This window comes from Equus przewalskii, chromosome 15 (assembly GCF_037783145.1).
Source record: "Equus przewalskii isolate Varuska chromosome 15, EquPr2, whole genome shotgun sequence".
NCBI classification, from domain to species: Eukaryota; Metazoa; Chordata; class Mammalia; order Perissodactyla; family Equidae; genus Equus; species Equus przewalskii.
The window spans coordinates 98,975-243,153 of NC_091845.1; the positions used below are offsets into that span (position 1 = coordinate 98,975).

At 47.0% G+C, this 144,179-nt stretch overlaps 1 protein-coding gene and 1 long non-coding RNA gene across 2 annotated transcripts; one reads left to right on the top strand and one right to left on the bottom strand.

Moving 5' to 3' along the window:
* Window positions 1-14,619: 14,619 nt before the first annotated feature.
* On the bottom strand, window positions 14,620-93,515 carry ALDH1L1 (aldehyde dehydrogenase 1 family member L1). Its single transcript, XM_070576414.1, has 23 exons — window positions 93,161-93,515; window positions 75,394-75,543; window positions 73,175-73,409; window positions 71,510-71,675; window positions 69,479-69,580; window positions 68,624-68,713; window positions 67,559-67,696; window positions 65,010-65,135; window positions 61,529-61,620; window positions 42,944-43,091; window positions 41,196-41,315; window positions 39,832-39,959; window positions 35,663-35,813; window positions 34,398-34,468; window positions 33,355-33,460; window positions 30,894-30,981; window positions 27,627-27,720; window positions 25,258-25,357; window positions 23,756-23,854; window positions 21,246-21,411; window positions 18,474-18,579; window positions 16,750-16,949; window positions 14,620-14,928 (listed from the first exon to the last, which is right to left on the bottom strand). The coding sequence occupies exons 2-23, from the start codon at window positions 75,518-75,520 to the stop codon at window positions 14,873-14,875; spliced, it is 2,709 nt and encodes a 902-aa protein (XP_070432515.1). The 5' UTR covers window positions 75,521-75,543; window positions 93,161-93,515; the 3' UTR covers window positions 14,620-14,872.
* LOC139076076 (uncharacterized) lies at window positions 91,721-98,813 on the top strand. The gene is made up of 2 exons (XR_011527297.1): window positions 91,721-93,257; window positions 93,445-98,813. It is a non-coding gene; the product is annotated as an uncharacterized lncRNA (long non-coding RNA).
* Window positions 98,814-144,179: the final 45,366 nt, after the last annotated feature.

The following is a 144,179-nucleotide window of genomic DNA, read 5'->3' on the forward strand; positions in this document are numbered from 1 at the left end:
GATCCTCTTATGCACGGCGTTTCATCTTCTCTAACTCACTCGAGGCATCGCTATAATGATTGTTCCCTCTCTTCCCTGCATCATAACATTTTTCTCTTTCTATTGAAACATTTCCCCCAGCATACAGCATGTTGTACCCCACTCTGCAAACTCTGGAAGAGCTGTCATACTTGCTTTTCCAGTGTCTCCTCCCATTCTCTTTGGAACTCACTCTAGTCAGGCTTTTGCCCTGACTACTCCTCCAAAACAGCTCACATCGAGGCCACCAATGACCTCCATGTTGACAAATCCAGGGGTCAGTCTTCAGTTCTATCTTACACAGCATTTAGCTCCTCCTTAAAGACCCTTTCTGCACATGGCTTCCAGGACATCACTTGCTTGGTCCTCCTCCTAACTCTTGGCGACTCCTTCTCATTCACCTTGCTGGCTTCTCCCCATCTCCCCAGTCTCAAAGTATTGGCAATGCCCCAGGGCATGCCCATAGTCTGCACCTCTCCTCTACCTGTACCTACTCCCTAGCCAACCTCATCCAGGGTCATGGCCTTAAATACCATCAATGGTGATGATGCCCAAATCTACATCTTCAGCATGGACCTCTCTCCTTAATTCCATCTGTATAATCTGTCTTCTTGACATCTCTACATGAATGCTTAGTAGGCATTTCAAATTTCACACATCCAAAACCAGCCCACTCAATTTTCCTGCTCAACTTCGTTCTATCGTCTTCTCCATCTCATTAAATGGCACTTATAGTCTTCCAGTTGCTCAAGCCAAATATCTTGATATTATTCTCAACTCTTTTCTTTCTCTCATACCACACACCCAATCCATCAGCAAATATTATTAGTTCTAGTTTCAAAAAATGTCCAGAAAAATTCATCCCCATCACTTCCACCACTACCACCTTGTTCTCTCACCTGAATTAGAGAAACAGCCTCCTAACGGTGTCCTTGATTCTGTACACGCCCCCTATGGTCTAATTTCTGCACTTAAACATTGATTCAGATACTTCTTTTCTTAAAACCATCTGTATCAGTTAGCTTTTGCTAGATAAAAATCCACCCCAAAACTGTGTGGTGGGAAACAACAATCATTTATTTACCTCATGATTCTCTGGGTCGATAATTTGGGCAGAGCCCAGTCGAGTGGCTCTTCTGCTGGTCTAAATGGGGACTTCCTCATGCACCTGCAGTCAGCTGCTTGCCACGTAGGTGGGTGTGCCTCTGGGGCCTGGTAATGTTGAACCACACGTCTCTTATCCTCCACCAGGCTTGCTTGGGCTTGTTCACAGGGTGGGAGGTGGTTCCAGCACAGCGAGAGCGAAAGCTGTGCATCTGCTTAAGGCCAAGGCTTGGACCCAGCATGGACATCTGCCACGTGCTATTGGTCAAAGCAAGTCACAAAGCCTGTGCAAATTCAAAAGACTTAGAAATAAACTCCATTTCTTGATGAAAACAGCTACCAAGGATTGTGGCCATTTTTATAATCCACCGCACATTGAGTGGCATCGCACCTCATTCCTGTCTCCCTTCAGATCTCTGCTCAAATCCCAACTTATCAGAAAGACCTTCCCTCCCCACACCACTCTCACCCCCAGACAGCACTCCCTGTTCCTCCACTGCTGTATTTTTCTCCAAACAATTATCACTACGTGACACATACTATACTGGCTTACTGGTTGGTTTTCCTCCACTAGAATGTATGCTTTACAAGAGCAGAAACCTTTTCTCCTGGAACAGTGCCTGGCACACAGTAGGTGCCCAATGTATATCTGTGGAATAAATAAAGAGATGGGTAAACGACTGACTTAGCTATTGATTCCATGTGATAATAATAATGGTGATAGAATTGACTAAATTGAGCACTGATGTCTCACACAAACGTGCTGAACACTTCATACTTGTGTTTGTCAACTCTCACAATGGTCCTAGGAAGTAAGGACTATGATGTTCCCATTCCATAGGTGCAAAAAACTGAGGATCAGAAACATTAAGGACTTATCCAAAGTCGCACAGTTAGTAGGTGGTGGACCTAGGATTTGAAGACAGGTACATAGAAACAACATGTTATTGTCAGTGGAGGTGATTCTGTTTTCTTCAGTTGTCCTTGCATTACTTGGATGCACATGATTTGGTCATAATGAATTATTCTCTATATACAGTTGAATTCAATTTATGAGTATTTTATTGAAGATGTTGAAGATCTTGCCATTTGTGTGTTTAATCTAGTTTGGGTTTTGTACTATCTTTGTCAAGTCTGGGCAATGCAGATGTGATTGTTCTGTAGAAAGAATTAGAAAGCTTTTCATCTTTTTCTATGTTCTACAACACAGATATGGAAGTTATCTGTTTCTTCACAGTTACAGAAAAACTTTCCTGGTCTGAGCTGAGGGCCTTTGTTGGAAGTTAACGCTGCCCACTGGTCCTCTGCTCCCCCTGCGTCTGGGTGCATAGCAACTGAACCTCCCACCCACTGGGCTGAGTGGGCTCTGTGGCTGGCCTGGGCCAGTTGGTTGGAAGCAGAAGCCACGCGCCATTTCCAGTGAAGAGCATCTAAGTGCTGACACAAGCCTCTGCAGGGTGTCTCTCCCTCTGCCACGGTGGGTGTCGATGCCCTGGAACAAGGAACCCTGGACCGAGCCCCAGCAGTCTGCCATGGACTGCAGCATAAGCAAGAAACAAGCTGGTCGAGCTGCTAAGCCGGCCAAACCTGAAAGATACAAAAGGGAACTCTTTGGTGGCTTTTCCATGTTTTCCCAAAAGTTAGTGAATCTGGTCAGGTTCTTGACTATCTCTTTTTTTTTTTTAATTTTTATTGAGTTAATGATAGGTTACAATCTTGTGAAATTTCAGTTGTACATTACTGTTTGTCAGTCGTGTTGTAGGTGCACCCCTTCACCCTTTGTGCCCCCCCCCACCCCCCCTTTCCCCTGGTAGCCACTAATCTGTTCTCTTTGTCCACATGTTTAAATTCCTCATGTGAGTGGAGTCATACAGAGATTGTCCTTCTCTATCTGGCTTATTTCACTTAACATAATTCCCTCAAGGTCCATCCATGTTGTTGCAAATGGGACGATTTTGTTCTTTTTTACAGATGAGTAGTATTCCATTGTGTATATATACCACATCTTCTTTATCCAATCATCAGTTGATGGGCATTTATGTTGCTTCCACGTCTTTCCTATTGTGCATAATGCTGCAATGAACATTGGGGTGTGTGGGACTTTTGGAATTGCTGACTTCAAGCACTTTGGATAGATACCCTATAGTGGGATAGCTGGATCGTATAGTAGTTCTATTTTTAATTTTTTGAGGAATCTCCATACTGTTTTCCATAGTGGCTACACCGGTTTGCATTCCCACCAGCAGTGTATGAGGGTTTCTTTTTCTCCACAACCTCTCCAACATTTGTTACTATTAGTTTTAGTTATTTTTGTCATTCCAATGGGTGTAAGGTGATATCTTAGTGTAGTTTTGATTTGCATTTCCCTGATTATCAGCGATGATGAGCATCTTTTCATGCGCCTATTGGCCATCCGTATATCTTCTTTGGAGAAATGTCTGTTCATGTCTCCTGTCCATTTTTTGATTGGGTAGTTTGATTTTTTGTTGTTGAGTTGTGTGAGTTCTTTATATACTATGGATATTAAGCCTTTGTCAGATGTATGACTTGCAAATATTTTTTCCCAGTTAGTCGGTTGTTTTTTTGTTTCAATCCTGTCTTCCCTTGCCTTGAAGAAGCTCTTTAGTCTGATGAAGTCCCATTTGTTTATTCTTTCTGTTGTTTCCCTTGTCTGAGAAGACATGGTGTCCAAAAAGATCCTTTTAATACTGATGTCAAAGAGTGTACTGCCTACATTTTCTTTTAGAAGCCTTATGGTTTCAGGTCTCACCTTTAGGTCTTTGATCCATTTTGAGTTTATTTTAGTGAATGGTGAAAAAGAATGGTCAACTTTCATTGTTTTACATGTGGCTTTCCAGTTTTCCCAGCACCATTTGTTGAAAAGACTTTCTTTTCTCCATTGTATGCCCTCAGCTCCTTTGTCGAAGATTAGCTGTCCATAGAAGTGTGGTTTTATTTCTGGGCTTTCAATTCTGTTCCATTGATCTGTGCAGCTGTTTTTGTACCGGTACCATGCTGTTTTGATTACTGTAGCTTTGTAGTATGTTTTGAGGTCAGGGATTGTGATGCCTCCAGCTGTGTTCTTTTTTCTCAGGATTGCATTAGCAATTCGGGGTCTTTTGTTGCCCCATATGAATTTGAGGATTCTTTGTTCTAATTCTGTAAAGAATGTCATTGGGATTCTGATTGGGATGGTGTTGAATCTGTAGATTGCTTTAGGTAGAATAGACATTTTAACTATGTTTATTCTTCCAATCCAAGTGCATGGAATGTCTTTCCATCTCTTTATGTCATCATCCATTTCTTTCAGGAAAGCCTTGTAATTTTCGTCATATAGGTCTTTCACTTCCTTAGTTAAACTCACCCCGAGGTATTTTATTCTTTTTGTTGCAATTGTGAATGGTATTGTGTTCTTGAGTTCTTTTTCTGTTAGTTCGTTATTAGAGTATAGAAATGCTACTGATTTATGTAAATTGATCTTATACCCTGCAACTTTGCTGTAGTTGTTGATTACTTCTAAAAGTCTTCCAATGGATTCTTTGAGGTTTTCTATATATAAGATCATGTCGTCTGCAAACAGCAAGAGTTTCACTTCTTCCCTCCCTATTTGGATTCCTTTTATTCCTTTCTCTTGCCTAATTGCTCTGGCCAAAACCTCCAGTACTGTGTTAAATAAGAGTGGTGATAGAGGGCATCCTTGTCTCATTCCTGTTTTCAGGAGGATGGCGCTCAGTTTTTGGCCATTGAGTATGATGTTGGCTGTGGGTTTGTCATATATGGCCCTTATTATGTTGAGGTAATTCCCTTCTATCCCCATTTTTTTCAGAGTTTTTATCATAAATGGCTGTTGGATCTTGTCAAATGCTTTCTCTGCATTTATTGAGATGATCATGTGGTTTTTATTCCTCATTTTGTTGATGTGGTGTATCATGTTGATTGATTTGCAGATGTTGAACCATCCCTGTGTCCCTGGTATGAATCCTGCTTATCATGATCTATGATCCTTTTGATGAATTGCTGAATTCCGGCTGCCAAAATTTTGTTTAGAATTTTGGCATCTATGTTCATCAACGATGTTGGCCTATAGTTCTCCTTTTTCGTGCTGTCCTTGTCAGGCTTTGGAATCAGCATGATTTTGGCCTCATAGAATGTGTTAGGAAGTGTTTCAACCTCCCTAATTTTTTGGAATAGCTTGAAAAGGATAGATATTAAATCCTCTCTGAAAGTTTGGTAGAATTCCCCAGGAAAGCCATCTGGTCCTGGGGTTTTATTCTTTGGGATGTTTTTGATTGCTGTTTCAATCTCTTTCCTTGTGATTGTCTATTCAATTGTCTGCTTCTTCTTGAGTGAGCTTTGAGAGATTGTAGGAGTCCAAGAATTTATCCATTTCCTCCAGGTTATCCATTTTGTTGGCATAGAGTCTTTTGTAGTATTTTCTTATAATCTGTTGTATTTCTGCAGAGTCTGTTGTTATTTCTCCTCTTTCATTTCTGATTTTGTTTATTTGAGCTTTCTCTCTTTTTTTCTTTGTAAGTCTGGCTAGGTGTTTGTCAATTTTATTTATCTTCTCAAAAAATCAGCTCTTTGTTTCATTGATCCTTTCCACTGCCTTTTTTGTTTCAATAGCATTTATTTCTGCTCTGATTTTTATTATTTCTCTCCTTCTGCTGACTTTGGGCTTTGTTGGTTCTTCTTTCTCTAATTCAATTAGGTGTAGTTTAAGATTGCTGATTTGGGATTTTTCTTGTTTGTTAAGATGTACCTGCATTGCAATGAATTTCCCTCTTAATACAGCTTTTGCTGTATCCCATATGAGTTGGTATGGCATGCTATCATTTTCATTTATCTCCGGGTACTTTTTTATTTCTTCTTTAATTTCTTCAATGGTCCATTGCTTGTTCAATGGCATATTGTTTAGTCTCCACATCTTTGTGCCTTTCTCAGCTTTTTTCTTGTAATTAATTTCTAGCTTTATAGCACTATGATCGGAGAAGATGCTTGTTATTATTTCAATTTTTTTAAATTTGTAGAGGCTTGCCTTGTTTCCCAACATATCATCTATCTTTGAGAATGTTCCATGCATGCTTGAGAAGAATGTGTATTCTGTTGTTTTTGGATGGAGTGTTCTACATATGTCTATTAAGTCCAACTATTTTAGCTTTTCGTTTAGCTCCACTATTTCCTCGTTGATTTTCTATCTGGATGATCTGTCCATTGATGCGAGTAGGGTGTTGAGGTCCCCTACTATTATTGTGTTATTTTTGATATCTTCCTTTAGGTCTGTTAATAGTTGCTTTATGAACTTTGGTGCTCCTGTGTTGGGTGCATAGATATTTACAATAGTTAGTTCTTCTTGATGAAGTGTCCCTTTGATCATTATATATTGGCCCTCTGTGTCTCTCTTTACCTGCCTTATCTTGAAATCTGTTTTGTCTGATATAAGCATTGGGACACCTTCTTTCTTTTGCTGGCCATTAGCTTGGATTATCGTCTTCCACCCCTTCACTCTGAGCCTGTGTTTGTCATTGGAGCTGAGGTGTGTTTCCTGGAGGCAACAAATTGTTGGATCTGGTTCTTTAATCCATCTTGCCACTCTATATCTTTTTATTGCAGAGTTCAATCCATTTACACTGAGGGTGATTTTTGATGCATGAGGGCTTAATACTATCATTCTGTCATTCACTTTCCAGTTTTCCTGTGTTTCCTTTGTTTCTCGTCCTGTGTGTTTTAGCCTAGCCATTGACTTCTGAAATTTCTTATGCTGGGTTTTTTTAGCTTTTCCCTTATTTATGTTTTGTGTCTCTGTTCCTTTTTTTAGTTTAGTGGCTACCCTGCAGTTTGTATTCAGAACCTTGTGTATAACGTAGTACATTTTCTGGTGGTCTCTTACTTCCTTAGCCTAGACTGTTTCAGTCCCTTTCCTCCTCCCCTCCTAAATTATTATTTTCATCTCTTATTCCAACTCGTGTTGTGAGTTTGTGGTTAGAGTGATAAGATTGTCTTTGCTTTGTGATTTCCTTCCCTTTATCTTAATGCTATAGTGGAATATTTGCTATCCTATTCTGGTTCTATCTATTTGTCTCCCTACTCTGTATTTTGTGACCCCTTTTTCCCTTTTTTTCTTTTTTCAGGTATGAGAGCCTTCTTGAGGGTTTCTTGTAGGGGTGGTCTTGTGGCTATGAAGTCCCTTAGCTTTTGTTTGTCTGGAAAAGATTTAATTTCTCCCCCATAGCTGAAGGATATTATTGCTGGATAGAGTATTCTTGGCTGAAGGTTTTTATCCTTTAAAGTTTTGAATATGTCAGTCCAATCTCTCCTAGCTTGTAATGTTTCTGTAGAGAAATCTGCTGAAAGTCTGATGGGGGTTCCTTTGTAGGTTATTTTCTTCTGCCTTGCTGCCCTGAGTATTCTTTCTTTGTCCTTCATTTTTGCCATTTTTACTACTATGTGCCTTGCAGTAGGTCTTTTTACATTGACAAATCTAGGAGATCTGAAAGCTTCCTCCACACACATTTCTCTCTCAATCCCTAGATTTTGGAAGTTCTCTTCTATAATTTCGTTAAGCACACTTTCTGCTCCATTTTCCTCTTCTGTGCCCTCAGGAATTCCAATGATTCTTAAGTTGCATTTTCTCATTGAGTCAGCTATTTCTCTGAGATTTTCTTCAGTTTTTCCAATTCTTAGTTCTCTTTCTTCCTCTGTCTGGAGCCATTCAGCCTGTCTATCTTTGATTATGCTAATTTTCTCCTCTATGGTGTCTACATGGGCATTCAGGGAGTCCGTATTCTGTTTTATCTGATCCATTGTATTTTTCATCTCTAGTATTTCTGATTGATTCTTTATAGTTTCAATCTCTTTTGTGAAGTAACTCCAGAACTCATTGACTTGTTTCTCTATATTTCCCTTTACCTCATTGAGTTTTTGGATGATAGCTACTCTGAATTCATTTTCACTCAGTTTACCTATTTCCAAGTCCTCAGGACTTAATTCTGTGTTTTTATTGTTTTCCTTCTGGTCTGGAGCTTTTATAAATTGCTGGATGGTAGAGGAGCGGTTTTTGCATGATACTGTTATTCGGTTGTAGTTACAGCCTGTCGTCACTAGATGGGGGTCGAGAGCTATGCATTCTGAGCTCTCCGCCTTCAGCTGCGATGGCAGTGTGCAGCGCGGGTTTGGGGAGGAGGGGCACTTTCTCTTGTGTGCAGACCTGGATTCCAATCGGCTCTCGCTCTCTGGTCTCCCGGGGCCCTGGCTTGATGGGGACCACACGTGCGAAAGCTTTCGCCCGTTTGTGGGTTTCTGCTGCACTGGTGGTGGGAGTCCTGGACGATCTCTGGACATGCGGACCCTACCCCGCTCCTTCCCTCACCCACTGCAGTGATCCCAGTCTTGGGGAGGGAGCAAAGCTCTCTCCTACCCCATTCCATCTCCTCTGAGGGTGGCTCCAGCCTCTGCGCCCTCCGTCATTTGGCTGCTGTGGATCTGTGACAATTTCTGTGTTATTAGGATTTTTTTTGGTTGGAATTCAGTTGCTCCTTTTGGTTGTAATTTGGAGGGGAGAGAGTCCCGGGTGAGCTCACTCCACCACATTGCTGATGTCACTCCTTGCTCATTCAGGTTCTTGACTATTTCTTGAAACAATTTTGGAAATTTTTTTCTAGGAGATAATCCATTGCAGTGAGAATTTAGAATGATCAACACTCAGCTTTGTCCAGTTGGTCAACAAATATTTATTGATCACCTATTCTCCATGAGGCCCTGTCTTGGACACTGGGAAGAGAAGCAAACATGCTATGTATTCTGTCCTCATTTTTTTTTTAAAGTATGCACTCAATATTTATTTGTTCAATAAATGAATAAAAGTTTAATGTAAACTAGACCTTGAAAATCATCCAATCTGCTCCATGAATCAGACCGAAGCTGACATTGATCTTGTCCTCACTGAGTCTCAGGCATTTTTAAAACATAATGACATTTTTACAGATAAGGGGATGGAAGCACAAAGTTGATAACTCGTCAAAGGCCAGGATGAGACAGGTTTATCAATTCATTCATTTCTAGTTACTTATCAAATGTCTACTATGTACCAAGACTCTGTTTCTAAGTGAGTCGGTCTCATGTAGGCATTTTAGACAAGACTGCCCACTGCATGTAAGAATTTCAATTTGGTTCTTTTTGTAGAGTGATGTGCATCTTCATCTTTTTAATATATTTATTGTTAAACTCCTTTGCCCATTTGAAATGCAGTTTATAAGGGCCTTCACTCCTTGGCCAGCTCAGTGGCCCCATGACACCAGCACTGTGGTGAGAGTGCCCGCCAGGCACTCATCAGGGAACAGAAAGAAACACCTAGCTACTCAATGGCCTGACAAGCACATTTGGAAGAAGCAGTATTTTGGGATGATACTCATGGACGTGCAGTCCAACTGGGTCCTCTATGTTTGCACTTCCATAACCAGGTGCTATCTGTAAAGTTCTTTGTTCCTGCACTCTGCTCTGCTTGTATCCCATTGGGGACATGAGCCATCTCCTCTTTGGGTTTCCCCAAAAGGGGCAGTGCACAGGAAAGTTCAGGGAACGATGAACAATTGTTGACTTTGGAGGGAGAAGGGGAAGGGCGCATACACCACATACCCCTACATTTTCCCCAAAGACTGTTTGCCTCTCTGCCCTTGGGGGTCTCCCTTCCCCTCCTTTCCCCCATTGTACCCAGCCTTGCCCAGTTGCCTCCTCCCGTCTCCATCTCATTTCCAAGTCCTCTTTCCTTCATTATGAAGAGCAATCCTGTGACCATCTTTTGATCCTAAACATCCTCTGGTGGTGGTTTTTACCACACCAGAACATTTCTCCTGGGTAAACGCAAGGCTCTCCCTGAAACGGCTGCTGGTGAATTCCACTTCCTTCAGCTCATCACATCTGAACGAAGTCAGGCCAGCAGAAAGCCACATGTGGACCATGGCAGGCTGTGCACGCCCCACACTCTCACTCTGACTATACTACAGTGTGATTGTATGCTACAGCACAGCGACTGTGCCACAGTGTGGTTGCATGCTACAGCACCCCAACTATACCACAGTGTGGTTGCTTACTACAGCACCCCGACTATACCACAGTGTGGTTGTATGCTACAGCACCCCGACTGTACCACAGTGTGGTTGCTTACTACAGCACCCCAACTATACCACAGTGTGGTTGTATGCTACAGCACCCCGACTATACCACAGTGTGGTTGCTTACTACAGCACCCCGACTATACCACAGTGTGGTTGTATGCTACAGCACCCCGACTGTACCACAGTGTGGTTGCTTACTACAGCACCCCGACTATACCACAGTGTGGTTGTATGCTACAGCACCCCGACTATACCACAGTGTGGTTGCTTACTACAGCACCCCGACTATACCACAGTGTGGTTGTATACTACAACACTCCGACTATACTATGTGGTGGTTGAATACTACAGTGCTCTGACTATACTGCCAGTATAGTTGTTTGTGCTGGTTGTAGTTTCACGTGTGCTCAGCCTACTTTGAGACAGGTCATAAGAAACAGCTTTCTGCAACTCACCACCCTACTGTAAAATAGTACGACTGATTATCACATTATAAAAAACTTTTCAGGAGCACTCATGAATTTCTTTCTCTACTCCAGAAAAAACTAGTTTATTTCCGTCATACAAACATGGTGAATTAGGACACCGGTCAGGTTTCCTGACACTCTTGGCAGCTTGAAAGCTCTCAGCTCAATTGTCATACAATTTTAGAGGGGTATAAAATTTCACAGCAGGCAGTTTCAACACCAACCACACTCCTGATTTTGTCTTTCTATTGCATCCCTCTGTGCTCCGATTTGCCCATGCATATTTTGATTTTGTTTATATTTATACACTGCCTTTAACTCTTCTGTTAACATGGTGAGAAATAAATGCTTTTAAAAATTAGGGGGGAAAAGTGGTAAAAGTTTCTTTCTCCCATGTAATAGTCTGCGAGCAAGTACCCTCAGTTATAGCCACCTCCGTGATGCTGGGGATTCAGGCGTCTTCCATCAGTCTTCCATCACGTGAAGCTCTGTTCCCCTCCCCAGGTGCTGCCATATCTCTATGGTTGGAAAATGCCCAGCACCATGTCCAGGGGGTCTGCTTCCAGCCAACTCAAGGGGAAGACAAGAGGGAGAGTGACAGCATGACCTCCTGCCCTTGAAGGGCATGTCTCGGAAGTGGCATCTATCACTTCCACTTGCATTCTGTCCACAGACTTGATTCCATGACCATTGCTTAGCTGAAAAGGAGGCTGGTCTTTCTTCGGGGTGGCCATTTGACCAGGTAAAATTTGGGGGTTCTATGACTTAAGAAAGAAGGTGATAAAGAAAATGAAATGGGAGATAACAGTCTTACGCTCCTTACTGTGAGATGATAGAAAATACATATTGGTCTCTGCCCCTGGTTCCTGGCACAGAGCTCCTAAAACCCTTGTAATTTCCTAAGTGACAACAGCACTAGGAGCATCTTTTGCTACATTGAGGTGACTCTGGGTCAGCTCCCGGGTGGCTCCTGGATGGGGGCAGGTCACCAGAAAGACCAAGCCACCATTAGAAGCTTGGGATTTTTGGCCCCACCTCCTATCCTCCAGAGAAGGTAGAGGGGCTGGAAATGGAGTAAATAATTGATCGTGCCTACATGAGGAAGCCTCCACGAAACCCCAATAGTATAGGGTTCAGAGAGCTTCCGGGCAGGTGAACACATCCATGTGCTGGGAGAGTGGCGCACCCCAGCTCCGCGGGGACAGAAGCTCCTGCGCTCGGGGCCCTCCCAGACCTCACCCAATGTGTCTCCTCATCCGGCTGTTCATCTGTGTCCTTATCATATCCTTTAACAAACTGGTGAATGGAAGTGTGTGTTTCCCTGAGTTCTGGGGGCTGTTCTAGCAAGTTACCTGAATCCAAGGGTCAGTAGATCATGGGAACCTCCGATCTGTAGTCATGTCGGGCAGAGTTGTGGGTCCCCTGGGGCCCTACCACTTGTGTTGGCATCTGAAGTGGGGGCGGCCTGTGGGATGGAGCCCTGCGCCTGAGGCCGCCCCCCAGAGACAGTGTCAGAGTGGAGTTAAACGGTAGGACATCCAGCTGGTGTCACAGAATTGTTTGGTGTGGGGAAGACCCACACACACTTGGTGACAGAAGTGTCAGAATTGAAGTGTTCCGTGCCAAGGTAAAGGAGACACAACAGAAGGGAAATGCACAGGAGAGGAAAACTGCATGTTTTTTCTTATACGTTTACCTTCGGTTTCAGGAGACTTCTTAAAGAGGGAAGGAGATAGACAGCTAGGAGCCAGTCCTGCACGTCTCAACCAGAAGTCTCAAGTAGAACTGTAACGGGCGCCCCGGCTAAAACCAAGCTCTGTGTGCGTCTGAAGAGGGAGAAGGTGCTTTTTGGGTTTGGGTGGGCCTGTGCTTGAGGCCTTGCCTGCTCCTCTGCCATGAAGGGCCATTTGCAGGGAGCCAGGGCTGCCCCTCTGGACGCTGGGCAGACTCGTCTCATGCCGGGAGGAGCCTGAGAGGACAGGCTCTAAACTGAGGTGAAAAACACATTTCTTGTTTTCTGTGGCAACAAGACTTGAGACTGGATGCTCCGGGATCATTTGGGGTGGAGGCGAGCCAGCCCTGTGGCGGACAGGTGGGACTCGGGCAAGGGGGCACCTCCGTGGGGCCTGGCTGTGGGTCGGGGCTGCAGGGCCCTGTGGCGACCCCGTGGCAGAAGTTGTTAATTCTTCCTGACCGTCTAAGGAGGTCTTGTGAGAAGGCGCAGCCTGGTGGCAGTGGGACACAGGGCATGGAGAGGAGGGCCCACTTCCTGTTTGAGGTGGAGTAGACACGAGGAGACAGAGGCATGCCACCCCAAGGTGGGAGCAGAGCCCAGTGGCATAGCCTGCTACCCTAGACCACAGCAGCTGAGGCCTGACAGAGAGACAAGCCCACGTAGGCTGCCCCCCAGCACTGGAGAGAGTCAGGGGGTTCAACACCAGGGGCTCTGGGAGGAGTGAGTCACTCCACAGGCAGAGGGGGCTTCCAAGCCCTCCCCACCTGGGAACAAAGAGGGATGCAGCTTCAACTAGCCATGTAACCAGGCAATTACTCTTCTCTGCCTCAATTTCCCTGTTTATAAATGGTGATAAAAATAATTGGGTGAGGGGACGGCCCGTGGCCGAGTGGTTAAGTTCGCGTGCTCTGATTCGGTGGCCCAGGATTTCTCTGGTTTGGATCCTGGGCGCTGACACGGCACCGCTCATCAGGCCACGCTGAGGCGGCATCCCACATGGGACAACCAGAAGGATCTACAACTAGAATGTACAACTATGCACTGAGGGGCTTTGGGGAGGAGAAGAACAAGAAGAAGAAGAAGAAGAAAGAAGATTGGCAACAGATGTTAGCTCAGGGCCAATCTAAAAAAAAAATAGTTGGGTGAGCGAAAGGATGAAACAAGATGATGCATAAAGAGGGTCTGGAACCCTGCTGGGCATCCACTTGGTCCTCAGTCCTCAATCCTACTGTCTGCTACCAGCTACTATCATCACTCACAAGAAGATGCCTGGACAGACTCTCTATAAGAGCATATTCTGGGCAGAAGAGAAGGAGTAGTGGAGGAGGCCAGGTACAGGGCTTTCAAAGGGACGGGAGGGGGCATGGGGGTGGTGTTCATAGGCCGCTAAAGGACAGAGTCTGCTATGTGGAGAGGACTGAGGATGCCCCAGTATGGCCAGGGACCTGCAGAGGGAGGACGGGGCCTTCGGGGAGCTGTGGGACCCACAGGGGCAGAGCCAGGTGGGGGTGGGGAGTAGAATGACAAGAGGAGAGTAGCATGTGGGGTAACTAAGGCAACAGCAGGTAAGTGAGGTCGTAGGGTTTGGGACCTAGGGAGTAGGGGTGCAGAGGGGAGAGCCCCAGGCTTCTGCAGGGTGAGAGAGTACAGGGAAGAGAGAAGAAAGTGCAAGGGGGGCACCACTGGGCTGACGGGAGTCCATGGAGACACAGGACACACAAGCTGGGGCAAAAGATGGAGGCCGGCCCACGTCTGAAAAGCCAGCCTGGGGCGAGGACCTGGCGGCTGTCCAGGAACTGGCCTCCACTGTAGTGGCCGCTGGATCCACGTCAACAAAGGCCAGCTCTTGGAGGCTGAGCAGCAGGGGTGGGCCCGGCCCGTCTGCCTGGGAGGCTGCCACGGCAGGCCATCTTCGCTGAGGGAGACTGAGCCACGGCACAGCCCCAGGCTCCCACTGCCCATCCTGCTGCCTCAGCCTTCCAGGGTAACCCCACACACCTCTCGCACCCGAACTTCATTCAGCACCTGCTTTCTGAGGCTGGAGTCGATGCATACCCATTTCTCACTTCTGCATCTCTCCCCAGGGTGCCTGGCTCTCCCAGGGCTGGGCAACCTTACTCGAGTGCCAGAACTCACAGGGGCAGCCACAGATGGGGTGGAGAGAGACAGGGATGCCAGCTGCTGCTAGTCAGAACCTTTATTCACCTGGGACCACTTTCTTAACCAGCCAAAGGCCACTTGGATTGGATGGGTGGCGGGTGTCCTGGATGGGAACAGGGGGCAGACGGGGAGCTTCCACTGGGGCTGCAGGTGGAGGTGCTGTGCACTCGGGATGGGGTGAGAGGGCCATCTGGCCACCAGGCAAGGCAGGCAGGTTGTGGAGGGCAAGGACACACCGCAGAGATGGGGGCTGCTGCTCTCACTGGACCTTTCCCTCAGTACTCGAAAGTAACTGTCTTGACCCGCAGGTACTCATTCAGGGCGGCCTCTCCTGCAAGACACCACGAGCTGTTGGACACATCGCGCCGCAGCTGCTCCTCCCGGAGGCCTTGCTGCCGCAGGTGCTGCATGCACCTTATCTCACCAGACCCTGGCAGTGACCGTGTGGGTCAGTCCCAGCCCAGCCCAGATACAGACAAGGAAACGAGGCCCAGGCAGGCCAGGCACCCGTGAGAGGGGGCAGGATTCCAACAGACGCGTCAGAATACAGACCAATCCAGGGCCACCATTCCAGAAACTTCCCCTGCTCTGACCATCACCTTGCTAGGGAGGGCTGCCCCTTCAGTCCAAGGGCAGCTGAGAGGCTCTCTTGGTGTCCTTATAGCACCCAGATGCGCTGACCCATCGCCTCGCCCCCTGCTGCCCCCAGCTAATTCCAGGTCACACTGTGACTGGGAAAAGGGCACCTCACAGGGCGCCCATGGCCCTTGGAACCCAGCTGTGCTCTGTGGCTGGTGTGTCTTAGCCCCACAAGTAGCACAGAGAGCCTCCCCACCCACTAAGGCTGGCTCGGGGAGCCACACTTCCCCAGCTGGGGCTGCAGACATCTCTGGGCCACCTCAGGGGGCTGTTTGGAGGCCTGGTTTGTGGGCCCTCTCTCTGCAGGGCTGAGGGGATAGGGGGAAGACGAGTTGGGGAGCCGAGGGGACAGAGTCCTAAGTGACAGAGATCATATTCTGGGTATTTGCACCCACAGCATCCCTCAGTGACAATGGCCCTGTGGATTCCTGTGGAGGACACCAGGAAGGTGGCCTGGGGAGACAGGAGGAGGTGGCAGACAAGGACAGAGGGGCCAGGAGCGTCCAGCATCCGTGTGTGCGCATGTGTCTGAGTGTGAGCCCCGCCTCCGTGTGGACAGTGTGCGGTGTCAGCCTTTGGTTGGTGCTGTTGGGGCTCCCTTTATTAGCACCCTTGGGGCTTTCTGCGGGGTGGGAAAGATGGAGCAGGAGGGAAAGAGGAAACAGTGACAGCCCTTCGGTTTCAGACTCATCAGGAGCCTCCCTAAGGACCCCGAGTTGGACAGGGGGCCTGGAGGGACGGGGCCCTCTGGAAGGTAGTGTGCTGCTCTCTCACAGCTTCTGGCCCTCGCCAAGCTTGGCATCAGAGCTGTGATCCCCACCTGGAGCTGGTCCCCAGCTGCTGGCTCCCACACTGGTAGGCAGGGTGCAGCGCCCCTCCTAAACCGCAGGGCAGCCCACGGAAGGAGGAGCGTCCGGCAGAGCTCCACTCCCTCAACAGGCAGCAGGGCTTGTGCTCGGCTCCCCACCTGGTGACATTGTCTCTACCCTGAGGACTCACACTACCCCCAGGGCACACTCGGCCCCCACGGCTTCCCCTCTCTGCAGATGAAGGTTGAGTCCTGCCTGTGGTCCCCGGGCCCCCGCCTGCCTCTCCTGCCCCCTCTCCTATGGCCGCCCCACCCGGCCCACAGCAGCACTCAGGCCTCTGGCCACAGCTCCGAAACAAAGCTGGCGCTCAGGACCTGCCACTGCTCTGCGAGGAACGTGCACCCTTAGGGCTTTATGGCCAGCTCCTCTATCCACTCGGGTCTCATTGTAGGTGCCATCTCAGAGAAGCCCACCCCAGCCCCTGGCTTATGTCGCCCTCCCAATCTTCTTGCCCAGATCACTTCGTCTTGTCTGCTTCCCAGCACTGCTCACTTCTAGCAGGACCTTGCTGACTTCTGTAATTATCGCTTGTCCCCTCCCAGTAAGAAGTGAGCACTGACAGCCATCTTGTCAATGCCACACCCCTGGCCCCTGCGACGGCCTGGCACCGAGCAGCCTGTAACAGATGTTTAGGATTAGGTTACCCAGGTCTTTGCCAAATCCGGACTGTTTGAACCCTCCAAAGGGAGCGGCCACGTCGGTCTTGTTGTATGTATTGACAAACACGGTGCCTGCCTGCAGCTTGTCACTGACATACAGAGCCTTGTTGATGTCCTTGGTGAAGACGCCAGAGGCCAGGCCAAACTCCGTGGCATTGGCCCGAGACAGCACAGTGTCCACGTCACTGCAGGGAAAATCCAAGAAAACCTCAGTGAGGGAGGGGCACAGGGGCAGCCCTCGACATGTGACCCAGAGAGACCTGCACCCCTTCCCCCAAAGGGGAGTCTGGCCCCCTCCCAGCTCCCCACCCTTGCAGGACCCTTCAGGAGAAACGCTCTGGAGCTACAGATGGTGTGGAGGGGAAAGAAGGAAAGGGAGGAAGAAGAGCAGGTCAGATTCACACCCAGTGGGCCAAGAGGACCCCTCAGGTCATCTGGGGTGATAGCCTCACTTTACAGTCAGGGGACCGGGCGCTCAGAGTGGAGGCAGGCCGGGCCTGGCAACACACGGGGAGGCATACCCCAGGGAGCCACGTCAGGCCTCCCTGCCACAGACGTCATAGACTTGAAGACTTAGCACAATATTTACTTGGTAGGTGGCAGAAAAATGTTATTCTAATAAAACCCACATGTGATGATAATTTCAGTAATTTTTTGACGGTTGGAAGTATAGTGTATTGAGGATGGGGTGCCATTTTGTAATCTGCTCAAAGGCACTACTCTGAAAAAGAACAGCCAGGAAAAGAATCTGTGGTAGATCAAACATGGCCACAGAGCCCGATTCCTCTCCCTTGAAACCCGGGCTGGCCTTGGTGACTTGCTGGACCAATAGGACCTGGTGGAAGTGAGGTTCTGGAATTTCTAAGGCCAACTTCTGGATCTTGAGGAGCACTGCAGCTTCCACCTGGCCTCTGTAGGGGAGCCAGGTGCTGGACAGAGGCTGCCATGAGGGAGACAGCCTGCGAGGAGAGGCCCCTACGTGGCACAGAGCACAGGCAGGTCCGCCCCTCCAACCAAATTGCAGATTCATGAGTGAAATAAATAACTGCTGCTATTCCAAGGCACTGAGTTTTGGGGGTGGTTAATTACATAGCAGTAGGTAATTAGAACAGAGCCCAACACGCCAAGAGACATCCAGAGAGCCACAGAGGAAGCTCACAGTGAGACCCAAAGCAAGTCCCTTGATGGTCCCCTCGGTGTCTCCTCCCCTCAGTGGTTGACAAGGACTCAGCAGGTGGCCACACTACAGCCACAGCCCCCACCCTGTTTGAGTTCTCCTTCTGGCCCCCTGGGGACAGCTCTGCACAGCTCATGTGAAAACCCCAGTAATTCAAGGAAAAGAATCAGACACGGGGCCGGCGCCATGACCGAGTGGTTAAGTTTGCACTCTCCACTTCGGTAGCCCGGGTTTGCCAGTTCGGATCCTGGGCGCAGACCTAGCACCACTCATCAAGCCACACTGTGGCAGCATCTCACACAGCAGAACTAGAAGGATTTACAACTGGGATATGCAACTAGGTACTGGGGCTTCGGGGAGGGGAAAAAAAAGAGGAAGATTGGCAACTGATTTTAGCTCAGGGCCAATCTTCCTCACCAAAAATAAGAGCATACCTTTAAAAAAAAAAAAAAAGAAACGGAGGAAGAATCAAAAGTGTGGTTAAAAAAAAAGACGAATCAGGCTCTCCAGAGACACAAGCAGGATTCCCTACCCATTGGCAAACCGAGAGATGATCATGATGGGCCCGAAGGACTCCTCCTTGGCTATGAACATGTGGTCCTCCACGTCCGTGAAAACAGTTGGCTCAAAGAAGAAACCTATGGAGGAGACAGAGGCCCACGGCGTGTGGGAAGGCGGCCCTCCAGCGGTCCAGTCTCTCCCCAGCCAGGGCTGGGTCCCTCCAGCCGCTGTGCCCACGCTCACTCCAGCAACATAATGCATGATGCCTCTGTGATGGACACCACGTTCTGTGGGTGGCTTTCCTGCCCCAAGCTACAATTTCATGTGATCCTCGCACCTTTTAACTAAATGCTGCTGAAGAAAATAAGGCTAAAGCTCAGAGCTGGTGTGCGACAGGGCTGAGACTCAAGCCCAAGTCTGTGCCACGCCAGTGCCAAAGCTCATGGCCGCGGCAAAGACCTGGATTTTCCAGGGACATTTAATCTGAAGACATGTCTGGTTTCTTCAGCTACTGCAGCCTCCCAGATGGCCCTCCCTTGTCCCTGTCGGGTGGGCAGGGGCTTTGGACACTGGTCCTGACAGACAAAACCCCGAGGCCGAGCCCTTTCCCTTTCATGGCCCCGCAGGGTGGGCGCTGGCACCCTGGGCACAGGGAGCGTGCTCTCTCAGACAGGCAGTCTCCACTCTCCTGTGACAAGGGTCCCACCCAGACTGCACCCGTACAGGCCCTGTCGCCCAGCCCGAATCATTCTGACGGCAGAAATGCTGTCACAGACCACTGCACCTCTGAGACCTTGCTGGACTAGATTTCATTTGGCCTGATTTAGGGAACATCAAGAGACCTGAAATTTTTTCTCTTTAGTTTTTAGAAAAATAAATTTTTTTTTAACTTGAAAAGTAATTTAATTAAAATATTCCACATTTTCACACATTTATAAATTACATTTTAACATTAATTACAATTTTTAAAATGTGAGTTATGCATGAACACAAATTGACTCGTGGGGTGGCCTGTATTCACTCAATCTGCAAACCAACTGTTGCCCACTAGGTGTCATGAGCTCTGGGCTGGCCAGTCTCTGTCCCCTTCCTGCTCCTTCAGCTCTCTTCCCTGCCCTGCTCTGTGCCGGGGAGGAGGGTGCATGCCCAGGCTCCCTCATCCTCTGGCTTCCAGCTGGATTTGCTCCCATAGGAGGCAGCCCATATCCACAGCTCTGCCCCTCACCAGGTCCCAGGAATTCTCCCTCTTCTTGCTTCTCAGGCCACGGGGTGGTGGCGATGGCTGCCCACCGTTGCTGGTTGCTGGGTACTGCCCCGCCCCTAACTGCTCTGAGAACAGGGCCTTCACTTCACTCTCTCGCATCGGGCTTCATGGAACACCCAGTCTAGTGGGGCGGGAAGGGGGAAGCAGACAGAGAGTGGCAGTGCAGTGGTGATGACACTGCTGAGGGAGGACCTGTGACACAGCAATGGCCTACACCTGGATGCCCTTTGAGCTGGATGGTGAGTTCACCAGATGGGGAAACTGAGGAGGTGTTCGATAACCAGAGGAACAATGAATGTACAGAAAGCAAGAAAATGCAAGATGTATTCAGAGAGAGTTAAGCACGGCGAAGGGTAAGCGGGTTAGAACCAGGTCAGGAAAGGCCTGGCGGGAGATGGAGGGGTCTGAGCTGCTGCTGCAGGAGAAGCCACCATGAGGTGTTTCAACACTGAGGGACACATGACCAGACCTCTGGAAGCTGCACAAGTAAAGGATTAGTGGGGTTCAAGAGGTCCTGTAGGAATCCACGTGACGGTCCAGGCAAGACAAGGTGGTGGCAGGGATTCAGGGGAGGCAAGAAAGATTTCCAGATTTAAGAGAATCAAGCAACTAATTAAAAGTAAGGGGTCAAGAAAAGAGAGCAATCCAGAACTCATTCTTTCCTTCCCTCCGTCATTCCATCAAATTAACTCAGGCTTGGTGTGAGGCTCGGTGCTGGCACGAACAACCTAACGGTGTCGAAGAGACACATGGCTCCTGGCCCCGTGGAGCAGGCAGTCCAATGGGAAGCAGCACAAACAGTCTACACCCGCAACTCCTGCTCCTCTGGCTTGGGTGACTTGATCGGATGAAAGATTCGAGAGAGGCAGATGTGTGCATCTGGGGTCAGGTAGGAGCTGGGACCCCGTGATGAAGCAATGGATTTGGTACCCATTGAGTTTGAAAGGCCTGGGGGACATGCAGGTGGAGGTGTCCAGGTGGTCAGGAGTTCTGGGTGAGGAGGAGCCCACAGACAGATATTTGGGAGAGTCTGAGCCATTGTGGGGGTGAGATCCTCCAGGAAAGTGTCTACCATGAGAAGCACTCCAAGCTCAGGACAGACCTGGGGATTTACAACATTTGAGGGACGGGTGGAGAGGAAGGGAGCTTCCAGCAGAGAGACTGCTGAGAAGTAATGGCCTAAGATAGGAAAACCATCACATCCAGGGCCGTGGACGCCATGGAGGAGAGAATTTCAAGGATGCAGTAATGTTAGCGGCAAATCAGAGTCTACTACAGTACAGATTAAACCAGCACTGACGATGCTTTCAGCTCTGGTCCTAGAGCTCATTATCTTGCCAGCCCCACACCTGGTCTGGCAGGTGTCCAAGTAGCCAAGGCTGCCCCATCCAAGATCCCAGATAGGGCCTGAGCCCTGGGAACCTGACCATGCAGGCACCTGGGCTTTAGATACCTCCAGTGAGAGCTGGGCAGCAAACCAGAGGCCATGCTACCTGCTGCCTCAGTTTACCCAAGTGGGCCAGGGCTGCTCTGACTGACCTGGCCGAGGGACTTGATTCCCACCACAGACGAGCGTGGCCCCTTCCTTCACACCGCGCTGGCAATATTCTATCAGCTTCCGCAGGTGAGCTTGGTGGTTCTGCGGTCCATGGGTGGTGTCCCGGTCGAGAGGGTTGCCGATCTTCATCTTCCTCACCTCTTCTACCTGCGGAAAGTCCTCCCAGTCAGGTCCCCCTTGCGTGCCACGGTTTCTGATGATGGTCCTCACCTGACCCACCTCCAGTGTTTGCATTTTTGGTGACCAACCACTGGCCCCTGAAGAAAGTCTACACTCTATATTCTGGCCCTCTAGGAGCTCCATATTCTGCTTCCAAACCTGCCTTCCAGGCTGAAACCCCGAGGTGCATCCAATGTGCACGGAGAGCCAAGCCTAGTGTCAGACGGGCTGGGAAAACGGAGGTGTCCAGGGATACGGTGAGCAGGGAAGACAGAGGGCAGCACAGGCTTTGTCTCTACACTGGTCCTGCGCCCAACTTCACGGACTGAGAAGGTGAAAGAACGCTGGTCAAGAGACTCCAGGATACGGGATGGGGATCGGGTGGCAAAACACCATCCTGCTGCAGTGCCCCGGTGACGAGGTGGGACAGACACCAAGTGCCTGAGTCTGGAGTCCACCCTTCCCTGCCCCTACTTCTGTCTGCTTCAGAGCCCAGCTTTAAGGCTTCCTCCCCCAGGAAGCCTTCCTTGTTGCCTTGGCCAACAAAAAAGTTGATACCACCCAGGACCACCCTCTGCCCTTCCCACCAGGGCCCCCTTAGCTCCTCTGGCTCTCCTGAAGGGGGGCTCCCACTCTGATACCAAGCCACCACTTTGCTCTTGTTTTCTGCTCCTGTCTGGTCCCCCAAACTGCTCTGGGATGCCAAGGCCACCTTGGTGAGTCTCCAGGATAAACGTCTCACTTCGTGTGTCAGGAAACCATCACTATCCGCGCAACTGTCCCTGGGAATCAAGCCCTCTGGTCACCCTGTTGGGGCCTGACGACACCCCTGCAGACTCCTGGATGTGGCCTCAGCTTTGTGCTCCCCACCACCACAGCCGCTCGGTGAGCACCCACGTCCCCTCCTCGTCTCCAGGCAGCCCCGGCCGCGCCACAGGCCCGGCCATCCCAGCGCTGGGCTATTCGCAGTGACGGCTCGCCCACCAGGCTGGCGGCTCCCAGAGGGCAGGGGTGGACAAACGGATGCATTTCTCCGCAGTGTCTCCCATCCGGGTGGAACATGTGTCCCCAGCCCTTGAGTCTGGCTGGCCCGTGACTCGGTTTGGCCAGTAGAATGTGGTGGAAGCAACATTTAGTGAGTCCCAAGCGGCCCCTAACCCTCTGCTCTCACTTTGAGAGTGCCGCCACCACCCCTGTGTGCCAAACACAAGCCACATAGTGAAGGACCACAGGCACAGAGATCAGCCGCCCCGTCGGAGCCACCAAGTGCCCCGCCTGACCTGGCCAATGGGTGAGCAAGCTCGGCTGAGCTGCGCCCCCACAGGACTTCCAACCCACAGGACGTAGCTGCGCGACGCTGTCATCTCAAGCCACTAAGTTTTGGGGTAGTTTGTTACATGGCAAAAGCTGTTAGACTCCTAGAAAATCCGTTCCTTCCCTCACTACCTTTCATATTTTACCCATTATTCAAGATCTTCTTCTCCAGCACCCCTTCCTGACAGCCGCCCACCCTATCCTCAGACTCAGCTCTCTCTTTTTTTTCTTCCAAATACAGTTTCTTTGGAATTGCGCAGAGAGCCTGCCCTTCCAGCAGCTCCTCTCCTCTCTGCAGGGGTGAGGCTCTGTCCCAGGTCCTGCACCCCTGAGTAGACCAGTGTGGACCAGGGACCTGGTCATGCCAACCAGCATCCTTCCCCGCAGCCTTTCTGACAGAGTCGGCGGGGAAAGAGTGATTTCCCTCGCTGGTTCTTCTGTAAGAACGTAGGAGATGCTGTCAGTGCCTCACCATCCCCTTTAGCTGAGGCACCTGCCCCTAAGGGGACATGAGAGGTGCCTGATGGTGGCTCCCAGGAGATGATGGGAGCTGCCGAACTCCAGCCAGTGGACAGCCCACAGCCAACAACTGCTGACAGGGCACAACAGCCAGCCCCTTGACTCTAGGTGTACACCTGAGTGGTGTCACTTGTGGTCCAGAGCTCCTGTTTGTGGGTCAGGCCAGGCTGCATGTCACCTGAGACCATGTCCTGGTCCCTCCCGCCTTCCAGGCTTCACCTGAGAGCTCACCCTTGGTGAGCCACATGCACTTGTGTTCTCATCTCAGGCTCTGCTGCTAAGACCAGACCTAACACAGCCTCTTTGGGTTTTGTCAGTTTGAGCCGAGGGGTTGCTGTTTCTTGCTGAATACAAACCACTGAAGATTTAATACAGCTCCCTGTGAGGGTTCCCTGACCCAGGTTCCCTGACCCAGCCCGACCTCCTCACCCCCAAACCCCTGCAGCCCAGGCAACTGTGTCGATGAACCAGCAGCTCTGAGACCCTGCCGAGAACTTACCACCTTCTGCACAAACTGGTCATGAATTGAGTCCTCCACAAAGAGCCGGCCTGCGGCGATGCAGTTCTCCCCTTTGTTGAAGAAGACAGAGCTCATCCCCTTCGAAGAACAGACAAGAATGCTGGATTAGGACTCTTCCCAGCGGCGCCAGCCCCCAGCTCCCCGCTGGGCCCAGGTAACCTCTTCTTATAGAGAAGAGGGGGAATACACATGTCCTGACCCCCTACCTTGGACCAGGCCCAACCAGCGCTGGACATGTGTGCTCCACTCATTCCTAAGTCATCACAAGAGGCGAGGCGAGAGGGGACAGTGTAGGAAGAGAGGCCACGAGGTGAGGAGGCAACAGAACTGTGGCCTGACTCCCACCACTGGAGGACAAAGCCAGTGTCCACATTGCAGAGAGAGGAGGACAAGAAGGAGCGGAGCGAGTGACGCCAGAGACTCCGCATGCTGGGCAGACTCCCTGGGGTGACCCAGGAGGGGTCAGAGCCCATATTGGTGGAGCTGAGCCTAGCGAGTCTGTTAGCGTGGAGCAGGCAGCAGAAGGTGGGCAAAGGCAGGCAGCCAGCCACCGTCTTGGATGGGGTGCAAGCCCACGCTCAAGGAAACTCCCGACAGAGTCAGAATAAATGTTCTCAGAGGCCCAAGGGGTCCTGCTTTTTAGACCTGGGGAGCTCCACGTGGGTGAAGTGTGGCTCTCCTGGAAGCTGGGACCACAACCGGCAGCGTTGGCCTGGGCACCAGGGCCAAGACGCTCTGGCTGATGGGCTTGCCCCCCTCATTCCCCTATCTAATGAGGCTGGGCTCCCTTTCATGTCCATGCTGGGTGTCATATTGTCCTCCAAGGCACAGGGGGACTTAGGTGGAATGGGGGGCATCTCTGGGCACCTGGCTAAACATGGCCTTACTGGTTTCTCCAACAGGTGTGGAGAGAGGACTGAGGCATAACAATGACAATACTAATGTGAGAACAACTGACACATGGCACCTGCCACGTGCAGCCACTGTTCCACGCCCTTCAGACACGGTAGCTGGTGTAATCCCTGTGACAACTGTAGAAGGGAGGCGTTACTGCCCTCCTCACCATGAGGTGAAAGTGTTGGGGCCCAGAAAGGGTAAGTGACTTGCTCAAGGCTGCCCAGTGAGTCAGGGGCAGAGCTAGGCAAGTGTGGAGACAGCACAGAGTTGGGCAAGGGAGTCTATGCAGAGTCTCAGCGCAGGTGTCCAGGGTTCTGCTCATTTTCCCTCGGAGAGGAAAGGTGGCCCAGCTGACTTCAGAACAGATGGAACTGTGGCCCAGGTTTCCATCTGAAGCTGATTTCAGTTACCCTAAGTTATGAAACTTCTTGGGAAGTTTGTTTTCAAGGGCACGTGTCACTCCAAGGCCCCATCCTGCCAATCTGTGCTTGTGGTGACACTACAGTCTAGAATAAATGTGAGTTTGACTGTGGAATCAGAGAACAGTCCACCCCTGCCCACCGGGCACCCAGGCCGGCTCTCACCATCTGCACCGCCTTGCTGAGGTCGCAGTCAGCAAAGATGATGAGAGGTGACTTCCCGCCCAGCTCCAGGGAGACCTTCTTCACATTACTCAGGGCACAGCTGGAAGGAACAGAGGTTGGTGGGGCTGGGTCCATGGGGGACGGGGGCACAGGGGGCTCCAGGTGGGGGAGCCGAGGGCAGCTCCAAAGCATGCTTTCCTTGAAAGAGCAAGCAGAGGGTGGGAAGGAACCCCGTGCGAGAGCAGGCCGCGCCTTCCCCCAGCCCCACGCTCGCCCAACAGTCCCTCCCTGCTCTCCACGACGGGCTGCGCGCTGCGCCTCCTTCCTCCCGCCACCGCGCAGCCCAGCCCCGCGCCCGCGCCCGCCGGCCCCGCCTCCGCCGCACGCGAGCCCCGCCCGCTGGCCGGCCTTCTCTGGGCACGCAGCTGGTGTTTGGAAACGTGGAACCACTAAATCAAACACAGACGCATCCCCAGTTGGGGCGGTTGCGGCGCCACAGGGGCTTCAGCACCTCCGATTTTTAATGACGGCAGCGAACAGAGAAGCGGGGCCCTGTGCACGCCGCACCACCGGGGGCGAAACGGCCTTGCTGATACTGTCCGAAAAGGGACGCTCAGTGGACTGGACCAGTGAAACTTGAGGCGGGGCACGGGGCGGAGCTCCTCACTCAGGACCAACTCAGGAGGAGGGCTCCCCTGTTTCCGGCACCAGCCACGGGGGCGGAGGGGAGGGGCAGGGGGCGGGGACGCCGCTTGGAGTGGATCCCGAGAAGAAGGCAGCTGCAGAGCCGCGGAGCGCCGCCCACGGAAGCCCTCCTTCCCCGAGGTCTGGGAGCGGACGTTCACCGAGCCCTCACTCCGGACTGCGCACACGCGCTCGGAGGCACTGTCATCGAAACTGCGCAGAGGAGCAGAACAGCCAGCTTTTCAGTCCGGAGAGGCAGATAAGCTGCTGGGACTACTTGCGCTTACTCCCCGCTCACTCATCTGTCTGTCTGTCCTGTCAGTCCGTCCTGGGCCCCCTCCAGCCTCCCTCTCTTCTCTGCTGCATTCAGAATGACTCAGAGCAGCCCTGCCTGGCACGCCCACAGGCTGCGACATGAGCCTTCTTGACCCTAAAGACATGATCCACCAGCCACATCTGCTGCTCCCGATTCAAAAGGAGTGACATGGCGGGTCACTGTAATCAGCACAAGCAGGGTGCCCACTCAAGAAGGGGGGACACAGCCCAGGCTGCTCCAGCCCGCTCACAGAGGGCATGTGCGGGGCTGAGGGGCACAGAGAAGCCAGTAGGAAATGGGGTCAGGGGCTGCAAGAGTGTCCCTCGGAGAAAGAACTGCATTCTGCAGTGGGAGCTACAACGAGGAGACGCTGTTTGAGCCCTGGAGAAGCCTTTCACCCCGTGGAGTTGTCACGCCATAGCTGGACTGCCCTGGAGCTCACATGCATGAAACTTGGAGCAGAGACAAGTTGGTGGTTACATGTCCTCAGAGAAAGGCAGGTCAGTGTGCTCAGCAGAACCTCCAGCTCCTCTCTGTTTGCACCTGTCACTCAAAGTGCAGATGCCAGAAACCCACCCCCAGAAATTCAGCTTTAGTGGGGTGGGGTTCAGGCAGCCAGTGGTTGTCCTGGGGCCGCCAGGGCTGTGAGCCGCTGCCCTGTGGTCTGGCCTGTCTGCCTCTGCAAGCTTGTCAGCTACGCAGACCAGAACCACTGAGCATGCTACCTTCACTGAACTGGTGGTGAAACTGAGGCCTGAAAGAGTCAGGGCCCAGGTCACACCATGAATTAGTGACAGAGCCAGGAACACAACCTCAGCTGGTTTAAGGCCAAAGTTCAAGGAATAAGAGATGAGAGAATATTCTAGATCAGTGGCATCCAACAGGATAGAATGAAAGCCTCAAATACTAGCCATTTCCATAAATGGCAATGATTTTTTAGTAGCCACATTAAAAGAAAACTAAAAAGAAACCAGTGAAATTAATTCTAATATATTTTCTTGAACTCAATCAAAAATTTTATCATTTCAACTTGCAATCAATATAAAAAATTATGAATGAGGTGCTTTACTTGGTGCACTAAGTTTTGAAAATCTGGTGTGTCTTTTACGCTCACAGCACATCTCAGTTCAGAGCGCCTGTTCCTAGCGTCAGCAGCCACACGTGGTGAGGTCCTAAGTGGCCTCGCCAATGGCTCGTCAGACACGCAGAACTGGAACCTGCATCAGCTGGCCTCCAGGGACAGCTGTGCACACGGAGGCGTGAGAGGCAGGACTGAGCTCACACACAGCCCTGCCCCTGTCCCGACACTGTGACCAGAGGCCACAGCTTCTGTGGCAGCGGTCGCCTCTCTCACCCCCCAACCACTTACCTCTTCATGATGTGCTTTCCCACCTCTGTGGAGCCTGTGAACCCAATTTTCCGCACATCGGGATGGTCTGAGAGTCTCTGGCCGACCAGCGAGCCTGCAGACAGGAGGGGTGGTGCTGAGGGGCGAGAGGCAGGAGCCCGGCCAACCTCACATGTCCGCCCTGAGGCCAGAGCTCTGGGCTGTGAGACCCGTGAGCTTAGTGCCCTGAGTTCCTGGGGCTCACTGGGCCTTGTTCCCTGTTATGGGTGGAACTGTGTCCCCTTAAAATTCATATGCTGAAGCCTTAACCCCCAGTACCTCAACTGTGACTATATTTGGAGACAGGGCCTTTAAAGAGGTAAGTTAAAATGAGTCGTTAGGGTGGGCCCTAATCCAATATGACTAGTGTCCTTATAAGATGAGATTAGACACGCAGAGCGAAGATCACGTGAAGACACAAGGAGAAGGTGGTCATCTGCAATGCAAGGAGAGAGGCCTCAGGAGGGACCAGCCCTGCCCTGTGACACTCTGATCTCGGACTTCCAGCCTCTGGAACTGTGAGGAAATAAGTATTTGTGGTTGAAGCCGCCAACCTGTGGTCCTTGTTGTAGCAGCCCGAGCAGACTCACACATTCCCCATGTGGCTTCCCAGCTATCAGAGTAGTCCCCAAGAGTGAGCACGTGCAGACTTCCAGGATCTCCAGTAGAGACCCAAGGGACGCCTGGCCTGGCCCGTGGGGGCAGTAGTGCCCGAGCATCGCAGACTCCAAAAGACCTGCCCGCAGGCACAGCCTGTCTGAGAGAGCCCCAGGAATGGAGAGGCCAGGTACTTGCTGCCCCTTCTGTTCGGAATGCTTCGACTCCTAGCCTGCCCCACACCCCAGGGCCTCCCCACTCCACGCCAAGCCCTGCACGCACCCCACCCCGCTACATGGCTACTTCCTAGTCACTCCTCAGGTCTCCTTTCAATGAGATTCCAGGTCTCCTCTCCCAAATTCAGCGTAATCTCTCTGCTTAAATCTCCTTCTTCTTTTGGCTTCTGACTCTGCTCTCCTAATGCCTCCTCGTTCTCTGACTGCTCTTTCTCCATCTCATTTGCTCAACACTCTTCCTCTACCCAACCTTAAAACACCCAGTGCCTCTGGCTCCATCCTGGGCTCTCTCCTCTCTTCAGTTCACACTGTCTCCTCAGCTGATCTCGCCCTGGCTCACCTCTTCAAATGCCATCTTCCAGCACATCATCCTCTAAATCTGGATCCCCAGCCAAGATCCTCTGGGCCCCAGATCCATTTATCATTCCTCTGCCTGCTCAGCACCTCCCCTTGGATGTCTCACAGCCTCTCCAATTCAGCATATTTGAAACTGAACTCTTAATCTTCCCCCAGACGTGCTCCTTCTCTGGGTTCTCCATTTCAGTAAACAACCTCTCCTTGCAGCCAGTTGTTCAAGCCAAGAATCCGGGAGTCGTCTTGACACTGCCCTTCCCCATCCCATCCACCGCCCATCCCTGGGCTCCTCCACCCACCCAGTTCCTCCATCTTTGCTGCTCCCCTGCCTCTGAGCTTGCAAACCCACACGTGCCCGGGTGCACCCAGGAATGTTCGGTTTGGAAGGTCTGGAGTGGGACACACATCCTCTCTGTATATACTTAAAGCTCAAAAGTGATTTTGATGCTAATTCCATTCCACCGCTCTCTGTTAAAATAATCACTGTTTGGGGGAGAAAATATCTGAAAAAGACATGTCTGATAAAGTACTGTTAGCCAAAATACACAATAACTCAAGAATAAGAAAACAAAAAACTCAATTTAAAAATAGGCAAAAGATTGTAGTCTTGGATTTATAACAAATAGAAATGATATATATTTGACAACAATAGCAGAAAGGAGGTAGGTGGGAGCAAAACAGAAATGGAGCAAGGAAATGACACCAAAGGGTGACTCAACGACAGAAGCAAATGACGAGGACCAGAAATGTAAACAAGAAGGTTAACGTAACAAACTCTGTAGATACAGACTTGCTCTCCTTTCCTTTCAGCTTCTGTAATAGACATAAAATTACATAAAGTAATACTTACAGCAATGTATCAGTGGGTTTGTAACATATATGGATGTGATATGCACACAAAACTATGTGACACTAGCACAAAAAGGGAGAGAGATAATAGAGGTTTGTCGGAATGGCGCTTGTATATTTCACTGGAATTAAATTAGTATAAGTTTAAGGGAGGTGCTGATAAGTTAAGCAGTACACGGTAAGTCCTAGAGTAAGCACTTTGAAAATAAGAACTACGTAGTGAAAAGTCATTAAAAGAAAGCAGTAAAGAAGGAAGAGAGGAACCAGACAGGAGACACGGAAAGCAAAAGGTTAGCTGGCAGACGTAAATCCAGCTGTATCAATAATGACAGGAAGTGTGAATGATTCAGCAACCCAGTCAAAAGGCAGAGACTGTCAGACTGGATAAAAAACCAAGATCCAAGTACGTGCTGTCTACAGGAGGCGGGCTTTAGACTCAAAGACACAAACAGGGTGAAAGTGAACGGGTGGAGAAGACCCATCACACAGACAGCAACCGGATGGAAGCTGGAGTAGCTATGCCAACATCAAACGGAAGAGACGCACAGATCAAACTACTACAAGAGAGAAAGTGCCTGTCAAAAGGGGGGCCAAAGCTCTCTTTAAAAGCTTTCCTTATTTACAGTGCAAAAAATAAAATTAATGAACTTTCAACTCCGAAAGTTACCAAAACAATAAACACACAGGAGAGCACAGAAGGAATAATAATAATAAGAGCACAAGAAAATAAAACAGAATGGCAGTGGAATGGGTAAGGAAATTCAAGAGCTGTTGTGGTTTATTTTTTAGGAGGCGGTACGGTGACAGACAAGCATTTTTCATGAATTTAATCAATTTAAAAAGAGAAAGGAAAAACGAAAAGTATAAAGAGGATATTATAACAACCACAAGGAGAATCAAAAAAGGAGATACTTCCAAGGGCAGATAATTCCCAAGTTACAGAATTTATTCTAGAGCACACACACAAAAGGGAAAACATTTGGGGAGGCGTTTGAAAGCTAAAACCCTTCCAGGGGCGGGTCTCCCCCCTACATGGGAGAGAGACTTCTCTGCCACCCAGCTGGCCAGCCCCTGCCCCCACCCCAGCTTTGCACTGGGGCGCTCTGTCCCCCAGGGCACATCCTGCAGCAGGCCGTGTTCTGACCAAGTGCATCTCCAGCTGCCTGGAACCCTCGCTGCCCCAAATGCCCACTCCTCTGTCCATGGTCCTTACCAGATCCCGGGAGGATGTTGATCACGCCCTTGGGAATGCCGGCCTTCAAGGTCAGCTCTGCAAACTTCAAGGCTGTGAGTGGGGTCACCTGAGGAGTCAGGAGAGAAGATTGGGTCGGGGGGATTAGGGAGCGGGGCTCTGCCCTCCTCTCCCAGCAGCCGACGTAGTGAGCAGGGAAGAGCAGCTGTGGCAGGAAGATCCCCAGGGAAGCCACGTTCATGTCCCACTGCCGCGGGTGCTGCCCACCCAGCCCGCTTCCCCCACAGCTCCAGCAGAGAGCTGGGAACTACGGACCCGAGGTCCACACTGCCTGTCCAGTGCCGCCTCCTGGCTGAGCTCCAGCCCTGCCAGGCCCGGCCTTTCCTGCACAGCCTTTGCTCCTTCAGGCAGCACAGGCGAGGGCTGCCTTGCAGGGCCGCGTGCTCAGAGGGCTGCAGGGGGCCCTCCCCCCCCCGAAAAGCCGGCCTCCTCTTCTGGGAGCGGCTGCCCCGCCGCGGGCTCGGAGAGCACCTCAGTGCCCAGGCCAGCCTGGCGCTCCATCGTCCAGGTGTGGCTCTGACCCACTGCTGTAGGCCGCCCCCGCCCTGGAACCCCCAGCAGTCGTTCACCTGCTGGAGGAAGAGGGGGTGAATTTCTGGCCAGGGTAACTTTCCCCATCAAGATTAGGTCGCCCACCTCCAGGCTGCAGGCTAAGCAGCCAAATCTGTGGGGTGCTGGCCCTGGGGCTGTTAAGGCCTGTGGGGGGCTGGGTGTTCTTAAGGGCGATGGGTGAGTGGGGACCTTCCAGGGACAGCACCCCACACTAAAGGTGGGGGTTAAGCATCATCTCAGAGAGTTGTTGTGAGGCTTAAATGAGCAAATGTATGGAAATCATCACATCATTTGTTCTATATGTTAAAATGCTAGAGGAAGGCCTGACTCAGGGTAAATACATAAATGTCATCCAGCAATCCCACTTCTGGGAATGTATTCAAAGGAAATGAAAGCACTAACTCAAAAAGCCACCAGCACCCCCACGATCACAGCAGCATTATTCACAGCAGCCAAGACACAGAAGCAACCTAAGTGCCCATCGATGGATAAATGGATAAAGAAGTTGTGGTATATACACAGACAGTGGAATATTATTCAGCCATAAAAAAACAAGGATATCCTGCCATTTTTGACAACATGAATGGACCTGAGGGCATTATGCCAAGTGCAATAAGTCAGACAGAGACAGACAAATACTGTATGATCTCACTTATCTGTGCAATCTTCAAAACAAGATCACAGAGAAAAAGATATCAGACTTGTGGTCACCAGAGGCAGGGGTGGGAGGAGAGGGAACTAGATGAAGCTGGCCAAAAGGTACAAACTTCCAGTTATAAATAAGTGCTAAGGACGTAATGTACATGATTGATGACTATAGTTAACACTGCTGTGTGGTATATTTGAAAGTCGTTAAGAGAATCCTAAGAGTTCTCATCACAAGGAAAAGAAATTTTGTTTTCTTTTTCTTTTCTCTCGTGTCTCTATGAGATGACGGGTGTTAAGTACACTTACTGTGATAATCAACTCACAGTATATGTAAGTCAAACCACCATGCCGTACACCTTACACTTAATACAGTGATGGATGTGAATTCTATCTCAATGAAACTGGAAAAAAATAAATGTCAGCTACCATTATTGTTGGGTTTTTTATTATGTTAATACCCTTGGGCCCAAATTGCCCCAAAGAAGCTGGGAGAGCCAGAGAGCTGGGCGCACTGTCAGAGCGTCTCACCCTCTGTGCCCAGTGCCCTGGAGACAGGCAGGGCGGGCCTCATACTGCCGAAGCACAGATGATGACTCTGAGGCTCATGGGGGGTCCTCACCCCTGGGGGACCCTGGTCAGGTCCTCCTGGCTTGCCTGAGTGACCCTTGACGTCCTGCCTCTAAGCCCCTGATCAAGGGCCATGTCACGTGGCTTCTCTGTGAGGGGCTGGAGTCCCTGACACAAATCCCAGCCCTCCCCCTGCTTCCCTCCAGGACTCTGGTTTCTGAAGCCAGACAGGAGACCAGCACCAGCTTTACTAATAGAGCACACCATGCTGTCTCAGAGCACGGGGCCTGGACAGGGACACGAAGCAGGGTTTCTGCTCCCCCGAATCCAGAGTGCTGGCATCTGTGGCGAAATCTGTGACTCTGCTCACCAAGCGGCTGCAAACACAAGCACAGCTAAGCTGACAGCTGCCCTACAGCCGAAAGAACACGAAGTCTGCCTATGGCCAGCACCGGTCCTCCTGTAGGCCGCCTCTGCCCACTGTGAGCCAGCCCCACGGCAGGCCAGCCCATCAGCGGTACCCTTCCCATCTGGAGGAGACACCAGAACTGGCGTCAGCAAAGGGGCCACCGGGCCGTCTTTTTCCTCCTTTACAGAACACTTCCCAATACCCTCTATAGTCCACTGCGCCTGCGCGGAGCGCAGCCACACCCACCTGGGCAGGCTTGATCACCACTGTGTTCCCAGCAGCCAGGCAGGCAGCCGTCTTCCAGGAGAGCATCATCAGGGGGTAGTTCCAGGGGATGACAATGCCACAGACCCTGCCATACAAAAGAAGTCTGTCTCTCCACTCAGCCATGGAGCCAGAGTGGACCTGCCAACTGTCCCTTCTCTCCCAGGGCTGACGTCCACTCCAGAGCCAGGCTTCCTGATACGGCACCAAAAGTCCCACTGAAGAACAGTTCATGCCTGACTCTCTAGTCCCTGATGGGTCAGGATGTCCAGTCTGGCAGTAGCCCCTCTTCCTAGCAAGGCACGATGGCCCAGACACTGGACAGGTTCTGATGGGACCCGTGAGACCTGTTCAGGGAGACAGTTTGGTAGGGCGTGGCACCAGGCGATGAGGGTGGGGGTGACAGCAGGCAGGCAAGGTGAGAACCTGGCAGCCGAGCTGCCTTTGGTGGAGGGGGACCCCAACCGGCGGCCGGGGCGCTTCCTTCTCCTGCGGCCTCGGGGCCGCCTGACTGCCTGGTGAGTCTTGTCTGTGGTGATTTGTCTTCCTCCTTCTGTTGAGCACCGTTTCTGTCCTTTGCTCCTTCTCTGTTGGTGTTTTCTGTTCCTTGGTGCTGGGTAGGAGGCCCTCATTTTTATGCATGGTAATCTTATACTCTTTTCAGACAAAATCTTTCAGGTAAACCCTCCGTTTCCCACCATGACCCTGACTGATATAGGGTTATTGTGGGGATTAAATAAAACCATACTTCTAAAGTCATTCAGACAGTGCCCGGCACAGAGCAGGGAGTCTGGAAGCAGAAGCCGTTTCATCTGCTAGAATCTAAGACCCCTGAGGACAGGAGTTTCCAGCAGTTGGGATCACTGCCATATCTCCAGCACCTGGAATGTCTGGCACATAGCAGTTGATGAATAAACAGCTGTTTGATAAATATGTAAAAAGAGGATGTTTTTAGCGCCCCACCCAGTGCACTGCCTGGAAAGCACCTGGCAGGCGGCCGATCTTTGCCCAGCACAAGGACTCACCCGATGGGCTCCTTCCTGGTCAAGCTCAGGTTGCGGTTGGGTCTGGCATGGTTGATGGGGATGGTGGAGCCCTGGAAGAAGCACAGGGGGTGTCAGTGGGAGGGCTGTCCAGTTTCTTCCCCTTCCCCTCTGCACTGCCAGCCCTCTCCTGGGGCCCAGGGAGGAATAGGGTCTTGTCTGCATCCTGACGCCCCCACTACCCAGATGGGTAGGAGACCCAAATCTCCCAGCTGACGTATAATGGGACCATCTGAGGAGTTCAGATAGAGGTGGAGTGGGCAGCCAGCAGGGCTGCACTGAGCCTGGCACAGTCCTCAGACAGGAAGCTGGTCCTGGTACTGGTAAGGCCTCTGGTTTTGACACAGGGGTGGAGAAACGGTGAAGGTGGTGCACAGGGGACCAAGTTGCCTCTAGAGGCTGTGCTGGCCCTGGAGGCCCTGGGTGGAGGCCAGCTCCAGCCAGCAGTGATGCAGCAGCAAACAGGGAGTGGGCACCGGGTGGCCCACCCCCCTCATCGCTGCCACACCAGCACTCTTCAGCCCCGTAAGAAGAGACGAGCTGTGGAGGTCAAATCTGGGGGGCACAGACGCCATTAGCCTCAAAGCCATGGGTCTCCCCGGGGTGGGCAAACCTCCAAAAATGACCCTGAGGCCACACCCTGATCCCTGGGACCTGGAATGTGGTGAGCCATCCTGCCTGCAATAATGCGGTACAGCACAGCTGGCCTCAGACCTCGGGGCAGGGAGAGGATGCAAGTGAGCCTTACGTAACCACAGGAGGCCCCCAGAAAAGCAGAGAGTTTTCTCCAGTTAGTGGCAGAAGAGAGTCAGAGGGATTCTAAGCCTGAGAACAACAAGCTATTAGTGGGGAAGGAGCGCTGGGGAGGACCAGAGAGAGGCCTGCAGGAGCTGAGAGTAGCCCAGCTGGCAGCCAGCAAGGGTTCAGGACCACAGTCCTGCACCCATAAGAACTGAACTCTGCCGGCACCTGAATGGACCTGGAAGTGGGGTCTCCCACAGAGCTTCTGGGTAAGGCCCAGCCCGCACCTTGACATCGACACTGTGAGACCTTGGCATAGAACCCACCTGAGCCCACCCAGACTTCCCACCTGCAGAACCGAAAGCTGATGAACAGTGTTGTTTTAAGCCACTAAATTGTGGTAATTTGTTATGCAGCATGCAGACCAATGTGCTGCTTTTGGAGTTCATCACCAGGCCAGCCCGCCTGTGTGAGCTCTCTCGTGGAGAGCAGGAGCCAGCCCCCACCTGGATCTTGTCGCACCAGCCAGCAAAGTAGCGGAAGGTCTGGATGGACATGCCCACGTGGGTCTTCAGGGCCAGCGTGTAGACGGCGCCTGCGTCCAGAGCCTCGATGGTGGCCAGCTCCTCCTGATGCTGCTCCATGAGGTCTGCCAACCTGCCCAAGATGTGGGGGAAGGAGGGCGGTGGGCTCAGGCCTGGCACAGCCTTGCCTGCTCTTTCAAGGCCCTTTGTCAAGGAGTTGAGGGGCCCTGCCCTGCATTCCTGGCTCTGCCACACTCAGATGTGCTGACCTCAGTTTTCTCATCTGTGAGATGCAACAGTAATATTTACTTTGCTGGATGGGTGTAAGGATGATGCCCTTCTGTCCCTCTCTCTTGTCCTCTTTTTCTCTTTCTTCCTTCTTGAAAATATCAATGGATTGACTACTTTATAATCACTCTCACACATGACCCTGCAGAGGAGCCCACCTGCCTCTGTAACAAGGAGGTCACCACCCCAAGAGGCCACCTTCTCTGTCTCTGCACAGCCGCAAACAGGGGAAGCACGTGGCTTCAACCACCACCGGGTCCAGAGGAGTGTGCTCCGAGGTTGGCGTCTCCGGGACAGAGAAGGAGGGATGATCGGGGAGATGCAAGGCAAGGAGCATCTACACGGCCCTCCTTGAACCTCAGGACTCCCCAGCCCAGCGCCCTCTGTGGCTGCTGGGTGTGCTGCTGTGGGCAGCCTGGGTTTCAGAACAGTACCCCCTTTCTGATGTGAGGGTCTCATGCACCAGGGCAGGGTGGACAGGGCAAGATGGAGACCCTGGGTCTAGAGCAGCCCTCAATCCTACACCCAGGGAAGCTCCCGCCCAGAGACAAGTCTGGGACCAAAGCCTGCTGGCCCATTTCCATCCTGCTCCTTCCTGCACATGGGCACCACCATGGCCCTCACACCCCCAGGTCTGCTCCTGTCCTCCTGCCTACAGCTCCAGGACCCCCAACGGCTGCCCACCACACTCAAGATGAAGCCCCAACCGTGTGCCTGGTCGACCAAGTCTGGAGCTCTGCCCATTTCCTCCTGGGGTCGCAGCACCCACTACCTTCCTCCTGCCCCCTCCTTATGTTGGCCTCATCCAGGTGCTCCTGCCTGGGACCTTTGGGAGCCGCATTAGGTGCGGTGTGGCTGCACTGTCCCTCTCGACCTCCAGCACCTCTTTCAGCCCCCAACTCACACCACTCTCCCTGGGAAACCAACCCTAACCTCTGCCCATCCCAGACCAATCATATCTGCACCTTTCTTAAAACCTCGCCTGACATCCTGACATTCACTTAGATGAGCCTGTCAGTACCATCTGCCCCTCCCACATGGGCAGGGACCATGTCTGGTCTCCTGCTCCCACTGGATCTCCCACACCCCCGGGCATGTGGTCAGCATGCAGCACAAGGCAGGTGAGGGAAACTGCGGACTGAATAAGGAAATCAGCCACAGAGTCATTCTGTCACCTCAGAAACAGAGACGTGCCTGGGTCACTCTCTGAGTAAGAAGAGCAAAGGTGTAAATCACTTTTTGAGAAAAGTTATAGACCAAATAGTGAAAATGTCATGTTCCAGCATTTCAAGGACTAGGGTTTCATCAGCTACAAGGACAGAGGAGCCAAAGGTATAAATATGTGTCATAAATAAGCCAAAGATGGCCTCTGTATATTGGCCCCTAGGTTGCTGTGTCTTTACTGCAGGCTGAAACCCATTAGCTCGAAAGCCTACTGGTGCCAATTTTTACACATCCAATGATTTTAAATATAGCCCCAACAAGCAGATTTTTAGCCATTTACAGCCTGCCTGCTTTGCATCCCCTCAGGAACTTCATGCGGCAGCTGTTCCCACAGGTGAGATGGGCCATGCAGGTATGGCCATTGCCCGCTGGAGCGCCCTGGCCCAGAGACTCCAGCCATGCCGCCGAGCGACACTGCATGGACACGGGAGCCCTCTCCGCTCTCCCTGCTCCCCCAGGAGTTCCCCTGTATCCCTCCCATTCTGAGTATCGACCCTCACCACAGCCTCTGGAGGGTCTCCTGCTGCGAGGCTTCCCCACAGCAACCTGCCCAAGCAGCCCCGGCAAAGCCTGCTGCGTGTCACCGCCTCTCATGGTTATGTTTTCCCTTGAGCAGCCCCAAATCCCTCAAACCCCCGACACTTCTAGACAACGCCACGTGTGTGTGACAATCACACGTGTGTGTGATGTGGCAGAGTCACAGACCCAATTCCAAAGACACTCTTCCTAAAGCAACTATCACCCAGGCTCACTATTCGGGAGGCTCGGCGCGGGGGCTGTGTGGGCTCGTTCTACTGTCAACTCGGCCCAGCTGTCCCCACATGGCACCAGGTGTGGGAGGAGTAGTGAAGTCACGCCCCAGCAGGTCTGCAGGGTGGACACAGAGAAGGGCAGGCCCAGAGGTGCCTGGTGGGCTCAGCCGGAGCTCCAGCATGCCCCTGACCAACAGCAGCCCAGGCCACCCCCAGCCTCTGGGCCATGGACCTATGGAAAGTGTCCGAACACAGGGCAACAGCTTTCCACAGACTCCCCCAGCAGCTTGGCTCCTGAGGAGCTCTATCTTGTCTCCCAGGAGTTCTGGGGGCTGCCTAGTGACTGTCTCTAACTCTCTCTTCTGGATCCTTCTTCCCAGCTTCTCCCACAATTGCATGACGTCTCATTCCTGTAATGCATTCCATATTCCCTAATACTCATGCTGGTCCTATTTCTTCCTTGAACCAGGGATGCTCTGCAGCCATTTCTGTAGGAAATCCTGTCCCGCTCCCTCCCGGGCCAGTGATGGGTGCGCCTCCTCCACAGGGACTGGGAGGCTGCACGGGGCAGGGACTGGGTCACTAGGAGCTCTCAAGCCTTGAGATGTCTGTCCACCCGGCCGGGTCTCCACTTAAGCCGTGCAGGGTGCCACCCCCTCACTGTCACTGTGGTTACTGGGGTTCTTATGACATGTGCCACCAAATGGCAGCAGAGCGTCTCGAGGGAAGGACACTGCTGTGGATCCTGCAGTCTACCCCAGAGGTCTATGCTCCAGGGCCAGAGCATCACCACGACCAGCCTGGGTGTACACGGTTCACAGCTCTGCCTGATCTCCAGGGGCTCTGGGTCACTAGCCAACAGCTTCCTAAAATTGACAGGTTCTCCAAGGGTCTTCAAACTAACGTGAGATAGGGCAAGCTGGCACGCCCTTGCCTGCCCCAATCCCCACCATCTATATTCAGTTTTGTAAACCATGCAGCCCCCTCTTGCTGGTTCTTTGCAGCAAGGGCTGCCCTGGTATTTCTGGCCAATAGAATAGCAATAAACAGCATTCTGACTGCGAGGCCACGGTGGAGGCTGCCTCCCATCGGGTGGCAAGCATGCTCGGGCCACAGGACCACCAGGCTCCGTGCCTGCAAGCTTCCCCAGGACCCGGAGCTCCTGAAACCCGCTCACCAGGCTTTCCAGCTCTGCTCAGCTCGCCTGCCCAGCACCCTCCCTTCTCCTGAAAATATCACCACACTTTCTTGCGGGCAACTGCTCCTCCCCCAGGGGGACCCCCCACTTCCAGGGGAGCAGCATCTCTCTTCTGAGCCTCACTTCCACCCTGTGGTCACAAACTGGAGTGGCCCCAAGTCCTTCCCTAAGACTTCTGATTGGAGCTAAGGGGAGAGGGCCCCTTATGTCCTGGTTTAAAAGGAAGGAAAAACAAAGAAAAAAATGTAAGACCAGGAGATTCTGGTAGCCAGAGCCAGGCTGAGCAAGGACAAGGAGAGACAGGCCGGCTCCCATCCCTGCCCTTGCTGGCTTCTGTGCACAGCAGTCTCAATCCCTCCTCCGGCCTGGCCTGTCTGGGTCTGCCCAGGGCCAGCTGGTAGCTTTGCTAGTCTTGGGCTCCCGTCCGAAGCACACTGTCATTTGTACTTCCTTGTCTCTGCTTACACTGTCCCCTCCACCAGGGACACCTTTCCCTAGGGCCACTTGTTTCTGGTGAAATCCCTCCGGCCTCTCAAGTCACTTCTTTGAAGATGCTTCTTCTGAGCCTCAGGCCCCAGGTACATGACCTGTGCGGGATCCCACCTCCTCCTGACAGGACCCCAGGAGAAGGGGCCTTCACCCGAGTATCCAGCCTCACCCCGGGCCGAAGGTGGGGGGGGGGCTCTCACCTGTACAGGAGCCGGCCCCGGTCGCGAGCGCTAATCTTCCCCCACAATCCGTTCTCAAAAGCATCCTTTGCAGCAGCCACTGCCTTGTCAACATCGCTGACCTGGGCAAGGGACACCTGGCAGATGGCCTGTGGTGAAGCAGACCCATGAAGCCATGCCTGGGCTGATCAAGCACAGACACCCCACACCACCTGCTCCCCTGGCCACCTGGGTGGGCTCAGACGGCCAATGGGAAGGCACTGGAACTGCTGGTGCCACAAGGGCAGGGCAGGGGCCTTCGGAAAGTTCTGTTTGTGTTTCTACATACCAGGGGCCTTTTCTTCACTTTCCCACTGGGCTCAAACAGGGTGACAGACTCAGGCTGCAGCTACAAGGCTGAGGGTCAGCCCAGCGTTTTCAAACCAAGAGCAGAGACCCATTAATTCAGTGAGTCCCGAGTGGAAGGTTTTTCTTAAGTGAAATAGGGTAGACATGGGAGATGAGTGGACCATGCCTATCCCCAGTCTCCATTCTGTGCCCTGAGGGTGTCCACCTGCACTACAGCATACGTCTGGGCTTGGCCAAAGGGAAGCTGCTGGGAGGTGGGGTGGGAGGAGGGGCCAGCACCTGCTTGCTGATCACCATGGACAGCGCCAGCCGAGCGGCCCTCACCACCGAGCAGCCCTGTCCACGTGGCCTCCTTCCTAGGGGTTCCTGAAACTCCAGCTCCCGATGTTCCTGCCTGAGGAGACTGCACCCCCATCCATGTCCCCGCACCATACCCATCCTTTTCTTTACACTCCCCTCAAATGACCCACTTTGAGTGTGCTATCTGCTTTCTGCAGGGACCTGAGTGATGCCATAGGCTAGGACAGAAGAGAAAACAATCAGGACACACCTGTAAGAGTAAGTGCTGTTTCAGATGTGCACGTGCGTGAGAGTACAGTGTGCATGTACTGGGTCATGATGTAAGAGGATCACGGGAGTTTAACAAGCACGGGACTCAAGGAAGAATTTTCCGATGGTGGGGTGTTAGAATATTTGAGGAGGCAGGGCCCATGCTAGGATCATTGTCAGGGTGTGGAGGGGCAGGGAACGGCCTTCATTTCTTCCTTGAGGGGTTTAACTCTGCTCTCTGTCTCTGAAGCAGACTCAAGACCCTTTAGAGTCCCCTTGCCTCCCCACGACCCTGCCCCACCATATCTCCCCTCTATGCCATTCCTGTAGGAAGGACTGGAGACTGACTGCACCCCTTTCGTGTCCAAGCAGAGGCCTCCTGGGCCAGGACCCCCAAAGGCCATGTTGGGGGAGGTTAGGGAGCAGATGGGAGAGGAGGCCGTGGCGGAAGAAGGGGAGGGGGGAGGGGGCACTGGGCCTGCACTCACACTTCCATCTGTCGGGTTGATGGTCTCATAAGTCTTGTCCCCCTCGGCATCCACAAACGCGCCCCCAATGAAGAGCTGGTGGGGCATCTTGATTGTCAGCCTGTTCGCTTCCTTTTCTACCTGGGAAGGAAGGTTTCACAGGCTACAGCCACAGTGTGGATTCTTCACAAATGAGCATCAGTGAAGGCCCACAGCCACAGACAGACTCAGGAAAGGCTCACAGATGGACAGACAACCACTCAAGTGCATACACACACACAACCAAGGGGGCCAGGGCTTGAGGCCCTTGGCGTTCTCAGAGCTCTTTTGACAAATCTGGTCCTGCTGTCCTCTTTGGCCCAAGGAGCTGTTATGTGGGCAGTTCTAGGAGCTGAGTGAAAAGAAGAGGTGAAAAGCACAGACTCTGAGGCCAGACTGCCTGGCTTGGAAGCCCAGTTCTGCCACTTACCCTCTGTGTGACCTCAGGCTGGCTGCTTGGCCTCCATACACAGGAAGTGCCAGTCAGTGGACAGGCCCTTGTAAGCCACCAGACATGACACCAGCCCACCACTCACTTCCCTATGGATCTGAAATCCACACTGAAAGCAGGAGCCTCTGGGATGCCATCCACCTCCTGAAATCTGTTCATCAGTCATTTGTCCATAATCCCAAGGCCAGCCTGGTGTCCATCCTGGCCACATATACTTTCTTCATCAGCTTTTGTTCCAAACTATCAGCCAAAAAAGCACCCCAAAGCTAATTCCTATAGGAGTTGGTAGCCTGCCAAAATACCTCAGGGATAATTTTTGAAGAATGTCTTTAAACAAATAGATTTGTGGAGCCAATGTGGTGGCGCAGCAGTTAAGTTTGCATATTCCGCTTCAGCGGCCCAGGGTTCGCTGGTTTGGATCCCGGGTGCGGACTTACGCTCCGCTTGTCAAGCCATGCTGTGGCAGGCGTCTCACATATAAAGTAGAGGAAGATGGGCATGGATGCTAGCTCAGGGCCAGTCTTCCTCAGCAAAAAAGAGGAGGATTGGTGGTGGATATTAGCTCAGGGCTAATCTTCCTCAAAAAAAAAAAAAAGATTTGCAATTATTTTATCATACTTCTGTATATACAAGTATAATACATAGGATCATGTGTTTTCTTTAATAGGAAAACATTTCTAATGTCTTTCTTTCTTCCTTGGTTCTTTTCATGTGTGTTTCAACAAAAAGAATTTAATGCAGAGAATTAGTGGAACAGGTGATAGAAGAGCTGAGAAGCCATGAGTCAACCCAGAGGTTGGTAACAGCAGGAAGCCACTGACATTGCTAGACTACAGGGACAAATGGCAGAGGTGGTGGTACCAGAACTAGGGCATGAGGCCACCCAGGGAACTAAAGTCCCAGCAGGATGGTCTGGCAGGTGCTGGAGGCACAGTAGAGATGCAGCCACTGCCGGAAAAACCCATCTAGGAAAAAGACAGAGAGAAGTACTCTATAAAAGTCCCTTCTTAATATCCTGCTCTCATGTCTTGGAATTCAGAATTTGTCCCATACACTTAGACTTAGACAGCAATTCTCTCTGTTGAGTTTGCTTTACTGCCGTGGCATCCTCAGGCTATCCAGGGTAACCAGGCAGAGTGTGGGACACCGAAGGGTGGGCTCTTGAGGGTCCTGGCTTCCTCGACATCCAGGTTTCCCCCATGTGTCATTGTGGACTACCAGACATGGATGCTGGAGGGGCCAGCAGGGCCATGTCCGCATGGAAGGGCCCAGGACTCACATAGTCAATGACGCACTCGCTCTCTTTGTCATCTCCTCGCAGCTTTCTCACTAGTAGCTGGATGAAGTCCCTGAAGGTGGTCGCCATGTAAACATCTTCATTTTCTAATTCCAGGCCATCGCACAGCTCCTTCACTTCTTCCACCAATCTGGAGGAAAGGAGATGGAAAAGTGGGAGCATGGGAAGAGATCTGGCAGACCCTCATCATTCTAGTGCCAATGATGGTAGTGCCAAACACATTTATTCAGAAGATACCTCCATCTCAGCACCCAAAACGTGGGTTTTAGTCTAGAATTGGGGTTAAGAGCCCAGTCCATGGACTCAGAAGGCCCGGGTTTGAAGTCCTGGCTCTGCCACTTACTAATTTGTGGCTGTAGGCAAGTGATGAACTCCTGTGAGCCTCATTCTGAGACAGAAAATGGCAGAGTAGGAAGCTTCAAGAATCCATCCTTCTACCTAAACAACTACTGAACTACTGAACTAGCAGGAACTGTATGAATCAAATATTTGAAATTCTAGAGTCTGGTTGAACACTTGCAGCATCCAGGACAGAACATGATGAAGAGGCTAGTAAACATCAGTAAATTATAGCCTTTCATGAGGTGTTACCCCCTATCTCTGTGACAGGAAGCAGTGGGGCAGCAGGTTTCATTACTGGTGCAGCTTGCTGGAACCAGGTTGGGCAACAAAGACCTTGTCCTCTATATATTTGGATTGTGTGTTCTGAGTGCTGATGCTACTTTTGATCACTGAGGGGCCAGCAAAGTTGGGCACCCATTGTTTCAACTCCTACAAGCTGAGAGAGCTTCCAGGGGACTTAAAGAGGCAGTAGTCCCCCCCCCCCCCCAATTTGGGAGCCAGACATTTTTACAAAGCCTTGTCAGGCCACGGGCTGACCACAAAGATAATAGAAGAGAAACTTTAATGAGTATGCACAACAAGGAATACAGACTGAAAAACAATTTTTGGAAAAGTCACAAATGGATGGTTCCAGCCCTCAACAAGCAAGTTTTAGCAACCTCTGAAGAGTGAGAGAATTAGATTCTCAGCATTACGACACACAACACTCAAAATGTCCACTTTTCAACAAAAAATTGCAAGCATACAAAGGAAAGTATAGCCCATTTATAGGGAAAAAATAATTTGAAAGAAATTATCCCTGAGGAAGACCAGATATTGGCATTATTACTCAAATATGTTAAATCAACGTTCTTAAATATGTACAATGACTTAAAGGAAATCACGGACAAAGAACTAAGGGAAATCAGGAAAATAATGTATGAAAAAATGAGACTATCAATAAAGAGATAGAACTATAATAAGAAACCAAACAAATTCTCAAGCTGACAAGTAATGTCACTGAAATGAAAAACTCACTAGAGGAGTTCAACAGCAGATTTGAGCAGGCAGAAGAAAGGGTCGGTGAACTTGAAATTACCCAGCATGAGGAGCAGAAAGAAAAAAGAATGAATAAAGATAAACAGAGCCTCAGGGACCTGTGGGATACCATCAAACATATCAATATACTCATTATAGAAGTTCCAGAGAAGAAGAGAGATAGAAAGGGTCAGAAAAAATATGACCACAGAGGTAAAGTGCCATTTTCATCACATCACATCAAGTCTGAGAAACTGTCACAGTCTGGAGGAGACATAAAAACTAAATTTAATGTAGTATCCCAATGGGGCACTGGGACAGAAAAAGGACATTAGGCAAAAGTTAGGAAATCTGAATAAAGTAGGACAAATTTTCATTAACAAAAATGTATTGATATTGGTTCACTGTGACAAATATACCATACTAATGTAGGATGTTAATAATAGGGTGATGGGTGTGGAGTATATGGGAATACTCTGTACTATATTCACAAGTTTTCTGGAAATCTAAAAGTGTTATAAAATTAAAAGTTTGCTTAAAAAGAATAGTCCTATACTACTTTGTGATGAGTAAATGAGATGATCCATATAATAACAGCAATTAAAAGTGTAATTTTTAATTGTCTATTTACATCTTCCCCAAAGCACTAATAGTCCAGGAATTGTGTCTGTTTTGTCACCTGCTGTATCCCAAATTTCAGTGCCTTGCTACTAGTAAGTGCTCGCTAAATATTTGTTGATGACAAAAGTGAATTCACGACCACAAATTGTACTCCCCATTCACACAAACTCTGAGAAACACCCTCCCACCCTCCACTTCTAGCATGGATTTGGTTTTCCTGAGCTCCAAACAGAATCTTACATTGGCCTTCTACATTTCATCTGGTTTCATGGGGCCAAACTCTAGCTTCCCACAGGGCCTTTTCATTCTGATTTTTCTACCCTGTGTGTTCTCATCCCTCCCAGCTATACTGCATTCCCAGAAGGGACTGGTGGGCTCTATAGCACTCACATACATTGCTGTTGAATAGTTCAGCCCCACGGACAGAGCCAAGAGCAAACAAGCAAGCCTTGTGCAGAAGTTGGGATCCACCTGTTACTCTATATGTTTCTGGTAGCAATATTCATTCAAGGGTGGATCTTCAATTCTTAATTGTCCACCTTGAGTGTAAGAAAGCCAAGGGATATTTTTTCATAGGCCTGGCTGCAGTCTAGCTCTCTTAGTAAGATGTATGTTCTCTCTTTACCTTCCTATATCACTTCTTCATCCTTCTCTATCCCGTTATGTGTTCTAGGAGGTTGGATTTTGTGCACTACAGCAATAAATCTCTCTTGCCTTTGTAATTCTGGTTTTACTTGGCCAATAACAGATATTAGTAGGAGATTGGAAGATAAGGAGAGAGAGTTTGGGGTATTTATCCTCTTGCTCTTTCACTGCTGAGCCATGGGCTGGCAAGGCTGTATTCCCATGCCATGGCCACAGCTCCTGTTAGGCACCCTCTCCAACAGCTCCAAGCCTCCAGATTCCAGTAATTTCCCTTCCTCTTGTCCCTTCAGGCTCAGGCTCCCAGATCTTGTGAGTCCTAAGGTGCCTTACCATCCCTTGGTCTCCCTGCCCATCCCTTGTGCATAGAATCTTCATTAAACTCTCTTCAAAAGTGCAGCTTGAGGGGCCGGCCTGGTGGCGCAGTGGTTAAGTTCACACGTTCTGCTTCTCGGTGGCCCGGGGTTCGCTGGTTCGGATCCGAGGTGCGGACATGGCACCGTTTGGCACGCCATGCTGTGGTAGCTGTCCCATGTATAAAGTAGAGGAAGATAGGCATTATGTTAGCTCAGGGCCAGGCTTCCTCAACAAAAAAGAGGAGGACTGGCAGTAGTTAGCTCAGGGCTAATCTTCCTCAAAAAAAAAAAAGTGCATCTTGATTGTGCCATCTTTGTCCTGTGGGGACCTTGGCTGACACACTGGGCCTCCCATATTCCCTGAGCTGCCCACCTAGATACCTGTTGAAAGAAGAAATGGGGCCGACCCTAGCTAGGTTTGCTGCTTCTGTTTTTAACACTCCATTTGAGAAGCATGCCAGAGTCACACAAGCTCTTTGTCTATAAGTTGAATAATCCACATTAATTTCTTCTTCTTCTTCTCCTCCTCCTCCTCCTTCCTCTCCTCTTCCTTTTCCTTCTCCTTCTCCTTCTTCTTTTTGAACTGGGACATGTTCCAGTATTCAAGCCCAGAATCACAGGTCAAGTCCATCCAGCTTAGGGGGATGAGGTCTGTATGGCTTAGGAGCTAGGTCTCCGTCCCCATTAGGGTACTTGTTTCCTTCTGCCTTGGAATCACTTGGGTGGATGGAAAAGATGGAAGCAAAAGAGAAGGTGAAAAATCAGCTTTCTCAATGCAGTGGAGTAAGATCAACACCATGGTGGAAGAGAAAGCCCCGGACCCTCTTTCCTCCCAAAGAAACACCAATTCAACAATACATGGACCAATCCTCTTTATGAGAAATCCAGAAACCAGTTAAAAGCCTCCTGCATTCCCCCTGAAAGTGTGAAACCAGCTGCACTGAAGCTAGGAGGAAAATTTATGGTATCCTCTTGCCATAGTCCCCATATCCAGCACAGAACCATGTGATTAGGAGGAAACTCCAAGTTCCCAGTTTCTCCCTGGAGAGGGAAATAGAAGACTTGGCCATTTTTTAATGTTCTGACTTTTCAGTATGGCTGCCCAAGGGACTGGCTTCTGCATCACCTGTCTTGGAGTCCTGATGGGACCCAGTATACTCTAGCTGCCTGGGAGCTGCTGTGAGCAAAGTAGCTGAGCAATGTGCTGCTGCTCCAGAGACCTGTAGTATAGGAGCCAGACACTGATATAGCTTCTTGGTCTCTCCCTCAGGAGAAAAGAGAAGAGTGCAGTGTGCATCCAACATTCTAGGTTTTTGGGGGGTTGTCAGAGGGATTGATTTCTGTCTATCCCAACTCAGGGAGCTGGGAGACCAAGAATACTCTAGGTCCCTAGGGGCTTGTGAGAGTAAAAAAGAGGTGGGCAATATGTTGCATCTTCAGAGGACCTGTGGTACAGCAGACTGACACCAGAGGGAGCAAGAGATTATGAGCTCCTGAAAAACAGTCAGCAAATCCCTCTAATTAAGAATGTACAAGCACAAGTCCAGAGAAGACACATCCAAAGAAAAGGTTTGAGAGGCCTCTAGGATCTCTAGCTGTGCTGATTGGTGACAGTCTTTCTCTGTACAAAGTAAGTCTATAAAGACTGGGAGAGGTGGTCATTTTTTCAAATGCACAGATACCAACGCAAAGTTACAAGGAACATGAAGACATGGCTCAATCAAGAGAACAGAATAAATCTCCCAATATTGATCCTGAAGAAACAGAGGTAAATTAATTACCTGACAAAGAATTCAAAATAACCATCACAAAGATGCTCAGCAAGCTCAGGAAGACAACACATGATCAAAATGAGAATTTCAGCAAAGAGGTTGAAAATATAAAGAGAATCAAACAGAAATTTGGGGGTTGAAAAGTGCAATAACTGAGGAGAATTTCACTAGAGTGGTTTAACAATCGACTTAATCAAACAGAAGAAAGAACCAGTGAACTCCAAGACAGATTATTTGAAATCACTAAGTCTTGTGCAGCAAAAATAAAAAAGAACGAAAAGGAGAAAAGAAAGGCTAAGGGATTTCTGGGATACAATCAACTGGACCAACACACACATTACAGAAGTTCCAGAAGAAGAACTAATAGAGAAAGGGGCAGAAAGCTTATTTAAAGAAATAGTGCCCAGAAATGTCGCAAATCTGGAAAATTAAGGAGACATCCAAATTCAAGAAGCCCAGTGATTTCCAAATAAGATGAACCCAAAGAAGTCCACATCAATACATTATAATCCCATTGTCAAAAGTCACAGACAAAGAGAGAATTTTGAAAGTAGCAAGACAAAAGCAACTCATCACATACAAGGAAACTCATAAAAGTCCGTGGATTTGTAGTAGAAACATTGCAGGTCAGAAAGGAGTGAGATGCTTCAAAGCACTCAAAGAAAAAACCCTGGCAACTAAGAATGCTAAGTCCAGAAAAACTGTCCTTCAAAAATGAAGAAGAGATAAAAACTTTCCTAAAAAAACAAAAGTTGAAAGAGTTCATCACTAACAGACCTTCTGTACAAGAAATGCTAACGGGTGTCCCTCAAGTCAAAATGAGATGCTGAAGAGCACACAAAAGGTTGAAGACATAGAGCTTACTGGTAAAGGTAAATATAGAGGCAAATGCAAAATGCCGTAATACTGTAATGATGGTGCAAAGACCATTTTTAGTTCTGGTATAGAAGTTAAAAGACAAAAGAATAAAAAATAACTCTAACTGTAAAATGTGTTAATAGAGACACAATATAAAAAGATGTAACTTGTGATATCAATAATGCTATGTGTGAAAGGGAGAAGTAAAAGTATAGAGTTTTTGTACACAATTGAACTTAAGTTATTATGAGATTCAAACAGATTGTCTTATGTAAACCCTATGGTAACCACAAAGAAAATACCTATAGAACATTCACAAAAACAACGAAAAAGAAATCAAAGCATATCACCACAACAAATCAATAAAACACAAAGGAAGACAACAAAAGAGGAAAAGAGGGACAAGAGATCTATAAGACAAACCAATTAATAAAATGACGATAGCAATCCTGCCTTATCAATAATTACTTTAAATGTAAATGAATTAAACTCCTCAATCAAAAGATACAGACTAGCTGAATGGAGTAAAAACAAGATCCAACTATATTCCGTCTATAAGAAACCCACTTTACACTTAAGGACACAGATAGGCTGAAAATGAAAGATGGAAAAGAGACTCCATGCAAATGGTAACCAAAAGAACAGAGATGACCATACTTTTGTCAGACAAAATAGATTTTAAGTCAAAACTGCCAGAAGAGACAAATAAGGACATTGTATAATAATAGAACAGTCAATTCACCAGGAAGATATAACAATTATAAATATACATGCACAAAACATGAGACCTCCTAAATACGTAAAGCAAACTTTGACAGAACTAAAGGGAGAACTAGACAACATCACAATAATTGTGTGAGATTTCAAACCCCACTTTCAATACTGCATAGAACGTCTGAAAAGAAGATCAATAAGCAAAGAAAGGGCAAAACACTATAGACCAAATGGACCTAACACACATATGCAGAACAATCCTCCAAACAGCAGAATACACGCTTTTCTCAAGAGCACATGGAACATTCTCCAGGGTAGGTGGGATATTATGTCACTAAACAAGTCTTAACAAATTTAAGAAGATTGAAATTATACCAAATATCTTTTATGATCACCACGGTATGAAACTAGAAATAAAAAACTGGAGGAAAGTGGAAAATTCACACATAAGTGGAAATTAAACAACACACTCCTGAACAACCAGCGGGTCAAAGAAAAAATCAAAAGGAAAATCAAAAAATATCATGAAACAAGTGAAAATGAAAATACAACATACCAAAACTTATGAGATGCAGCAAAAGCAGGTCTAAGAGGGAAGTTTATAGTGATAAATGCCTACATTAAGAAGAAAGAAAGATCTCAAATAAGCAACCTAATTTTACACCTCAAGGAACTAGAAAAAGAAGAACAAATAAAGTCCAAAGTTAGTAGAAGGAAGGCAAAAACAAAGATCAGAGCAGAAATAAATGAAATAGAGATCAGAAAAACAATAGAAAAGATCAATGAAAGTAGGAGCGGGTTTTTTGAAATGATAAAATTGACAAATCTCTAGCTAGATTAACTGAGAAAAAAACGAGAGAAGACTCAAAGAAATAAAATCAGAAAGGAAAGAGGAGACATTACAACTGATGCCACAGAAATACAAAGGATCGCTAGAGACTACTATGAACAATTATACACTCCAGAAAAGTGGATAACCTAGGAGAAATGGATAAATTCCTAGAAACCTACAATCCACCAAGACTCAATCATGAAGAAACAGAAAATCTGAACAGACCAATAATAAGTAAGGAGGTTGAATCAGTAATCAAAAACCTCCCAACAGAGAAAGCCCAGGGCCAGATGGTTTCCTTGGTGAATTTTATCAAACATTTAAATAAGAATTAATGCCAATCCTTCTCAAATTCTTCCAAAAAACTGAAGAGGAGGGAATGTTCTCAAACTTTTTTTTTCCTGAGGAAGAGTAGCCCTGAGCTAACATCTACGCCAATATTCCTCTTTTTTTGCTTGAGGAAGAATAGCCCTGAGCTAACATTTGTGCCAGTCTTCCTCCACTTTATATGTGGGTCAACATCACAGCATGGCTGATGAATGATGTAGGTCCAAGCCCAGGATCCAAACCTGCAAACCCAGGCCACTGAAGTGGAGCACACCAAAATTAATCGCTGCGCCACAGGGCTGGCCTCTCAAACTCATTTTATGAGACCAGCATTACCCTGATACTTAAACCAGATAAGGACAACACAAGAAAAGAAAACTACAAGCCAATATCCCTGACGAATATGGATGCAAAAGTTATCAACAGAATACTGGCAAATTGAATAAGTAGCACATTAAAAGGATCACATGCCATGACCAAGTAGAATTCATCCCTGGGATGCAAGGATGGCTCAACATACACAAATCAATAAATGTGATATACAACATTAATAGAACAAAGCATAAAAATCACATGGTCATCTCAATAGATGCAGAAAAATCATTTGACAAGATTCAACACATAATAAAAACACTAAACAAACTAGGAATACAAGAGAATTACCTTAACATTATAAAGGTCATATACAAAAAGCTCACAGCTAATATAACAATGAAAGATGGAAAGCTTTTCCTCTAAGATTAGAAAAAGGCAAGGATGGCCATTCTAGCCATCTCTATTCAATATAGTACTGGAAGTCCCAGCCAGAGCAATAAAGCAAGAAAAAGAAATAAAAGGCATCTAAATTGGAAAGTAAGAAGCAAAATTATCTCTGCTCACAGACAACACGATCTTAAATGTAGAAAATCTTTAAAAGTCCACAAAAATACTGGTAGAAATAGTAAACAAATTCAGTAAAGTTCAGGAAACAAAATCAACATAGAAAAATCACTTGCATTTCTATACACTAAAGCAATCTGAAAAGAAAATTAAGGAAAGAATCTCATTTACAATAGCACCAAAAAGAATAAAATGCTTAGGAACAAATTTAACTGAGGACATGAAAGATGTGTACACTGAAAACTACAAAATATTGCTGAAAGAAATTAAAGGAGACAGAAATAAATGGAAAGATATCCCATGATCATGGATCCAAATACTTAATATTGTTAAACTGATCAGACTACCTGAATGATCAGACTAGCTACAGATTCAATGAAATCTTTATCAAAATCTCAGTCATGTAGTGAAATAGCATCATGGCAGAGTGAGCTCTTCCCTTAGTCTCCCATCACTAAGATACAATGAAAAGGATACTCATAAACCAACAGAGGACATTCACACAACACAACAGATGTCTGAGAGACCCACACAGCCATACAACTGAAGGTGGGGGTCCTGGGCCCCTAGGGAGGCAGTAAGGAAGTAGGGAAGGAAGCAAGGGGATGTTCTCTCCATCCTGAGGGGCAGCAATGTAGGGTGCAGGACCTTGCAAAGCAGCTGACTCACGACACTGAGAGGAGAAGGGGTAAAAGGAAGCCCTCTGCGGGAACACTTGTGCTCTCAGAGTTGCCTCCCAGCCCATGGGAATGGTTCATACCAAGGTGGCTAAGCAACTGCAGGGGGGCCCACACCAAGCTGAGCAGTCCAGGTGGGCAGACAGTGAGTGCAGAGCAGGGATGTGCAGGATTCCACATGCAAAAGAAAGCATCACTCCCCCCTCGACACCTGGAGCACCAGCTTGGCTGGTTGGCCAGAGCAGGGGATCCCCACCAGAGTGCCACTGCACATGTGTGTAAAGCAGTGGCCAGAAGGCAAACACAGATGGGTCCTGTCAGCACAGCTTCTAACAGACAGGCACATCTGCCAGGGGTCACAGGGGTCTCAGAACACAGTTCCTGCCCCCGCCCCCAGGAATCCTTGAAAAAACAGAGCTGATATTATGGAGGAAAGAATCACTAATTTAGAGGACGGAAATATAGAAATGCCACAGATGGAGGAGGAGAGAGAAGTAACACTAAAAATGAATGGAGAAATATCTGACTCAATTAGGAAATGCAACATGAAGATTATAGGTATTCCACAGGTAGAAGGGAGGGAGAAAGGAGCAAAGAGCTTGTTAAAGAAATAATAGCTGAGAACTTCCCAAGCCTGGGGAAGGAGCTGGAATTACATGTAAATGAAGCTAACAGAACTCCTAATTACATCGATGTAAAAAGACCTGCTCCGAGGCATATAGGAGTAAAATTGGTGAAAGTCAATGACATACAAAAAATATTAAGGGTAGCAAGGAAGAAGAAAACCACCTACAAAGGAATGCCTATCAGGCTCTCAGCAGATTTCTCAGCAGAAACCTTACAGGGTAGGAGAGAGTGGAATGATATATTCAAATTCTGAAAGACAAAAAATTCAGCCAAGAATCCAGTAAACTATCCTTCAGATATGATAGAGAAATAAAAACTTTCACAGATAAACAAAAGCTGAGGGAGTTCATCGCCACATGACCCACTCTACAAGAAATGATCAAGAAAACCCTCATACCTGGAAAAAAAAAAGAAAGAGTTTACCAAGTCTTGAGCAAGGAGATAAATAGGCAGACAAAATCAGAAAAATTCAGCTCTCTCTCAGAACTGGTTAGCAAATACTTAAGTATAACATTAAATATAAAGGGAAGGAAAGCATCAAAAATAACTATAATCACTTCGTTTTAATCACAAACTCATAACACAAAATGAAATAAGTTGTGACAACAATAACTTAGATGGGGACAAGGAAAGGGATGGAAACTGCTTAGACTAAGGAAATAAGAGGCTATCAGAAAACATACTATCTCATTTATGAGAGCTTTTATACAAACTTCACAGTAACCACTAAACAAAAAATCAGAACAGAGACACAAATGATGAATAAAGAGAAACCATAACAGAGAAACATCAAACTGAAGAGGAAGTCAGAAATACATAGATGAGAAACAAGGGAAATACAGAACAACTGGAAAACAAATGATAGAATGGCAGTATTAAGCCCTCGCATGTCAATAACCACTCTAAGTGTAACTGGATTGAATTCTTCAATCAAAAGACACAGAGTGGCAAGATGGATTAAAAAACAAGACCCAAAATATGCTGCCTCTGGGAAACACATCTCAGCTCTAAAGACATACAGGCTCATAGTGAAGAGATGGAAGATAATACTCCAAGCTAATGGCAAGCAAAAGACAGCAGCTGTTGCCATACTTAAAGCAGATAAAGAACACTTCAAAATAAAAAAAGACAATGAGAGACAAAGAGGGGAAGTATACATTACCAAAAAAAACAAAAAGAGGGGTAGTATATAATGATAAAAGAGACACTCCACCAAGAAGACATAACACTTATAAATATATATGCACCCAACACAGGAGCACCAAAGCACATAAAGCAAATATTCATAGACCTAGAAAGAGAAATTAACAGCATCACAATAATAGTAGGGGAACTCAACACCCCACCTACATCAATTGATAGATCATCCAGACAGAAGGTTAAAAAGGAAATAGTGGAATTAAATGAGAAACTAGATCAGATGGACTTAATAGATATACACAGAACACTCCATCCAAAATCAGCAGACTCTACATTCTTCTCAAGTGCACATGGAACATTCTGAAAGATAGACCATATGCTAGGAAACAACACAAGCCTCAATAAATTTAAGAAGATCGAAATCATACCAAGCATCTTTTCCAACCATAATGCTATGAAACTAGAAATCAACTACAAGAAAAAATCTGGGAAAGTGACAAATACGTGGAGACTAAATAACATGCTGTGGAACAATCAATGGATCAATGAAGAAATTAAAGGAGAAATAAAAAAATATCTGGAGGCAAACGAAAATGAAAATACACCATACCAACACATATGGGATGCAGCAGAAGCAGTCCTAAGGGAGAAATTCATAGTGATACAGGCCCACCTTAACAAACAAGAGAAATCTCAAATACACAATGTTAAACTACACCTAACAGAAGTGAGAAAAAGAAGAACAAAGCCCAAAGTCAGCAGAAGAAAGGAAATAATAAAAATAAGGAGCAGAAATAAATGAAATAGAAACCAAAAAAAAAAAAAAAAGAAAAACAGTAGAAAGGATCAAAAAACTAAGAGCTGGTTCTTTGAGAAGATAAAAAAAATTGATAAACCCTTAGCAAGACTCACTAAGAAAAAAAGAGAGAAGGCTCAAATGCATAAAATTAGAAACGAAAGAAGAAGAATTACAATGGATACCAGAGAAATACAAAGGATTATAAGAGAATACTATGAACAACTACATGTCAACAAACTGAACAATCTAGAAGAAATGGATAAATTCTTAGATTCAGTCATCCTCCAAAAACTGAATCAAGAAGAAACAGAGAATCTGAATAGACCAATCACAAATAAAGAGATTGAAACAGTAATCAAAAACCTCCCAAAAAATAAAAGTCCAGGACCAGACGGCTTCTAAGGAAATTCTACCAAATATTCAAAGAAGACTTAATACATATCATTCTCAAACTACTCCAAAAAATTGAAGACAACGGAACACTTCCTAACTCATCCTAAGAAGCTAACATCACTCTGATCCCAAAGCCAGACAAGAATAACACAAAGAAGGAAAACTACAGGCCAATATCACTGATGAACATAGATGCAAAAATCCTCAACGAAATACTGGCAGACCGAATACAGCAATGCATTAAAAGGATCATACAACATGGTCATGTGGGATTTATACCAGGGATGCAAGGATGGTTCAACATCCATAAATCAATAAATGTGACACACCGCATTAACAAAATGAGAAATAAAAACCACATGATCATCTCAATAGATGCAGAGAAAGCATTCAACAAGATCCAACACCCATTTATGACAAAAACTCTCGATAAAATGGGGATGGAAAAAAAGTACCTCAACTAATAAAGGCCATATATGACAAACCCACAGTCAACATCATACTCTATGGTGAAAAACTGAAAGCCATCTCTCTGAGAACAGGAACAAGACAAGGGTGCCCACTCTCACCACTCTTATTCAACACAGTACTGGAGATTTTGGCCAGAGCAATTAGGCATAAAAAGAAATAAAAGGTATCCAAGTTGGCAAGAACTAAGTGAAACTTACACTGTTGGCAGATGACATGATTCTATATATATATATAAAAGCCTAAAGAATCCATCGGAAAACTATTAGAAATAATCAGCAATTATAGCAAAGTTTCAGGGTACAAAATCAACCTACAAAAATCAGTTGCATTTCTGTACTCTAATAATGAATAATAATAATAATAAAAGCGAATTCAAGAATACAATCCCATTTACAACTGCAACAAAAAGAATAAAATATCAGGAATAAATTTAACCAAGGAGGTGTAAAACCTACCCAATGACAGTATTGAAAGATATCGATGATGACATAAAGAAATGGAAAGATGCTACATGCACATGGATTGCAAGAATAAACATAATTAAGACGTCCATACCACCTAAAGCAATCTACAAATTCAGTGCAATCTCAATCAGACTCCTAATGACATTCTTCACGAAAATGGAACTAAGAATCCTAAAATTCACACAGAGCAGCAAAAGACTCTGAATAGCCAAAACAATCCTGAGAAAAAAGAACAAAGCTGGAGGCATCACAATCCCTGACTTCAAAATATACTACAAAGCTACAGTGATCAAAACAGCATGGTACTGGTAGAAAAAACAGACACACAGATCAATGGAGCAGAATTGAAAGCCCAGAAACAAAACCACCCATCTATGGACAGCTAATCTTCGACAAAGGAGCCAAGAACATACAATGGAGAAAGGAAAGTCTCTTCAATAAATGGTGCTAGGAAAACTGGACAGCCACACGCATAAGAATGAAAGTAGACCATGACCTTTCACCATACACAAAAGTTAACTCAAAATGGATTAAAGTCTTGAAGGTAACATGTGAAACCATAAATTCCTAGAATAAAATATAGGCCGTACACTCTTTGACATTGGTCTTAGGAGCATCCTGCCAAATACCATGTCTACTCGGGCAAGAAAACAAAAGAAAAAGTAAATAAATGGGACTACATCAGACTAAAGAGCTTTTTCAAGGCAAAGGAAACCAGGAAAAAAGTGAAAAGACAACCCACCAACTGGAAGAAAATATTTGCAAATCATATATCCAACAAGGGGTTGGATCTCCAAAATATACAAAGAACTCATACATCTCAAAAAAAAACAAATAACCTGATAAAAAAAAAATGGGCAGAGGATCTGAACAGACATTTTTCCAAAGAAGATATACAGATGGCCAACAGGCACATGAAAAGATGTTCAACATCACTAATCATCAGGGAAATGCAAACCAAAACTACAATGAGATAGCACCTTACACCTGTTAGAATGGCTATAACTACCAAGACAAAAAATAACAAATATTGGAGAGGATGTGGAGAAAAGGGAACCCTCAAACGCTGCTGGTGGGAGTGCAAAGTGGTGCAGCCACTATGTAAAATGGTACGGAGATTTCTCAAAAAATTAAAAATAGAAATACCATATGACCCAGCTATCCCACTACTGAGTATTTATCCAAAGAATTTGAAATCAACAATTCCAAGAGACTCATGCATCCCTATGTTCATTGCAGCACTATTCACAATAGCCAAGACATGGAAGCAACCCAAGGGCCCATCAACTGATGAATAGAGAAAGAAGATGTGGGATATATATAAAATGGAATACTATTCAGCCATAAAAAAGACAAAATCATCCCATTTGCAACAACATGGATGGACCCTGAAGATATTGTGTTAAGCAAAATAAGCCAGACAGAGAAAGATAAACACCACATGATTTCACTCATATGTGGAAGATAAACACATGGAAGAAGAGAACAGATCAGTGGTTATCAGAGGGGAAGGGGGTCGAGGCTGGGCATAAAGGGTAAAGGGGCACAAATGTATGGTGACTGACAAATACTTATGTACAATTGAAATTGCACAATGTTATAAACTATTATGACCTCGATAAAATAATTTTTAAAAATATCAATTGCATTTTTTATGGAAATAGAAAAAACCATAAAATTCATATGGAACCACAAAGGACTCAATAGCCAAAACAATCTTGAGAAAGAACAAAACTGGTGGCCTCACACTTCCTGATTTCAAAACATATTACAAAGCTACAGTAATCAAAACAGTATGGCACTGGCATAAAGACAGACATATAGGCTAAGTGAACAGAATGAAGAGCCCATAAATAAACCCATACATATATGGTCAACTGACCTACAACAAGGATGCCAAGAACATATAATGGGGAAAAGATAATCTCTTCAACAAATGGTGCTGGGGAGACTGGATATCCACACGCAAAAGACTGAAATTGGACCCTTATCTTACACTATACACAAAAATAAACTCAAAATGGATTAAAGACTTAAACAAGGATCCGAAATTGTAAAACTCATGGAAAAAAACACAGAGGAAAAGCCTCATGAAATTGGTCTTAGCAATGATTTCTTGGATATTACACCAAAATCATGAGCAACGAAAGGAAAAATAGACAAGTCAGACTATGTCAAACTAAAAAGCTTCTGCACAGAAAGACAAACAATCAACAGAGCAAGAAGGTAACCTATGGAATATGAGAAAATATTTGCAATGCATTTATCTGATTAAGGGGTAATACCCAAAATATATAAGAAACTCATACAACCTAATAGCAGAAAACTATTAAAAACTTTTAATTTAATCCAATTAAAAATAGGCAGAGGGCTTGAATAGACATTTTACCAAAGCAGACATACAGATGGCCAACAGCAACATGAAAAGATACTCTACACCAGTAATCATCAGTGAAATGCAAGTCAAAACCGTCATGAAATATCACCTTGCACCTATGAGGGTGATCATTATTAAAAAATAAAAAAACAAGTGCTGGCAAGGATGTGGGAAATTGGAACCCTTGTGCACTGTTGGTGGGGGTGTAAAATGGTGCAACCACTATGGAGAACGGTATGGAGGCTGCTTAAAACATTAAAAATAGAACTACCATATGATCCAGCTATCCCACTCCTGGATGGTTATCCAAAAGAACTGAAATCAGGATCTCAAAGAAATACCTGCACTTAAATGTTCATTGTTCACTATAGCCCAAAGGCGGAAACAACCTAAATGCGCACAAACAGATGAATGATTGAGAAAATGTGCTCTATACATGCAAGGGAATATCATTCAACCTTAAAAAAAGAAGGAAATCCTGTCACATACAACAACACGGTAACCCTGGGGGACACCGTGCTGAGCGAAGTATGCCAGTCACACAGCAAACACTGTATGACTCCACCTCTGTGAGGTGGCGAAGGCAGTCAGATTCATTGAAGCAGAAAGCAGAGTGGTGGTTGCCAGGGGCTGGGGGAGGGAGAACGGGGGTTTCTGTTCAACAGGTACAGTTTCAGTCATGAAAACTGAAAAAGTTTTACAGATGTGCTGTGCGACAATACTGTGCAGAAAGTACATTGTGCTTACGGTTAACAATACTGTAACGTACACCTAAAAACTTATTAAGAGGGTAGATCTCACCTTATATGTTTTTTACCACAATAAAAAAAGGATACACGCTCTTAACTATTTACGAAAAGAAGAAAGCTTTCTCTGCATCCTCCACCAACCTCGGCTCAGAAGCTCTGTGCAGGCCTGGCTTGGCCTCAGGATATCACTCCCTTAGTTGTCTGAAATTCTTCCTCTTAGCATTACTTTTTAACAAAACACTGATTTTTATACTTCACACTGATCATGTGAATAAGTCAGAGTGCAATACAAGAGGCCCGTAGACCCAATTTTCAAGCACACAGGCCCAATTTTGCCCTTTTATATATGTGGTAGGCTGCAAAACGGGCCACAGTGCTGTACCTGCTTTGTAGTCCTGGCCTCAGGATGTGACTGCAGCACCTGCCATCAGGTGTTGAGTCCATGTCCCCGTCCTGTGAAGCTGCACCAGCCCCATGACTTGCATTGGCCGAGAGAATGCAGTGGATAGGATATGCTCACACTCCTAAGATCCTCTCGCTCCTGGGACCCTGCCACCACTACATGAACTAGCCTGGCTGGCCCGGTCCAGGGGCTGTCCTAGACCAGCCAGCCCCCTGGGCCTGGCAGCTGACTGCAGACACTTAAGTGAGCCCAGGTGACATCAGCTGAGTCTGGCCCAGATCAGCTGAGCCCAGTCCAAACCGCTGACCACACAGAACCACGAACTAAAGAAATGGTGTGGTTTTAAGCCACGATGTCTTGGGGCGGTTTGTCACCTAGCAAAAAGTAACTGGTGTGACACACCTCCCCGATTCTCATGAACTCACAGCTGCTCTTCAGCATCACCCCCTCCTAAGATCCTCCCAGAACCTCCCCCGGGGGGACCGCGTGGACTCCTCCTCCTCTACCACTTACACGAAGATTTTCATCAAAATATCACTAAATAGGGGAGAGCCTGCAGCCTGGATGACATGGTGTTACTCCATCCAACCTTAGGTGGACTTTTCAATTTGGTCAGATGGCATGTGTGTTCTTGTCTCACCCCAGAGTACAGACGTGAGCCTCCTCCTCATTTTCTCCCTGCACGTCTTGGAAAGTCTCCCCTTGCATTCACAAGGGACTGGCTTTCACACATCCTCTCGCACCCTGGATGCCCTCCCTCGCCAGTGCACTGCTCTAATCGGCACTGCCCACGCTACAGCTCGACTGGTGGGACCAACATGCAGATCCTAGCTGAGTGTTTCTCTGAAACTCTTCTGCACACCATATTAATAACACACCCTTCCTTCTTAATTGTGCACAGGAATTTTTCTCTACTTGAGCTCCACAGAGTTTCCTTTGCACCTTCTTGAAGTACAATTAATCTCTCCCCACGTGTAGACATCTTTGCTTCTGCCTTCACAACACCACTTCCTCTACTTCTGGGAATAGCACTGACATTTCCCAAGGGGACAGCCTTCTTCCCTCTTTCCAGAGATGTGGGTTGAATGTAATCAACTCAACCTTTGACTCCAGAGGTGGGCACACGACCTAGCCTAGGCCAGTCAGAGACACCTCCCCCTGGCCAGCGATCAGCTCTTTGTGGGGCACATGCCTCCACCAGAGCCAGCCAAGTCTGAGTCTAGGACTCACGTGGAAACTGCCCAGAAGGTGACCCCCTCGCCACTGGTAACGTTGAAAAGACAAGAAATTAGACCAGAGCTACTGTGTAGCCATCTCGTCACTACGAGGAAAAATCCTGCCCCAAAGTGAAGCAACAGACGGTGACAATGTTAATGGCATAATCTGAGCCTTTGGCGTAGTCAGCTGTGCCCAGAGAAAGCTACTGTGGACTTTCTGACTTTTTGTTTGTTTGTTTGTTAAACCTGTTTGAATTAAGTTACTGCTGCTTGCAAGCACAGGCTTTCTAATACATCTCCCATCCTTCCTGTGTACACATTTCATACACGGTTAAATGGCAAGCAGGGCAATTCACAGGAAGTTGAAGAAGAGGTAACTGAATCTATGGTGACAGACTGTCCACAGGGCAGGAGGCCACTGACTGGAAAGTGGCAGGAGGGAACCTCCTGGGTGAGGCGGTGTCTGTATCTTGGTTAAGATATAACTTGTGTTATATGCGACACACATGTCACATAATATCTACATCATATACACGACGTAACTTGTGTGACTGGGTCTGCATCTGCCCTGTTTTCTGGCATCCACGCTCTCAGAGCTGTGAGCCACCACCTGGAATTCCAAGTCCCAGAGCGGCCACTATGACACCAGGCACCAGGCACCTTGGACAAGGACATGCCTGCCCAGCTGTCCCAGCTCCCACCAGTCCACTGGCTGGTAGCCCTTCAAGGAAACCCCTCAGGCCCGCTCACATGGGCCCTTTCTGGAGCTCTGACCCGCACAAGATCCACAAGCATAACAAATAGTGGTCGTTGCCTGCCACCCAGTTTTGGGATGACTTGTGACACAACCACAGACACCTGGGACAGGACCCATCCACTCCTGGGCCTACCTCACAACATCCACCGACGCAGCCCCCGACTTGAAGAAGTCAGTGGAGTCTTCCACCTCCAGGATGTTGGGGAGAATCCGTTTCCAGGCACTCTGCAAAACAGGCCCGGGGAAAAACACAGTTCCCAGGGAGCCAGGAGTGGGCGTCCAGGCCAGAGCAGCTCCTGATGCGCACGGGCCGCCAGCGCCAGGATGGGCTCTCTGTCCACTCCAGAGAACCTGACAGTCCAGGAGTGACCATCTCCCTGGAAAGTAAGAGCCCGGGCCGCTCGCCTGTTGTCCTCGTGCCCAACTCATCTTGACCCCAGCTTCCCTGCAGTCCCCACGCCAGTCCAGGGATGGCAGGAAGACGGACGTGCCAGAGCTCAGGGAGTGGCTGGGGACCCGGAAGGCAGGGCGCAGGCGCTCCCCAGACCCCTCACACCTGGCCCACCTTGGTGCTGTTGTCCAGGTGTGGGTGTCCCCAGCATGATCCTACTATGTGATGTTGCAGCGTGAAAGGGAGAGCAAAGTGGGGGGTGGTTCTGTAGGTGAAAAAGGGTGCGCTGGTGTGGCTCAGGAGGCCTGGGTCTTGTCCACACTAGAAACTAGCCAGTTCTGTGCCCCTCTGTCCCAGGACCTGTGGAGATCAGTGGTGCCAGCCAGCCAGCCTTGTGGACTAGTGTGGAAAGGGCAGTGACAGCTGAGAGGGCAGCACCCAGCCAGTCTCCCAAGGAGACCATTCAGCCAGTCAGGATGGGACAACTATTCTCTGGGTAGGCTCCTGGCCAGGCCTGTCAGGACAGGAGCCGGGAGGGGCCTGATGCTGTGTCTGAGCTCGAGGCCACAGCCAGTCACTGACCTGGATGAGGAGTGGGCAGGCCCAACCAAGACCAGCCCTCCGTGACCCCTGGCCCAAGCTCCTCCTGGCTCCGTCTTCCTTTCTTAGAAGGGTATCATGGATTTGTCCTTCTCATCTTCTGTGATCATCAACAGCCATGCCGAGCCACTCTCTGTACCCACTCCATTGCTGCAGGCTCCCCGGGCCTCCTCCTGGGTCCTCAGCCCCCAGCGATGCCCTTCCCTGAACCCCCAGCTCCTGTTTAAATCTTGGGCTTCCTCAGGGCCAACTGCTGCATCACCTCTTCCTCGAAACCATCACTGACTGCTCCGATGGCAGGGACTGCACTCCTGAGACTCCCACAGTCTGGGATCACTGGTCACCTGCTGGTGTGTGGACACGTCACCGCACGGCACCCATAAGATGCACCAGTCCTTATTGGATGCGTGTGGAACCTCTGAGAGGTAGTGTACCCCAAAGCCACACAGTCTCATTTGGGCCCTGCCTCAGCTCCTGACAAGCCGTGGAGATGCAGGCAGCCTCTTGATGCCTCTGTTTCCTCTCTGTGCAAGGGGCTAATAACAGCTGTGGGAGGAATCCTTGCATGAGGCAGGCAGAGCACTTGGAGTAGAGAAGGAGCTCAGTAAGTGCACTGTTTGTGCCATCTGCAGTGCCCGGCATGGCCTCGGCTCAGGAGGTGTGAGGCTGGGTTGGCCGCCCACAGCATGCCCCAGCCCACTGTGGGCCATTGGTAATTTCTGCTGAATGGAGAGCACGGGCTGACCCCTGCTACAGCCACCAGGCTGGGGCCTCTCCACCAACACAAGGAGCTGCAGCCACCCACACTGGCCTCTCCACCGCATTCGCCTCCAGACCACATCCTGAAAGAGCTCAGCCCAGCTCTGAGCAGCAGGCGTAATGATAACAATGCTCATAGGGACAAAGAGAGGCTAGGACGCCAGCCCTCAGCCTGGGCTCCAACCTCAGCACAGTCCTCATCAGCCATGACTCCCCCCCTCAGCTCCTCAGCTGGGAAGAGAAGGGGATGACAGAGCCTCATTCACAGAGTGGTGACGATAATTAAATACACGACTGTTCCTCAGTGTTTGGAACTCAGTGTAGAGGAGCTTAGAGACAACAGAAGGCTCTGCTTTCTTTACGACGGCTGTGAGCCTCGCTGACAGGCCTCACTGAGGTCCTGACAGGTGCAACAAGCCGACCCAGTGCAGACACGTTCTCTCCTCCCCCAGACGTGAGGGGGCGTCATTCTCCCTTCCCGCGGATGAGGGACTCAACGGCAGCATCTTCAGACTCAGGCTTGGCTTTACAAACACACAACCTCACACCATCTCGAGTGCCACTCGACTGTAAGCTCCAGAGCGGTTTGTCCAGCTGGCCTGTGATCCCAGGGCAAGCACAGGGCCAGGGCCACAGCCAGTGCTCCAAGAATATTTTTTTAATAAGTCGCCTTTTTCTACCAAAATTCAAAATATTCAGCTTTCAACTAAGGAAGTTCTTGGTGGCCTCTGGAGCAGTGTGAGCTCCTCGTGTCCCTCCCTTGTCGAGTCCTGCTTTCTGCACTTGTCATTGATGCCCCGTCACCCACGTGGCCACCTCCTGGCCCACCTCCCTCCAGCACGGCCTCCTCCCTGCGCTCCAGCTGCAGCGCCCTCCCGAGGCTCCCCAGCACAGGAGGGCCCTCCCCGCTCAGGGCCTCGGCACTCGCTGTTCCTTCTGTCTCGAAGGTTCTCCCCTAGATCTTCTCTCTCCATTTGTCTCATCTCAACCCCCACACACGCCCAAGAAGGCCTTCCCTTCTAAAGTTGTCCCCCAGCCTCCAGGGACCTGTTCTCACCCCCTTCATAGTACTGCTTCCTGTCTGAAATTATTTTATTCTTTTTCTTGGTTGTTAATTGGCTTTCTTCCCCATGAGAAGGGACACTTCATGACATCAGGAACATTGCTTATTGTCATATTCCTGGTGTCTGGCTTAGTGCCTGGCATTTGGTAGGAGCTCAGTATGTATTTCCTAAATAAGTAGCTGAATACACAGTTGAATGAGTGAACAGCTGAAAAATCCATCAGTGCCATCTGTTCATTAATATCATGGCTTCTAGGGAGAGGGAGATGGACGGAGGCAGCAAGAAGGGCAGGGAAGGTTCTGGGAAGTGACCACTGACTTGACTTCAGCTGGAAGAGAGTGAGACTCAGAGAGGGATGTGCTCTCCAGCATCACAGGGCGCAGCTGGACTGGAGCCCAGGACTGCCTGACTAGGATGCCTGTGCTGCTCACAGCACAGGATGCTCCCCCTGGGGGAGCATTTCTGGAAGGTTAGAGTGCACATGTTCTCACCATAGGGCCACAGGCTTGGCATCTGACTCTCAGCTAGTCCAGGGGCTTCAGTTTCATTTGTCCACTATCGACAGTGAGTGCCTAGAAAGTCAGACGCAGCTGGCCAAGTCCCAGGGCCTCAGTGGCAGAGGAAGAAGCAGCAGGGGACATCAGTAAGCCCCAAGACCAGATAGAACCAACTGTGCCTGAAGCTGGCACATACATCCACAGAGGGTACATACAGCCCAACACCAAGGAGTGTGACTCATAAAACACATGTGCAGTGCATGACCCACCCACCCAGATGGCAGCCCTGAAGGGCTCTCTCACCCGCACAGCCTCGGCGGTGACCAGCTCTGCCTCTGTCAGTTCGAGGACACTGCTGTCGGCTCCCTTGAAGAAGTGCGAGGCCAAGATCATCTTCCCATCCTCCAGCTGGATGTTCTTCACCAGCAGCTGCATGGGGAAGGATTCACAGGGCCTGTGGTTGCCCTCATGGCAGGGGAGAGAGCAATTCCACACAGAGCTGTGCTGGGCACCCCACCCGCTCCCTCCGACCCTCCCCAGGAGGCCGGCATGCGGAGTCTCAGATTAACAAGGAGGAGAGGAGCGGGGGGCACAGAGGAAACCACAGCTCATGCCCCCCCAACCCTCACTTTTCCCTGTCACTCACCCTCCGCAACACTCACTTTCTTTTTAAATGCAGTGATTTTATTATTTCTATAAAAATGACGCCTACTTATGAGACAAAAGTTGTTTAAGCCCTACTCTGAAAGTCAATTGAGAAAACCAATCACTCCGCAGCCAGGGCCTAGAGACCCCATGGGAACATCTGACAAAGGTCATCAGATGCCCCTCTGGGCAGTGGAGGAAGGACATGAGCAGAGGACATCTCTGTCTGACAGGAGTGGTCTATGAGGCCGGCCCCATAGCCCAGTGGTTAAGCTCCAGCGCTCCGCTTCGGCAGCCCCAAGGTTTGCTGGTTCGGATCCTGGGTCCTGACATGGCACCGCTCGTCAGGCCACGCTGAGGCGGCATCCCACACAGCAGAGCCAGAAGGACCCACAACTAGGATATACAACTATGTACTAGGGGGCTTTGGGGAGAAGAAAGAAAAAAAAAGATTGGCAACAGACGTTAGCTCAGGTGCCAATGTTTAAAAAAGAAAAGAGTGGTCTACAGGAATGGTACATTCTACACGTGCCTGACAGAACTAGGGCCAGGTTCCCTGCCTGACCCCCAACCTGGTTCCTTTTGAAAATGTTCTGGAGCTTTCTGTGAGCTAAAGCCCAGCCAGGCCAGATGGAAGTTCCTGAGAGAGCTTCAACCAGCAGTCTCCACCACGCGGCCTCCTCTGCTTGCTGCCCCACAAATGTCAGGGAGGACACAGTCAGCAGCCCCCCAGGCCCCTTGCGGCTGGTGCCCCCATCTGCCAGCCACTGCAGGGTGGGCTGTTAGTGGCCTATGCTTGCGCCCTCCTCCTCGATCACTGTTGGGGTAGAAGCATGGCTATGCACAGAGACGCCCAGGGGCTGTGCCTCATCGCCCTCCACCCTAGCCCAGGGCAGCAGAAACCACAGACTTAGTGACGTGAGGATACTGTGGACTGAGGGACATGAGGATATGGGTCAAAACCAGTAGATGCAATTCACACCACAGAGCCCGAGCGCAGGGTCAGACCGGGGCTGGACTGCTCCGGAACCCTTGTCTTTGCTTAGCATCATCCTTTGTCCTAGCCTGCTTCCCGTGTTGGACATGATCTTCCAAGAGTGCTCCCTGGATAAACCATGTGCCAAGAACTCCCACCTCAGATGCTGCTTCTCGGGCATCTGATCTAAGGAAAAATCACCTTCCAACTGCATGTATCAGTCATGAATCCCCAAAACACCCCACCACTGTGAGTCTCAGACGCTGACGGCAGTGCATGGCAGGACAGGCCCCGGGGGAGCAAACACCAATCCTGGGCAAGCCACTCCCCACTCCGCCCGCCGACGCCTCCCCTCTCGGCCCGTCCACATGTCCCCACTCCGCCTGCCTGTACGCAGTGATGCAGCCCAGAGGTCAGCACCCATGGGGTTTGTTGAAATTCTCAAAAGTGCTTGGAGACCCCTGCCTGCCCTTCTGCTCCCATGCCCCTGATATTCCGAGGTCCAGACCTCCTCGATCACGCATGGAATGAGTGTTAATGGTAGAGTACCGCAGCCAACTGGTGAGCCTTGGAGCCAGAATGTTGGGGTTTGAATCTCAGCCTTGCCACAGACTAGCGTGGGTGACCCTGGGCAGCTTATTTAAATCTCGGTGCTTCAGTTTTCTCTTCTGTAAAATGGGTATAATACTAATATACATCTCATAGGGCTTTTGGAAAATTAAATGTAATACATATAACTTGTTTTAAAACAGAAAGCACTCCATAATATTAGCTTTACTCTGAGGTACAGAGTCTGCTCATAGGAAGCAGAGCATGTGATGTGCCCAGCATGGCACCCCTGTTAAAGAGAAGGACACTGAGGCACAGAGGCTCAGTGACCACACCCGGTGGTGCTCGGACCACTCTGTAGGACTAAAACGAGGCCCCAGCTTCAGGGCTCCCTGGAGAGGGCCTCTCCCTGATTCAGACACCCTTGCGGGGCACCGAGCTCTGGCCCAGGCACCTGGTCAGGAAGAGCCAGGGGCTGGCCTTCCCAGAACAGAGAAGTGGGCTGTCCCAGCAGTTGGGGGCAAGCATGAGGTTTTCTGGACTCCTGGAGCCTGCGGTCTCATTTTGTCCTGTTTTCTCCAGAGCAGCCTGGGGTCTAACTGGGGGGCCTGAGCCTCTGGACAAGAGTGTGTGTGGCCTTGAGCCTACAGTGCGGACCTGTGACCAACAGCAGCGCCATTACCATTCTGTCATCGTTCCCGAAGAGCACGAGTCCATCTTTGGTGACCAGCCCCGGCCGATGGGCTCCTGGGATGGGCAGCGCCTCTCCCTCAGGCACCAGGCCCACAGTGTTCAGTGTCGAGTTGAAAAACGTCAGCTTCTGTCAAGCACAGGAAAACCAGAGGATGGTGGATGGGCAGAGGCCCCCTGCCAGCAGCCCAGGAAGGGCCAAGCAGGGCTGGGGAGCGGAGGGGGCCAGGGCAGCAGCAGCAGCAGGGCGCAGCTCCACCACTCTGCCTCCAGGGACACAAACTACCTGAGGAGCATTAGCAGCTTGGGGAGCCCTCAAGCTCTGTGTGCCCCAGACCCTTTGCACTGGTCGTGGCCTCAAACCTCAGGCAGACAGACCTGAGGAGAAAATCTGCTTAAGGCATCACCGAGTGAGGACACTTGCCCTGGGGATGTCACCAAACACTGGTCACTTTGCAAAAGGTCTTGTGGCAGCAAGGGCAGCAGAGAGATTCCCAGACACAGTCTGGGCAGTCGGTCAGTGGACAGGGCTTCAGATAGTCCGGGGCTTCGTGGAGGAAACGACTGCCCACCACGGGGCACAGATGAAGGTCCCTGCTCACGGTCCTGCCAGCCCCTGCCTGTGAGCAAGAGCCTGTGAGCCCCGGGACGCCCCATCTTCAGCATCTGGCCTGCCCACTGCCCAGTCCCTAGCCAGAGCATGCTGCCCTACCCCCTTGGGGGGCCAAGTCAAAGTCAGAGTTGGACTTGGGTCTCTGTGAGCCCAGGGATGAGAGTCAAAATATTTTACAAGCGGTACAGCTCGACACCAGAGTTGCTGCAGGCCTGAAGGCCTCGAGCTGTGCTGGACCTTTACCCTTCAGCCACCAGGGGATCCCACAGATGGCAGAGAGGTCTCATGACCCGGGGGAGGGACCGAAGTGGCTGGAGACACTTGGGTGGGGCTGGGGGTCAGGGCAGTGGCTACTTGCTGACCAGCTCAAACATATTTTTATAGTTTTATGAACAGTGGGGCACACCAGTGCATCTAGCCCAATCCCAGCCACGCCAAACACACCTGCCCACAGGCCTCTGTCCAGGCACCTGGCACCTTGTCATTCCCACGGATCCAGTTATGAATGGCCTCTGCTGGTTGCTCCCAGTTGATCTGCAGACAGGACGTGTGCGGTCAGCTGGTCTTTCCCCACCCCCTGACCATCTGGACAACACCTCTGCCTTCCTCTGCCCTTCCCTCCTGCCGTGCTGACCCCTGGACAGTGCGTGGACCCTGGGGAAGGCACTGGGAAGTCTACTTCCAATCAGACATGAGTCTGAGCCCTGAGGCCGGGCTGGGCCTCTCCCCGGGGCCCCAGTCCTGGGGCCCTCGGACCCTGAGTCTTTCACACGTAGGGTAAACTTCAGGAGGATTTGGGGAAGATCATGTTCTACTGTTGCTAAGATGGCCAAGGCCCGACACAGAGTCCCTAGCACAAAGCACAGGCCCATCCCATAAGACCCCCAGCAGGTTCTCTTCACCTACGGGGCCCACAAGCCCTGAGTAGAGATACAGCCCAGAGGCCCCCCAAGGCTCCCCTCCCTGCGACAGCTCCAAGGAACTGATTCTCTCTCAAGCCTCATCTCCAAGACTTGTGGCACTATGGCTGACCTTTCACATACCTCCGCCCCAGCTCTTCCCCCTGGGCCCTGCCTGCCCATCCTTCCTAAAGAGGAGCAGGGAGGAGCCAGACGGCCGGCTCCCTGCCACTCCAAGTGCCACCTGCCTCCTCCTCCATGGCTCTGCTCATGCTCCCCGACCTGGGCTGCCCTCTCGACAGCCTGGCCACCCAGCCCCAGCTCCAGCTTTCCCAGGACATCCTCTGCACCCTAGCCCTGCACAGGCAGGCTTCAGGCTGGGTGGGGCCCAGGCACTCACCTTGGCCGTTTCCTTCTTCTGAATGCCCTCATAAGTGGCTCCCTCCTCAGGCTGAGGGAGTCTGGGGGCTCTGCCCTCCGCGATCAGCCTCACAGCTTGCACCTGGGGAGACCTGGTCAGTCAGCATCCCCAGCGTTCGGACCCTCCCCCAGTCCCCGACCCTGGGTTCACACGAGTCGGGACCCTCCCCACCCTGACCAGGCTTGTCTGGCAAGGCCCCTGGCACACCAGGCCCGTGAAAGAGCTACGCCCAAATCTGACTCCAGCTTGTGCACAGAGGTCATGAAACCCGCCCTCTCCCCACGCAAGGTCTCAGAGTATTACACAGAGGGCCTCAGATCTTCTGTGACCTCAGAAGATTGTATAAACTGTGGTGCCCCGTACAGCTGCAGCACACACAGAAATTTCCATGTTTTCATCTAACACCTTCCCTGTCTTTTAAGGAGAACGGATGCTGAGCCCCAGGATGGGTTTGGAGGTCTGAGATTAAGCAGGAAGCAGTTTCTCTGTTAAAAGGAAGAGGACGGATGTGGGGTAAGGAGTGAGGGCAGAAGGAGAGCCCAGAGCCGGGCCCGCAGTGACGGAGGGCCTGCGGCAAGCGAGCGTGCCTGAGCCGCTGGGCTGAGGCGGGACAAGCGCGTCAGAAACGTGGCGCGGGCCTGCAGCGGAGGGCTCCATGGTGACGGCCGTGCTCTACGTCTGCTCTGTCCTACCCTGGCCACCAGCCACGCACGGTTACTGGGGACTTGGAAGGCAAGCAGTGAGACCAAGGAATTCCATTTTTAATTAGAATTTATTTTAATTCATTGAGTAGCCCCCTGTGCCGAGCGGCTGCCATGTCGGACAGCGCAGCCCTGACGGGTGGTTTCGCTTGTTTCAGTGGGATGTGCAAGGCGACCACTTTTTCTGTCTCTCTAATCAGATCTCCAGCAGGTCCATTTTGCTCACTACTTTTGTGAGCAAGTGGATTCCATGGGAGAGATTACAAAGAGGCATCTAGTTTAACACAACTTGAAAAATAAAAGGCAGCTGGCAGGAGAGAGGAGCCAAGGGCAAGGGGCAGCTGACACTCGTGTGGGGGTCACCACTTGTATGCTATGTGTTATGCTTACGGCCACCCCAAACAGGGAATGCTCTCCTCCTGGAGACCTTCTCCTGTCTGACTCCTGCCTGCTGCTGGAATCAATGAGAAGCTGGAATGTGTCTGCCTTTGGGCATCACTGGCTGGCATCCTCCCCCAGGACCAGCAGCAGCCCCACAGACACACCAATCCCTATGAGGTCAGGTCCCATGCGGCCTGCCAGCTGTGCCAAGCACACTGTCTCTGCATCGGTCATTCTGGTCCGTCCACCTCTGGTAGCAGAACCCTCTCCTGCAGATAACTCACCTGGGGAACTACAACTGGGCCAGCCTTCCCTAACCCACGGCAGGAAGCATGTGGCTGAGGCTGGCCCATCAGAGCACACCATCATCTGGCCAGTGATTGGCTCGTGGTGATCACATCACCTAAGATCAGCCAATCAGGGTCTTTTCTTATTTTTCATTCATGATTCTAGGGGAAAGAGGGTTGCTCTTCCACTAGAATTAAGAGGTATGAGCTTTGAGCCACCAGTGACTCTTTCCTCTCATTCGAGGGCAGCCAAGCTGAGGATGAAGCTAATCAAACAGAAAAGTGGAATCAGAGGGTGAAGAAACAGGGAGAAAGAGAATCCTAGTGACACGGCTTAAGCCTCTGGATCCAGCCATGCTGACTCCATCCCTGCCTTTAGTCTTCTCTATTAAAAGAGCTGAAAACTCCCCTTTTTAGCTAAATTTTTTTGTCAGTTGTAAACAAGACTCTCACCTAATACAACACATTATATGCTCTAATCCCGCCTCTTGAAACCCTGAAATGTGAGCTCTCTCCCTCCGGAATCCCGGAATTCGGGGCGCAGATTCCCAGCCAGCTCCGGGGTGGCAGGCTGGGTCTGGAGGGGGCGCTGGCTGGGGAAGGCGCAGAGGGCACGTGTGGCACCGCCGCCCCGCCCTTACCATCCCTTTGACGCCTTCGGGGAAGAGGAAGCGGTTGTACAGACTGCTCACAGTGTCGTCCGGGAGGACCTCACACTCCTTCTGGAGCAGAAGGTCCCCAGTGTCCAGGCCATCGTCCGCCCAGAAGATGCTGAACCCTCCTTTTTTGTCTCCATGAATGAGGGTCCTAGGAAGAAGAGGGTCGGAAGAGGGACACTCTGAGTCTGAGAGGAAGGAGGCCCCTGGAGGCAGCCCCTGCGGCCCTGCCACCCCCCAGCACACCCCCTTCTCATTCCGCCCCCAGGGAGGATGGACACCTGCTCTGGCAAGAGCAGGAAGTAGAAGGAAAATGGTATTTATTGACATCAACCATATGCCAGGTATTGTGCTAAAAGCCCTGCGTGCTTTTGGTAACTTAATCCTCCCAGCAGGTGGAAGATTCCCCTTTTACAGATGAGGAAACTAAGGCCCAGAGAAGTGAAGACATGCCAGAGGTCAGGGAGCCTGAATTCCGGCTTGACGACAAACCCGCTCTCTCTTCCCAGCTCAGATGTCTCCCCTTCTGACCACCCGTCCAATCCGCCCCACCCATCAGACACGCCATCCTGTTCACAGTCACGTGTCCCTGAACAGGGATGCATTCTGAGAAATGCACTGAGAGGCGACTTCGTAGTTGTGCAAACATCATAGAGTGGACTGAAGGGGAATAAAATTTGCCTCCCCAAAACATGCCTCTTTAATATGAGGATGATTTTAGGCTGGTTATTTTTAAGAAACAAAAGACTTTGAAAGTTTTTATTACTTTCCCCTTAACTGCCTAAAAGAATTCAGATAGAGAAACCCTGTCTCAGGAAGCGAGTTATCACAAGAGCATAACATGAACTGGGTGGTGCCAGGGAGGAACCTAGCAGAGCCTGTTTGCTGGGCTCCCCTCTCTGTTCTTCTGTTTCTCTGGCCAAACAAACACTGTTTTCCAAACCTTTGCTCCTTTCATCTATCTGTGCACTGCCTTCCTTCCCTCGGAAGGCCCTCACTCTCCCCACCCCCAACGTCTTCTTTTGTCTTTAACTGAGGGTGGTACTTAAGGTGAGGGCTGTGGCCATTTTGGCAAGTTAGTTTTCCTGGGTTTCTCCCATGTAGACATGTCATTAAACTTTCTTTGATTTTCTCCTCTTATTCTGTCTCATGTCGATTTAATTCTTAGACCCGCCAGAAGAACCTAGAAGGGTAGAGGAAAGTTTCGTCCTCCCCTATGCACTTACACAGACCTACATGGTACAGCCTACCACACACTTAAGCTACGTGGTACCAATCCTATGGGACCACTGTCATATCCACAGTCCACCATTGGTGAAAACACTGTTACTTGGTCCATGATGGTGTTGTCACTTCAGAACTTATCATCTCAGACTATCTTGTTCAGGCAATCCTTTACTCGATCTCTATCTCTTTCCAAATGGGATGCTGCTGGGAGTACAGCAGTGGGTGGAGGTCAGAGCAGGCCTCCGGGCACACTGCCTGGGCTGGTGCCCCCAGCAGCCTCCCTGGTGCCCTCAGGTGAGCCCTTCACTTGCTCTGTCCCAGTGGCCCCGCTGCGGGATGGGAACACTGATGTGCTCACTTCGAAGTTTGCTGTGGGGATCAGAGTGCTTAGCGATGCTGGCCCCAATTTTTTCCCTGTCTCACCAGTTGATGGCCGAGGCCCCTCGGTGCCGGGGAAGCAGACTTGGGTGGTAGATGATGGAGCCGTGGCAGGGCGCGTTGATGATCTCCATGGGAATGAACTGGCTGCAGAAGGGCAGGACGTTGAGCTCGGCACCCAAAGCCTGGTATTTGGCCACGACGTCGGGCAGAGCCTGTCCTTTCGTCCGCCAGCGGGGAAACTTGAACACTGGCACACCATCCTTCTCGGCCTCTAGGCCTGTGGGACAGCAGGTGAGAAACTGACCCTCCTTGCACCCAGCCACACATAGCCGCCACCACCTTCCCAGCAAAGTGGCTCCTGGACCTTCTCGCCAGGCCTGTCCCTACAGCCTCCCTGCTGCCCCGCCAGACTCCTCTGGGCAGCACAGAGGGGACAGCACCAGCCAAGGGCAAGGTTTCTGGGACTGCTGTGCCTGGACTGATTTCTGCTGACTGCCAAGACGTCTGAGCACCTCCCTCTCCCAGACTCCTGTCTGGACCCCGACAGCTGACCTCTTCACCTCCCGCTGCTCCCACAGCCTCTCCATGCTGGTCACCAAGTTAGTGTCTCGCCACCCTTCTACTGCTCTTGATGGAGGCTGGGACCCTGCTGAGCTCTGCCAATAAGAGCAGCTCAAGGGAGACTGAAAAGCTGAAGGGGGATGGCTCCTCCTTTCTGTCGGGCTCCTGCCCTGGGAGCATCGTCTCGGCCTCACCCTTCACCCCAGCGGCAGCAGTGCCTTCCCAGAGCCGTTGTAGAATCAGTTTGCAGTTTTCCCAATACCTGCAGAACTAACCTCAATGTACACGCCCCCCCCACAGTGCCTGCACGCCGGGGTCCAGCTCCCAGCCTACAAAGGCCCCTCCTCCGGCCCCGTTACCAGCACCCATGAGCAGTATGCCCTCTTTGCAGCACTGACTTACAGCCTCCCACCTTCCAAGTTCTCGGAGTTACAGCTTCTTCCGTGTTTCCCCTCCTCAGCGGTGGCAGCTGCCTCCCACAGTCACTACCCCAGTACCTGAGACTCCTCTTCTGCCTGCCCCGCCTTAGCACGGAGCAAACACGCCCTTGTACTCAGTTCTTTGTTACAGCGCCTGGCGTGATGTCTGGCCCCCCGACTGGACCTAACCCACCTTCTAGCCCCTCTGCCTCTGTGCCCCGTGTGCAGGCGTGTGAGGGAGGGCGGGATCAATGTGAGCAGACTGGACTTGCTTGCAAAAGTTGTCCCACTGTGACCAAGGGACTATTTCTGCAGGACATTTGAGGCCAAGGTCAAGTAGTGGCCCCAGCCCGGCTCCATCTGGGTCTAGGCTCAGAGGCTGGTGTCAGTGGTCACTTAGTGGCTAGGGGCAGGGCTCAGGCTGTGCTGGGGTCAGGCTGTGTCATGAGTCACACGGGGGTCAGGTCTAAGACTGAGGTCTGGCTAGCATCAGGGTGCCACTGGAGCTGAGTCCAGGTTCAGCCTGCCTTCTAGATCTGGAGAGACTCAGTCCTCCTTATGAGCCAAACGCCTGTGCCAGGCCAGCCTCACGAGGCCCCTTTCCTGACCTGGGCTTCCACCCTTCTGCGAGCCCCACGTTCTGCATCCCTCAGGCCTGAGAAGGACCCGGGAGTGTCCCTGAAGGGCTGTTCATCTGAGCTGAGGCCCCTGAGTCCTGCTGAGCTGCTGGGTTTCCCAGCTCAGAGGCTAGTGATTCTCAAACTGTGCTCCTCCTAGCGCCAGGAGTGTCAGCATCACCGTGGGAACTTGCTGGAAATGCAAATTCACAGGCCTCGCCCCATCCCTCTGAACAGAAACGACCCACATGGGACTCAGCTCTCTGTTTCTCTGTCGCAGGTAGCAGGCTGCACGCCCGGCTAAGAACGCTGACCCATGGTGGCTCCTGCCTGCCGGCCCTTGCAGAGCTGGGCACTGGGTTCAGAGAAGCCTGGAGCGGTCAGACAGCAGGGCTGGAGCAGCCCAGGCTTCTCCACAGCCCTTTTCCAGGACACAAACCCTGTCCCACAATCAGAGGGGGAGGAGGGTCTCCATTTTGTTCCAGAAAATCCTGGCAGCTGGTTGGCACCTGCTCAGGATTCAAGGTGGACCATGTCCAGCTGTCTCCAGCCAGGGATGCCCACCATCCTCCACAAGACCCTGCAGGCTTCTGCCGCCGTCCACTGCCCTCTGCCACTCACCTGCCTGGGCACCCATTCCCCTGATCCTGGGCCACCCACTCACCCAGAGGATCTGCCTTCCCATCCTTGTCTGGGACAGTGAACACGCCCACGACCTCATGGCCCTCCTTCCTCAGGTGGCAGTATACTTCCTGGCCAAACAGGCTCTGCCCGATCACTGCGATCTTCATGGCAGCAGGTGAGTGGGAAGGACCTGGGGACAGAAGAAGGCCACGGTGTTAGAGAGGGCTCGCTGGCCTTGGGGAGCTGGCCCGGGTCCGAGTCAGAGCAGCTGCATGGCCCTCGCCTGCCCGGCCCCTCGGGCCACCTGTGGGGCTGCCTGGGCGGCAGGCCTCTGCAGGGACACTGCCACAGTGAAGGTTCTACGGTGGGATTTTAGACACCACGGTAGGTGAGTCGGCTGGTGACTGTAGATTTAGGGATTCCTCCTTGAAGCCCTCCCTAACGGCAGGGAGCACTGGGTGTAAGTCCCCTGAGATGCATTTGAGCGTATTCCTGTAACTAACCAATTGTATGATCTCACATCAAGTCACATCAAGCCTGAGTTGCCTCATTTTTAATGAGAAAGATGCCACATCCCTCAAATGGCTTTGAGCCTACAAAGCAGGCTTATTCCCCTGAGTCAGGGAGGAGCAAGGGGCCTGGGGGCCTGCCCACTTGGGCCTCATGGAAAAGGCTGCCTGGGTGGACAGGCCCCGAGCCCTGAAGTCGGGGCAGGGAGTGGAGTGGGGTGCCCCGGGTTGGCCAGGAGGAAAGGAAGACATACGCAGTGGCATGCAGCGGATTAGGCGAGTGTCTCCCAAGTGCATCATTCATTCACCACACTCACAGCCGTGAAACCTGGTATTCACTTGATATATTCCTCCAAATTGTCCATTTACAAAAATATACATATTTCTCGGAAAATTTTATTAAAGTATTACATATTTCACACATACAGAAAAGTGTACAAGTCATAGGTGTGTAGCTCAACAGATTTTCACAACTGAACACACCCCTGTAATCAGCACTCAGGTGAGAAACGCTGCAGAAGTCCCTGAGCCTCTCCCACTCAGTACCCAACAGGAGCGAGCAGACTTTGAACAACACTGAATAGTTTGGCCTGCCTTTTTCTTTATTTTATATATGTGCAGTTTATATAAATGGATTCACACAGTAACGTTTTGTGCATTTTTTCCCATCAGCATTATCCACGTTGTCGCATGCAGTTGCACTGTGTTCATTCTCATTGCTCCCTAGTATTTCATTGAGTGAATGCAAATAAATGTGTTTATTTACACATTCTACTGTGGACGCACACGTGGATAGTTTTCAGCTGAAGGCTATTACCAATAAGGATACTAAAAAGATTCTGGCACGTGGTTCTTACTGAACATATGCACACGTGCTGTGTTTGTACCCAGGAGTGCGACTCCCGGCCACGGGTGTGAAAATGTTCAGCTTCAGCAGCTTCTGCCAGTTTCCCAAGGTGGTTGTGCCGATTTCCACTTCCGTGTGCTTTGCGTTGTGGCCCTGTGTCATTTGCATTTTGCTGTTTTGCTATGACAGAAGTTGTCTCATTGGGACTTAATTTGCAGGTCCCTGATGACTAACGAAGCTGAGCAGCTTTTCCTGTGTTTATTGGCCATCTGGAGGTTTTTGTGGGAACTGCCTCCTCAGTCTTCTGTCTGTTTCTTCCATTGGGTGGTCTTTTCCTTACTGATTTGCAGGAGGGTTATTTTTTTGTTTCTTTTTGTTTTGTTTTTAAGCAATTTGGACTGAGTCTTTTGTCAGATATATTTATGGGAAATATCTCCTCCGATTCTATGGCTTGCCTTTTTCACTCTCTTATGGGGTCTTTTGATGAACACAAGTTCTTAAACTTAATATACTATACTTTATCAAAATTTTCCTTTACAGTTAGTGGTTTTTGTATTTTATTTAAGAAATCTTTGCTTACTCCACGTTCTCTCTGTCTTCTAAAATCTTTTTTGTTTGACAAAGGAGCAAAGACTACACAATGGAGCAAAGATAGTTTTTCAACAAATGGTGCCGGAACAACTGGACACCCACATGCAAAAAAAAAAAAGAATCTAGACACAGACCTTACATCCTTCACAAAAATTAACTCAAAGTGGATCACAGACCTAAATATAAAACACAAAACTGTAAAACTTCTAGAAGATAACACAGAAGAAAACCTAGGTGACCTTGGGTATGCACTGACTTTTTAGATACAACACCTAAGGCCTGGGTTCTTGAAAGAAAAAATTGATAAGCTGCATGTCATTAAGATTAAAAACTTCTGTTCTATGAAAGAAGTGATCCAGGAATCACACTCCTTACCCAAAGGCATTGAAAACGTATGTGCACACAAAAACCTGCAAAGATGTTTATAGCAGCTTTTTCATGATTACCAAAACTTGGAACCAACCAAAATCTCCTCCAGTGGGCGAGATCAATAAACTGTGGTACCTCCAGACAATGGTACATTATTCATCGCTAAAAAGAAACAAGCCGTCAAGCCATGAAAAGCTATAGAGAAACCTTACATCCATAGTACCAAGTGAAAGAAGCTAATCTGAGAAAGACTACTTACTGTGTGATTCCAACTATAGGACATTCCGGAAAAGGCAAAACTATGGAGACAATGAAAAGGCCAGTGGGTCAGCGGGACATAGGGGGAAGGGATAAACAGGCAGAGTGCAGAGGATTTTTAGGGCAGTGAAAATACTCTACATGAGACCATAATGACGGATACATGTCGTTATACGTGCGTCCAACCCATTGAATGGACCACACAGAGAGTGAACCCTCCTGTAAACTATGAACTCTGGGTAACACAGTTGTCTCAATGTAAGTTTAGCAATTCTAGCAAATGTCCCAGTCTGGTGGAGGTGTTGATAATGGGGAGGCTGTGCATGAAGGCGGGTGGGGAGTATATGGGAAATCTCTGTACCTTCCCCTTTATTTTGCTGTGAGCTTAAAACTGCTCTAAAAAAAGTCTTAATTTTAAAAAGGGAGAAGTTAGAAAAAAATTCCATTGTTTTGCTTTTCACATTTAGATTTTCAATCTTGCTGGAACTGGTTTTTGTGTACAGTGTGAGGTAGAAGTCCAGAGATATTTTTTCAGGACCATATATGGGTAAATCCACCTCTGAACCTACATTCTGTTCCATTGTCAATTTGTCTATCTTTATGTTTACTATAGCTTTCCTTAAAAAAATTGTTATAGTGGTAAAAGGTACATAGCACAAAACTTCCATTTTAACCATTTCTTTCTTTTTTTTGTTTTAAAGATTGGCACCTGAGCTAACATCTGTTGCCTATCTTGTTTTTTTCCTTCTTCTCCCCAAAGCCCCCCAGTACATGATTGTATATTCTAGTTGTAGGTCCTTCTGGCTCTGCTGTGTGGGACGCCGCATCAGCATGGCCTGATGAGCGGTGCCATGTCTGCGCCCAGGATCCGAACCAGCAAAACCCTGGACTGCCCAAGCGGAGTGCACCAACTTAACCACTCAGGGACGGGCTAGCCCCTAACCATTTCTAAGTGTATGGTTTAGCGATATTATTTACATTCACAAGGTGTGCAAGCATTACAATGATTTCCGAAACTATTTCATTACCCCAATGAGAACTTTGCACCCATTAAGCAATAACTTCCCATTCCCCACCACCAACAGCCCGTTAACCTCTAATCTACTTTTTGGGTCTATAAATTTGCTTATTCTTGGTATCGCATGTAAGTAGAATCATACAATATTTGTCGTTTTGTATCTGGCTTATTTCACACAGCATAATGTTTTCAAGTTTCAAACCTGTTGTAGCATGCATCAGAACTTCGCTCCTTTTTATAAGCCTTTTTTTATTTTCTGTTTCATTTCTTAAATATATAATATATATATTTCCTTATGTTTTATGCCTTATATATATATATAATTTGCAAATTTTTTCTCCCATCCTGAAAGAGGTCTTTTCACTTTGTGGGTAATGTCCTTTGATGCACAAAAGTTTTAATTTTGATGAAGTTTGCGTTATCTATTTTTCTGTTGTTGCTCGCGCTTTTGGTGTCATATCTAAAATCCACTGCTGAATCCAAGGTCATGAAGATTTATGCCTATCTTTTCTTCTAAGATTTTTATGGTTTTAGCTCTTATACTTAGGTCATTAACCCACTTTGAGTTAATTTGTCGTATATACTTGAGGCAGGGGTCCTACTTCATTCTTTCCCTTCTTCCTTCTTTTCCTGTGGAAATCGAGTTTTCCAGCAACATTTATTGAAGATACTGTTCTTTCTCCACTTAGTAGATTTGTCAAAAACCAGTTGCCATAGATGTAAGGTTTCTTTCTGGATCCTCAATTCCATTCCATTGATCTATATGTCTACGCTTATGCCGGTACCACACTGTTTTGATTACTGTAGCTTTGGACTAAGTTTTGGAATTGCAAAGTGCGAGTCCTCCAAATTTGTTCATCTTTTTCAAGACTGTTTGGACTATTTGGGGCTCATGGCAATTACATATGAGTTTTAGGATTGGCTTTTCCGTTTATGCAAAAAAGGCTTTCAGAATTTTTGTAGGGATTGTGTTGAACTTGTAGATAACTTTGGGTAGCATTGACGATATTAAACCTTTCTATCCATAAACACTGGTGGTCTTTCACTTATCTAGGTCTTCCCTAATTTATTTCAGTAATGTTTTATAGTTTTCATTGTAGAAGTCTTTCACTTCCTTCATTAAATTAATTCATAGATATTTTCTACTTTAAGATGCTATTGGAAATAGAATTGCTTTCTTAATTTCCTTCTCAAATTGCTCATTGCTGGTGTACAGAAACACAAGTGATTTTTGCACATTGATGTCATACTCGACTTTACTGAATTTGTTTATTAGCTTTAGTAGATTTCTTGTGGATGATTTGGGATTATCTCTCTATATAGGATCATACCATCTGTGAATAGAGAGTTTTACTTCTTCCTTTCCAATTTGGATATGTTTGATTTCTTTTTCTTGCTTAACTGCTCTGCCTAGAACTTCGAGTACTATGTTGAATAGTAGTGACAGTGGGCATCATTGTCTCGTTCCTGATCTTAAGGGAAAAGTTTTCAGCCTCTCACCCTTGAGTAGGATGTTAGCTATAAGTTTTTGATAAATTTTCTTTATCATGTTGAGGAAGTTCTCTTATATTTCTAGTTTTCTGAGTGTTTATATCATGAAAGGGTTTTGGCTTTTGTAACTGCTTTTTCTATTATCAACTGAGTTGTTTATGTGGGTGCCATCCTTTCTTCTATTAATGTGATGTATCACATTGATTGATTTATTATGTTAAACCACTCCTGAATTCCAGGGATAAATCCCACTTGGTTATTGTATATTGAATTCGGTATGCTAGCATTTTGTTGAAGATTTTTGCAACTATATTCATAGCAGATATTGGTCTGTCATTTTTTTCTTAAGATGCCTTATCTGGCTTTGGAATCAGAGTAATGCTATCCTCATAGAATGAGTTTCCTCTTCTATCTTGTGCAAGAGTTTGAAAATGATTGCTGCTAATTAGTCTTTAAGTATTTGGTGGAATTCAACAGTGAAGTCATCTGGACTTGAGCCTTTTTTGGGAGGTTGTTGATGACTGATTCAACCTCTTTACTTGTTATAGGTCTGTTCAGATTTTCCACTTCTCGTGAATCAGTTTATGGAATTCGTGTGCTTATAGGGATTTTTTCATTTCACCTAGGTTATCTAATTTGTCAGCATACAATTTTTCATAGTTTGCTCTTACAATTCTTTTTATTTCTTTTTTTTTTTTTTTTTTTTTTTTTTTTTTTATTAATGTTATGATAGATTACAACCTTGTGAGATTTCAGTTGTACATTTTTGTTAGTCATGTTGTGGGTACACCACTTCCCCCTCCGTACCCTCCCCCCACCCCCCCTTTTCCCTTGTAACCACCAATCAGATCTCCTTCTCAATATACTAATTTCCACCTATGAGTGGAGTCATATAGAGTTCGTCTTTCTCTGACTGACTTATTTCGCTTAACATAATACCCTCGAGGTCCATCCACATTGTTGTGAATGGGCCAATTTCGTCTTTTTTTATGGCTGAGTAGTATTCCATTGTGTATATATACCACATCTTCTTTATCCAATCATTAGTTTCTGGGCATGTAGGCTGGTTCCACGTCTTGGCTATTGTAAATAATGCTGCAATGAACATAGGGGTGCAACGGACTCTTGAGATATCTGATATCAGGTTCTTAGGATAGATACCCAGTAATGGGATGGCTGGGTCATAGGGTATTTCTACTTACAATTCTTTTTATTTCTATAAGGCTGTTGTAACATCCCCATTTTCATCTCTCATTTTAATTATTGGCATCTTATCTCTATTTTCCTTTGTCAGTTTAGCTAAAGATTTGTCAATATTGTTGATATTTCCAAAGAACCAATTTTTGGTTTCATTGATTCTCTCTATTGTTTTTCTACTGTGTATTTCATTTACGACCGTTCTAATATTTATTATTTTCTCACCTCTCATAGTTTTGAGTTGTTTGCAGTGTTTTCTTCTAGTTCCTCGGGGTATAAAGTTGGTTTATGGATTTATGGTATTTTTCCTTTCGTAATGTAAGTTTTTCTTCATTCTTTTCCTTTTACTCCTCAGATTCGATCATCAATTGTCCCATCTTCAAGTTTACTGATTCTTTCTTCTCTCTGCTTAAACCTGCTGTTGACCCCTTCTAGGGAATTTTTTCCATTTCAGTTATGGTACTTTCAGCTCCAGAATTTCTGTTTGATTCTTTGTATAATTTCTATCTCTTTATTGATATTCTCATTTTGTTTGTACTTGTTTTCCTGATATCCTTTAGTTTTTTGTCTATATTTTCCTCTGCTTCTTTGAGCACATTTAAGACAGTTGTTTTAAAGACTTCGTCTGGTATATTGGATGTCTGGACTTCCTCAGTATGATTTCTGTCAATTTATTTTGTTCCTTTAAGTGAGTCATGCTTTCCTGTTTCTTTGTATGCCTTGTGATTTTTGTGTGTGTGTGGTTGTTGAAAACTGCACAATTAACTATTAAAGTGTGGTAACTCTGTAAGTCAGATTGCTCCTCTTCTCCTTGTTTTCCATATGTCTTATACTCTGGACAAAAGGGACAAAAGTCCCTTGTTTCCTCCAGTACTGCCCTTTGTGATGTATGATTGATTTTATATTGTGAACATTTTAATTCCCTTTCCATTTCCTATTGCGTATATTTTTAAAACGTTTTGTAGTTACCATAGCGATTACAATCAAATATTTTGCTGTGTTTTGATTGCTGAAGGTAATAGCAGTCTATTTGGTTAGTGATTTTTCCAAAGCATTTTAGCAAAAACTGTATTCCTTGTCATGTTTGATCATTAAAGCCTCTATTTCTTAGCTTGTGTTTTGCCAATGTTTTGACAGAGATTTTCTTGAATGCCAGAGCTAAGAGGAAAAAAACACCTCTGCCAGTCTTCCTGGAATAGCTCTGTTCTGGGACACTCCTTTAACACTTAGCCAGGCTTGCACTGAGCCTAGGGATCAGCCTAAGGTGAAAGCTTCAGATCTTCTCAGATCTTTTCTGAGCATGCACCTGGCGTTCTAAAGCCCTCTATGTACGCCAGTGCTTTTGAGTGCCCTTGCTTCCCAAAGAAAATATCCCTTCTCTTTTCCTCTTGGGCCTTAGGTAGTCTATTGGATGTCATGACTGTAATCTTTTGCCCCAGCCATCCCTAGGTCGTTAGTTCACTTTTCAGCATTTTCAGGCAGTGCCCACTGTTTTTAAGCCTGAATTTTGAGTTGGGTGGAATGCAGATGAGCACTTTGCACCAGTGCTCCAGGCAGCCCCTGCACAGGCTAGAACAGATATGCACAATGATTTGTGAGTAAGCTATGCTGTGTTCCCTCCTGAACCAGAGACCTGGCTCTCAGACTGGAATATGGGCTGCCATTTTCATGACTGCCACTATGCCAGGGAGGAGGGGGGCAAGGGTTAGAAAAGTGTCACCAAGATTTCCTATGTTTTCAAGTTGCTTTTTTCTTGAGCAAGTGTTCACTTGGTTGCTATAACTCTTTGACTGTTTCCCAGAGTTCTGACAAACTTGCTTCTGATCGTTTCCACTTGCTTTTCAATATTTCCGGGGGTGTGGGGGAGCTAGGCTCTGCCTACTCTGCCATTTTGCTGATAACACTTTCTAGAGCTTTTCAATAGGTCTTTATATATGGTAGTCTAAGTCCTTCAGTTTTGATCTTCTTCAAGATTACCTTGACTATTTTAGCCCCTTATTTATCAACTGGTATAAAAAGAAAAACCCTGCTGGAACTTTGATTGATTATATCTTATATTTTATCACACTGAATCTATAGCTTTGTTTGAGAAAAACTGACATGTTGTAATACCATGACTTTCTTTCCATGAACAGAGTATATCCTTTCCATTCATTTAGGTTTTCTTCATTTTGTCCTCAATGATGTCTGGTAATTTTCAGTACAGAAGTCTTTCCTTCTTTTTTGGTTACATTTATTTCTAGGTAGTTGAAGTTTTTCAATGCTATAATAAATGTCATAATTTTTATTTTCCAATTATTGTTGCTAGCATATAGAAATCCAATTGATTTTGCACAGTGATGTTGTATTAACCAATGATTTAATTAATTCACACATGAATTTTAACACTATGTAGATACTTTGGGATTTTCGAAGTATACAATCACAGTATGATGGTGGTTTTCCTTCTTTCTTTCTAATACTGAAGGCTTTCATTTCTTCTACTTCCTTATTGCTCTGGCCAATTCTTCCACTACAATCTGAACACAGATGGTGATGGGAGCTCCCTTCTCTTTTATGACCTCAGGAGGAAACTGTTCAATATTTGATCATCGGATAGCTTTGAAGATTTTTGGTAGATAGAATAGCATATTATGAAAGTTGTCTTATATTCTAGGTTTGCTAATCATGAAAAGTTGTTGACTTTTATCAAATGTTCTTTCTATACATGGGATTTTTATCCCTTTTTTATCTTACTGTAGTGAACGACAATGATTGATTTTCAAATATTAAACCATCCTTGCATTCCTGGAATTAATTCTACTTGATCATGATGTATTAACTTTTTATATATCTCTGGATTTTATGAGCTAATATTTAATTTAAATATTTTTCTTCTCTGCTCATGAAAGAGACGGGTCTGTAATGTTCTTCCTTGCAACAATGTCCTTTTCAGGTCTTGGTGTGGTTTGCCTAGGTGTGGTTTTCTTTATGCTTATCCTGCCTGAAGTTTACTGATCTGCTTAAATCTGTAGCTGATTTTTTTCACCAGTTCATCAGTGCTGGAAAGACCATGTTCATTGTTGCTTCAAATATATTTTCTATCTCATTCTCTCTATCCTCTCCTGAGACTCCAATTACATACATTTTAGACCACTTAACTGTGTATCATATACCTCTTATGTTCTACTTTTTTCTCTTCTTGTTTCTCTCTGTGCTGCAGTTTGGTAATTTTCTATTGGCCTCTCTTATAGTTCACTAATATTGTCTTCTGATATGCCCAGCCTTCTGCTAAGCCCATCCAACTGAGTTCTTAATTTTACATAGTGTTTTCAGTTGCGGTGTGCCCATTTGATTCTTTTTTTATATAAATTCTAATTATATGGGAAATGCTCCACCTTTTTCTCTATTTTCTTGAAAGTACTCTTTTTGGTTATTTTAATATTCTTGTCTGCTAATTTGAATATCTAGACTATCTCTGAGTCTGTTTTCATAGTCTGCTTTTTTCTTTGTTATTGTTTATATCTTCCAAATATCTCTGCAAATACCTTACAATTTTTCTGTTGATTGCCACGCATTGTGTGTTTAAAAAGCAGATGCTCCTCGTAATATTATATTCTACCAGAGAAAGTTCACTCTTTCCTCTGCTAGGCAAATGTGGGGTTGAGGGTGGCAATTACATTAATGCAATCCTGGACTGATTTGGGTTGAGGCTTTGTTGCAGTTTTACTAAAATTTAGTCTACCTCTGGTTTGCCCCTTTTCCTAGGGCTTGTCCCTCCAGGGCTTCCAAATGCAGGTCTGGGCAGGTTTTGTGTCCCCAGCACTGAGAAACAGTGGGAATTTCTGCTCTGCTTTTCGGAGGTTTCTGCCTTAAATCCTAGCCTTCCACCTGCTGCCACTTTGCAGTTCAAAAATATCATGAGGGAGAAATAATCAAGTGTGTAAGGCACCTCAAAACATCAATTTTGTCACTCCATTCCTGTGTGAGCAATAAAACCTATGCCAGTTTCTTTGTCCCCAGCAGCAGCTCTTGCTTGAACCAAGCCAAGATTCCAAGACTCTAAACTCCACATATATTAGTAAGCGTCCAAGGAAAAAGGCACCTACAGATACTCACTTCATCTCTGAAAGTTATTTTTTTACTGGAATTTTATTCCCTCTAGTCCTTATTGCTTCTCAATGTCTCAGACGCCTTTAAATGGTGATATAGATATAGAGAGAAAGAGAGAAATTTATCCAACTTTTCCAGTTGTTCTAAGTGGGATAGTGGCCTGCCTTAGACTGCTCTATGCAATTCACTAAGTATACGTATTTTGAACATCTTGAAATTATGAGCTGAATTGCTAGTCCTGTTATTCTAATACACATTAAAATCAATGCATGACTTTTTTTTATGTTTATTCATGGCCCATCTAAATGAAAAGGAAATTCTGAAATAATGTATTTTGAAAAGCTTTGACAGTGTGACCATTATTGTGTTAAAAGCAGTAGCTATGTCCATGGTCTCCACGCATTACACTCCACTGACCTCTGCCCTTAGCACTCTCATCCGTGCCATTAACTAATGAGGAGAGAAGATGCCCTGGGCTTCTGTTTTCAAAGCACAAGGCAGACGAGAAATTTGGCAGGAGGAGAGGGTAGCTGCAAGTACAGGCTGAGCTCCTGCCTTGGGTCTACTCTAGTGGTATTTTGCCAGCAACCCTGGAAGGCAGAGACTTGGAGGTGGGAATGTGGGACACATCTAAGCAATTAAGGCAGAGTCCTCCCTCTGAGAGTTACATCAGAAATTAGCATTTATTCCTCCTGAGAAGCAGGGCCTCCTGACAGCAAGGGTCACAAACACGACTTTGCAGGAACCTAGGCAAGTAATATGGATTAGTGAGGTGGGACATACATAAGAAGCCTTCTCCATCTATCTTTCATCTTCTCACTTTAGACAGGGATGTGGGTGCAAAGACATTTTGCTTTCTTCTGAATGCTTCCATAAGGAAAATGGAGTCTGGTACGGTAATAAATCATGAGATTCAGTCTCAGGGATAAGGGTACATTACAGGGCAAAGGGGACTGTAGGGAACTGGATAGAGCTTGTCAGCAAGAACGTCCCGTAGTTAGAGTGATGCCTAAACCTACTTGAAGAAGGAAAGTTCAGCCCCAACTCAAGCCCTGACACCTCAGGGCACGGCTGTGCCTGTCATCTGGTGAGTGAAGGCAGGAGATGATGATGGACAGGGGTGGGCAAGAGAGGAAAAACAGAGCTCTATCCATAACCCACTTTAGCCATTTTTGCTGTCTTCAACCAGCAATATTTGGGTGGGAGTTGGGGGATGCAGAAGGCCACACCAACTGAAAACTTGGTCTTTCCCTAATATGTAGACTTACTTCAATATGAAGAATCACCTTCTAATAAAAATAAAATAAACATAGCGTGAAAGTGCATTGATTGAAACAAATTTTTTTAGTCCATGGAGGTTTTAGAATCAGTCAATAGAGTCACATGATAGAAACAGAAACCACGTCCACAGACAGGAAAACGGGAAAATTCAACTACAAAAAAAATGCAACAGTTTAGAATCACCAAGAAAATAATATCACAAAGGAGAGGCATTAATCTCAACAAGAAGAAGCAACAGCACCCAAGGAAATCACTTAAAGACTACAAATAGGAGGGGCTGACCCCGTGGCCGAGTGGTTAAGTTCGTGCGCTCCGCTGCAGGAGGCCCAGTGTTTCGTTGATTTGAATCCTGGGCGCAGACATGGCACTGCTCTTCAAACCACGCTGAGGCGGCATCCCACATGCCACAACTAGAAGGACCCACAATGAAGAACATACAACTGTGTACCGGGGGGCTTTGGGGAGAAAAAGGAAAAAATAAAATCTTAAAAAAAAAAAAAAGACTACAAATAGGAGAGATATCTCCCAAGCCAAAATAATGCAGGTTACTATATAATATGGAAAGACATAATGGAATAAAGAAAAGATAATATGATCCAGAATACTTCTATTCTTTCTGTGAGTTATGCCCTACCAGACGGTCAGTTTCATAAATGTTCTAGGAGCCCTTGAGCAGAAATGTGCTTTCTGGTTGTAGTGCATCAAGTTCCATATATAGATTGACTTTATTATCCTACTATTCAGATTCTCTATTTCTTATTTTTGAAGTGCCAAGAAACGTGAGAGGCAAGTAGGAGTCTTCCAGCACTGCACTGGTTTCTGTTCACTTCTCCCTGTAGTTTCTTGCACTTTGCAGAGCTTGTCATTGCAAGAATTTTCTGATCGCTATCTTAACCTGTCCAGTTAGGAGACCTTCCTCCTTTGTTGGTTTGCTATGAACTCATAGGAATATGTGCTGAGTGTTATCAGATATTTTAGCACATATTGAGAGATCTCTGTTAATTTAGTGAATTTCGTTAATAGCTACGCTAATTTGAACTATCCCTGCCTTCTTAGAATAAAGATACTTAATTAAAGTTATTTTTTAAAACACTGTTAGATTTCATTAGCTAATATCCTGTTTAGAACTTTTTGCATCTATGAACGTAAGGAAGATTGGCCATTTTCTTAACCACATCTATATGAATGTATGTGTTCATACACATATGAAGAGAGAAAAAGAGAGTGAGAGAGGGGAACGTTTCATATGATAAAGTTGGCATTTCAGATCACGAGAGAAGGATGGGTTACTCAGTGTGTTGGAATATGTCTAACAACTTCCAAAAGAAAACAATTAGAACAGGACTTTCAGTTTCCAGTATGGCATGTAAGGAACTTGGAAGTTGTCACAGCTGTCTTCACAATAAGAAAAAGTAGAACAAAGAGGATATCAGCAACCCTTCTCAGATCCATCAAGAACTGAGAACACAGGACAAACTTCTGCCCTAAAATTGGAGAGACAGACAGGCAGAGACAGAATCACATCTCACAAGAGCAGAAAATTCTGGGGGAGCCAGGAACAGGGGAGGAAAACTAAAAATGTAATTGATGAATTTCTAGAAACTCAGTGTGGACAAGCTTGAGAGCTAAAAGCTGCAGGGGAGGCCAGTCTTGGCAAAGGGGTGCAGGGGCCCCCAGACTTTTGTGAATTTTACCTCTGGGAGCCCTGCCAGTCTCTCTCAGAAGACCAGAGAAAAATCCCCTTGTGCTTGTGGCAGGATTATTCAATGTGTTGGAAAATGGCTAAGTTTGTTCAAAATAATAATAGCAACAACTTATTCAGTGATTCTAGCTTGTGGACAAATGAATGACAGTAGTGATGATACTGGGAGGAATCAGGAATATCCTGTTACAGGGTACCCGCACTAGTCATAGAACAGTATAGTGTTATTTGAAAGTGAACTTGGATTAGTTGTAAACTCTAGAGCATCCATTAAAAAAAGCAAAAAAAAAGTATAATTGATGTGCTAAGAAAGAAAAGAAAATGGTATCATACAAAATGCTCAGTTAAAACCAGAGAAGTCAGAAAAAGAGTAAAAGATCAAAAAGGAAAGAAAAGGCAGAAAGAACAAGGGCAATGGTTAGAAAACAGTAATAAATATGTTAGCTATCAATCCAACTATATCAATAATCACTTAAATATCAATGGTCTAAATACACCAACTAAAACACAGAGACTATCAGAATGGGTAAGAAATCAAGACCCAGGGCCAGGCCAGTGGCATATTGGTTAAGTTCACACACTCCACTTTGTTGGCCCAGGGTTTGTGTGTTCAGATCCCGGGCACGGACCTATACACCACTCATCAAGCCATGCTGTGGTGGTGTCCCACATACAAAATAGAGGAAGATTAGCATGGATGTTACCTCAGGGACAATCTTCCTCACCAAAAAAAAAAAAAAAAAAAAATCAAGACCCAACTATATGTTGTCTACAAGAAACCCACTTTAAATAGAAAACCACAGATAGATTAAAAGCAAACAGATGGAGAAAGATATACCCTCTTAACACTAATCAAAATAAGTATAAAGTAGTTCTATTAACTTCACACAAAGCAGACTGCAGAGCAAGGAAGATTATTAGGGATAAAGAGGGGCACTACATAAAGGTACAGGGTTCAATGCTCCAAGAAGATCTAACAATCCCTAATGTGAATGTGCCTAACAACAGAGCATCAAAACATCTGAAGCAAAAACTGACAGAACTGCAAGGAGAAACAGACAAATCCACTAATTTAGCTGGAAACTACAACACTCCTTTATCAATCCCCACTCCTCAAGAGATCCAATGGTTGGAAAATCGGTAAGGACACAGATGCACTCAACAGCACCATCAGTTAGTTGGATCTAATTAACATTCATAGAATGCTTCATCCAACAACAGCAGAGTATACATCCATCTCAAGTTCAGATGTCACCTTCGCCATGATAGACCATAAACTACGTCATAACAAATTAAAAAAAACAGAACTCATACAAAATATGCTCTCAGACCACAACGGGATTACTAGAAATCCATAACAGATATCTGGATAGCCAAAATATGTGGAGATCAAACACACACTTTGAACAGCACATGGGTCAAAGAAATCTCAAGAGAAATTTTTAAATAGTTTAAATGAAATGAAAATGTAACATGAAAATTTGTAGGATGCAGCTAAAGCAGTGCATAGAGGGAAATTTATAGCATTGAATGCCTATATAATCAAAGAAAAACCATCTAAAATCAATAAAATAAGTTTCCACCTTAGGAAAGTGAATAAAAATAGCAAATTAAACCCAAAGTAAGCAGAAGAAAGGAAATAATAAGAATTAGAGCAGAAATCAATGAAACTGAAAACAGGAACTCAATAGATAAAGTAACAAAACCAAAAGAAGTTTCTTTTAAAAGATGAACAAAATTGACAAACCTCTAGCTAGGCTAACTAAGGAAAAAACAGAGAAGACACAAATTACTGATACCAAAACAAAAGAAGGGCCATTCTAATTTATTAACTTAAATAAACAAATCAATCTAGCTCTATAGTTCACATTTTATTCCAAAATATAGTTCAAGTAGGTTGAAAATAAATACTACTTAAAAATCAAAGGTAGGAAGAAAACGTTAAAGTCTTAGAAAATACTGGGAAGTATTGGGCTCTACACGCTGACACTAGAGAGTTGCAGAAGAAAGCGAGTGACACATTTTCATATGTGAAGATTTCACATGTCTCTGAAGCAATCTGCCAAAAGAAAAAAAGCCATTAAACAAGTAAAAACACATTCAAATCACAAGTAACCAAAGGAATGCATAATGAAACAAGAGACTATTTTCCTTTTATAAAATTGGAAGGTATTAAGACAATATAAATATCTCACGTAGGCTCAGTTATGGGAAAACAAACAGTTTCATACACCACCGAAGGGACAACAAACTGGGGCAAACTCCCTGAAAGAAAATTTGGCAGTAAGTATCAAAATTCTAAAAATACTTCTTTTCTTCTGTCTCAGCAATTTCACTTCTAAATTACACTTGGATAAGCAAATGAAGACATGAGCATTTTAAAATTATGGTACGTTCACGCTGTGTAAGCCATGCAGCCCTCAGAAACGGCAGCTTACCCTGTTTCACGTCCAGGATTAAATAAGCTAAAACACCCTAACAGGTAACAAACCACTATAATTTTTTAAGGCATGTGTGTGCACGTGCACAGGTGTGTGTGTCTGTGTACTCAGAGTGTGAAAACCTGGAAAGATTCACACAGAAATATTAAGTCACTGCGTAGGGTTTTTTGGGTTTGGAGGTTTGACTGTAATTATTTTTTTCTTACCAGAATGTTCTGTTTTTCCATGTGGGACATGTATTGTGAAAAAATAAAGGGGTACACACGGTTCAGATTCAGATCCTGGGTGCGGACCTACACCATTCATCAGTGGTGCCGTGGCAGCGACCCACATACAAAAATAGAGGAAGACTGGCACAGATGTTAGCTCAGGGCCAATCTTCCTCAGCAAGAATAAATAAATAAAAAGTAAGGGGGTACAAAATGCATCACACTGGAGGCGGGGAGGCAGTCAGGGTAGCCAGCCCTGGGGCTGTCGTCACAGTCCAGAGAAGCTGAGTTTGGCGAGGACAGGAGCGGTGGGAGGAGCCTCAGCCAATCTGGACCTTGGGCACAGCTCACTGTCCTTGCCCAGGGCAGTGTGTGGGGTCCCTGTGGGGCTGCCGTGACAGCAGCAGGATTGTTAGGGCTTCCCAGGCCTCCTGCCCCAGACCCGCAGCCTAGGCCTGGCTCCCCAGGACCCAACCACCAGACCTGCCCGGGCTGGGCTGCCGCCTGTTCCGGGGCCCGGCGACCCACGGGAGAACGCAGCTCTGGAGGGGAGCTGCCCGCAGTCAGCCTTTACGCAGCCACAAGGCGCCCCTGCCCCAGCTGCCCTCGAGAGGCCCAAAGCTGACTCCTCTCCTGCGATCAGCCCGTTCGGCTTGGCACCTGGCAAGTAGCCCGCTTGTCCCTCCCACAGCCACAGCCGGGGTCCCCTGGGGGAGCAGGGGTCATGCCCCATCTGGTGTCTTCTCCACGTTCCAGGCACAGGAGACGCCACAGTGCAGGCCACCTGGACCTCCTGAGCCTCCAGACCTGGCTTCAGTCCTGGGCAATCGCTTCCATCTCTGAGCCTCAACTTCCTTGTCTCTAAAAGAGATGTCACAGGAGTGTCTCCCAACACTGCTCTGCAGGGTTTACTCGTCTCTTCGGAAGGACAGCAGTCACCACTCGCGGAAGGCCTCCGGGGCCAGACGCCGGGTAGAATTTCATGGAACTCTCAAGGAACCTTAGGAGCTAGGGACCATTATTTATCGCCTTTCTGGTTTCAGCCTAAGAAACTGAGATTCAGAGCTTAAGAAACTTGCCCAAGGTCATGAAGAAGGAGGAAGTGGGGAGCAAACGAAGTCAGCTGACGCAAGAGCCCGACCTCTTGACCTCAAGTCGGCGAGTCCCCGCTGCCCTCGGCCTCCGCCCCCGCCGCCCGCAGGGACCCCAGCCCCCACCCCCAGGACGCCGGCGGGGGCCGCGACAGGGACCCGGGCCTGCGCGCCGGGCAGCACAACCCCAGGACCACGGCGGGGGTCAAATCCGGGCTCCTCCGGGGCGAGCGGCGGGGGCTGGGAGCTCTCCAGTCACAGTCGCAGCGCCCTCGTGCCCGGCCCCCAGATTTGACCAATCAGGGGGATCTTCCCCAGTCCCGAGAGTCGGTGAGAGACTTCGGAAAGGGGACTGACGGCCGAGGGGCGCAATCTGACCCTGCGCCACGGACCACCCGCGCCACATTCCGCTTGTCCCTTTCTCTCTCTCTGAGCCTCAGTTTCCTCTGCTGTAAGCCGGGCCGACGACGCCCAGCCCGCCCTGCCCGCGCGCTCCTCGGCCGGCCCCGCCTCCACGTCGCCGTCCTTTAGCTGGAGGCTGGGCTGCTCCAAGGGGAACCCCGGACACAGACCCCAGACCCCAGACCCCAGACCCGGCATCCAGGCGGCGAGGCTCGTGGACCCCCAGGCACCCCAGGATTCCCGAGCCCGGAGCCCCCAGCCCCCAGCCGCGAGCCGGGGCAGCCTCCCTGCCTGGGGCGCGGGACTCACCGAGCGGGAGGAGAAGCAGGCGCTGCGGCCACACGGACCTCTGAGAGCCGCGATCTGGGCACGGGGACTGGCGCGGGCCGGCCCTGGGCGGCGAGAGGTGGGACCGCCCCGCCAGTTCAGGGCCGGGGCCGGAGCCGGGAGGGGAGGGACCTCGGGCGGAGGCGAGGGGCGGGGGCGCCGGGCGCGGGAAGTCACGCTGGGTGGGGGTGGGGCAGGCTCTCACGGGCTGTGCGACAGTGGCTGGACGCGTCGCTCACCCTCTCTGGGCCTGCTTGCGTTTTCAGGCGAGAAGACTTGCTATGGAGCCTTCCAGAATTCACAGGGCTTTGTAAAGGCCCAAGGGCCCGGTGGTTATGAGCACCTGCAAGGCTGAGTTGCGAAGAGGAAACCCTCGCCAAACCGGGTGTATTCACTCACTCACTCACTCATTCCTTCATTCCTTCACTCAAGAATAGTGTCCAAGTTCCTACCACGTGCTGCGGGCAGAGCCAAGCGAGATCCTTGCCTCCAGGAACATGCGGCCGGCGGCGACAGTAGCAGCCTGTGGGAGCTCTGCCTGCCCCGCGCCCGTCGCGCCTCTCTCGGCGAGTCGCCTTCTCCTCAATCCCTTCCACCTGGTCTGTGCGCCGCTGACCCATCCCCCGACTCCCAACCTGACCAGTCCTGGCTCAGGCAGGGTTATCTGTCCCCCTCTGGGCCAAGATAAGTCAAGAAAAAAGAAAACAGAGGGATGAACCTGTGCGTTGATTGCTGCCTGAAGCCTTTGTCCAGGTGCCCCATTCCGCCTGGAATGCCATTCCTGCCGCAAGGACGTGGGGCTCCTCCGTGCCCTTGCCAGCCTTGCTTCTTTTGAGGCTCTCTGGACCCCGAGGTCCAGCCGCCTGGACCTCTGTGCAGTGCCTGAACACATCAAGCTGGCTCCAGCCTCAGGGCCCCTGCGCTCCCCTCTGCCTGCCGCTCTTCCCTCGGCTACTCCAGAGGCAGGCCCTCTGTCCCTTCACCCTGCAGCTCATGGATCGAACATTGATGCAGAGCCTCAGAAGAGCTGTTCCAGGCCACACAATCTAGAGAAGTCCCTCAGCCACTGCCCAGCATGTCTCTCTGTTTTATTTCCTTCATGGCGCTCACTTGTATCTGACATTTTCTGCCTCGTTATGTGTTTATTTTCTGTCTCTCCCACTAGACGACAAGCTCTTTGAGGGCTTGTACTCACAGTTGTATCCCCAATACACAGTGAGAGCACAGAGTAGGTGCTAAGTGCTTGTTGAGTGGCTTAACGTCCACCTGCCAGGGTGAACCAAGACTGAAGGGACCTGTCCTGTTGAGGAGCCCTGTAGCTCATTCTCAGGAGTTGTCCCGTTGTTCTTTCTTCTTCAGCCACCAGCTCTCCTCACTGGCCCTCATGGACACTGACCTTCTTGATTCACGAGCTTCCAACAAGGTATTCGTCTTTCTTCTCAAGGGAACCCCTTTTATACTTTAGGAGGTTCCTACTAAAATGGCACATCTTCAGGGCAGCTTTCTGCAACCACACACCCACTGGGACAGATCGCCTTGTTACAGGCCATAGAGGGGCCTTTAATTTTCCTTCATGCATCCCCCTCCATTGCAGTTTTATCACCTCTTCTGGGACGATTTGATTGACATGTCTCCCCCACTAGAACATGAGGGCGAAGACTATCTTAGTCCCGGAATTCCCCAACACCTGGTGAGGTGCCTCCGTTTAGAGGGTGCTCAATAAAATGTGTAGAATAGTGATGTGTCAGGGGCCTGGAATGCGGAAGTGGCGTGAGGGGAACTTGGCAGCTGGGGTAGAGAGGGCAGAATGACAGGTGACGGGAGCCGCTGCAAGAATGGCTTGGAGACTGGACATCCCAAAAAGCTGTTAGGAAAGCAGAGAAGAAACCATAGTCTTAGGAGGTGTCTGCGGCGGGAGAGGAGGGAAGTTTAAGCTGAAACTTTCCTAATGCTGCCACCTGCAATAACGTGGAAAGCAGAAAATGTGCCACATGAACTGGGCGATCTGGCTGAAGGAACTCCCAGGCAGAATGTTGAAGGTGCCTCCTGGCTTCTTCTTGCTGCTTGTTGTAAAATGTGAGAGAAGAGAGATAAGCCAAAAGAAGGACTTTGAAATGGAAAGGAACCAGAACTTGCTGGTTTTGAAAATTACCAGCTTTTCCAGATGTTAAATGATGCTAAAATTAACAACAGCTTCCAAGCAAAGATGTCATGCAGGGCCACACCAGGAAATGATGGTCTAAAGATGAAGCCAAGGGTGTGGCTGCAAAATCCTTTGTTAAATTCTCAAAAAAATAAAAACTGACGCCTCAGAATATTCGGTTAAACAGTAGGACTTCCAGGAAGCTTAAAGTTGTCATTCAGCAAAAGCCCAAGGTAGAGAAGGGCTTATCTCAAAGAGATGCGTGGATTTGCCAGTAGTTTAAAGGAGTGAACCTCAGTAAGATTCACAGAAAATATCTAAACCCTTTAAAAGAATTATATCGGCAAAACAGTGCCAGCTAGGACTGAAAGGATCAGAGAGAGTACAAAATGGAAAGAGGCCTCTGGAACTGCCCTTCCCCCGAATTCTACTGACAAGAGCAGCCTGAGAAAGCACACAGATGCAGTGTGGGCTCCAGTGCATGGAAATGGAAGCATGACTTGGAGAACAGAACCAAGAATCCAGAGGGTGGGACCGTGAGCAGGGAGGGCCACTCTCAGGCCAGAGTCAGACTGAGTTCTAATCAAGAGTTCCAACATCTGCCAGCTGGATTTCAGAACTGCAATGGACCAGTGACAGCTGTGTGCCTCCCATCCCTGTCCCCTTTGAACAGGAATACCTGTAGTGGTCATGCTATGCCTGTCCCACCATTGTATGTTGGGTGTGGCAGGGGGGCAGGGGTACAGAGAACTTGTCCCTTGAATTCACAGGTCCTCAGATTGAGAGCGACTGTACTCAAGGAGTTACACTGAAGGAAATATGCCCAAGGAGCCTCCCACATTGGAATCTGATTTAGATGCAGAGATTCTGGATTTTGAGCTCATTCTATAGCAGGATGGGTGTTTTGGGGGCGTTTGGAAGATCGCCTATGTTTTGCATGTGGGAGGATTGTAAACAATTTGTGGCTGCTGCGTGGACTGTGACAGTTTAAAAGCCCTTTGACACCCCCGCCCTTCAAGAGGAGGAGGACAATTGCTTGAGCCCTTGAGAGTGGCTGGACTCAGTGACCCGCTTCTAACAAATGCAGTGTGGTGGAAGTGACAGCGTGTGACTTCTGAGTCTATCCTTTCATGGATCAGATAGAGAAATGGGGCCTGAGGTCTGAGAGCGGCAGAATTATGTGACATTCTCTGAGTGTGTCATCATGCCCCGACCTCTGCCTGGGCAGCTCCTGTGCTAGGAAGGCCCGCGCTTCATCTTCCCAGCCTTGCTTGTGCTTGGCTTGCGCATTCCCCAGCCCTCCCCCTTGGGAATGTCCGCATTCGCAGCACAGATCACTCTAATATACCTTGGCATAGGCTCGTCTGCCTCTTTCTCTCAACTACAAGCCTCAGAGGCAGGGACAAGCCCTGCTGCATCTGGTACCCCAGAGGCCTTCATGGACCCCGCCTTGGAAGAGCTACCACTGAGTGAGCATGGATGGAGGATGCGCCCGACAGAGGCAGCCTCTCCCTGCGCTTTCTGCAGTCCCCTGAGGGGCCGGGTGGGGAGTGGGTGCTTGCACAGGCCTGCATTGTGGGTGAGGGGTGGGGCTACTGCACCAGTCCAGGGGCAGTTCAGAGGGTGAGTCTGGCTCAGGTCCACCTCAGAGGGTCAGATGGACAGAGCGATGGACTCGCTTTCCGTTGTGTAAGGATGATTCAGCTTGCCCTTTGGGAACTCAATAACCGGATGCCGTGTGTACACTGCTAAGGAAACACGGACTTGGCAGATTCAGGGCCTTTGGGAAATCAAAGAGAGCAGGGCATGTGACCTGAACTTTCTTTTCAAACTGGGGACAGTGTTCCCCTTTGCTCAACTCTTGAGGTCTCCTGTTCAGATGCAAAGTGAGACCATCCCACGCTTCTACCCTACCTTGTGAATCAGTCATGCTGTCATCTGATATCCCATCCTGTAGAACCTCTGCCCAGTGGGAACCAAGAATTCAGGAGAGTTTTCCTCAATATCCCCTATAAAAGTAGGCAATATGTGATTCTATGTATTGTCTTAGTCTGTTCAGGCTGCCATAAGACACTACCGTAGACCGGGTGGCTTATAAACAACAGAAACTCATCTCTCACAGTCCTAGAGCTGGAGGTCCGAGGTCAGGATGCCAGTGTTGTCGGAGGAGAGCCCTCTTCTGGATCAGAGACTTCTCATTGTATCCTCACATGGCAGAAGGGTCAGGGATCTCTGTGGGGTCTCTTTTAAGGGCACTAATCCCCTTTATAAGGGCTCTACCCTCATGACCTAAGCACCTTCCCAAACCCCCACCTCATAATACCATCATCTTTGGGGGTTAGGTTATAAGGTATAAATTTAGGGGAACACAAACATTCAGACCATAACACAGATAGAGGTGAAATACGAGTTAGCCTTAATGCGGCTCCGGTCCTTGAACTGGGACCCACCTGAGGACCTGGAAATATAAACAAAAATGTTTCTGAGGAGCTAGGCTAATGGTCGGGAAGTTCACAGCCCTTCTCCTACGAGGCCTCACGTAAGGGCCTTTGGCCTCTGTGTGAAATCAGACCTGGGGGTTGTTTCATGTTTGTATCCTCAGTACCTGGGACAACACCTGGCCCGCGGACAGCCACCAGGAACTCACTGCAGGGGGATAAATGAGAAAGGGGAGGGTCAGGTGCTTGTAGCCCCCTCGGGGAGACGAACATGCAGGAACAGCAGAAGTCAAGGATGGAGAAGTGGTGGGAACCACGAGGGGGGACTTTAGGGGGGGCCTGGGCTGCATCAGGCTTCCTTGGGAGGACATGGCCTGGCAAGACTAGGATGAGGTTAATTAGGAAAATATAGAAAGATTCTATAGGGAGAGAAAAGTAAGAATGAATGTGAGGGTACGTGGAGGTAGGGACCTGTGGGTGGTGTCTAAGGAATAATGAGAAAACATGACCCACCACACACTCGTCAAGAGGAGCTGGAAAGGGCCAGGGTCACGAGGACCTGCAACATGGCACCAGGAGTCTGCATTCCACTGTGAGGTCCAGCGGGAGCCAGACACGTGAGTTCATAGGCCAGGGCCACTTCAGAAGTGTTTGGGTAACTGCCATTGGATTGCTCACTTTTTGTTTTGCAAAGTAAGGACATCCAGAAAATCAATTTCCTGGAAACTTCAGCCTTAAAAAAGAAGGAAGTTCTGACACATGCTACAACATGGATGAATCTTGAGGATGTCCTGGTCAGTGAAATAAGTCAGTCACTAAAAGATAAATACTGTATGATCCCACTCATATGAGGCCCCTAGAGAAGTCGAATTCATAGAGACAGAAAGTGGAATGGTGATTGCCAGGGGCTGGGGGAGGGGGTGGGGAGTTGGTGTTTAATGGGGATGAGCTTCGGTTTGGGAAGACGGAAGAATTCTGCAAATGGATGGCGGTGGTGGCTGCACACAATGTGAATGTACTAAATGCCAATGAACTGTGCGCTTAAAAGTGGTTAATATGGTCAACTTTGCATTATTTTATCATGATCCATTTTTAAAAAATCAATTTCTACCAGCCATCATCATAATTTCACAGAGAAAGACCATTCAGCACAAAAAAAGCTTAAAGGGGCAGTTGGGCCTGCCATCTTGCAAGCAGTGCTCTGGGCTCTGAAGAGCTCCAGTGTCTGCACGTGAGAAACATGAGGTGCAGAGATGGGAAGCAGGAGCCCAGCGAGAGGGAGGCGGCACTGGTCCGAGGGAGCGCAGGTGGTGCCCAGGGTCAGCGACAGCAGAGCTGTTACCACTTCCAGGCCTTAAGGGGTTGTGGGGAAGGCGAGGGAGCACTTACCACACCCAGAGGAGAGCGGCGTGGACAGAGGGCTGTTTGAGAGGAGCAGTGAACTTGGGCAAGGACATAGTCCAGCCACAAGGGGCGGCCAGGGCAATAAATCCCCGTCTCACTCTCCTTCTCTCTGGTCTCCTTCTGGGACTCTCTAACAGCTAAACCCAAATGGAAGTCAGAGGCCAAGAAGCCAGTGGGTGCTGTCCTTGGAGGTCAGACTCCAGAGCAGCAAGCAGCAAGGGAAGGAGGAGAGCGGACCTGGAGAGACCAATGGAAGAGCTTGTACCGTCCAGTGAGGAGAGAGCCCACTCAAGTTCAATGGAGGGAACTTACTATGAAGCAGTAGTTACGAAAGAGCTAGAAGAGCTGAGGATGCAAACAGGAAATGATGAGGCAACCTAGAGACCAGCAGCAGACGGCAAGCTGACACCACCCTAAGGCCAGAGGGATGAAGGGAAGATGAGATCACAGACGGCTTTCATGTTACCAAATGAAAGCACATGCTTTCCTTCCCATCTGGACCCCTCCGCAGTGGTCAGCACTGTTGGCTCCCTGTGTCAATCTTGTGCCTGGTTGCTCAAAACGTTTGCCCTGCTGTGCTCTGTATTGCACAATTCTGAAGTCAGAGTCACCCAGCAGGAGAAAAAAACATAAAAGAGGACCACTCAAGAACTGGGACCTATCTGGGATCACGGAAGAGACACAGCTACTCCTGGAGCTGCTGCCTGAAGTAGAAATAGAGGGAAACACCCCGGCTTCGGCTGTTCTCTTCTCATCTCCCACCAGGGCTTCCCAGTGCCTTAGCCAACTGGAAGTCACTCGCTTGGCAAGGGAGCCTGAGAAATGTGGTTTGCTGGGGTCAGGCACCTGCAATATGGAGCAGAGGGGGGCGAGCAAGGAACAGAGCTGCAAGCAACCAGGCACATGGCTCACACAGGAGGCCAAGAGCATTGTCTGTTATGAAGAGATCCCGATGGGAAAGAAAGTGTGTGCAGTAGGTCTGGCAGCATGGAAGGCATCGGCCCTCAGTGAGCGCTGTGTCTGGAGTGATGGGAGTACAGCCAGCTTGGAGAGAGTGAAAAGTAAGTGTGCAGTGAAGACATACACGCAAGCACTTTTGAAGCGTTTGGCTATGAAGGAAAGATGAGAGAGGGCGTAAATAAAAAGGTTTTCAAGGAGAGAAACTAAAGAGTGTAAAAGCCAGTGGGAAGGATTCAGCCGAGAAGGAAACATTGAATGTACAAGGAAGAAAGGGGAGAATTAGTAGTGTCTGTGGTTCTTGAAAAGATGGGAAGGGAAGGCATCCAAAAACAGATTCAGAGTGGCCTTCAATGACACTGTAACCAAAGGCAAGCAAGGCAGACAGGCAGGCAGGATGGATGGATGGATGGGTGGGTGTGTGGATGGATGGATATGTAGATGGATGGATGGCTGGTGGGTGGGTAGGTGGGTGGATGGATAGATGGATGGATGGATGGTGGATTTCCTTTGCCTGTGTTTCATGTTGGCATGAGATGGTACTTCTTACCTCATGGCTTTCCTTCTTTCTCTAACAACAAGGTGAGACCATCTGCTCAGTATAAAATGTGAAATAATCCAGAAATGGATAAAGAAAAAGTTAATATTCCTCCCCACACACACGCACACCCACTCCCTTTGGACTTCCCCGAGGTAACTGATACTACGATTGTTTATGTTACAAAATTGGAGTCATGTTGCTATGGTTGCCACTCTGCAATGCCTTTTCTCCTTCAAAAATGCATCACAGATGTCCCTAAAAGTCAGCAGACAGGGAATCTAACTCATTTTCCCCATGAAGCAATTTCGTAGGAACTGTGTGATGTCTTTGTTATCGCTGTAGGGCCATTGTGGAGTCCTTCACACGCTTTTCCAGAGTTCATCGTCCTCACATCGTGAGATACAGCAGCCTTAAAATCTGTGATGTCACCAGAAAATACATCCTAAGCCACAGGAACCCACTTGCGTCTCATTGATAGGTTTTAAAAAATCCTTCTGCAAATGTATATTCATAATTTGTAGAAAAATATTGTAGAATGCTACTAATTATTGTATTCTTTTTCAAGTGCCCTTTAAAAGGCTTGCTGAGTTCAACAGTTAAAATTGTGTTGGCTTTAGGAATATTTACTAAATGTGTGTTATATTTCTTTGTCTCCTTTTGGTTAAATTTTTATTATGGAACATTTTAAACATATACAAAATTAGAGAAAATGTGTAATAAAATCTCATGTCCCCATAATCTCACTCCAAAAATTATCAATTCATGGTTAATTTTGTTTACCTATACCCATTTTCTCCTCCCCAACATTAGCTTATTTTGAAGCAAACCCAGACATCATGTCATCTCATGTGTAGTATTTCAGTATGTATCTCTGAAAAATAAAATTATTTTTAAGAAACAGCCACAATATGATATCACACCTAAAAAAATTAATAGTAATTTCCTATTACCGTCAAGCATGCAGTGTGTGTTGTAATTCCCCCAACTGTACATTTAGCAGGTCTGAACCAGGTCCACACACTGCCATTTGCTGATACGTCCCTCTTAACCTCTCTCTCTCCCTTTCCCTCTCTCTCCCTCTCTCTTTCTTTTTCTCCCTTTTCTTTCTCTGTCTCTGTCTCTCTGTCTGGTCTCTCTCTCTCCCTCCCCTCCACATTCCCTCCCTCTCCTTTTCTCTCTCTCCGCTCCTCCCACTCTGTCAATTCTGTGCAATTTATTTGTTGAAGAGACAAAGTGGATTGTCCTGTAGAGTTTTCTGCTGGATTTGGGGATCACAACCCTGCTGTAAATTGGTAGCTGGAGCTAGAGTCATAGTCAGACTCAGGTTTGGTTTGTTTGTGTGATTGTTGGCGAGAGTACTTCCCACGTAGTGTTGTTACTTTCATCAGGGGGCACGTAATACCTGGTTATGTCTCTTTTTAATGTTAGTGATCGTCGATGTTCATTGCCCAGATCCATCACTTTGTTTCACCAGTTTCACCATCATCTCACAAAGATGACCAATGATTTTTTTAAGCACCATTATGGACTCATGGAATTTGATACATTTTGTGTACCTCAATTCCTTGCAATTATTTTCCCTTATTTCCTATTGTTCAAGTCGCCTATCTTTGGCCAGTGGACTCTCTTCAGCGAGGTTCCTGAGTGTGGGGGCTGTGCCCCCCGGAATGTTTGAAAGCTCCTTGTTTTCTGATAGGAAAGGATGTGGCCGGTTCATTTTGTGCATCTCCCTACCCCAGACCAGGAATTAGCTATTTCTCCAAAGCCCCTCTGCCCCCAAATCACTTAGTATGTGCTCAGTGTGTTCAGAGCTCAGAGCTAGGAAACACTTTCGATGAGGGAGAATTTATCAACAGTCCATAGTGAAACTTTCAGCTCAAATGCAGGCTTGTGGCATTGTATTTAACCTCTGTGATCTCACTCACATCTGGATCGCTTCCCTTCCATGCTGAAAACCCCTCTTCCCAAGGACACTAGTAGTAATAATCACTTCCTTTATCCCACAAACCACACAGCAGTGTAGGAACAGCTGCACTGACATTGCTTCCGACTATTTGGTGACTGGACAGGGCTAAGGTGTTCCTGCCCTCCTCCTGACACCTGCAGAGCACTGCACTGAGTCCATGTGCCATCGCTGACTCGCAAGTTCACTGGTAGACACAGGCTCTTTCGCTAATGACCATGTAGGGTGGGTCGTGATGTATTCAGCCGTTCTGATGCACACCACAACGTTTCAGTGTCCCCACCCTCCCTACAACCAACAATATTGTAGCAAATAGCTTCCTGTGCTGGAAATTTTTCTGTAGGCTGGTTTTGCAAAAGTTGAATTGCTGAGTTAAATGGTATGGATAGAGTGGTGCCTGCGGGTGTCATCACTCCCTATCTACCAGGAGGCACACAGATGCCTGCTTGGGATGCCAGAGCAGGACCCCTGACCCTGGCGCTGAGCTTGGGGCTGTCTGTTGGGCCTTTGCTTGACTAGGGTAGAGACACCCCTTGGTTTAGTACCAGTTACAGGGTTTTCAGTTACTTGCAGCCAAATGCAGGTGAAGATGCCTGGAAGGGTAGGACAGGGTCCAGGCAGGAGCCAATGTGAGGCCGCCAGCTAGATGTGACCTGGAGTGCACCAGAAGCGGCCTCTTCTGTCACCTGCAAGGGGAAGCAAAGCAGCCTCGCCGTCTCAGCCTCTGCCTCCAGGAAATCTCTGTTGCTACAGCAACCAAGGGCATGGCTCATCACCTCATCACTCCTGGGAGAATGCTGAGCCAGGCCGGGAGGCAGGCAGCAGCCCAGCGCTGCCCGGACTCTGCTCTTTATGGAGGAGCTGGCAGCTCTGCACAGGTGTTATGGGTTACACACAGCCGAGCTGAGATTCGGGCTAACTTCGATGCTTCCTTACACCACACACACAGAGGGAACCGTCTAGACGAAGGTGCCCCAGGCCACGTCTCCCTCTTTCCCCTTTCCTGGAGTCCAGAGGAGTGCTCACTTTGCCCCCAGTCCAGTTTGAGGTGTGGCGTGCATCAGTCCCCACACTAAATTTCCTTTATGGTAAGACCCATGCACGAGGATGAGTTTTTGTGTTTGCAAAGCACACAGTGGACCCATATGTTGAGGAGATGGCATTTCTCCTGTCGTGGGTCTCCCCACCAGGCCACAATGTTGAGAGCCTGGACCTCTCTCAGGCCTACCTGAACTTGGCCACAGGAACCCCACCTGGCCTGGGGGCGCCAGCCACAGTCAGAGTCTGTGAACCCCACATCACCCACTGGAGAGTTGGTACAGCTGACAGGGCAAGGATCCTGGCAGGCTCACTCAATCCACGTAGAATGATGATAACCTTTCAATTCCCTGTGTCATCTAGTAGAATTCTAAAAATACTGGAGAATTAAAGTATTGTCCAGTAGTTAATGTTAGGACAAACAGAAAGCAATTAAAAATAATGAATGCATCAAAATAAGTTTACATGGTTGTCAAATGTTAAAAGCCAAACGATATTTAAGTAGCAACAGTAACAGAGAATGTGTTAACCAAGTCAGACCAGACTGCTCTCTGTCCAGAACACTGAAAGGAGGGTCAAAAACAAGGATAGAGGATTGGAAGGATGTGTTTTAATCAAAACTTTCTGTGACTTTTGGGTCTTTTTGGTGAGGAAGATTGCTGCAGAGCCAACATCTGTGCCAATCTTCCTCTATTTTGCATGTGGGACACTGCCACAGTGTGGCTTGAGAAGTGGTGTGTAGGTCTGCACCCAGGATTCGAACCTGTGAACCCCAGGCCACTGAAGCAGAGTGCGTGAACTTAACCACTGTGCCACCAGGCGGCCCCTGTATCTCCTTTAAAAAGTTAAAATGAAGGGAAATGAAAACAAAGGGACACAGAGCTGCCCTGGCTCCCTGAAGATTCAACTTCACACTTCTCCCAAGGGCCACTGGAGCCAGGCCTGTCCTGGAGGCGTGGATCGCTGTGGGTCGCCGTGAGAATCTGGGCACCTCAGAGTTTTGCACTCAAACCTGGCATTCCAGGTCCTTCTGGAAATGTGTTTGTCAAGGTGGGAGACAGAAGATCTTTGTGTAGCTCGCACAGAAACGTGTGCCCGTTTGGACACAGCCCTCAACTTGTGCCACGTGCCTGCCGTGATGCAGCCAGGGAGGGCAGTGCTCTGCCAAGGCCTCCAGCTTCCCACCTGGGGGCTTCCGATGCCTGATCGAGAGGTCTGGCCAGTGGACAGTCCAGAAGTAAGGGGTCTCCAAGCCCCACGAGGCAGCCCTTGACCCATGGGACACAGGATGAGCCAATAAGGGCTTCCCTTCCCCTGGCAGATGGTTCTGAGACTCATCTCCAAGGGTTCCTGGGAGGTTCCATGGGATCAGCTCCGCCAGGAGAGCCATGCTGCTTTCTCTTCGTCCCCGTCCCCCCCGTCTCAGTCCCCCTCCAGCTGCCGCAGTCCCAGTTTGAGGACTCACATGTGAGCCTTTGTTCGGGACACAGCAACAGCCCACTTGCTCCGGTCGCCTTGCCAGCCTCAGTTTACGCCCCTCTTGTTCCCCTGAGTGTCGCTCGTGGACTCTGAGTGTGCTCTCCTGCCAGCCCTGCCCTCTTTTTCTACTGAACTCTTACTCCTCCTGCAGGAGGGTCACAGTGGCCCTCCCTGACCTCTCCCTCTCATGGAGCTGCATCCCTGCCTTTGCCCTGGTCTCGATGCACAGTCCGCCCAGCAGAGCTGTTTGCCTCCACCGTCTGGCTGGGCAGAGCAGCACCTCAGGCAGGTCCAGCAGACACTCACCTTACTCAGGTGCAGAGGGCTCCCCCCCACACCTCCATCCCCGGGGTCCTGGGATGATGAACAGAACCAGCCAGTTCTGTGAGGTCAAGTGGGCCCTGACCCACACAAAGAAGTTACTGGGCTAGAAGGTCTGTGGACGGCATGCTGGCTGTGGCCAGTGAATGGCCTCAAGACAGCCCAGAACGCGGACTCTTCCTCAGGGGCTCCCCAGGGCTGGTCACTCAGGTGCTGTTGGCACCTTTGGGAACTTATTGGGGGTGTGTCCACACCTCTCTCGCGCCTGCCACACACTGGGGAATCTTCACTCTGCGGGGAGGAGGTGTGACACGCTTGCGCTCTCCCAATGCCTGGGCGCCTCGCATCCCCATCTGCAGCTCCCGCCTGCCCGTGTGCGCTCCACTCTTCTGCCCAACGCCCCGTGAGCGGAAACAAGACTCAGAGGCTGAAGCATTTAAGAGCCTACACACACTCTCTAGCTCCCTGCCCCTTCGAGGGGAAGGATGAAGTCACAGCAAGCAGCAGCAGGGTCCCCGAGCCGCGGCTTATGAGAGAGCTGCTCTGGAGAGCCGTGGCCGTGGCAGGTTTAGGGTAAGTGGGAAATAAACCTTTGCTGTGTTAGGCTCCTGAGATGAGGGTTAATATGTTATCGCAGTGTAATCTAGCCTCTCCTGATGGATAAAACCTGGAAAAAAGGTTTTGAATTAAAAAGCCAAGAAACTGACAGCTTTGCTGAGTTCTCCTCTTCCGTCTGGACAGCAGAAGACGACAGGAGATCAAAAGAACCAGAGGAGAGGCGCACAAAGGAGCGGGTGTCCGTTCGCCCAGTGACATGCATTTGTGGGCTGATGGAGTCCTGGCTCTCCCTCCTCCCGTAAGGGCTGGAGATGGATGTCTATGGGCTCGCCACTGTGTCTCCAGCACCCAGCACAAAGCCTGCGGGAGGGGGTACTCAAACAAGAGTTCTAGAGGGAACTGGTGCATAGACACGTAACTGCTTACCCTTGGATGTTCCTCTGGGACCCAGGGGAGCAGGAGTCTCGGTCCTAAGAAGCTACCCCTTGGGAGGTTTGGCTGCACTTCCCACCCATACCCAGGCTGGGTCCACCCTGCCAGGCCCTAAAGGCACCCACGCACCCTGGAGAGTGCGCAGACCATGCATAGGCCACAGAAGGACCAGGCCAGGTGGGCCAGGGCCGCACCTCCTGGTAGGTTCCGCTGGCCCAGGAAGCCGGGACGTGGGCTGAGGAAGGGAAGGAGGTAGCCTCAGGGGTTCCAGGCTGGACCTCCATGGCCTGTGCTGGAGCAGTTGGTGTTGCACATGCAGGCCTGCTGCCAACAGAAGCGCGGGCACTGGGCCGGCTCGTGCGTGATCCCGCAGGCTGCCCGTCGAGGCCAGTTCTGTGAGGCTCCCTGCCGGCCATCGCTCTGTTTCTCGGGTTGCTCCCGCGAGCTTGATCAAAGCACTTGGTTCCCTGTGCTGGGGCTTCTGACAGGGAGGAGCTGCCCCTCGTTTCTGGTGTTCTTAGCCTCCCCATGGGAGTGACCCTGTGGACTTGTGAAATCTCTGTGCGGGTCAGATTGAGTAAACCCCAACAAGGTCTCCTTCTAATGAAAAGCTTCTGCGCAGCGCATGGAGCTCCACACTTGGTACAGAGCTGCCCCCGCAAGGACACAGAGAACCTTTCCTGGAAGGGTTTTTCTGGAGCTTTGTGAAATTATTGGTGTCTCCACACTGGGGCAGAGGGGTCACTGAGTTCAACCAACAAACACCCATTGTGTGTTTGCCCTGACGAGGAAGGTAGGGGTCCGGTGCCCCAGAAGTACAAAGTCAGGGAAGCGAGACGGACCCGTCAAATGCATCCTCTCTCTTGACGAACCTGTCCTGGCATCTGCTGTGTGTCAGACACTGCTCTGGACGCTGGGACACAGCAAAGAGCACTGTTATTAAAACGCATCACCCTCTCTGGCACTTATATCTGATGGTTGGGGACAGACAAGAAACACAATAAACAGAGGAAAAATAAAGTGGAGAAGGGGAAGAGGAGAGCTGGGGAGGTTGCCTTAAAACAGGGTGGTGAGAGAAGCTTCGTGTTGAGTTACGGCTGAGCAGAGGCCTAAAGAAGTTGAGAGCCTGTGCCCCATAGGGAAGGGCCCACCAGGGGAAAGACACACCAGGGGAAGAGCCACTGGGGAACCATACACCCGGGGAAGGGCCCACCTGGGGAGAGACACACCCAGGGAAGGGCCCACCTGGGGAACGACACACCTGGGGAAGGGCCCACCTGGGGAACGACACACCTGAGGAAGGGACCAACTTGGAAAGACACACTTGGGGAAGGGCCCACCTGGGGAAAGACACATCTGAGGAAGGGCCCACCCAGAGAAAATTCATACCTGGGGAAGGGCACAACTGTGTGAAAGATATACCTGGGTAAGGCAGACCTGGAGAAAGGCCACACTTGAGGATGAAGGAAAGGTACCCCTCAGGGAAAGACACACCTGAGGAAGGACACCTTGGGGAAAATAGACACCAGGAGTAAGAGCACCCCTGGGGCAAAGATCACCCGGAGGAAGGACACACCTGAGAGAAGGGTGCACCTGGGGAAGGGCACAGCTGGGCGATGGGTGCATCTTGGGGACAGGCGTACTGAGCACAGGCTCTGGGGCAGGAGTGTGCCTGGCAGGCTTCTGAGTGATCGAGGGGGTGCATGGAGTCAATGTGATTCCAGGTGCTTTCAGGGCCCCGACCCTGGAGGGCCATGGGGCACACATCATCCTTTCCTTGTTCATTCGTTCGTGAACGGCTGTTAGCACCAACTCTGTTCTAGGCCCTTCGTAGGCAGTGAGAAGTTACACAGTGAGGAAAGCTCATAGTCTCATGAGTGAGACAGAGAGCCGAGCTCTCGCAGGGCCTTCACACTGGCTGTCTCCCCGCTCTGGGGCTCTCCTCCTCCGCTGGCTCCTCGGCCTCACCGAGGTACTGACTGGAAATGCTTCCCCCATTGGTCTCTTTCCCCTCCCCTGATATAGTTCCTTTCAGCACTGAGCAGTGTCTGAAATTGTTCTGTTTATTAACGTAATTTTACTCCCTTATTTGCCCTGTTCAAACCCCATGAGAGCAGGACCACGTCCTAGAACAGCACCTGGCACACAGCAGATGCTCAGGAAACGCACGTGGAACGAATGACGGCCTCCACTCTTATCTCTGAGAACCCGCGCCTGCGAGGGTCATGTATACGTGGAGCTGATTTGTGCCGAGACTGAGCAGGCCCCATCCGTTCCCTCCTCCTCTCCTTCCCCTTTGTTCCGGAAGAGAGCTGTTCTTCACCTCTCCCAGACCCCCAGCCCCCAGGGCTCTGGATCCCATCCTCTTGGATGCCTCAGGGACCTCCTTCCATCATTATTCCATCCATCTCTCTCTACCCTCCGTTGATTATTGTCCAACACTACGAAGGTGTGCTCAGATCTCCTCTGTGCTAAAAATTCCCCTTTCACCTATCTCTTCCCTCCTCTTGTCATGCAAACCTCTAAAATATAGGCTCTTCTCGTCTTGGGGTTTGGGGACAAGATTCACAGAGTCAGTAACCATTAGAAGTACTATGCAGGAATTTGCTGTACTGCCCACAGTGGGATTTTCCCCTAGAGAGATGATTCGTGGCTTTAGTTAGAGTCTCACCCCCAAAAGTTAAGAATCCTGAGATGTTTACTCCACACTGCTTATGAATACAATGGCTTCTTAAGGAATGTATTTCTAGAGGAAGGAGTAGTCAGAGGCACTTGCCAAGCCTTCTGTCAGGAACTCTGCCCTAATGACTGCCTGCCTCTTCGTGGGGCTTATCCACCCAGATCTGGGCTGGTCGCCCAAAGAGGGAGAGTGTTCAGCAGTGTCAGCTGTGCTCACAGGCCTGATGACTCCCACACTTGTAGCTGACTTTATGCTTTTCACCCTGGCACATACTTAAAGAACTTTTCAGTTATAGTCCAATCAGACCAGCTACCCTTCTTTACCATTTTATTCCAATCTCAACACATACACAGTAAAATTTGATCCGTTCAGAAGAACATTTTTAGTCATTTGGCAGAAACAGTACGCCTGCTTGCAACATCACTGGAAATTTCCCAATATACAGTCTCTACTAATGAGCTCATTACAAAACCTCTCACAGCCTCCTGGAGGATTATACCAGGAACCAGATGTATCTAAGGTCTTAATATGGCTTCCAGATATTTTATTTTTGTTATTGTGGCTGCAAATAAAGCTTCCTCACTTTATTTCATGAGATTATTGCTAGAATATATAAATGCAGCTTATCACTGTGTTTATCTTGTATCCAGCCACTTTCCTTGATTTTCTTCCTGTTGTTCCTCAACACTTACTACCTTCTTTGAGGGAGGACCAGACTTCTCTGCCTGTGGACTTCAGCTCTTGGCCAATGAGTTGGGGTTCACTGCTGGTCCTGAGCAGGGAAGTGGTGTGTGTCCCTTCTAAGCAAAAGTTCCCCCTTCTGCAAAGGCTCCATTAGCCCCAATTCCAGCGTGTGTGTGGAGACTTCCCCACGCCAACAAGCGGAGTGTCCAAGAATTCAACCCAGTTCTGACACTATCTCCCTGGAGATAGAATCAGATTCCACAGGTAAAGGGCTCAGTCCCATAAGACCACCCTCCACTTCAGATCCAGTCACAAGCCCAGGTTGTAACCACTGTTTTTGATCAACCAGCTGCAAACTTGGAGGTCCCAATGACCTCTCCTCAGGTTTGATTACTTTGCTAGAATGGCTCACAGACCTCAAGAAAACCCATTTACTCACTAGATTATCAATTTATTACAAAGGGTACTAAAGGATATGAATCAACAGCCAGATGAAGAGATACATAGGATAAAGTCCCAAACAAAGGAGCTTCCGTCCTCATGGAGCTTGGGGCCTGGCACAGCAGCACACGGGAGCATGGAAGCACTCTGGTTGCCCAGAGTGGAAGCTCTCCGAAAAAGGGCGATGAGCTGTCCTTTTGGGTTTTTATGGAGGCTTCATTACATACTTGTGATTGACTGAAGCAGTGGCCATTGGCACTTGATTCAGTCTCAAGTCCCCCCCCCCCTCAGAAATCAGGGGCCAGGACTAAAAGTTCCAGTCCTCTGATCACATGGCTCGTTCTCCTGGCAATCAGCTCCTACTCTTTAGTGGGGTCCAAAACTCACCTCATTAACATAAACAAGACACCCATTTCACCTTATGGCCCTGAAGTGTTTTTAGGAACTGAGGACCAGAGACCAAATAGTATAAAAAAAGATGCTCCCATTGCTCTTACCACTCAGGAAATTCCAAGGGTTTTAGGAGCTGTGAGCCAGGAACTGCGGATGAAGACCAAGTGTATCTGAGAAACGCATTTCAGTCATGTGAAAAGCCAAATACATATATTTCTTATAAATCACAATATCGCACTCTGGGTACCTATTACTGCTTTAAAACCATTCCCAAAACATGGTGGCTTAAAACGACAATTATATCTAACAGCCCTATGGATTGACTGGCTTCAGTAGTTTTTCCTTAGGGTTTCTTATGTGGTTTTGGTCAGTGGTTGGCTGGTGCTGCAAATCTTCTGAAGTCTCAGCTGGACTGGACATCCAAGATGGCTCAGTCACGTAGCTAGCAGTTAATGCTGACGGTCACCTGGAAACTCAGCTGGGGCTCTTGACTGTGAAACAGGTAAACAGTTAGCCTTTGATGATCAAGTAGCTAGTAAGTAAAGTTCTTTCCTTTTTGCAATTACTCATTATAGCTTTTAGTCCTTCCCCGGCCCACTGTTAACTGCGCTGCTTAAGCAATATGCTATCTGACTCCCTCTGGGTTCCCAAAGAGAACATCTCCCTGGAGCCTGGGTCACCATGGTAATGGGTGTGTGAGCTGTTTTTCACGATTTAGGACCCCTTGTCCAGTTCAGGCGGGTTGAGACCACCATCCCATCAATCGGGCCTGCACAGATGCCCAACAAGCAACCTTTTCAAGAGGCTAAAAACTCCACCCTCAGATCACGCTCATGCTACCATTTTGTGAACATGAGTCCTGTGAAGAGGCATGGAGACTGACCATGCTTGTGCACATCATCAATTACCTCCCCCCAATCATCTATCTCCACACTTCAGACCACCTTGCCTACCTCAGAAATATCCCTGTGTCCCCATTTTCAAGGAGGCTGATTTGACAATCATTCTCCTGCTTCCTCCCTTGGCTGCCTTGTTGTTAAAACCCTCTCTCTGCTGCAATCTCATCGTCTCAGAGTTTGGTTTTCCAGGCACCAGGCAAAAATGAACCTGGTTCGGTAACAACTGGAGTGCTCACAAATGGCATCTCCGTGTGGCTTGGACTTCTCACAGAATGCAAGTTCAGTTCCATAAGGGAGTACTTCAAGAATGAGCGTTCCAAGAGTGAGTGCATTAAGAGATACAGATAGAAGCTGCCAGGCCTAGCCTCAGAAGTCCCAGGATGTTACTTCTGCCACAATCTACTGGTAAAGCCAGTCCCCAAGACCAGTCCAGATTCCAGGGATAAGGTAAGAGTGCACTGCTTGGTGTAAGGAGCATTGGGTGCATGCAGGGGCGAAGGAATTGATAGTGGCTGTCTCTACCTCAAGCTTTGAGGACCATCATATGGTTCCTCCATACTCTTTCCCCTCTGCCATGAGGCCAGCACGTCCCAGATGAAGGTTGCCAGAACTCCTTCAACTGATTCAACAACTACGTGTGTGAGCCTCTTGCCTTACAACCCAAGGCACTCTTCAGCGACACTCTGGCCTAGGGCATGGGAGGGGTGAGGGAGGATTGGCTGTGCTTGTGAGGCGATGGGCACAGAATTACGGAGTGATGAGAATTACTGTAGAACACTGATGTAGCACTAGCTATGTGCCAAACCCTGTTATAAGCACTTTACACATCAGCTAACATCATGCTTTTTTTGTTTTTAAACTTGCCAGATAGATTTTGTCATTGTTGTTGTTGAGGAAGATTGGCCCTGAGCTAACATCTGTTGCCAATCTTCTTTTTCTTTTTTTTTTTGCTCCCCAAAGTCCCAGTACATAGTTGTATATCCTAGTTGTAGCTCATTCTCGTTCTGCTATGTGGGATGCTGCCACAGCATGGCTTGACAAACTATGTGTAGGTCCGTGCCCAAGATTCAAAGCGGAGAATCCCGGGCTGCCAAACAAAGCAGGCATTCTTAACCACTCAGCCACAGGGCCGGCCCCTAATGTCATGCTTAATGGCAGAACTTGAGAGGCATGCTCATTAAGTTCAGAAAATAAACAGGGGTAGAAGCTGTCATTTTTATTGTAAAATTTTTGGATAGTGTAATAAAATAAAAACAAAATAGAATACACAATTATTAGAAGAGATAAAGTATTACTACTTTCAGTATGATGATTTTGACCCACAGAAAACCCAAGAGAATTAACAGAAAAACTGTTAAAATTAGTAAGTACGATCGTAGAAGCTTTGTGATCGGGGATCAATCACTTCCTCACACTTTCCCATCTGAATCTCTGCAGAGACTCCTGAGAATGGGTCCCTGCCTTGTCAGCTCAGAGGCGTGGGGTGAAGAGCCAGGGAGAGAGTGGGTGAAAGGGGCAGTGACCACGTTGGGAACGTGGAGTTTGGTGCCACGCAGGGCGCTCTGCACTTTAACGCTGTGGCCACGTCGAGTGGCGCCTCGTCCCCCTTGGTCCTTCAGGAGCTCCTGGGACTAGAGATGCAGGACAGAGGGAGAGGCTCTTTCAGAAGAGAAGATGGGCCCAGAGGCACGACATTCAGTGGAGGGAACTTATGGGTACACCACCTCCACCTTCTTTCCACGTTCCCTATACCCAGTCCCAGTGCTGACGGCCTCTTTGAGCTTGCTTTGGGAAACTGCAGATCTGTATTGTATGCAGCCTTGGTGAGAAACCAATCGAGGCATTTCCTGGGCAAGGGCCCGTGACACCGGCCAAGGAGACTCTAGTCCTCTGGGAATCTGAACGGTGGGCAGAGTAAAGCCAAGATGGGAAACAGCTGACCCCCTGTTGCTGCCACTGCTCCCTGACAAGAGCCTCGTCCAGGCCTCAGTGGGAACTTCCCTTGCTCCGGTTCTCAAGAATTGACTTTTCACTTTTTCTTTGACTCTGTGAGCTACCCAAATCTCTCTTTGATTCTTGCTCCAGTCAACTGGACAGTTTCTGTTGCTTGCAGTCAAAGAACCACCAATGACAGCAGAGAGGTGAGGCTCCTGGAAAGATGGGGAGTGACACATGCCAGGCCCTGTGGCCCCTGGACAATAAACATCTCACTGTCTTTACATGACACCCTATGAGGTAGGGATTGTTACCCTCCTTTTGCAGATGTGAAAACCGAGACTCAGAGAGGAAATTGGTTGATCAACGTCACAGCGAGTGAATGACAGGGGGAAAATTTCAATCTAGGTCTGGGTCAGGGTTCTACAGTGTGTAGACGGATTTCTCCAAACCTGCGACATGGGCTCAGGCGCTGCCAGCTCCCAGGCCTCCAGGCCGCTGCAGAAGGCAGGCAGGGGTGCACTCGCCAGCTGGACTTCCTGCTGACTCCGGCCTCTCCAGTGCTGGCTCCCCAACCCCGGGTCAGGCCCTGAGCTGCAGGGAGGCCTGAAAAGGCCCATGGGCATCTGACTTTCATAAACCTCAGCCAGGTCTTATTCCTGAAACAGTTTTATCATTCAGCATTTTGACAAAGAAACAATGTGAACAATTTGGCCAAATGAAATTTGGTGTCCTTTCCATTCATGTCTCCATTCTAATTGTGATCTCTCCGAACTGTTTGCCAAATTCCTTCCATGTGTTTTCCTGCTTGGAAGTCTGATTTGAGTCCCCCAGAGGATTCAAGCCCACAGTTTGGCCCTTTGTCCATAGTTAAAGTCAGTCAGGCCAGAGACATTTCCGAGAGACCCAGGGTGTTAACAAGGCCGCCCTGGAAAGTGAGCTGCGGGGTGGGGGTTCTAAGGGCTCCCTTGCCGGGAGGAGGACACAGGCCGGGAGGACCGCCCCCCAGGATGGGGACCAACAGAGCCAGGAGGGCTGAGCAGTCCTGGCCACTGGGGGGAGTCCCCAGCTCTGGGCCCAGTCCACCGCTGGCCTCAGAGGGCCCAGACTTGGCCTGAGTCCTGCTGTACCGCTGCGTCGCTGGGGGAGCCCGGCCAGGCCACTGCGCCTCACTGAGCCTCCGTTTCTCACCTGGCACACGACTCGCCTTCCAGGTGATATATCTGAAACTTGAGCAGCTCAGTTCTTGTGGTGACTTGTGTGCTATATGTACAATTATTAAAATTTTTCTTTAAATCAAATTATTGTCTTTGTTTAAATATCTTTTTTTAATTTGTATACATCATCACTGAAAATTGAAAACCAGTATCAGACGCCATAAATAGAATTACCTGAAAAAAAATAGCACAACTGTAACATAATTAGTGTAAGGTCCCCTAATACCGGCTTGTGACCCCCAGTGAAGTGCAGACTCCAGTTCGGAACCACTGCTCTGAGGGCTGTGGGAGACGATCGCAAGTGTCTCCAGCCCGGAGGCCCGTCCTCCAGTCATCAGGGGTCTCTCTTTCATTAATCTAAGTGACAAACAGCCTGAATCCCTGTTCCATGTATCACAGCAAGATTCCTCCTGCCCTCACCCCCTCGCCCCTACCAGGATGAGTGTGGACGTCCAAAATGCTCATGTTTTCCCAGGCCGTGAGAGCTACCTGCTTTCTTGACAGTGCCTGGCTCCTAACTGGCAATCTAGGTTCCAATGAGGCCCAAATTTACGTCCCAAACCTCGGTTCTGAGCAGTAGATTCTGACATCCAGCACACACCTGAGAATTCCGTTTGGCTATCTCATAGACACTTCAACTAGTATATGGAAAACAGAACTCTTGCTCTTTGCCATAAACCTGTTTTTCCCCTGTCTTCCCTGTCACGGGGAGGGTTTATCCCTTAGATTCTCTTGCATCCACGGTCTGTTCACTGCTGCATCCCCATGCAGAACGCAGTGTCCGCCGTCAGTCAGCCAAAACTGTTACGCAGCAGTAACAAGTGACCCCAAACCCTAGTGACTCAGAACAACAAAGGCTATTTCTCACTCATGTTGATGTCTCTCGTGGCTTGGCTGGGTCTCTGCTCCCTGACGCCTTCATCCCAGAATAGGGCTGAAGCAGCCCCAGTGCGCACCGGTCTGGCCCAGAAGCAGCGGTGCAGCTGCCCGCAGGCTCGTGGAGCTCCCCTACTGCTCACGCCTCGCTGGTCCAGACAGAGTCAGCACGGCAGGGGGCATGGCCTCCCATGGACTCCTCGAGAATGAGAGCCCAGTCTGCTACCAGGCTGGACAAATATTTAGCAAACGTGGACAGAATGAACCAAGTCTCACAGGCAGCTTCAACCTGGGTCCAGGACCTGGATTTTGTGCGGTTGAGAAAATGGGCTTCTTGCTCTGGTCGCAGGCACGCGTTTGAGACCTAGAGCTCACCTACCAGCATAGGATCCTAACTTCTCACATGAACCTGGGATCCCGCTCACACATGGGCGAGTGTCCTGGCCTAACCCACAGGCTTTGGGGCCAAGGCTCATCCACAGGCCTGGGACAAGATTCTCAGTCTCAAGTCAAGGCAAGGGACAGTGCTGGTACTGGGCGTCCTCCCTGCCGTGGTCATCCCTAACCTGAGACACACGTCCTCCCGATTCCCAGCACCCCTTCTTGTTGGCGCAGCTCACCAACCTCATCCTCTGCCCCCTGGGAAAGGCCCCTGTGTGAGCTCTGGGCCTCTCTGATGCTCTGCCTTGAGCTGTGGACCTTCTGGAACCGTTGGGAAAGGCCGAGTGCCCATCCCCGCTGACACTGGCAGCCTGCTTTGGGATGGAGACAGAAAGCTCCCCTCCATTCTCAGATCTGGCTGGGAGCCGGAAGTCACTTTGTCTCCCCTCTGTGTCCTTGATCAGGCTCGCTAGTGCCCTGCCTCACACCTCCTCTGATAGCAGAGAGGCTGCAGGCTGGCTGGTGCTATGGGCTGGTCCACCTCCTTATTCCCTTTAGGGTGCCTCTCTCCACACTGGCCTAGGCCTCTGGCTCACAGCCCAGCTCCCACATCAGAGCCTTGACCATGGGGCCTCAGGGGCAATGCACTGGGCCTGGCGGCTCATCATGTCCTTGGGCTTACTGTCCCAGGCTCTCCGAAAACTCTCGCAGCCCCTTGGGGGTCAACAGGACTGGAGGGGTCAACAGGACTGGAGAGGTCACTATGAGCCTTCTGTGGCTTGGTCCTTGGGAACGAAAGTCTCCCACTGGGTGCCACCCACGGGGCCATCCCGGGAGGTGGATCAGGACGTGCCAAATCTTCCCTGGGCTGGAGTCTCATACAGGTGGAGGCTGAGAGGGTGGCAGAGCCTGGGAGGCAGCAGTACATGGCTCGCAGCCCTGGCAACTCTCCAGGTAGCTGAGGCTGGTACACAGCCACTGCGGGTCTGGAGGGTCAGTGGCGGGTTAGGTCTAGATGACGAAACAGGGAAGGCTCCTACACATACACCTGCATGGGGGCAAAAAGGCACACATAGAAGCCACACTCCGCTCGACAGGGTTATGGTTAAAAAGATACTGGATCACAGGGCAGCTGTGAAAAAAATTAAAAAGCTCTCCATGCACGCATAGAGGGAGATGTCTAGGACATGTTGCTACATTTTTTAAAAAAGCAAGGCACAGAGCAATGAGAAAGGCGTGAAGTGGGCTGTGTGTTCTATTTGCTTGCATTTCATACGGGCTTAAACTTTTAGTAGATGGACCGAGAGCTTGTAAAAGTGCCTACAGGGGGCGCAGGAGAGCAGGATGGAAGAGCAACTTTTTAGAAGTACACTATCATTTTGATTTTTGAACCATTTAAACATATTACCTGCTCCAAAAATAAAATAACTTAAAAGAGAGGGGACACGCAGAGCCATTCCCCCCTCACAGACCCAGAATCTTTGAAGCCCCAAGGACCTGCTGTGACCCCCGAGCCCAGATTTCCTCCCCCACCTCTGGGGCCCAGCTGAGTGCCCCCAGTCTGGTTTCCAGGCTGGAGTCACACTTGGGTCTGAGCTCATGAAGCCTGAGAGCAAGGCTTGGCCGCGCTGCCTCGTCTAATTTGTATGACAAGAACGTCGTGCGGTCCTGGCCGCAGTCCTGGCCATGGCTGCCTTCCCAGAGGACAAGAGGACAGCAAGCTTTGTCCTGCTGCAAATGGGGACACGAAGGCCCAGAAACCTGAGGTTGGCTCCCAATGGGGGGCTCAGCTAGCACCTCCAGCTGCTTCCTGGGCCTGCCTGCCAGGGCCCAGATTGCCATGGAGGGCCAGGGCTGGCCCCACTCTGCCATCAGTCAAGGGGGCCTGAGACGTCAAAGCTCTGTCCTCGCCTCCCAGCCACAGCCCTGTCCCTCTCGGGCCAGTGGCACTTCTGGGGCCACGGCGTCCTTGCTCTGCGCTTTGCTCTCTGCTCTTTCCCTGTCTGTCTGTATTCAAGGCAGCCCGCAGTTCCACAGAGGCCTCCAGGACTACAGCCAAAAGCATTTCATCCAGAAATTCAAAAGGGCTGTCTCCTAGGGTGTGGGCTGTGAGCCTCAGAACCTGAAGGCAACAGGAGGGACATGGCTTTGCTGTGTTTGGAAAGATTCCACCCAGCCCGGCCCCTCACCAGCGCTTGTAAAATCAGAAGGGGTGGAGGAGGCCAGGACACTTATCTTTGTGGGTTTCCATCTCCCTCCCTGAAGGCCTCCTCGGGTCCAGACCTTTTTCTTTTTTCACTTTTTCACATGCAATATGCACACAGAAAACATACATCCCTTAAATGTACAGCTTAATGAGTCATACATGGGTATTCCCATGTAACCCGATAAAGAAATCAAACATTACAAGCCCCCAGAAGCCCTCTTGGCCTCCCACACGCCCCCCCACATACACTAAGAAAAAAACCCTTTCCTGATTTCTGGCACCATTGGTTCATTTGCCCACTTTGGGACTTGAAGTCCATGAGTCACACGGTAGACATTTTTGTGTTCTGGCTTCTTCCACGCGACATCATGTGAGAGGCCCTCATGTAGTTCATTCTCGCTGCTGCACAGTATTGCACTGCATGGATGATGCACAGATGCTCTCCCCTTCCACCCCTGGTGGGTGCTCGTCCGGGGCCACGAGGAGCAGTGCTGCTCTGGGCATTCTAGCGCATGCTTTTCGGTGAACATGCACAAACATTTCTCTTGAGTATACACCTAGGAGCGGAATTGCTGTTTCCCAGCACTTTGGACCAAAATCTTGCTGTGACTTTGAAGCCGGAGGAAGCAGATGGACCATCCATATTCATGATCCCAGTCAGGTACCAATGGGAAAAGTCACAGGAGAGCAGCCACACAGAGGTGGAGGCCAGGCACTGTCATTTGCTAATGTCTCCCGCCCTGAAGGGGTGGCCACTCCCTTGTTGACCACAGGTGTGGTTGCAAAGCCCAATGGGTTAGGAGGGAAGGGCAGCAGAGGGCTCTCGGCCACTTGTCCCCCAAGGTCCATGTGTCTCCTCCCAGCTCCGCCCCACCAGGAGTGACTAGTTGGATGTGTCTGGGCGTGAGGCACTGAGCAGCCCTCGGTACTGCAGGCAGGACTCAGGGCTTTGGAGGTAAGATCCGTAATCCGTTACATCAGCACTCTCTTCCTGCTTCTTGCCTCACGGCACTAAGCAGCCCTGGCAGAACCTGGGCTGTCCGGGCACTGTGGCCCCTGCACCCCTTCTCTTGCTTCCATTTCCTCTCTGCCAACAAGAGAGACACCCTGACATGGTGACAATTAGACGCTGGCTCAGTGTGAATAAGGAAATTTGGGGTCCATTTGCTGCTAGTCCCTTTGGGGGTTTCCTGGGGCTAAGGATAATGAACAAGGAGGCGTTGGTTATTTATATTTGCCCAGTTATAACAACACCAGAATACCACCAAAGACTAAACAAAAAAGAAAATGTCAAAAACTTGAACTTCATTAGAATGAACTTCTATTCATCAGAAGATACCATTAAGAGTGAAAAAACTCACAGAAGTTGCCTTTTATTCAATAAAAGGCTCATGACCAGAAAATGTAAAGAACTCAAACAAATCAATAAGAAAAAGACAGACAACTCAATTAAAAATTGGCAAAAGAGACGGCTAGATATTTCACAAAAGGGACTATCTAGATAGTTAATCCACACATGAAAAGGTATTTAATATCATAACTCACGAGGGAAACGCAAATTAATGTCACAATGAAATACCACATCACACCCACCAGAGTGACTAAAATAACAACATCAAATGTTGCTAAGAATGTGAAGCAAGTGGAACTCACTCACTGGTGACAGGAGCAAAACTGGCACAACCACTTCATAGGCCACGAGGAGGCATCTAATAAGGGCAAACACTGATCGTTTGAACCAACAACTCCGCCCCTGGTGTATAATCCACAGAAATGCATGCTCGTGTCCCCCAGATTCACAGTTAAGCAAACCCACAGCAACTTTACTTGTTTTTTTAGCCCCAAACAGAAAACAACACAAATGTCTTGAAATAATGGAAAGATCAATTAAATGGTGGCGTTTTAAGAAGGCAATGGTATACCGCACAGCAACAAAGGACAGACTACTAATCTTTGCAACAACGTGGGTGAATCTCACAGGCATAATGTTGAATTTTCATCCACACAAAAGGGCACGTGGCTATGGATTCCATTATGTAAAATACAAAACCAAGCAAAACTGGCCTATAGAGTTAGAGGTCAGAGTACAGATTTGGGGACAATTGCCTGGGAGCAGACCACAGGCTGCCCTCTGAGGAGCTGTGAGTGTTCTATTTCTTGATCTAGGTGCTGGTGACATGAGTATGTCCACTTGCAAAACTTCATCACACCGTACAATCAAGATTTGTGCCCTTTACTGTAGTAAGTTGTTCTTTAGGAAAGGAAAGAAAAATGCCAAACTTCATCCTTTACCTTTCTCCTCAAAACAATCATGTGTCAGAAACCTGTGGTAGAAACTTCTGGCGCTGACCACAGCCAGTTCCTGCTCCATTTGTAGTTAGCCAAGACCATGTGACCAGTTCTGTCCCATAGGTTGTGAAAAGAAATGATGAACGTCGATTCTATGCTGAAGCTTTCCATTGCCAGCGCTGGGCCCTTTGGTCCTATTTTCCTTCTGCAGCAATCCCAGTGAAGTTCCAAGATCCATGTGGTCTACACAGCTGAGTCCTTGCATCGAGAATACCATCTGGACATGCAGTGGACTCTGGGGTTAAGGGAGAATACAGCTTTATTGTGTTAATCCAATACCATTTCAGGGTTACTTGTTACCACAGTGTCACCTTGCCTTTCCTGACTAACACAAGGGTGTTCAGGAGACTGACAGAGCTTGTTCTTGGCCTTGGCCATGTATCTCATCTAGCATCAGACCACCAAAAGTCCTATGTCTACATTTGATGGAGCCCACTGTGGTGGTCCCCGGGGTGACATTACAACCGAGGTGAAGTGCTGGCCTGCAGCCCTCTCAGAGCAAGCCTCCTCAGCACGCTGCTCCCTCTCCAGCTGCCCCAAGTAGCTGACATTCTGTTCGGTGTACACCCACTGCCCACGGCAGATAGCCTGCACTGGGCATAGTCGGGACTAATAACTTCTCTTCCTGGGGCTATTTCCTTTACTACTTCGAATTCTTGTTTCTTGGCAATGGAATCTGCCCAGCATTTTGGGTTACCTGTTAACAGGAGGTGGAGAAATGGTCCAATAATTTTGACCATGTTGAAATGTGTGACTGAACACAGCTTGGTGGGGAGGTGAAGAGCTCAGAGCCAGGAGCCCAGATGGCCCGAGTGCAAACCTCGTTCCCTTCCTTGGCTAACCATGAGGCATGGCCATATTATTAACCTGGTGCTTCAGTTTCCCCATTTGTGCTATGGACAGGATGATGGTACCAGATTAGAGGACTATTAGGAGTATTAAATAAGTTAATATGTATAAAGTGAAGTAATTCTTTAAAAAATAAGCTATAGAAAGACCTCAAAGTGTGTCCACAAACTTCAAAAACAGTCTTGAGGTTTCCAAATGGAGTAGTTGTTTCTTCTCGTTTTCTAGAAAAGTGAGCATAGATCCCCAGCACCTGCATCCCTCTGGGGTAAGACAGATCCGTCTCACTAATCACACTGCTTGGCAGCATCCATTTCAAGTGTCATACCTGGTAGGTCAAAGAGATCAAAAGATAGTTGGAGATGAGCAAACTCTCGAATTTAGCGAGCAGGCAGTCACCTTACATGTTAGCTGACTGGTCACAGAAGAATTTGAAACAGAGACTTGTAGTGTGAATCAGTGATGGAAGTGTGCAAGACACAGTAACACAGGCATGCTGCTATAGGAAAAATTAAATAAAAAATGGGTAAGGAAACTAAAAACGCAAAACAGAGAGAGCTCCAAAGGCAAGATGCCAGTGCTAAGGGTTGGGATTATCAGGAGACAGACTGGAGGTCAGTTTTCAGAATTAGAGCTTGGTGACAAGGTAACCTTGCGCAAAAACCCACTTCAATTTTTGCCACTCATCAATGAGGCCTCTGCTTGGCTCTTATTCCAGAGAACCTGTTCTCCTAAACTGCCTCTGCCAGGCCTCCTGCATGCCAGCCCCTCTCTTGCTTATTGGGCATTGAAACTTCCTGGAGGTTCTGGTACATCGAGGTGAGTTTCCTTTTACAGGATGCTCGTGGCTTCATCCATGACAAAGGGGATACATTAAGGAGTTATTTCTTCTAATATGAAAGCTGAATAGAGAAAAGATGGACCGTGTTCCAGAAGCTCCCCATCTCATATCCAGCAAGATGATGAAAAAACAATGCAGCCACAAAGTGTTAATTTTCCTTTCCTGGTTCCGTGGGTCTATTGAATAGCTTATTTAGGGAAGTAATTTTAGATGAACTAAAAAAAATAATAAGTAAAGAGATTGAATCAACAGTAAAAAACCTCCCAATAAAGAATCAGGACAAAATGCCTTCACTGATGGATTTTTAAAGAAGAATTAACAACCATCCTTCTCCAACTCTTACAAAAAATTGAAGAGGAGGCAAGACTTCCAAGCTCATTCGATGTGGCCAGTGTTATTCTGATATTAAAGGTATGTAAAGACATCATATGAAAAGAAAATTGTAGAATATCCTTTATGAATATAGATGCAAAATTCCTCAAAAAACATACTAGCAAAATACTAGCAAATCAAATCCAACAACATAAAAAGATTATACTTCATGACCAAGTGGGATTTATGTTGAATTTTGTTTTGTTCAACATAAAGGAAAAAATCCCACATGAACATCTCAATCAATGCAGAAAAAGCATTTGACAAAAGCCAGCACTTTTTCATGATAAAAATAGTAAAAGAACTAGGAATAGAAGGAAAATCTCTCAATATGATAAAGGAAGTCTATGAAAGAAACCACAGCTAACATCACACTCAATGGCAAAAGACCATTAGCTTTCCCCCTACGATCAGGAACAAGACAAAGATGCCTACTGTGATCGTCAATTGTGTGTGTCAACTTAACTAGACCACAGGGTGCCCAGATTAAACATCATTTCTGGATGTGTCTGTAAGGGTGTTTCCAGATGAGATTAACATTTGCATCAGTGGACTCAGGAAAGAAGATTGCCCTTCCCAGTGCCAGGAGGCATCATCCAATCTGTTAAGGCCTGAAAAGAAGAAATAGTGGAGGAGGGGAGGAATCATTCCCTTCCTAGTACATGCTTAATCTAGGACATCACTCTCATTCTGCCTTTGGACTAGGGTTTACATCATCAACTTCCCTGTTCTCAGGCTTTTGGACTTAGACTGGAATTACACCACTGACTTTCTTGAGTCTCCGACTTGCGGACAGCAGAATATATATAATCTCCCTTATTTGGTCTGTTTCTCCAGGCAAACCTGACTAATATTCATTATTTCACCACTGCTATTCAACATTGTACTAGAAATTGTAGCCAGAGCAATTATACAAGAAAAAGAAATAAAAGCTCTCCATATTGAAACAGAAGGAATAAAATTGTTTCTATTTACAGGATGGCATGATCCTACATATAGAAAGTCCCAAAGAAGGTAAAAAAAAAAAAAAAAAAACCTCTAGAACTAATAAATTCAGCAAAGTTAAAGGGTATACAAAATCAATGCACAAAATTCAGTTGCATTTCAATACAACTGAAATGAACAATCTGAAAAGGAAATTAAGAAAACAATTTAACATACCATTCAAAAAAATAAAAAATCTAGGAAAAAATTTAACAAAGGACATGAAGGCATAAACTGATTAAAAAATGAGCAAAAGATCTGAACAGACACATCACCAAAGAAGATAGATAGATCGAAAATAAGCATATGAAAAGATGCTCAACATCATATGTCTTTAGTGATTGCAAATTAAAACAATGAGATACCACTACATGCCTATTATAATGGCCAAAATCCAGAACACTGATGACACAAAATGCTGGTGAGGATGTGGAGCAGCAGAAATTCTCATTCATTGCTGGTGGAAATGCAAAATAGTACTGCCACTTTAGAAGATAGTTTGGTAGTTTCTTACAAAATTAAATATATGTACGCTAAACATATGATCCAGCAATGGTGCTCCTTAATATTTATCTAAATTAATTGAAAACATGTCTACACAAAAATCTGTATGTGGATATTAATAGCAGCCTTATTCATAATTGCTAAAACTTGGAAGCAAGCAAGACATCTTTCAGTAGGTGAATGGATAGACAAACTATGGTACTTCTGGACAGTGGAATATTATTTAGCACTAAAAAGAAATGAGCTATCAAACCATGAGAAGACATGGGGGAAACTTAAATGAATACTACTAAGTGAAAGAAGTCAATTTGAAAGGGCTACATACCATATGATTCCAATCATATGACACTCTGGAAAAGGTAGCCCTAGGGAGGCAGTTAAAAGATTAGTGGTTGTCAGAGGTTGAGCGTGGGAAGAGATGAGTAGGTGGAACATGGAGGATTTTTGTGTGTGTGTGAGGAAGATTGGCCCTGAGCTAACATCTGTTGCCAATCTTCCTCTTGTCACTTGAGGAAGATTGTCCCTGAGCTAATGTTTGTGCCAACCTTCCCCTATTTTGTACATGGGATGAAGACATAGCATGGCCTGACAACTGATGCGTAGGTCTGTGCCTGGGATCCAAACCCACGAACTCCAGGACACTGAAGCAGAGCATGTGAACTTAACCACTACACCACCAGGCTGGTCCCCATAGAGGACTTTTAGGGTAGTGAAAATACTCTGCATAATATTATAATAGCGGATACACATTCACTATACATTTGTCCAAACCCATTGAATATACAACACCAAGAGTGAACCCTAATGCAAAGTATGGACTTTGGATGATAATGACATGTCAATGTAGGTTCTTTGATTGTAACAAATGAAAAGATGATAATAGGAAACACTGTGCATGTGTAAGGACAGAGGACATATGGGAAATCCCTGTACCTTTCACTCAATTTTGCATTGAATATAAAACTACTCTAAAAAATAAAGTCTGTTAAGAAGAAAAAAATAATAAAATTAGTGTCAGAATGTGTTAGAAAAGAAATTTTTCAAGCCTTCAAATAGCATATCATCCCTATACTTTGTGATGGCAAATTAAAACAATGAGCTCCCACTACACACCTATTATAATGGCCAAAATCCAGAACACTGATGACACAAAATGCTGGTGAGGATGTGGAGCAACAGAAACTCTCATTCATTGCTGGTGGAAACGCAAAATAGTACAGCCACTTTAGAATACAGTTTGGTAGAAACAGAAAAGAAATAGAAAACAGAATAGCCACAAGAAACAGAATAGCCGTTTGCAAGCTAATGTACCCCAATATCAAAGTTTGATCAAGGCAGGGAGAGAAGCCTTGGAAAGTCAGAGGGCAAAATGCTTTTTAAAAATCCTTTAAAAACAAGTCTGGCGTTTTCCTTTTCCAAAATGAAAATATCCCTACATTTTTTAACTATAAAAATAATAGATAGTTGAAGTAAAATATTCAAACAAAAGATAAAAGTTTAAAATATAAAGGGAAGTAATATCAACAAGATGAAGGACTAGAAAACTACAGTCCCTCTTTCCCCCACAGAGACACCAAGTTAACAATATATGGACCAGAATAACTTTGTGAGAACTCTAGAGACTGGTTGAGAAGCTGACAGCACCCAGACCATTGTAAAACTAAGAAGGGATTCAAGCAAAAAGGGTGGAAAAACTCACAGCATTGGTGTGTTCATTCTCGCTTCATCCTACACAGATTTAGTGGGGAGCAGCAAGGAAGAAAGTCTCCATACTGGGCCTCCTTTCTTGCAACAGAAAGAAAAGAATAGACTGTGCATCCAATGTCCTGTCTTGTCTGGGGGGTGCCTGAGGGACTGGGATTCTGTCTTGATGGACTCAAGGTGCAGAAAGAACCAGTGACAGAGTTTGGAATATAGAAAGTGCTGAAAATAGAAGCAAGTAGCACATTAGAGTGGCAGTTCTGCAGGCAGATGCCAGAGGGAGAAAGAGATCAGAAAAGGTTTAGAGCTCCTGGAACTTCCAGCCAGTTTGATTGGTGAAGGTCTTCTCCAGCAGCAGGCTAGTAGGCAGAGACTAGGAGAGGTGGTTGTTTTTTCAAATGCCCAAATCCTAGCAAAAAAATTACAAGGCATACAAAGAAAGAGAGGAAAATAGCCCAATCAAAGAAACAAAATAAAACTCCACAAACTGACCCTAAAGAAATGTAAATCTATGAACTGCCTGATGAAGAATTTTAAATAACTGCCATAAGGATGCTCAATGAGCCAAAAGAGAACACAGATAGACAACTAAATGAAATAAGAAAAGCAATACATGAACAAAATGAGAATATCAACCAAGAGTTAGAAACTATAAAAAAGAGCCCAACAGAAATTCTGGAGCTGAAAAATACAGTAACTGAATTGAAAAATGTATTGGAGAGATTCAGCATCATACTTGATTAGGTAAAGAAAGTACCAGTGAACTTAAAGACAGGTCATTTGAAATCTTGACTCAGTGGAGCAAAAAGAAAAGAGAATGAAGAAAAGCAACAAAAGCCTAAGGGGTTATGGGACACTACAAGTAGACTAATGTAAACATTATAGGAATCCCAGAAAGAGAAGAGAGAGAGAAAGGGGCAGAGAGCTTATTTGAAGAAATAATGACCCAAAACTTCCCAATCTGAGGAAAGAAATTGACATACAGTTTCCAGAAGCTCAAAGAGAATCACACTGAGCCACATTGTAATGAAACTGTTAAAAGTCAGAAAGAAACAGTTGGAATCTCGAAAGCAGCAAGAAAAAAGTGATTTGTCACAAAAAAGGGAGCTTCCATAAGATTATCAGCAGATTTCTCAAAGGAAACTTTGCAGGCCAGAAGAGAATAAGATAATATATTCAAAGTGCAGGAAGGGAGGCTGTCAAATGAGAATGCTGTATCTGGCAAAATTTCCTTCAAAAATGGAGGAGAAATTAAGACTTTTCCAGATAAACAAAAGCTGAGGGAGCCAATTACCACTAGATCCACTCTACAAAGAATGCTAAAGGGAGCTTTTTGAGTTAAAACAAAAGGATGGTAAACAGCAACATGAAGCCATATGAAAATATAATGTTCTCTAGTAAAGGTCAACACATGGACAAATATAGTAGTCTGTATGTTGTAATTTTTAGTGCATGGAATTTAAATGAAAAATTTTTTTAATTATAAATTAATATTTTATGGGCATACAATATTTAAATATATAATTTGTGATATCAATAAAATAGAGGGTGGAGCTATAAAGGAGTAGAGTTTTTGTGTGTACTCGAAGTTTAGTTGTTATCAGTTTAAAATAAAATGACATAGCTTTAAGATGTCTTATATAATTGCAATGGTAACCACAAAGAAAATATCTTTAGGATGTGTTAAAAAAAAAATGAGAAGTGTATCAAAGCACATTACTACCAAAATAATCAACAAAATACAAAGGAAGGCAGTAAGAAAGAAAAGTAGGGACTAAAAGCTACAAGACATACAGAAAACAACAAAATACATGAGTAAGTCCTTCTCTATCAGTGATTATTTTAAATGTAAATGAATTAAATTTCTGAATGGATTAAAAAACAGAATTCAACTATGTGTTGTCTGCAAGAGACTCATTTTTGATCTAAGGACATGCATGGGCTGAAAGTGAAAGCATGGAAAAAGATGTTCCATTCACATGATAACAAAAAAGACCAGGTGTAGCTACAATAATATCAGAAAAATAGACTTTAAAACAAAAACTGTTACAACAGATGAAGAAGGGCACTATATAATGACGAAAAGGGTCAATTCACCATGAAGATATAACAATTAAATATATTTATACACCAAACCTCAGAGCTCCTAATTATATAAAGCAAACTTTAACAGAATCGAAGGGAGATAGACAACAACATAACAATAGTAAGAGATTTCAATACTCCACTTTCAATAATAGATAGAATAACCAGGCAGATCAATAAGAATATAGAGGACTTGAACAACACTACGGACTAATTGGATCTCACAGACAGATGCAGAACACTCCACTGAACAACAGCAGAATATGAAATCTTCTCAAGTATACATGAAACATTCTTCAGGATAGACTACATATTAGTCCCCAAAATGTCTTAAAAAATTCAAGAAAATTAAAGTCATACAAAGTTTCTTTTTCAATCACAAGGGTATAAAAGTAGAAATAAATAGCATAAGGAAGACTAGAAAACCCATAAATACATGCCATTAAACAGCACACTCTTAAACAGCCAATGGGTCAAAGAAGTCACAAAGGAAATTAGACGATACCTTCAGACAAATGAAAATAAAAATGCAAGATACCAAAACTTAGATACAGTGAATGAGTGCTAAGAGGGAAGTTTATAGCTATAAATGCCTACATTTAAAAAAAAGATTTCAAGTTAACAACGTAACTTTATGCTTCAACAAACTAGAAAAAGAAAAGCCAACTAAGGTCAAAGATAGCAGAAGAAAAGAAATAATAAAGATTAGAGCAGAGATAAATGAAATACAAAATACAAAACATTACAAAAACAATAGAAAAAAATCAACAAAACTGAATTGGTTTTTTGAAAAGAAAGATCAACAAAATTGACAAATCCTTTGCTAGATTAACTTTAAAAAGAGAGAGAGAAGATTCAAATAACTAAAATCAGAAATGAAAGAGAGACTATTACTACCAATGCCACAGAAATAAAGAGGATTAAAAGAGAATACTATGAACAATTGCGTGCCAATAAATTACATAAATTAGAAGAAATGGATAAATTCCTAGACACACACAACCTACCAAGATTGAATCATGAAGAAATAGAAAATCTGAACAGATGAATAACAAGCAAGGGTGTTCATTTAGTAATCAAAAACCTCCCAACAAAGAAAATCCAGCACCAGATGGCTTCACTAGAGAATTGTACCAAACATTTAAAGAAGAATTAACACCAATCTTTCTCAAACCCTTCCCAAAAAGTGAAGAAAGGGAACACCTCCTAACTCATTCTGTGAAGCCACCATTACTCTGGTAACAAAACCAAAGACACTATAAGAAAAAACTACAGGCCAATATCTCTGATGAATACTGATGGAAAAATCCACAATAACATACTAGCAAACTGAATTCAACAGCACATTGAAAGGATTATACACCATGACCAAATGGGATTTCTTCCTGGAATGCAAGGATGGTTCAAGATACAAAAATCAATGTAATATACCATATTAATGGAACAAAGGACAAAAGCCACATGAATATCTCAATTGATGCAGAAAATGCATCTGACAAGATTCAACACAATGTCATAACAAAAAATACTTGGCAAAGTAGGGACTAGGAAAAGAAGAGAACTGCCTCAACATAATAAAGATCATTTGTGAAAAGCCCAAAGCTAACATAGCATCAATGGTGAAAGACTGAAAGCTTTCCCTCTGGATAAAGAATAAGACAAGGACGCTCATTCTCACTACTTCTATTCAGCATAGTATTGGAAGTACTAGCTAGAGCAATTAGGCAAGAGAAAGATATCAAAGGCATCCAGATTTGGAAAGGAAGATGTAAGATGGCCTCTCTTCACAGGTGACCAGATCTTACATGTAAAAAACTCTGAAAGTTCTGCAAAAGAAAAAACAAAAAAAAACCTGTTAGAACTAATAAATGAATCCAGCAAAGTTGCAGAATACAAAATCAAGACACAAAAAAAGTCAGTTGCGTTTCTTTATACTAACATCAAAAATCCAAAAAGAAAATTAAGAAAATAATTTCATTTGCATTAGCATCAAAAGGAATAAAATACTTTGGAATAAACCTAGCCAAGGAGGTGAAAGACTTGTACATTGAAAATGACAAAACATTACTGAAATAAAATAAAGAAACAAATAAATGGAAAGACATCCCCTACTCATGAATTGGAAGACTTAATATTGTTAAGAGTCCATACTACCCAAAGCTGTCTACAGACTCAACACAATCCCTATCAAAATCCCTATGATATTTTTGTAGAAATAGAACAATTCATCTTAAAATTCATGTGGAATCTCAAGGGACTCAACATATCCAAGAAGATTTTGAAAAAGAACTAATTGGAGGCCTCACACTTGCTTATAGGAAAATATATTAAAAGCTACAGTAATCAAAACAGTGTGGTACTGGCACCCAGACAGACAGATAGACCAATGGAATAGAACAGAGAGCCCAGAGATAAACCTTCATGTATATGATCGAATGATCTTCCACAAGGGTACAAAAACCACTTGATGGGAAAAGGACAGTCTCTTCAAGAAATGATGCTGGGAAAACTGGATATCCACATGCAAAAAAATTAAGTTGGACCCTTATTGTGCACCATATACAAAAATGACCTCAAAATAGCTTAAAGACCTAAATCCAAGACCAGAGAAAACATAGGAGGAAAGCTTCATGATATTAGACTTGGCAATGATTTCTTGGATGTGACACCAAAAGCAAGGCAACAAAAACAAAAATAGATTAATGGGACCACATCAAACTTTAAAGCTTTCATAAACCAAAGGCACAATCAACAGAGTGGAAAGTAATCTACAGAATGGGAGAAAAATATTTGCAAATTATATATCTTATAAGGGATTAATAGCTGGATTAAATAAAAACTTCTGCGACTCAATAATAAAAAAAGTCATATAACCAGATTTTTAAAATGGGCAAAGGACTTGAATAGACACTTCTCCAAAGATGATATATAAATGACCAACAGCATATGAAAAGGTGCTTCACATCACTAATCACCAGAGAAATTCAAATCAAAACTACAATGAGATATCATCTCATACCCATTAAGATGGCTACTATCAAAAAAACTCCAGAAAATAGCAAGTGTTGGTGAGGATGTGGAGAAACTGGAAGCCTTGTGCACTGTTCATGGGATTCTAAAATGGTGCCATCACTATGGAAAACAGTGTGAGTTTCTTCAAAAAATTTTCAACCCAGTAATCCCACTTCTGGGTATATACCCAAAAGAACTGAAAGCCCAGTCTCACATAGATATTCGTACACTGTGTTCACAGCAGCATTAGTCACAATAGCCAAGGGACTGGCCCTGTGGCCAAGTGGTTAAAGTTCCACGTGCTCCACTTCAGCAGTCCAGGGTTTGTGGTTTCAGATCCCGGGTGCAGACCTACTCCACTCATCAGCCATGCTGTGGAAGCACCCCATGTACAAAGTAGAGGAAGATAGGCACACATGTTAGCTCAGGGCTAATCTTCCTCAAGCAAAAAACAAAAGGATTGGCAATAGATGTTAGCTCAGGGCTAATCTTCCTCACCAAAAAAAAAAAAAAAGAAGAAGAGAAGAAGAAGGCATAATAACTAAGAGGTGGAAGCAATTCAAAGGCCCACTAATGGTTGAATGGATAAACGAAATGTGGTATATCCATACAATGGAATATTACTCAGGCTTAAAAAGGAGGAAAATCCTGTTACATGCTACAATGTGGTTGAACCCTGAGGACATACGCAGAGTGAAATAAGCCAGTCACAAAAGTATAAATACTGTTTGATTCCACCTATCTGAGGTATGTAGAGCAGTCAAATTCACAGAAACAGAAAGTGTGACGGTAAGGGACTAGCAGCTCAAGGGAGTGGTGAAGGGAAGAGTTTGTGTTTAACGAGCACATTTTCAGATTTGCAGGATAAAAAAGTTCCGGAGATCTACTTCACGCAACGTGAATATACTCAACACTACCGAAACATACACTTAAAAATGGCGAAGACGGCAAATTTTCTGTTGCATTTTTTACACAATTCCATAATTTATACTTCCATAATATAAATATATTTATGTTTATTTGTATATATTTATATGTTTTGTATATTTATATATGTATAAAATATATAAAGGAAAGGGCCCCCTGTCATCACACACAGTCCCCAGGCTTTCTTTCCATCCTCCCTCCAGCTTCATCATAATTAGCATTTCAAGCTTGGTCCACAAACTATCCTATCACTATGTTTTAAATGCATATATCAACTTTATACATACATGGAAAAGGTTTAAGTAGCATCATGTTATCTACTGGTGTTTCTTAATGATGTTTTGAATAAATAACTCACCAAGAATCTAACCAAAGTTTACATGTTTCTGATTCTCATGTGTTACATGCAAATCTTAATGAGCACTTCTGAAAAAAATATGGAGTAACTCCTCTGAAAAATGAAACAGAAATACAATTTAACATGAGAAGGCATGGCAGCATGCTCATCACCTTTGATAGCCAATTGATTCTAACTTTGTGTGCGTGTGTGAGGAATATTGGCTCTAAGCTCACGTCTGTTGCCAATCTTCCTCTTTTTTCCTGAGGAAGAGTGCCACTGAGTTCACATCTGCTGCCAATCTTCCTCTTTTTTCTTGAGGAAGATTGTTGCTGAGCCCACATCTGTGCCAATCTTCCTCTATTTTATGTGGGACGCTGCCACAGTGTGGCTTGACAAGCTGTACTAGGTCCGCACTCAAGATCCAAACCCGTGAACCCAGTGCCACCAAAACAGAGTGCATGGATTTAACCACTATGCCACCAGGATGGTCCTTGATTCTGACTTTTTGTTTCAACAGAAACAAATGCATAAAACCCTGACTCAGAAAGCATGCCAGAGCAAACAGAATTTAGCTGGATGAGGGTTGACTTGTGTCAAGGGACAGCGGGGTTGTCCAAGACTCTCAGATGAGCTTCTATCACATTCCCTTTGATTTCTCTCAAGCTCACAAAGAAAGAGGCAGATTAATGACTTTTGTACCGAACACCAGGGTTGTGGCTCTGCCACTTACTGACTGTGAGATCTTGGTCAAGTTACATAACATCTCTATGCTTCCGTCCTCCCAAATCTTCACTGGGGCATTCATAGCACCTACTTGATAAGGTCATGGAGAAGATGTAATGAGTTAATACTATGCAGTGCTTGGGACAGTGTCCAGGATAAAGTATCATGTAGGCCCTTGTTTATTCATTTGCTGGGGCTGCTGTGACAAAGTACCACAAACTATGTGGCTTAAACAACAGAAATGTATTGTCTCACAGTTCTGAAGACTAGAACTCCAAGCTCCAGTGTCAGCAGGGTTGATGTTCTCTTTCTAAGGACACTAGTCCTATGTGATTAGGGGCCCAGCCTATTCCAGTATGACCTAATCTTAACTAATTACATCTGCAGTGACTCTATTTCCAGATAAAGTCAAATTCTGAGGTACTAGGGGTTAGATCTTCAACATACAAATTTAGAGGGACACAATTCAACCCCTGACACCTAGCTATCCTTATCTTTGGCAAGCTCAACATCAAATGGCCAGCTGTCTGGGTTTCCCCTTTAGAGTTCCGTAGCATCGTATTCCCAGGTGTCTACAATTCTGGCCTGCAGAGAAATCAACAAGGATTATCACTTTTGACTCTGGCCTGAAGAAGCCTTTCCTCCTGCCTTCGGAAGTTCCTAAGCAGAGTTGACTATGCCCAAATCCACTTCCAGTGAGCATCTGGGCCAAAGACCTTGTTATTGCTCACCAGCATTCACAAGGGTCTTGAAACCAATGATTTACCTGATTTGCATAGCTATAAATAGCTTTGAAATAAGCCAGATCATAAATAAACTCTATCAAATGTCATAGAATAGTTTTCTTTCTCTCCCCACCTCCCCAACCCCAAAGGAACACCAGGCAAAGTTCAGACCAGTTCTTTCAGGCTTGTCTTCAGGAAGCTGGAGACTATGCAGTACATAACTGCTGTCTGCTTCATAGGTGGCACTCAGTAAACTTGTCAAATGAGTATTCTGTTTCCAGTTTTTGGAAAAAGACCTTGAAGGGCTCTAGCCTCGCATGGAAGAATAAGCTAGCATGAGGAAAATATAAATATAATCACAAGGATGTGGAACCCTTTTTATGCATCTGTGCAAAGGCAAAATCAATATGGAACTTATAGATTTGACCACTTAAAATTAACAATGTTTATATATCCTAAAGTGCCATAAACTAAATTAAAAGCAAACTACCAAAATGTAGATACCATATTAGTGACATAATCGTCAGAAAAAAACATATGTACAATATTCTTTATACATATATAATGTAAACACTACCACTGAAGGGAGCAAAGGACATAAGAGGGCCATTCACAAAAGAGAGAACGGACAAAATGCTAGGAGTGAAAGAAAATAAAAACAGCCACAGGATGTCATTTTTTACTTAAACTGGCAAAGAATTTTTAAAAGTCTAATAATGGTCATTCAGGAGATGCACACTATTCAATACTTGTGATTCTAATATGTGGTGTTTGGCTGATTGCCACACAGCTGTGAAAATGTGCGCATATTTTCACCTATCAAGCCTAATTCTAAGAATTTATTCTAAAGACAGAGTAATGGATGTTTGTCAAGATTTGTCGGTTGCATTGTTTTCATCAGTAAAATATTATAAGAGTAGAAAATATGTCTGTTTTGTTCATCATTGTAGTCCCAGCCCCTCCCACAAGGCCTGGTGCCCAATGGGTATTTAATAAATTTACCTGCGAGATGAACCTAAATGTTGAACATTTAGGATGGTGTACACATATTGTAGCACACCCCCATGAGAAAATATTTTCAGACGTTAAAACAGATGCAGCAAAGGAATATCCGGGGCCAGGGAAACAAAAGGTTCAGTCTACTCATCTTTTTTCCCCCACTCCTTTGTTGTGACTTGGCTTTGAGAATTCTTCTGCTGCCAGACCCGGCTTCTGTGAGCCGACGGCCTCAGGACTGTGCCGGTCACATGGGACCCAGGCTCTTCATGCTTTATTAACTGGTAAGAAATAATGAAAACAAATGAACAAGAACTACTTCCGTGGAATTGGAAAGATAACCACAAAATAAACTGAGTGCAAGAGAAAAGAAGTTAACAAAGATAAAAGCAGAAGTTGATTAATTAGAAAGCAACAATTAGGCAAAATTGAGAAACCAAATTAAGAATTATTCATTTTGCAAAGATAGTAAAATAGACAAGTTTCTGGCCAGTCTGACAAGAAAGAGAAAAAGAATGAGAAAGAATAAAAATATGCAGTATTAGGAATGTGAAAGAGGACAAAATCACATAAAATAGAACTGACGATTGAGAATAACGTGTATATCTGTAGGCAAAAGATTTTTTTCTTAGAGTTTCCCTCTCTGCTTACATAATCTACCTGTTCTTGCGTGTTGTCCACTTTTTCCTTTAGAGCCCTTAGTATATTAATCATAGTTGTTTTAAATTCCAAGTCTCGAAATTCCAACATCTCTGCAATGTCTAAATCTGGTTCTGAGGCCTGTTCTTTCTCTTCAAACTGTGTTTCTTGTCTTTTAGTATGTATTGTGATAAATAAATGAAAAGCAATAGGATATATTTGAGGATATGAGGAAGCCATTTGGCTTAAAACTAATTTGGCCTGAACTTGTCTTCCCAGAAAGCCCTGACATGGCCTGTTGCGCATTCATTTTCCATCTGCTTTAAACATTTACTGCGTCCCAAAGCCAAGAATGATGCTCTTAAAGATAAGGATGTTGCCTCCCTCATATCAGCATTTCTTTAAGGATAAGCATTTCTTCTGGGAAACTAAGCATTAGTTACTGACCTGCTGACCACTGACTTCTTGTGCTCACCTTGTGACCATTAACCTGCTGTGCCAGCTAAGCACAGCTAAGCATGTGACAGTAGTGAAAGAGCTATCCCTGTCATATGTGATGTATGCTCTTTGTTCCAAGACCCTATGTAACCCCTCTGTACACCCCACTTCTTTGGACAGCTTCCTTCCTTGGTGGAAAGGTTCTCCCAGGCTATAGTTTTCAAAATTGGCTCATAATAAACTCACCCCAATTTTGATTTACAGATTGATTATGGATTATTTGCATTGACAATTGTGAATTTTTGTTGAAAGCTGGACATGATGTACTGGGTAAAAGGAACTGAGGTAGATGGACCTTTGGTATGAGGTTTGCTCTTCTTCTGGCTAGGGGTCAGGCTGTGTTTACTGTTGGCTGTAGCGGTAGGTGTCAGAGGCTAAAATTTCCTGCACTGTCATTGTTTTTGTCTCCTCTGTGGTGCAGGAGCCTTACTGACGTGGTGGTGAGGTGTGTGGCAGGGAGCATTTTATAATCCTCTGAGCAGGTCTCACTCTTTTAGTGAGGCTGTGCCCCGTGACTGTGACTGTTGTTATTGCTTCTCAGTAGTTTTGTCCCTCTTAGGAAGAGACAGGAAACGAGAAGGGGCTGGAGTCAGGTAGTTTCCTATTGCCAAGACAGCTGGGCTCTGATAAATAGTTTCCCTAAGGGCAGGCCTTACTAAGAAGAACTGAGTGTTCTGGTTTTATTTCAAAATGACTGCTTTTTTCTCCCCCTGCTAGAAGCACAAGAGGCTTTTTCTCCAATCTTCACTGTGATAACAAGCAAAGTTTCTGGAAGCAAAACTTACAAAAGTATACAGGCCCACACCTAAGATAAGCCCCCTAAAGTTTACAGCTCTCAAGCTTGTCCATACTGAGCTTCAGCAATTCATCAATTACAGCTCAGGTTTTTCTATCTGAGCACTGATTCCGGCAGAGGTTTCTACTTGGAAGTTTCTCTTCCATTAACTTGTGATTCTGTGTGTCCACCTCTCTGTCTCTCAAATTTGGGGAGCAGAAGTTTGCCTTGTAATCTCAATTGTCCAATGGATCTGTCAACTTAAAAAGCAAATTTGCCAGTTATTTTGCCCTCTAAATGAGTTTACTCAGGAATAGCCAAAGAATCGCAATTCAGGATATGCATGCAATGGCAAACCATAGGCAAATTTAGAGAGACTAAGGAAGGGGCTTACTTTTATAGGAAAAAAGGAGTAGGGAGGGGCTTCTCTAAACAAAAGTCCATTGGAGGAAAGTAACAATTCAGGATGAGGATGGCTTCTCATTGACTGAGCTGCAGCATTTCTCATTGGCTGAGCTGCAGCATTTCTCATTGGCTGGACTGCGGTGTTTCTCATTGGCTGGGCTGTTGCCAGGTGGGGAGAGAAGTCTTCCTTCAGCAGTAAAGGGGTTATACTTCCTGCCAGAGATGCAAGCATCTGTCTTTTCCTGTTTTGTGTAATTAACAATGTGTGATAGGTCATCAGAACTCCCCTACAGGCCTTCCCAACTCCAATTTAGTTTCTTTCATTCATTTCACATTTTCCCCTTTTGATCAAGATCTTTCTCTGAAAGCATCACTGATCAACAGTCAGGTTCTTTGCACATACTGCTCTTGTCCCTCGGTGCCAGGAAGGACCTTTCTTGGTTGCCATGTCCCACACTGGAGAGAAAGTGCATAGTAGTTGGAAGCCATTTAGGCCACATTTCAGAAATAGGGGAGGTTAAGAGGGGAACTCTTAGGCATTTCTCATCTAAAGTCTATAATCCTCCAAGGTCATAGACATTAGAGTTCATCTCAAAGTGCTGAGCCAGCATCAACTTATTGGGCACGTCATTTTTACTGATGCATTTACTGAGCATTTATTGCTCAATAGGCAATAGGTACAGACTTTCACAACAGGGATACAGGGTAAGATTAAGAGCAATACTATAATCCTGGCCTGCAGGATGGTTCTAAACCAGGAGCACAGACCTGAAGGTCACCAGCTGAACAAATCAAGAGACAGTGGATTGTCAGGTGAAATTTGTTGTAGCCAATGTGCTTGCTCTATAATTTTATGTAGCTGAGTCTCTACTTCCCAGAGGAATTTATCTATGTGCAACAGGAAGTATTTTCTATTGCACAGATGCCTCCTGGCTCAGCAAGTAGATAATCAAGGGCTATATGATTATCCAAAACTACCTCAGCCAGTGAGTTAAGTAGCCATTGCTGAGCTGAAATTGCTTAGGATGTGGAGTTGGCCTACTCTTCTATTGTCAGGGAGAGATTCCTGATCATTTGTTCATTGGTGCTCACTTTGATCCATGGGAAGAAATCTCTTCCCGTGGAGGCAAACTCAGAATCATGCATGCCTCCTGGAAGTTCCGATTTAAGGCAACTGTGGAGCTTGTATGGCAAAGATGAATGTGTGGTCTCTGGTCATGCAGAAACAACAGGACAGTAAATACAGCAAGGGCACATTGTCCTTGTATTCTCCAGTTGTCAAGTCAATGAGTTGTCTGGGCATAAAGGCCATTACTGAAATCTCCACAGATGAAGATCTAACCAAGGGATGAACATAAGGCTCTCACATCAGTGATATGATCTATAGGCTCATTCACTGTCACAGAGTTGTTAGCATCATATAACCAAGATTCAGATACTATGTTGTTAGATATCAAGGTATTCCCTAAACACATGGACATGTCAAGAAATATACAGATGAGTTGACTTACATTAGTGGTACCACAAAATTTTTTTATACTAATATTCAAAAGATCTTGTTTTTCCTTCAAAGACTGGGTTAAGTTAAAGCAAGGTACAGGTTTAGATGGGCTTAGCACCCTGACTCTATGAAATGGGCCAGCAGAGCAATTTAAACAAACAGCAAGATCTGGAATCCAAGTGAAATTACTTGTAGGGTGAACTAAGGGGTCATTATTATCTTGGACAGACTGAGGTTTCTGTTGGAAAATCCAGCAATCAGAGAGGTTTCTCCCTTTTGCAAGGGTTTAGAAAACACAGACAAGAGCATTGTCATTCCAGGAAAGAGTGGGAAAATACAAGTAAAAGACAGCTGTGAAAGATATCTTGGGAAAGATCCAGATATCTTGGGAAAGCTGTCTCCTCAGACATCAGCTGCTTCTCTTTCTAGTCAATTGGATTTGGAGGTCTCCAGCATTTGTATAGGACCAGATGCCAGGTGGAGCCTTTTTTAGCTGTGAGATGTGTACTCATGACTCGAGTCCCTAAAGTTTGGATTCCATCTAGGTAGTGAGGAGGACCTAGTATGGTTCCTCCCAAGGATATTTCAAGGGCAGTAAAAATAGGAAACACTAGTTTAGAGAGTCATAGCCAGACATTTAAGGAAAAAAGAGTTTATAATCCAGTCAAGCTTGCATGCATATAATACAACATTAAAGACAATTAATAGGACTAGAATTTAATATCTACAAATATGCAAACATACTTTCTCTCTCCAGAATTACCTACAATTTTATTAAATATAATCATAGTAAAATTGATTTGTTTGTATTAAATTTGGTGTTATTATTTACATAAATGCAGGAAGAATAGTAATTGACCATAAAAGCTCTTTTAAGATTGCTTCACTGAAATCTTGTAAGCAAGGTATTATGCTGATTTTTTTTTTGCAGTTTCTCAAGTTTAGAAGACTTTTGCATAGACAACACCAAAGGTGATAGATAAATTCGGTTTTACTCTATTTTTAAGGAAAAATGAGAAACAAAGATGCTTTTTTTTTTTAGTTCATAATAGTTTACATCAATGTGAAATTTCAATTGTGCCTTATTTCTTGATTGTCACCACGTAAGTGCTCCCCTCCACCCCCTGTGCCCACCCCCACCTCTCTTCCCCTGGTAACCACTGAGCTGTTCTCTCTGTCCATGTGTTTGTTCATATTCCACATATGAGTGAAATCATCTGGTGTTTGTCTTTCTCAGTCTGCCTTATTTCACTTAGCATAATTCCCTCCAGGTCCATCCAGGTTGTTGCAAATGGGATGATTTTGTCTTTTTTATGGCTGAGTAGTATTCCATTGTGTGTATATACCACATCTTCTTTATCCAATCATCAGTCAGTGGGCACTTGGATTGTTTCCACGTCTTGGCTATTGTGAATAGTGCTGCGATGAACATAGGGGTGCATATGTTAGTTTGGGTTGATGATTTCAAGTTGTTTGGGTAGATACCCAGTAGTGGGATAACTGGGTCATATGGTAGTTCTATTTTTAGTTTTTTGAGGAATCTCCACACTGTTTTCCATAGTGGCTGCAGCAGTTTGCATTCCCACCAGCAGTGTACAAGGGTTCCCTTTTCTCCACACTCTCTCCAACATTTGTTATTTTAGTCTTGGTGATTATAGCCATTTTAACAGGCATAAGGTGGTATCTTAGTGTAGTTTTGATTTGCATTTCCCTGATGATTAGTGCTGTTGAACATCTTTTCATGTGTTTATTGGCCATCTGTATATCTTCTTTGGAAAAATGTCTGTTTCTATCCTCTTCTCATTTTTTGATTGGGCTGTTTGTTTTTTTGTTGTCCAGTTGTGTGAGTTCCTTATATATTACGGAGATTAAGCCCTTGTCAGATATACGATTTGCAAATATTCTCTCCCAGTGGTGGGTTGTCTCTTTGTTTTTGATCCTGGTTTCTTTTGCCTTGCAGAAGCTCTTTAGTCTGATGAACTCCAACTTGTTAATTTTTTCTTTTGTTTCCCTTGTCAGAGAAGACATGGTATTCAAAAACATCCTTTTAAGTTCAGTGTCAAGGAGTGTACTACCTATATTATCATCCAGGAGTTTTACGGTTTCAGGATTTATCTTCAAGTCTTTACTCCATTTTGAGTTTATTTTTGTGTATGGCATGAGATAATGTTCTGCTTTCATTCTTTTGCATGTGGCTGTCCAGTTTTCCCAACATCATTTATTGAAGAGACTATCTTTTCTCCATTCTATGTTCTTGGTACCTTTGTTGAAGATTAGCTGTCCGTAGATGTGTGGTTTTATTTCTGGGCTTTCAGTTCTGCTCCATTGATCTGTGTGCCTATTTTTGTGCCAGTACCATGCTGTTTTGATCACTATGGCTTTGTAGTACATTTTGAAGTCAGGGATTGTGATGCCTCCAGCTTTGTTCTTTTTTCTCAGTATTGCTTTTGCAATTCGGGGTCTTTGGTTGCCCCATATGAATTTTAGGATTCTTTGTTCTATTTCCATGAAGAATGTCATTGGGATTCTGATTGAGATTGCATTGAATCTTTAGATTGCTTTGGGTAGTATTGACATTTTAACCATGTTTATTCTTCCAATCCATGTTCATGGAATCTCTTTCCATCTCTTTACGTCATTATCTATTTCTTTCAGTAACGTCTTATAATTTTCATTGAAGTCCTTCACCTCCTTGTTTAAATTTAGTCCTAGGTACTTTATTATTTTAGTTGCGATTGGAAATGGAGTTGTGTTCTTGAGTTCTCTTTCTGTAAGTTCATTATTAGAGTACAGAAATGCAATAGATTTTTGTAAGTTGATTTTGTACCCAACAACTTTACTGTAGTTGTTAATTATTTCTAATAGTTTTCTGATGGATTCTTTAAGGTTTTCTATATATAAGAATGATCTTATAGACATGAGTCGTCTGCAAATAGCAAGAATTTCAATTCTTCACTCTCTATTTGTTTTTTGGTTTTTTAAAGATTGGCACCTGTGCTAACATCTGTTACCACTCTTCTTTTTCTTTTTTTTTTTTATTCTTTCTCCCTAAAGTCCCCCAGTACATAGTTGTATATTCTAGTTGTGAGTGCCTCTGGTTGTGCTATGTGGGGCACCACCTCAGCATGGCCTGATGAGCAGTGCCAAGTTTGTGCCCTGGATCCAAACCAGCAAAACCCTGGGCCGCTGAAGTGGAGTATGTGAACTTAACTGCTCAGCCACAGGGCAGCCTCTTCACTCCCTATTTAGACTCCTTTTATTCCTTTCTCTTGCCTTATTGCTCTGGCCAAAATCTCCAGTACTATGTTTAATAAGAGTGGTGATGGAGGGCATCCTTGTCTTGTCCCTGTTTTCAGGGGGATGGCGCTCAGTTTTTACCCATTGAGTATGATGTTGGCTGTGGGTTTGTCATATATGGCCTTTATCATGTTGAGGTAATTTCCTTCTATCTCCATTTTGTTAAGAGTTTTTATCATAAATCGCTGTTGGATCTTGTCAAATGCTTTCTCTGCATCTATTGAGATGATCACGTGGTTTTTCTTCCTCAGTTTGTTGATGTGGTGTATCACATTGATTGATTTCTGGATGTTGAACCATCTCTGTGTCCCTGGAATAAATCCCACTTGATCATAATGTATGATCTTTTGATGTATTGCTGTATTTGGGTTGCCAATATTTTGTTGAGGATTTTCGCATTTCAGTGACATTGGCCTGTAGTTCTCCTTTTTTGTCTTGGTCTTGTCAGGCTTTGGTATCAGAGTGATATTGGCCTCGTAAAATGAATTAGGAAGTGTTCCGTCTTCCCTAGTTTTTTGGAATAGCTTGAGAAGAATAGGTATTAAATCCTCTCTGAAAACTTGGTAGAAATCCCCAGGGAAGCCGTCTGGTCCTGGGGTTTTATTCTTTGGGATGCTTTTGATGGCTGTTTCAATCTCTTTCCTTGTGATTGGTCTATTCAGATTATCTATTTTTTATTGATTCAGCTTTGGGAGGTTGTAAAAGTCTAAGAATTTATCCATTTCCTCTAGTTTATTCATTTTCTTGGCATATAGTTTTTCATAGTATTCTCTTATAATCCATTGTATTTCTGTAGTATCTGTTGTTATTTCTCCTCTTTCATTTCTAATTTTGTTTATCTGAGCTTTCTCTCTTTTTTTCTTTGTAAGTCTGGCTAGAACTTTGTCAATTTTATTTGTCTTCTCAAAGAACCAGCTCTTTGTTTCATTGATCCTTCATACTGCCTTTTTTGTTTCAATAGCATTTATTTCTGTTCTGACGTTTATTATTTCTCTCCTTCTGCTGACTTTGGGCTTTGTTTGTTCTTCTTTTTCTAATTCAGTTAGGTGTAATTTGAGGTTGCTTATTTGGGATTTTTCTTACTTGTTAAGGTGAGCCTGTATTGTAATGAATTTCCTTCTTAATATGGCTTTTGCTGCATCCCATATGAGACTGTATGGTACGTCATCATTTTCATTTGTCTCCAGATATTTTTGATTTCTCCTTTAATTTCTTCAATGATCCATTGCTTGTTCAATACCATGTTGTTTAGTCTCCATATCTTTCTCCCTTTCTCAGCTTTTTTCTTGTAATTATTTTCTAGCTTTATAGCATTGTGATTGGAAAAGATGCTGGTTACTATTTCAACTTTTTAAAATTTATTGAGGTTTGCCTTGGTTCCCAACATATGGTCTATCCTTGAGAATGTTCCATGTGCACTTGAGAAGAATGTGTATTCTGCTATTTTTGGATGAAGTGTTGTATGTACGTCTATTAAGTCCATCCAGTCTAGCTTTTCTTTTAGTTCCACTGTTTCCTCATTGATTTTCTGTCTGGATGATCCATCCATTGATGTGAGTGAAGTGTTGACATACCCTACTATTACTGTTATTATTAATATCTTCTTTTAGGTTTCTTAATAGTTGCTTTATGAACTTTGGTGCTCCTGTGTTGGGTGCATAGATATTTACAAGTGTTATGTCTTCTTGATGGAGTGTCTCTTTGAAATGATCAAAGTAATAATGATTATTGCCCCTCTTTGTCTCTCTTTATCTGTCTTATTGAAGTCTACTTTGTCTGATATAAGTATTGCAACATTTGCTTTCTTTTGTTTGCTATTAGGTTGGAGTATCATCTTCCATCCCTTCATTCTGAGCCTGTGTTTGTCATTGGAGCTGAGATGTGTTTCCTGGAGGCAGCATATTTTTGGGTCTTGTTCTTTAATCCATCTTGCCACTCTGTGTCTTTTTATTGGAGAATTCAATCCATTTACATTTAGGGTGATTATCAATATATGAGGACTTAATACTGCCATTTTATCACTCATTTTCTGGTTCTCCTGCATTTCCTTCACTTCTAATCCTGTGTGTTTTGGTCTACCCATTGAATTATGTAGTTTTTTATGATGTGTTTCTTTGTTTTCTCTTTATTTATTATTTATGTCTCTGTTCTGCTGTTTTGTTTAAGGTTACCATGAGGTTTGTACTCAAAATCTCATGTATAATATAGTCCATTTTCTGATGGCCTATATTTCCTTAGTCTAAACTGATTCAGTCACTTTCCTCTTCCCCTCCCAAGTTGTTTTTCTCACATCTTATTCCATCTTGTGTTGTGAGTTTGTGGTTAAAATGACAGGCTTATCTTTGTTTTTGGTGTCTTCTTTCCCTTTATCTTTAATGTTACACTTGAGTATGTGCTATCCTATCCTGATTCTATCTACCTATTTATCTCCTTACTCTGTGCTTTGTAACCTGTTTCTCCCTGTTGGTTATTTTTTTTTTTTCAGGTATGAGGGC

What these genes read in the sequence shown, in the direction of transcription:
- ALDH1L1 (XM_070576414.1), bottom strand. Translation starts at nt 75,520, where the DNA reads ATGAAGATCGCAGTGATCGGGCAGAGCCTGTTTGGCCAGGAAGTATAC. An exon ending in AGAAGAAGGAAACGGCCAAG is followed by an intron (nt 68,714 to 69,478) that starts GTGAGTGCCTGG and finishes TCCTGTCTGCAG; the next exon opens with ATCAACTGGGAGCAACCAGC. An exon ending in CAACATCCTCCCGGGATCTG is followed by an intron (nt 27,721 to 30,893) that starts GTAAGGACCATG and finishes TCCTGTCTGCAG; the next exon opens with GCTCGCTGGTCGGCCAGAGA.